The sequence below is a fragment of the Hippopotamus amphibius genome, chromosome 11 (assembly GCF_030028045.1).
Source record: "Hippopotamus amphibius kiboko isolate mHipAmp2 chromosome 11, mHipAmp2.hap2, whole genome shotgun sequence".
NCBI classification, from domain to species: Eukaryota; Metazoa; Chordata; class Mammalia; order Artiodactyla; family Hippopotamidae; genus Hippopotamus; species Hippopotamus amphibius.
In genome coordinates this window covers 63215578-63359756 of record NC_080196.1, presented here as the reverse complement: position 1 = coordinate 63359756, position 144179 = coordinate 63215578, and the positions used below count along the sequence as shown (strand labels likewise).

At 38.4% G+C, this 144179-nt stretch overlaps 2 protein-coding genes across 5 annotated transcripts; one reads left to right on the top strand and one right to left on the bottom strand.

Annotated features, from left to right (window-relative positions):
* The first annotated feature begins 36020 nt into the window (after positions 1-36020).
* Positions 36021-42952, top strand: C11H18orf21 (chromosome 11 C18orf21 homolog). 2 transcript variants are annotated; one of them, XM_057700689.1, is made up of 5 exons: positions 36021-36144; positions 36228-36250; positions 38459-38658; positions 40239-40438; positions 42642-42952. In XM_057700689.1, exons 1-5 carry the CDS (start codon positions 36068-36070, stop codon positions 42793-42795), a joined length of 654 nt encoding a protein of 217 aa, XP_057556672.1. In that variant the 5' UTR covers positions 36021-36067; the 3' UTR covers positions 42796-42952. The 2 variants fall into 2 exon arrangements, with proteins under 2 accessions (XP_057556672.1, XP_057556673.1); XM_057700690.1 differs by lacking the exon at positions 40239-40438.
* A 32025-nt stretch (positions 42953-74977) lies between these two features.
* On the bottom strand, positions 74978-143589 carry RPRD1A (regulation of nuclear pre-mRNA domain containing 1A). Of its 3 annotated transcripts, XM_057700687.1 has the most exons (8): positions 143340-143589; positions 115932-116061; positions 112924-113030; positions 112748-112845; positions 109738-109864; positions 109454-109629; positions 79103-79300; positions 74978-76988 (listed from the first exon to the last, which is right to left on the bottom strand). In XM_057700687.1, exons 1-7 carry the CDS (start codon positions 143488-143490, stop codon positions 79151-79153), a joined length of 939 nt encoding a protein of 312 aa, XP_057556670.1. In that variant the 5' UTR covers positions 143491-143589; the 3' UTR covers positions 74978-76988; positions 79103-79150. The 3 variants fall into 3 exon arrangements, with proteins under 3 accessions (XP_057556670.1, XP_057556669.1, XP_057556671.1); XM_057700686.1 differs by having other exon boundaries at positions 74978-79300; positions 143340-143588; XM_057700688.1 differs by lacking the exons at positions 74978-76988; positions 79103-79300 and adding an exon at positions 105315-108132.
* Between the last annotated feature and the right edge of the window lie 590 nt (positions 143590-144179).

The following is a 144179-nucleotide window of genomic DNA, read 5'->3' as shown; positions in this document are numbered from 1 at the left end:
TCCCAGTCCTCCCCTTGTCCTCCTTGACATCCCCTGGCTAAGTTCACACAAGCGCCCGCACACACCTCCACCAACTGGCTCCACTTGGGGGGATTTGCCTTCATCGACATGCACCCACAGCGATGTTTCTCAAGGCAAGAAACAGTGCTGTTCACTCGGCTGTCTTGTGTCATCACCCAAAACACTGGATTCAACAAATAGCTTTTCCGAATTCCTCATTTCTGCTTTTTTTAGGTGGAAGTGAAGACGGGTGGGGAGAGGTGTTAAGCAGTTGACAGTGATTACTGAAGGGATGGCAGCAACACCCAGAATACAGGAAGCCATCTGTTATAGCGAGAGCCCTGGGCCACCTTGGCCTAGCTTTCCTCAATGAGGACAAAGCCACCAAGATCCGTACTTCACTCCAAGCCCCGGGGAGACTCAGGTACCCTGGCCTCACCTGGCAGCGAACAGACTCTCAGGACATCTGGGTGATACAGAAGTGGCACAGCTTGTCTGCTGGGGCACGTTCCATCCTTCCCCAGCCAACATGCCCGTCCTTCCACCCTGGGTCATTTTACTCTCGAGACCAAAAGCATGTATGCCTGCTGCAGCATATGGCCAAGCCACAGCTCTGTGAGGGAACTCGAAAGCCACAGTGCTCATCCAGGAAAAGGCCTTTGACAGAGGCCACTGTCCTACCCTTAGTCCAGCAATGAGAAAGATGCTGAACATAAAGGAAACAGTCACCCGTGGGTCAGGGTGTATGTATACCTGTGTGTGCACTCATGAGGTTTCTTCTTTTCCATAAATTCTGATGGTCCTCTATGAAATGCTTACTTCAGACATTAAGTATAGCCAGATGTAGCAAAATATAGGAACTGGGAAAGACAATGGTTATTTCTAAAAAGAAGTGGAATATTCCTTGGTCAATTAAGAGGAAAAGAATCCAGAACCATTTTGAGCCCTCTTTGCAGAAGTGTATTAATTCCTCTAAGGATTTTTCTCCCGTAAAGCAATTGGTGGACACATTGCACCAGGCGCCAGGCTGCTCCCTGGGTACATGGAACCCGCCTCTCCTTCTCTGATGCACTAAACTCACATCTCAAATCCGCTATCAACTGGTTGATGGACCCTACAAAACTGCAAAGGTCTGGTGGAGAAATGTTACATATAAAAAATATAATTGCAGGAAGCTTTCCACCTGCCCTTTTCCAGAGGCATCACAAGACAAATTCTTTCTGGAGGCCAACAAAAGAGTGAGAGAGTTTTGATAGAACTTACAAGACCGGCCAAGGCACAATCTGGCATTGTTCATCCCCAATAAATGCATATGCACACAGTTTTATAGTAGCCCTCCTCATAGCAGGTCCAAGTCCTTCCCTCGTTCTCTTTTCATTGGCCTTGTCAGATGGAGTGGGCAGTAAATCTCCCTCTCTGTCTTCCACTCCATCCCACCCTACTCTGCAGCCCCCGGAGACTGTGTGGGGTCACAGCTGCAGGCAGGATCTAACTAGTCCAGCCCAATCAGAGTACCCTCATCCCTCTGCTGCAGTGTTTGGTTCAGGAACAGGCTCCTGCAGAGTGTGGCCCAAGCAGAGTTAAGCACAGGGCCTTCATCAGAGGCAGCTGGCAGCCCACACCCCTAATGAAGGAAGCCAGCCTCAAGGAAAAGCCAACATAGAGGGACTTCCCTAGTGACGCAGTGGTTAGGAATCCGCCTGCCAATGCAGGGAACACGGGTTTGAGCCCTGGTCTGGGAAGATCCCACAGGCGGCGGAGCAACCAAGCCTGTGTGCCACAACTACTGAAGCCCGCGCACCTAGAGCCTGTGCTCCACAACAGCAGAAGCCACCACAATGAGAAGCTCGCACACCATAAGGAAGAGTAGCCCCCGCTAACCACAACTGGATAAAGCCCGTTCGCAGCAACAAAGACCCAACATAACCAATAAATAAATAAATAAATTTATTTATTTAAAAAAAAAAAGAGCCAACACAGAGGTGAGCAAACTACGAGAAACTAAGAGAAATAGAGCCATAAGCAGAATGCTGATTAAACCATGCCTGAAAGCAATCTAGCACTTGAGCCACAAGACTCGGTAGATCTCCTCTAACATTCAAGCCTGTGCATTAGACGGCATTTTCAGTAACCTGCAGCCCAAAACATCCTAAATAAAATGTCATGTGTCTTCTGAATTATTAAACAATTAATAGAATAGAAACTACCACATCTTGTGTAACAGGCTTTAGAAATTCTGGCTTTGAAAGGTGCTATACTCAGGAAGACCAAACAACCAACAGTGACTGTATATTTTAATGGGAGCAATTCTAATAATTCATGCATCACTTTCTACTTAGGCACTGCTTCTAACAGGATTTGAGTCAGCTTACAATGCGAAGACCTATATATTAGGACAATTAAAATAAGAATTAAATAACCAGAGAAAAAGATAGATATATCTGAAAACAACAGTGAAGTACAATTGTTATACTGGAATTTAACTCAGAGCATCCTGGCAACCAAAGCAAAAAAAAAAAAAAAAGAAAAAAAAAAGTAGCTTAATTTTTACATAACTCTTATTATCTGAAAAAGAAAAACATCCCTGTTTGCCAGAAGACATGTCAGTTTTTACTAGCAGTAAGTAAGCTCTAGGGTGGTGCCGTCAGTTTGGAAAATTTAGGCCCCTGAAAGCTGACACTAGCTGAACCACTTCAGCTTATCTGTCTTTAGAAGGTCCACAAAAGTGTCCACACTAATCTAAATCCTGGCAGTATCAGAATGTTGCCAGATTCTGGCAGAGAAACGTTTACATCAGCACTTGCAAGAAAGTACAGCCAGTTGCAGTGACTTTCTGAAGAAATTACAGTGTGACACCAGCCCCACAGGGGTGCAGCCAGCAGCAGCAGGAGGGCACACTGAGGGCTTGAGCTTTACAGCTCCTCTGTATCCAGACAGCGAACATGGCAGGAAGGTGGAGGAGTGGTGAGGGATGGAAAAGGGCAAGGGAGACCATGTGGGAGTCCTTGGAGAGGTAGCTAAGCTACAAGACCCTGAGGTATGCGGCAGGAGACAGAAGGCGTGCTTCATCGGAGTCTGCTGACACAGGGCTCCACATTTCCCAAGAGAAGTACAGAAGCGCAGAGAAGTCATGCTCACCTTGAAAGAGAAAAGGGAACCCTGGACACAATTTAGACAAGGAGACTGTTGTTGGGTCATGATAACTCATCTTTACCGAGCACAACGCTCCACGTGGCAAAGTACTGTAAGAGGGAAGAGTAAAGCTGACTCCACATTAGATCTGTTTCTTTTAGTTTAACCTTTGTATTCTTATTGCTTTTGCTTCAGTTAAGAATGTTGCCTATAGCCTGAAATATACTAGCCCATTCTCAAGGCTCTGAGCTTTAAGGGTATAACCCTTTTCCATTCTTATAGAGAAATAAAAAGCTGCAGAACAGAGAATAACGTTTGTCTTGTTGGAGGTTTATATGAACATCATGACCTGACCTGTGTGGACAACTGCAGGAACAAAGGATTCCTGCACCAAGAAGGCTGCAACCAACCACGCCCCTCCCTCACCTTGCCTTTAAAAATGCTTTGCGGAAACTCTTCAAGGAGTTTGGGGTTTTCTGGGGCATGAGCCACCCATTCTCCATGGATGGCCCTGCAATAAACCTTTCTCTGCTCCAAGCTCCATGTTTCGGTTTGTTGGGCCTCACTGTGTGTCGGGCACATGAACTTGCTTCAGTAACAGTACTATTATTATCCCCAAGATGATAATAATATCTGATGATGAAAGTGATGTTTGTTTTTTTGACCAAGATCTCACGGCTAATCCGCGATGGAGCCAGGGATCTGATCTGAGGTGGTCTGGCTACAAAGCCAGCTGCTCACCTCTGGTGACCGTGTCCATCCCATCCGTCCCCCCTAATTGGAACCGCAGCTGCAGGGGACAGTTTCACGTGAGCTGTGACAGGCCCTCCAGCTTATGCCACACCTGTCCACTTTCCAACACCATCCCACTCTACCTGCAGCCCAGAGATGCAAGACAGGGAAAAGGCTTGGAGAACCTTCAACAAACGGGCAATGGGAGCCAACGGAGAAATGCTCTGGGCTCTGGCCCTCGGCAGACAGCTCTGAGAGGCGTTCAGACAGAACTGAGCCCTCTACCCAGAAAGAGAACCCCCGCTCCTCTCTCATTCACTCTTTCCCCTCTCAGAATTGCCTCCCAAATAAACTGTTTGCAGCAAAGCCTTTGTATCAGGCTCTGCTAGAAAGCAAACTTAACTAGGAGAAGGCATCAGCATCTAGGACATCAGAGATTGGAAAGGACAGTGCATCAAATTCTTAGCAGGTTCAGCCTCTCACTGTGAAAGCCATTGACCACTGCCCTGCTCTGGAGAGAAGAAGTTTTCAGGGAAGGATCAGCTCAGTGCTTAGCCAAAGGCAAAGATTTTGATGGACAAGTATGTCTGACTGCACTATGTATTTTCTGAAGATTGATTTGTCCATTTCAAAGTGAGTCGTGACAGGAATCAGCAGAACACAGATTTGGGGGACAACGTGAGGCGTTCTCAGATAAATGCATTTCAAAGTACTCCTTGACTTGGGGAGTTGTAATGGGTCTTGGGCTGATGAAATGGGTCTTTGTAGTGTTGCTTGCCAGTTTCCTCATAAGTGGAGTGCGTGTCCCTGATTTGAAGCAGAAAAAAAAAAGGACACTTTGAGTCTTTTTGCATATTCTAATGCTACAGGCACCCATTTCAAAAAAGAAAAAAAAAAAAGAAAGAAAGAAAAGAAACTTTGGTGCCTGGAGAGAAATCTAAATCTAATCTTCTCTAAATTCTCAAAGGCGTCACATTTTTTGCCAGCTGTTTGCAAAGCATGAACCAATGCACTGAGAAAGTGACCTTTCATGACTGCATTCAATTTATGCGACTGAATCCAATGGTCAGTGCAGAACCAGGGTTTTGCCTGAAGACAGCAAATAAGTCTACTGCTAGATAAGACATGCGGTTCCCCCTGAGCAAGGAAAAAGTCTAACCTTCTTTTATTTTTTCTACCCATCACCCTTACCTCAATGATTCAATTTATGGTCTAAGCCACTACCCAGAAAATAAAATGCTATTAAGAATATCATTTCATGAGATATTTCATGCCAAAATTCTCCAGCAAGGGAAGGCTAGTTTCCTCAGACACTCAGAAGGTGAGCTGTGGATAAAACCTGAAGACAGTGAGGGATGCCTGTCCTGCCTATTTTAGCCACTTCAGTATGAGTGAGGCGGGCCGAAGAGGTGCGCTGTGTTAGAGGCATAAACAAGAGACAACACTTGGGACACCAGTGGAAAATCAAAGCACGTGCATAATGGCAGAGAAAAAAGAAAAGGTGGAGTTTTCTGGCATTTAAGAAAGTGGTGTGCCTCATAGGAAAAGATTGTTTCTACTTGTAACTCATTAATTTTGATGAAAGTAGCCTCATTAAATTGCCTCCCAGTCTGCAGCCCCACACTTGCCTGTGCACTTCTGTGAGGAGGCAGAGTGGAAAGGAGGTCAAACCATGGAACTCTTCTGAGCCCACATGTGCTCCTTCCCAGAGAATCAACCGACAGTGGTTGCTGGGGTCACTCTCCGTCCCCTCAAAACAAAACAGTCCATTCAGTTGAGTAAGGACGAAACATGCATTATATTTCTGGAATGATTTCTGTGCAAAGCACAGGATATGTGGATGTAAAGGATTGACATTTGTTCAAAGACCCTGGATAGTCAAGGTGTTACTGAGAGTTGAGAAGAGAAAATCGGCAAATCCTAGGAAAATGACCTCTGTGAGAAAAGTCACATTCATGGCCAACACCCGAGAGGGTGAGGACTTTTTGAAAACCTCAGGATGGAAATCAAGGCTTCTCCATGGAGAGAAAGGCCCTCCCCCCACCTCCCAGCCTCCTTTCCTGGCCTCGTGTCTGCACCAGACCCAGACTCACCCACAGTTACAAGAGGGGTTCCTGGCCTCTGGCACAGGTGCCCTGCAAGGCCTTTTCCTATCAAGTGATGATGAAGAGGACGTTCAGGTTTAGGGCAGGAAAACATGACAAAAGCATGGAATAAATGTACAAGAATGCCCTGAGGGTAAATGCGTAATGCACCTTCTAAGATGCCTCCACAGCTCTAAATGCCTATGATTATAGTTCTGAATTCTGTTTGTTTTTGTCAGGTTTAACTCTGGCCACTTACTTCTGTGCAGGGTGGATGTTTTTCAAGTTCAAAGTGAAAACTGCCTTTTATCTTTCATCTAAGGTTTTTCTAATCTTCACCTGGCATTCATGTGCTTCTGGCAACAGACACTTCTATGCCCTGCCTCCTTATGGTTCCACTGTGACTCAACTCGACTAAGTAAATTTCAATGCTTTGTGGGAGATTTAATTAGCTTTGGGGGGGGGGAAAGTAATTACACTGTGGTAATGGTCCTTTAAGAAGTCAGATACCTCTAGGATAGCTTTCCTCCTCTGAGACCACAGGGAAAGAATCAAGGCACTTGGAGGTTTCAGACAATGGATGAAGCCCCCCACCAAATTGTATGTAAGCCTTGTGTAGATATATTGGGGGTGCTTTCATGAGAGAAGATGTCAGTAGCTTTCACCTGATTCCCAGAGAATTTCTTGACCTCAAAAGGTTGAGAACCCTGAACCTGTCTCAAATTCGTTGCATGAATGAATGGAAGAAAATTAATAAAGACATAAATGGCTTTTCATGTCCATTCAACTTCTAATCCCCACCCCCACCCCCCTCACCCTGCACTTCCCCCACCCCCGCCCACATACTCACACTTAGCTCCTTTTTCATTAATAGCTCATCATAATTGTTCTGAGCCCTGTCTTTGGGGTTCAGCCAGTTCCTTTCAAACCACTCATAAGTCCACGGTTGGTCTACAGACCCACGTTCCCTAGGAGAAATACTGTGGGGAATAATTGGCTTCGTCTAATCCTTGACCTTGTGTACAAAATCCCCCTGAGCCGTGGGTGGGAAGAAGCTCTCAGGAAAGGACAGTGACTCCCACATAAAGTCAGAAAGACAGGGAACAACAGAGAGGGGCCTTAGGGGCCACTATCTTAGATGAAAGTGGGTAAAAGAGGTTGGGGCGGGTCTCTGGCCTGTTGGGCATCTCTCCTCCGTGCCCAGGCTGAGATTCCTGGCAACAATACCTACCGTAAGGCCGGCCCCAATGCCTGATATTTATATAAAGACACACACACACACACACACACACACACCCCACCTTCACCTACCACCTTCTGAGGCCTGCTAGCTCTTGCAGACACTTTTATCCATTCCATCAGCCAACACTTTCCATCAGGTCCAGTTACGTGCAAGGCACTATACTAGGCTTTGAGGATCAAAGTTGAGTCTGAAAAGGCGACAAACAGACAATCACATGGAGGTCATGGTGCAGCCCTGCAAGTGCTATCACCAAAGCAAGACTAGGGTCCTGGCCATGCACAGCTCCAAGGGCACAATCATGGGAGCCTCTGGGAATCTCACTCCTCCCCACACTGTCCATTCACCGGGTGAACACGGCCCCTGGAGTTGTGCCACCCGGAGGCCCTGGATGTGACCCAGGGACACACAGGTGGGTGGAGGAGGTGCTAATGGTAGGCTTCGCCAGCCTAATGTGACAATGGCAGCTGCCTGAGGATGGGACTCTACTCTCTGTCCACCACGGATCTGGTGCCTGCACTGCCTGCTCTGTTCTGCTTTCTCCTACTCCAGCCAGTCAAAGGCCACCACGTTAAACTTATTAACCACATGGGCAAAGCATATGAATAACCAACGCACAAGCCTGTAATGAGCTAACCAGGGCCACTAGTTGTAGAAACAATGCAAATTAAAGCAAAAATGTTTTAAAGACTACTAACATCCAGCACTGATGAGGATGTGGGGAAATGCACTTCTCATACATTGCTGGTGAGGGTATGAATCTTTACAATCTTTTGGAAAATACTCTGGCAATATCCAATAAAATTAGAAATACACTTCACCTTTGACCCAAGAGTCACATTTCAGGGAATTTATCCTATAAGAATAAGAGCACCAGCATTATTTATAATGGAAAAGGAAAATAAAACTGGAAACATCCTAAATATCCACACTAGAGGAATCCATACACTGACTAAATTATGATATCCGTACCAAGGAATACTGCACAGCCATGAAAAAGAATAAGGTACATTTATACATATTTGGCTTGACATATACCAGTGGTGAATTGTTTCAAGGGAGGGGATAAAATAAAATTATGGAGAAATATACAAAGAAACCTATTCTTGAACAAAAATATAAGGAAAAAGCCCACATACATTTCCATAAACACACACATACACACATGAACACATTTGAGCAGAGAGAAAGATGCAGAAGGTTACAAATCAAACTGTTCAGATTAGTTACCCCAAAGGGTACAATTAGTTACCTCAAAGGGTACAAGTAGAGGCAAAGAGACTATTATTGAGTTTTTCTTAATATCTCTGTTTTGTAACACTTGCTACAATGGACATAATTTCTTCAGTAATTAAAAAAATTCTAGTCAATAAAATGAGAAGACAAGCCACAGACTGGGAGAAAATATTTGCCAAAGATATATCCGATATAAAACAGTTAAAGAGAACACTTAAAACTCAACAATAAGAAAACAAACAACCTGATTAACAATAAACAAAAGATGGGACTTCCCCGGTGGGGCAGTGGTTAAGAATCCGCCTGCCAATGCTAGGGGACATGGGTTCGAGCCCTGGTCCAGGAAGATCCCACATGCCACACAGCAACTAAGCCCGTGTGCCACAGCTACTGAGCCTGCGCTCTGGAGCCTGCGAGCCACAACTACTGAAGCCCGTGCGCCTAGAGCCTGTGCTCCACAACAACAGAAGCCACAGCAACGAGAAGCCCGTGCACCACGACGAAGAGCTCAACTAGAGAAAGCCCGCACGCAGCAACAAAGACCCAACACAGCCAAAATTTTTGAAAAATTAGAAAAAAAAAAAAAGAACGAAATGGAGCTATATAGGTTGTAATGGAAACATATTCCAGGCCTAGAGATAAGTTTAAAAAAAAAAAAGATGTTATAACAATACATACAGCATGACACCATTTGTGTCAAAACAGAAACAAATCATGCATGTGTATGTTTGCTAATGCACAGAAAATTGCTAATTGGAGAATGAGAGACTCTTAGTGGTTGCCTACCTCTGGGGGATGGGAGGGAGGTCTTATACCCTCCTGAGCTGTCTGAACTTTATAAGCATAGATTAGCATATAAATAAGTTAGAAACTAATTGTTTTAGAAAAAGCAATTTTTTTCCTTGCCTCATATCCATATACTGCACTAAAATGTGAGTGTATACTCTGCCCAGCGGTTACAGAGCCCACGTCAGCCTCAAGCTCACAAGATCATATCATCAGCTTCTACGTGTGGTACCACCTGACCCTCAGGTGTTATAAAAACAAGTGTCATAACCAAGGAAACGTGGGTCCCACTTAAAGAATTATAGTGATGCTTACATTTATGCAGTGCTTTACAATCTAGGAAGAGCAAAAAGTCCTCCATGAGGAATTTGTCTTTATGGAAGGAATATATCATGCAAGCTGTAATTTTAAAGGTCTGTCACAAGCAGAATGGCAAGCCTGTCCTTACTATAAACAGCCATAAAAAAAATCAAAAAACTCATCAACAACCTGTAACATCCCTGCCCATAGCTATTACATAAGCAATTATGAGAAAATTCACTTTACAATATCTTTAAAACCTTCCCCACATAGAAGATTACACTTACCTTTGGTTAAGGCATAGCCTAAAACAAATTCAAAGTGTATCTTCAAGAGCACGCAGACTGGTTTCCTCTCAAGCTGCCTTTGTCCCAAGGGAGCAGTCTAAGTCCCACCGAAAGCAGCGTTGGGAGATCATGTGACACAGAACACAGAGGAACAAACACCCCACACTTCCAACCTCCCCACTTATCCCCGACAGAGCAAAACCAGGTACATACATTACGGGAGACTTTGGGTTACCTTTGGTACATAATTAGATACTGTTCATCTCAAATCATGATTTTGAAAAAAGTTTTGCAGTATTTTAAAATGAAGCTTTCAAATGTCGTAACAGCATTAAACATAAACTTTTTAGTGGGAAAGGATTCTCGTTTTATGAACAGTATCTATGGGATGGTATCATTTGATTGATCTTTTCAAGATCATCACTTCCACAAAGAGAGCACACACTTGCTTATGTAAGTTAAAATAAAATAACAGTCATGGCTGCCATTCATTGAGCACACGCTAGTATTCACATGCATTCTCTCTTTAATTTTCATAATAACCCTATAAAAGTGGGTACCACTGACCCCATTTCACAGATGAGAAATCTGAGGCAGAACAATACAGCCTGCTCAAGATCACACAGCCAGAAAGGGGTGTAGCCAGGACTTGATCCAGTTCTTCCGGGGTTCCAGGGCCACGGCCGCCTCCTGGCAGTGCTGGCTGGATAAGGGATAGAGGGATCGGGGGAAGGGACGGGCACAGCATTGACTGTGTAGCGGCCTGGCTGGATGAGGAACTGACTTGATCGTACCTCCTCTCTGAGAACAGGAGCCAGGCAGCCTGACAGCAGCCAAGAGCTGCCAGCTCACAATGTGCACACAGAGGCAGCTGGGGCAGCCTGAGGTCATGCAGGACAGAAGCTTTGGAGCAGAGGAAGAGGGTCGAGGCCAAACACAGGAGCACGGCCCACGTGCCAAAGTCTGAGAGTAACGATCCCACAGGACCTTGCTCCGGAGGTCCCATAGGTGCTTTTCTGTCCCAAGCTGCCACCAGGTAACTGGCAGCTGTGGACAACTGTTCCCTCCCCTCCCCACCTGGGATAGCCATCCCCTTCATCTATGATAACAGACTTCTACCACGTCCAATGCAGCCAAAGACCCAACTAAAGAACTTTACTTCTTGGCCATCCTGGCATTTGGAGGCAGGGGGCCAACTGATTGTGTTTCAGCACAATTCAGCAACGATTATTATTTTTGACGATTAGGTAGGTTGGCAGGGCTTAGCTGGATGGTTCTTGTGTTCTGCTGGAGCTCAGCTGATGCAGGTACAGCCAAGATGCCTTAATGCACCCAACTGATACCTCAGCTGGGACAGCCGGAATAGCTGGGGACTGGCCGGGCCTCCCTTCACATGGTTGCTCATTATTAAGTAATATAGTCCAAGTCTCCTTACATGGCAACTAGATCCCAAGAGAGTAAAAACAGAAACAGCAAGGCCTAGTAAGGCCTTCCAATGCATTCTATTGGTCAAAGCAAGTCACAAGGCCAGCTTCCCCCCACCTCCCCCCACCACCCCCCTCCAAGGAAAAAAGAAACAGACTCCACTCCTTGATGGGAAAATTGACATGAGCATACAAGAATTATTGGCAGCCATCTCTGTGGACAATATACCACAAAACCTATAGAGGCAAGGTACTTGTCAGTAAATAGTGGAAGTTGTTAAATATACCAGGTACCCTCTGCCCTTCTCCCTTTCCTCTTTGCTCCTGCCTAGAATGTGGGTAAGATGACTGGAACTTCAGCAGTCATCTTGCAACCATGAGGCAACCTGAAAATGGAAGCCACACACTGAGGATAACACAAAGAAAGAAGGAGATGGGTTCCTGGTGAGATAAAGGAGCTGCTATACCAGCCAAGGACTACCTAATTCCAGAGTATTCACACATTTAAAAATAGATAGCCCTCTATCTTACCTAAGCTATGATTATTTGGATTTTCCAGTGGGCACAAGTTCAAATGTGAATAACCAACAGAAGGAATCACATAGCACACAGCACAACATTTCTTATTTAAAAATTAGGTAGATAGATAGATATAACTAATAGCACATATTCTGATTAATCGCTAAGTTCCATTAGAGCCGTATAAAATATACTAAAGCAAGATGCAAAGTAAAGTTTTAGTGACAAGTACCTCGTGCCTGTAAGGCACTAGCTGTCAGCCCCTGGGAGCTTATGAGAAGTGTTAGGAGTTCCTTACTACTTCCATGTAAGCCATGCCTGAGAAAAATACTTTTAATGTCTTTCAGCCAAAATGAAGCTTGAGTGCCTCTTCTGAACTCTTCACCATTTAGGAAGAAATAGTATGTAGAGTTCAAATGGGGTCACCATATCCTCCCCCAAACCCCCACTTTCTCATTTTCCATTCAGTCAAACAATCCCTTCTTCAATAATTGAGGTTGATTTATGAGCCTTTCCTCCCCGTTCCAAATTTTCTTAAATGCCAAGCAAATAAGCAAGTTTTAAAAGAATGGGAATTTCTTTTTTTTTTTAACAGATGTGCATAGCAGGACCCTATGACTGGTAAAGTGGGAAGTGGGAAGTGGGAAGGACAGTCAGGTATTACAGGCCTGACAGGCACACAGATGGAATCTGCAGTAACAAAGAGCCCCTCAACCCTCAAATACAAGGACAGGGGAAATGGCTGCATTGTAGCATAATACATCTCCTCTGGAAAGGAGCTGAACTTGGCTATGTTATTATTTCACTTATTTTCATGTAGGGTTTGTCAAATGTTTTATTTGACTTTCGCATATATTTCAAATGACTGGCATATTTTACATTCCTGTCTATTTTAAACTGGTAATTAGCTATCTTAAAAAGGACACATTCTTGAAATATTTTAAAATGTAATTAAAGTACTACTGCTGCTACATGCAGTATTAAGACCTAGAGTAATAAAAAAAAAAAAAGAAAAACTGTTGTGCTGTTTTGCAACACTTTAATCCTGAAGTCTAATCATTTACAAGACAGGCTTTTCCCGAGATTCCTCTTTGAATGTTTATCAGGATGTAGAAAAACAAAGCATCTGGCAACTTATCTCCTAACCCAATTAAATGTGTACATCTTATTTGACTATTTGTAGAAGAAAACTTGCTGACGTGGTGCACACGTTTCTATTCCTACCATGATAACCTTAAAATACCAGCGATAACCAGTGGGTTCTTACCCAATGACCTCCTTCCTCTGACTCCCATCATCTGTTCAGGGTCTGGCCCTCGACAGACACACGTCAACCCCGACGCACTCCTGCTGCTAGGCTGCGCGCCTCACCGAGCTGTGGGGTCCACCCGGCTGTCTCCACGCCAATTCCTTCTCTTGACTTCCCATATCTTTGCTCCTTATCTTCCTGTTCTTTGCTTTCCGTCTCCAATCTCTCTCGCTGCTTCAGCACCCACTGACTTTCCATCTTAAAGATCCCTAAAGTGGCGGCTGTTTTTTTCCAGCCGCAGCTCATCATTTGCCCACGCAGTTACCCTGGGGCACAGACCCAGGCTCTGCGACTGGCCACCAAATACAGAGTTTAGCCACGGTCCTGGAGGGAATGCTTACCGCTCAGCGCTAATAAAATAACCTCTCTCCCGCCCCTTCCACCCACAGCATCGCAGGAGCGTGGTTTCTTTTTAAGGCTAATTCTGTGAACCCACTTGGCTGGAGAATATCCTTTCGCACCTCCTGACCCCCGCCTCGGAAGACACAGCTGTGCCCAGGCCGGTCTCCTGAATCACCAGGCGGCTTCGCCCTCCGCGTCAACCCATTTTGCCCTCTGACTACTTGAGTCCTACGACCCGACTCTGACCGAGATCCTGGAGTCGCTGGCTGCGGGCTCCTCCGCTCACCGGCCGGCTCGGGCGTACGCTCACCTGCCTCCCGCTCGGACTCGGGCTCACCTGGTCACCCGTGGAGCGGCCCGCGGCCCCACCTGGGCCCCCCTCCTGCCCGCGCCGCTGCGGCCGCTCTGAAGCAGGCTTTGCGCTGCGGCAGCCCCGCACGCCGGGCCGAGCGGTCAGCAGGGAGTTGCGGCCAACTTCTCCCGTGTGCCTGGAAAGACAGGGCCGCTGGGACTAGGTATACTCTGTTTCGCGGGTCCTCGCGTTCCGAGCCACCGCTCTAGGCCAGTTCCCTCCGTGCGCTGACCGAGATCTCCCCGGCGCTCTTCGCTTCTGCCCCTTTGGTTAGGGAATTAGCTGCGAGGCGCCGGGATCCATCGGAAACAGAAAACTACTTTTTCCCCCTGCTGGTGACTGTGAGGAACTGCAGGTGGTGGGTTAAACCCACATGGGTTCAAGGTTTCCTTCCCTCCTGGCGGTTAAGATTAGGGCTCTTGCTCATCCCCTACTCAAACTTTCGAAAACTTTCCTTTTTATTCATTTTATTGTATTTTAAGTGCCATATAAGGGAAGGCAACTCATTTTTAGACTTAGAATTAATGAGGATGAGAAAAATTAATACATCCCACGCAATCCTTTTTTGCTTCGTTGTTTTTTTTTTAATTGTAGAAAGTTGCATGGACTTCCCTCGTGGTCCAGCGGTAAAGAATCTGTCCTGCAAGGCAGGGGACGCAGGTTCCATTCCTGTTGGGGGAACTAAGATCCCACATGTGGGGCAGGAACTAAGCCCATGGCCACAACTACTGAGCCTGTGCACCTCAACTAGAGAGCCTGCATGCTACAAACTACAGATCCCACCGCACTCTGGAGCCCAGGTGCTACAACTAGAGAAGAGAAAACCTACAGGCCACAACTAGAGAGAAACCCATGCACCACAGTGAAGGGCCCGCACAAAGCAACCAAGATCTCCAATGCCCCAATAAAAACCCCACGCAGCCAAAAAACAAACAAAAAAACCACCTAATGATAATAATAAATACATAAGTAAAATATTAAAAAAAAGAAAATTGCAAACATAAAAGTATACAGAAGAGTATAGTGAGGTTCTAGATTTGGTAATGACGGACTAATCTTCCTGAAGATAAAATTTCTAAAACCTGAGCAAAACATTTAAAAAAATTATTTGAAGGTCTTGGAAATTGACCAAAAGAAGGCAGAAACTAGAGGGGAAACCACCCTTGAACAATGAATGAAAATTGTTGAGATTTGTGAGGTTGTGGATTTTTCCCTGGGGGTGACCCCCAATCCATGAGCAGCTCCAGCTGAAGAGAGCCCCAGTCTGACTGGCTTGAAGGAGACACAAAACAGAGTTTGAGGCCAGTAGAAGAATGGGAAAGTTAGTAGAAAAATGCAGGGAGGAATCTATGGAGAGGATGAACTCCAAAATATGTGTTATATTTGTTTTCTATTGCTGCCACAACAAATTGCCACAGACTTAGTGACTTAAAACAACACAGATTTATTATCTTACAGTTCTGGAGATCAGGAGTCTGGTGCAGGTCTCACTGGACCAAAATCAATGTGTTGACAGACTGCATTCCTTTCTAGAGGATGTAGGGGAGAATCCATTTCTGGATCATTCAGGTTTTTGACAGAATTCAGTTCCTTGCAGTTGTAGCACTGAATTTCCTGCCTTGTTGCTAGCTGTCAGCTGAGGGTCATTCCCAGTTCCTACAGGCCTCTGCCACATTCCTTGACTTGAGGCTTCCTTCCTCTATCTCCAAAGCCTGCATCTGCAGGTTCAGTTCCTTTCACACTCTTCATTGTCCCATCTCTCTGACCCAGCCTGGAACAGTTCTCTGCTTCTAAAGAATCATGTAATTAGATTGGGCACACCCAGATTATTCAGGATAATCTTCCCATTTTAAGGTCAGTAAACTTAATCCCACCTGTGAAATCCTTCTTGCCATGTAAAGTAACATATGGACATGTTCTGGGGCTTAGGGCATGGACATCTTCAAGGGGCCATTATGCTGCCTATGACAGTCTGCTCTCTGATCCCTCAAAGATGTCACATCTTAATATCAATAATTACATTAAATATAAATATACTAGGCATGCCAATTAAATGACAGAGATTGTCAGACTGGATTAAAAACTAAAGAAAACAAGACCCAAATGTATAGTATCTACCAAAAAAAAAAAAGGACTTTAACTACAAAGACACAAATCAGTTGAAAGTAAAAGGATGCATGAAAAAAAAAAAAAAGAAGGAAGTAGAAGCATGGAAAGCAACACGCCATGCAAACAGAAAGAATAAGAAATCTGAAGTGGCCAGTGAGCATGTATGTGAAAAGACGCTCAATATCACTGATCATAAGAGAAATGAAAGTCAAAACTGCAATTAGAGATCATCTCACATCCATTAAGATGGTCACTATTAAAAAACAAACAAACAAACAAACAGACAATGAGAAGTGTTGGTAAAGATGTGGAGAAATTGGAACCCTTGCGTGCTGCTGGTGGGACTATAAACTGGTACAACTGTATGGAAAACAGTGTGGAGTTACCTCAAGAAACTAAAAATGGAATTACCATATGATCTCATTTCTCACTGTATACCCGAAAGAATTTAAAGCAAGATCTCAAAGAGATATTTGCACACTCATGTTCATTGCAGGATTATTTAAAATAGCCAAGAGGTGGAAGCAACCCAAGTGTCCCTTGACAGACAAATGGATAAAGAAAACCTGGTACGTACATAAGGTGGAGCTTTTAAAAATAAGGAAACCCTGTAACATGCTATCCCATGGATGAAACTCAAGGACATTATGCTAACTGAAATAAGCCAGTCACAAAAAGGCAAAGTACTGTATAATTGCACTTACACGAAATATCTAAAGCAGTCAAAAATCATAGAAACAGAAAGTAGAAAGGTGGTTTCCAAAAGTTGAGAAGAGGGAAGGGGAAATTAGTGTTTAATGGGTACAAAGTTTCAGTTTGCAAGATGAAAAAGTTCCAGAGGGATTCCCCTGTGGCGCAGTGTTTAAGAATCCACCTGCCAGTGCAGGGGACATGGGGTTCAATCCCTGGTCCAGGAAGATCCCATATGCTGCAGAGCAACTAAGCCCATGCACCACAACCACTGAACCCATGTGCTGCAACTACTGAAGCCCATGCACCTAGAGCCTATGCTCCACAACAAGAGGAGCCACTGCAATGAGAAGCATGCGCATTGCAACAAAGAGTAGCCTCCGCTTCACACAACTAGAGAAAGCCTGTGAAGCAATGAAGACCCAATGCAGCCAATAAATAAATAAATAAATAAATAAATAAATAAATAAATAAATAAAAATTTAAAAAAGAAAAGAAAAAGTTCTAGAGATCTGTAGCACAATGTGAATATACTTAACACTACTGAACTTAAAAGTTGTTAAGATAAATTTAATGTTATGTATCTTTTACCACTCCCCTCCAAAAAGGAAATCAGAAGTGGCTATATTAATACTTGACAAAATAGAGACAGAATATTTAAGACAGAATATTATTAGAGATAAAGAGGGAAATTTCATAATTATAAAAGGGTCAATCCAGACAAAGACAAATACTGTATGATATCACTTATATGTGGAATCTAAAACATGCAACAAACTAGTGACTATAACAAAAAAGAAACAGATTCACAGATATAGAGAACAAACTCGTGGTTACCATGAGGGGGAAGGAAGGGGGAGGGGCAATATAGGGAATTAAGAGATACAAACTATTATGTATAAAATAAGCTACAAGGGTATAATGTACAACACAGGGAATAGAGCCAATATTTTATAATAACTATAAATGAAGTATAACCTTTAAAAATTGTGAATCACTATATTGTACACCTGCAACTTATATAATATTGTACATCAACTAAACTTCCACTTTTAAAAGGAGTCAATCCATCAGGACAACTTAACAGTTATAAGTTTTTATGCACCTAATATCACAGTTTCAATATAACCTTAAGCAAAATTAGCAGAACTGAAGGGAGAAATAAGGAAACCCACAATCACAGTGAAAGATTTTAAGACTGTGCTCTTGATACTTGATTGAACTAGACACAAAAACTCAGTAAATATATAGAATATCTTTAGAACGCTATAGTCCAGGGACTGGTGAACTATGAAGTCCCATGAATAAAGTTTTATTGGAAAATAGCTACATCCATTTGTTTATGTACTTTTTATGGCTATCTATGGCTGTTTTCATAGAACTGAGCAGATGAGACAGATCCAAATGGCTTGCAAAGCCTAAAAATATTTACTTCCTACCCCTTCACAGGAAATTTTACTATCTTTCTAATTTTCAAAGTGTTCATGATTGCTTGTTGGAGTATTTTTACTAGAGGTGCTTTAAAATCTTTGTCAGATAATTCCAACATTTGTGTCTAACTCAGCTTTGATTTCTGTTGATCTTTTTTGCCATGTGGGTTGAGATTTTCCTATTTTTTTTTTTAATATACCAAGTAATTTCTGATTGTCTTCTGGAAAATTTTAATATTACGTGATGAGACCCTAGGTCTTGTTTAAATTCTATCGCAAATGGACATACTTTTGTCTTAGGCAACAGACTTGCTTAGGTTTGGGCTACAAGTCCACTCTGCCTTTTGTGGGTTGTGGTTCAAATGTATATTCAGTTTTCAAAGCCCTTGCAGTACCATTTGGATAGATCCTGAATATGCACCACTCAGTGGTCATCAGGAACCTGGTCGATTGCCTGTTAGTTCAGTTTTCAAAGGCACATCTATGCTGATCAGACCCATGTGTGCAGAGCCTAGTGGTGAACCCAGAAATTCATGTACAACTTTATGAGATATTCCTATAAAATTAAGGAAGAGCACCTCTTTCCCCACCATCTCCCTAGTACTTAGCGGTTCTCTACAATTCCCGCTTTTGATTCTAGGGCCAGAAAAGTGACTTCACTCTGTGTACTTCTGTGACTGCTCCCATATTTGGACAAGTGGCAGAAGACAGAAAGAGAGGGTATAGAAGCAGTAAGGATTGGTCAAATTCAGGAGGAATTTTCCGCTTCCTCAGAGTTTTGGCTTCTGCTGGTTCTTATTGTGGCTTTTGCTCCTGTCACCACAGGAAGGCTTGGGGGCTGGGGCTCAAGGAAATGGGGAGAAGAAACAAACATGGAGAATTCCACACTTTCTCTCTCTCTCTCTCAGTGTTAGGAGTTTCCTGATAATCAGCCCTAAAGGGCTCCCCCTGGAGCTCCCTCTACACGCATCCCAGGCTACACTGCATTCAGGCTAGTAAATACCAAAGGAACAAAAATGATAAACTCACATCTAGCTCACTGGTTCTTCAAGTCCTCTTCTCCATTTAGCTCGCTACTATTCACTTTTCAGTCTTACTATAGGTGCTCCATGCATTCTGTCCAGGTTTTACAGTTACATTCAGTGGAGAGACAGAATGGAGTGTGCTCCCTCAATCCTTACCCAGAACCAGAATAACAAAGATTAAAGAGAGGATATCACTACAGATTTTACAGACATGAAAAAGATAAGATAGTATTACAAATAATTTTATGCCAATAAAGTTAACAATTTAGATGCAATAGACAAATAGCTTAAAATAAAACGTACTGAGACTTCCCTGGTGGCTCAGTGGTTAAGAATCAGCCTGCTAATGCAGGGGACACAGGTTCGATTCCTGTTCCAGGAAGATCCCACATGCCGTGGAGCAACTAAGCCACGACTACTGAGCCTGCACTCTAGAGCCCACAAGCCACAACTACTGAGTCCACAAGCCACAACTACTGAAGCCTGCATACCTAGAGCTGGTGCTCCGCAACAAAAGAAGCCACTGCATGTGGGCAACGAAGACCCAATGCAGCCAGTAAATAAAGAGATTTATTTTAAAAAATTAAAGTAAAAAAAATAAAATTTAGCAAAAGTAACACAGAAAGAAGTGGCATATCTGAATAGCCTTATATACATATTTTTATTGAAGTATAATTAACTTCCAATATTATATTAGTTTCAGGTGCACAATATAGTGATTCGATATTTTTATGCATTACGAAATGACCAGCACTATAAGTCTAGTTACTACCATCTGTTACCAAAGTTGTCACAATATTATCAACTGTATTCCTTATGCTGTACATTACAAGCCCATGATTTACTTATTTTATAATTGGAAGTTTGTACCTCTGTTAGAACTCTTGCCCTATTTCGCCCATCTCCCAATTCCTTCTCCTCTGGCGACCACCAGTTTGTTCTCTGTAGCTATGAGTCTGTTTCTCTTTTATGTTTGTTCAATTGTTTTGTTTTTAGATTCCATATAAGTGAAATCATGAGGTGTTTGTCTTTCTCTGACATTTCATTTAGCATAATATCCTCTAGGTCCATCCATGTTGTCACAAGTGGCAAGATGTCAGTCTTTTTATGGCTGAGGAATGTTCCACTCTGTGTGTGTGTGTGTGTGTGTGTGTGTGTGTGTGTGTGTGTACCACATCTTCTTTATCCATTAATCTATTGATGGACACTTAATTTCCTTACATATCTTGACTACTGTAAATAATGCTACAGCGAACCTTGGGGTACATATATTTTTTCCAATCAGTGTTTTTTTTAAGAATTGTTATTGAGATACAATGGACATACAATAAACTGCATGTATTTAAAGTGTACAATCTGATATTTTTTCTTATTAGTAATATATATATGGCAATTCCAGTCTCCCAATTCATCCCACCCCAACCCCATCCCCTGCTTTCCCCACTTGGTGTCCATATATTTGTTCTCTACATCTGTGTCTCTATTTCTGCCTTGCAAACCAGTTGATTTGTACCATTTTTCTATATTCTGCATATATGTGTCAATATATGACATTTGTTTTTCTCTTTCTGACTCACTTCACTCTGTATGACAGTTTCTAGGTCCATCCATGTCTCTACAAATGTCCCAATTTTGTTCCTTTTTATGGCTGAGTAATATTCCATTGTATATATGTAACACATCTTCTTTATCCATTCATCTGTTGATGGACATTCAGGTTGCTTCCATGGCCTGGCTATTGTAAATAGTGCTGCAATGAACGTTGGAGTGCACGTGTCTTTTTTTTTTTTTTTTTTTATTTTATTTATTTTTTATTGTGATAACATATATATAAAAGCACGTGTCTTTTTGAATGATGGTGTTCTCTGGGTATATGCCCAGCAGTGGGATTGCTGGGTCATATGGTAGTTCTATTTTTAGTTTTGCAAGGAACCTCCATATTGTTCTCCATAGTGGCTGTATCCATCTACATTCCCACCAGCAGTGCAAGAGAGTTGCCTTTTCTCCACACCCTCTCCAGCATTTACTGTTTGTAGATTTTTTGATGATGCCCATTCTAACCAGTGTGAGGTGATACCTCATTGAAGCTTTGGTTTGCATTTCTCTAATAATTAGTGATGTTGAGCAGCTTTTCATGTGCCTCTTGGCCATCCATATGTCTTCTTTGGAGAAATGCCTATTTAGGTCTTCTGCCCATTTTTTGATCGGGTCGCTTGTTTTTTTGACATTGAGCTGCATGAACTGTTTATATATTTCCAATCAGTGTTTTTGTTTTCTTTGGGTAAATACCCATAAGTAGAATTGCTGGATCATATAGTGGTTCTATTTTTAATTTTTTGAGGAAACTCTATACTGTTTTCCACAGTGGATGTACCAAAGTACATTTCTACCAACGGTACACAAGGGTTTCCTTTTCTCCACATCCTCATCAACACTTGTTACTTATCTTTTGGATAATAGCTATTCTGACTCATGTGAAGTGATACCTCATTATGGTTTTTATTTGCATTTGCCTGATGACTAGTGACGTTGAGGCTGTTTTTATATACCCATTAGCCATCTGTATGTCTCCTTCAGAAATATGTCTATTCAGATCCTCTGCCCACTTTTCAATTGGCTTGGGGTTTTGAGGGGTTGTTGTTGAGTTGTATGAGTTACTGTTTGGATATTAACCCTTTATCAGACGTATCACTTGCAAATATCTTCTCCCATTCATTAGGTTGCCCTTTTGTTTTATTGATGGTTTCCTTCACTACGCAAAAGCTTTTTAGTTTGGTGTAGTCTCATTTGCATATATTTGCTTTTGTTGCCATTGCCTGAGGAGACGTATCAAAAAAATAATGCTAAGACTGATGTCAAAAAGCATATTACCTATATTGCCTTCTAGAAATTTTATTGTTTCAAATCTTACATTGAAGTCTTTAATCTATTTTGAGTTTATTTGTATTTATGGTGAAAGTGGTCTAGTTCCATTCTTTCATGAGTAGCTGTCCAGTTTTCCCAACACCATTTACTGAAGAGACTATTTTTTTCTGCATTTTATATTCTTGCCCCCATGTCATAGATTAATGTAAGCATGGGTTCATTTCTGTGGTCTCTATTCTGTTTCATTGACCTCTGTGTCTGTTTTGTGCTATACCATACTGTTTTGATTATTAAAGCTTGGTAGTATAGTTTGAAATCAGGGCACATGATACCTCCAGCTTTGCTCTTCTTTATCATAATTGCTTTGGCTATTTGGGGTTTCACATAAATTTTAGGATTATTTGGTCCAGGTCTGTTGGAAAATGCCTTTGGTATTTTGATAGGGATTGCAGTGACTCTGTAGATGCCTTGGGTAGTATGGTCATTTTCACAATATTAATGCTTCCAATGCATAAGTCTGGTATATCTTTCCATCTGTTTGCATCCTCTTCAGTTTCTTTCATCAGTGCCCTATAGTTTTGAGTACAAACCTTTACCTCCTTAGGTAGTTATTTGTTCTTTTTAATGCAGCTGTAAATGGGATTATTTTCTTAATTTCTCTTTCTGATATTTTGTTATTAGTGTATAGAAATGCAACAGATTACTGTATGTTAATTTTGTATGCTGCAACTTTACTGAATTAATTATTTCTAATAATTTTTTGGTGGAGTGTTTAGGGTTTCTATACATAGGATCACCATCTGCAAACAGTGACAATTTTACTTCTTCCTTTCCAATTTGGATGCCTTTTATTTCTTTTTCTTCTCTGATTGCTGTAGCCAGGACTTCCAATCCTATGTTGAATAAAAGTGGCAAGAGTGAGCTGCCTTGTCTTGTTTCTGATCTTAGAGGAAATGCTTTCCATTTTTGACCATTGACTATGATGTGTGCTGTGGGTTTGTCATTGATGGCCTCTATTATGTTGAGATATGTTTCCTCTATACCCACTTTGTTGAGAGTTTTTATTGTAAGTGGATTTTGAATTTTCTCAAAATATTTTTCTGCATCTATTGAAATGATCATATGATTTTTATCATCTTGTTAATGTAGTGTATCACATTGACTGATTTGCAGATATTGAACAACATTTGCATCCCTGGGATAAATCCCACTTGGTCAAGGTGTGTGATCCTTTCAATATATTATTGAATTCACTTTGCTAATATTTTGTTAAGGACTTTTGCATCTATGTTCTTTAGGGATATTGCCCTGTAATTTTCTTTTCTTTTTTTTTTTTTTTTTTTCAGTGTCTTTGTCTGGTTTGGAGATGCTGGCCTTGTAAAATGAGTTCAGAAGCGTTTCTTCCTCTTCAATTTTTTGCAGTAGTTTGAGAAAGATAGGTGTCAACTCTTCCTTAAATGTTTAGTAAAATTCACCCTTGAAGCCGTTTGATCCTGGACTTGTGTTTGTTGGGAGTTTTTGGATTACTGATTCAACTTCATTACTTGTAATTAATCTGTTCGCATTTTCAATTTCTTCTTGATTCAGTCTTGTAAGATTGTATGTTTCTAGGAATTTTTCTTCTGGGTTGTCCAATTTGTTGGCATATAATTGCTCATAGTAGTCCCATGATTCTCTGTATTTCTGTGGTATCAGTTGTAATTTCTCCTTTCAGTTCTAATTTTATTTAAGCATGCTCTCTCTCTTGCTCTCTCTCCCCCCCCTTTGATAAGTGCATCTAAAAGTTTCTCTTCATTTTTTAATCTTTTCAAAGAACCAGCTCTTAGTTTCACTTATCTTTTCTATTATTTTTTAGTCTCTATTTCTGATCTTTATTATTTCCTTCATTCTACTAATGTTGGGGCTTTGTTTCTTCTTCTTTTTCTATTCCTTTGGGTGTAAAGTCCAGTTGTTTATTTGAGATTTTTCTTATTTCTTGAGATAGGTCTGTATCACTAGGAACTTCCATCGGAGAACTGCTTTTGCTGTGTCCCGTAGATTTTGGAAAGGCATGTTTCCATTTTTGTTTCTTGCAAGGTATTTTTTAATTTCCCCTTTGATTTCTTCATTGACTCATTGGTTGCTTATCAGCATGTTATTTAGTCTCCACATATGTGTGAGTTTTGCAGTTTTCTTGTTGTAATTGATTTTCAGTTTGATATCATTGTGGTCAGAAAAGATGTTTGATATGATTTCTAACTTCTTAAATTTGTTGAGACTTGTTTTGTGGCCTAACATGTGTTCTAGCCTGGAGAATATTTCATGTGCACTTGAAGGAATATGTATTTGGCAGTTTGGGGATGGAATGTTCCATATATTCCATATAGTATAATGTGTCATTTAAGGACAATTTTCCTTATTGGATGAGTAGATGATGTGAGCCAAGTGTTTAAAGGCCCCTATTATCACTGTATTATTGTCAATTTCTCCCTTTATGTTTGTTAATATCTGCTGTATATATTTAGGTGCTCCTGAACCAGGTGCATATATGTTTACAAATTTTATATACTCTTCTTGTGTCAATCCCTTTACTGTTATATAATATCCTTCTTTGTCTTTTATTGTAGACTTTACTTTAAAGTCTACTTTGGGACTTCCTAGGTGGCACAGTGGTGAAGAATCTGCCTGCCAATGCAGGGGACATGGGTTAGAGCCCTGCCCTGGGAAGATTCCACATGCCACGGAGCAACTAAGCCTGTGTGCCACAACTATTGAGCCTGTGCTCTAGAGCCCGTGAGCCACAACTACTGAGCCCATGTGCCACAACTATTGAAGCCCACGCACCTAGGGCCCATGCTCTACAACAAGAGAAGCCACTACAACGAGGAGCCTGTGTACTGCAATGAAGAGTAGCCCCCGCTCGCAGCAACTAGAGAAAGCCCGTGTGCAGCAATGAAGACCCAATGCAGCCAATAAATAAATAAAACAAATTTATAAAAAAAATAAAAAAATAAAGTCTCCTTTGTCTGAAATGAGTATTGCTACCCCAACTTTCTATTCATTTCCATTTGCATGGACTATCTTTTCCCAAGTCTTCACCTTCAGTCTCTGTGCATCTTTAGCTATGAAAAGAGTCTCTTTTAGGCAGCATATAGATGGGTCTTTTTTTTTTTTTATCCATTCAGCCACCCTACGTATTTTGATTGGAGCATTCAGTCCATTTACATTTAAAGTGATTATTGATAGGCATGTGCTTTTTCCATCTTGTTCATTGTTTTCTGGTAGTTTTTGTAGTTCTTCCCTGTTCTTTTTTTTTCCTTGGTCTCTTCCCTGTGATATGATGATTTTCTTTAGTGTTATTTTTGGGTTCCTTTCTCTTCATCTTTCTGTATCTGTTGTAGGTTTGTGGTTTGTGGTTACCATGAAGTTCCTAAATATTGACTTATGCATATAGTAGTTTATTTTAAGCTGATAGTCCTTAACTTTGAATGCATTCTAAAAGCACTAAATTTTTACTCCACCACCACCACCACCATCACCACTATGTTTTGTGTTTTTGATGTCTTATTTTATATCTTTAAATTTTGAGTATCCCTTAACTTCTTATTGTAGTTATAGTTGATTTTAGTATTTTTGTCATTTCACCTTCAAACCAGCTTTTTAAGTGGCTGGTCCACTCCCCTTACTGTATATTTGCCTTTACCAGTGAGTTTTTTTCTTTCATGTATTTTCTTATTTCTATTTATGGCCTTTTCTTTTTTACTTTTACTTACAAATAGCTTAAAAATACAAATTACTAATACTAACACAAAAAGAAGTAGAATATCTGAGTAATTTTATATTTACTAATGAAATTAAAATTATTACCAAAAACTCTCAGAGAAAACCTTAGCCTAAATTGTTTCACTGGTAAATTCTATCAAACATTTAAGGAAGGAACAATATCAATCAAACTCTCAGAACACAAAGGGTAAAGGCACACTTTCCAACTTCTTTTATGAGACCAGTATAACCCTGACACTAAAGACCTTATAAGATATGAATACAAAAATTATTCATAAAATATCAGTAAATCAAATATAACAATACATAAATCCATCATGAAAAAGTAGGGTTTAACCCCAAGAATACAAAGTTTGTTTAGTGTTCATAGACCAATCAATGTAACCCACAATTTAGGTAATAAAGAAACAAACATGACTATCTCAACTGATCCAAAGAAAGCATCTGACAATATTCAATACCCATTCATTATGAAGAAAAATGTTTTTAAGTCTCTGCAAACTAGGAACAGAACAGAATTTGCTTAATTTGATTGCAGGTACCTGTAAAAATCCTACAACTAATTAATTCTTAATGGTGAAACACTAAACACATTTTCCCTAATATTGGAAAGAAAGTGGAGTTCTCTGCTCTTGCCACTTCTACTGTATTGGAAGTCTTTGCCAGTTCAATAAAGGAAGAAAAAGAAACACAAGGCACATAGATTGCAAAGGAAGAACTATATATACCCCTATTTGCAGATGGCATGATCATTTGTATAGAAAATCCTAAGGAATCAACTATAAAAACAAACTTTCTAGGTCTAATACATGAGTTTAACTAGGTTACTTATAAATTAGTGAGCTTAACTAAGTCAATATATTAAAATCAATAGTATGTCTATATTGGGAAAGTGAATTTAAAAAATAATCCCAGGGACTTCTCTGGTGGTCCAGTGGCTAAGACTCTGCACTCCCAATGCACGGGGCCCATGTTCAATCCCTGGTCAGGGTATTAGGCCCCAATGTACTGCAACTAAAGATCGTGCATTTCATAACAAAGATCCCGTGTACTGCAAGGAAGATCCTGCATGCCACAACTAAGACCCAGCATAGCCAAATAAATAAATAAATATTTTAAATGATTAATTAATTAATTAATAATCTCATTTACAATACCACCAAGAGCATAAAATATTTGGAATAAATTTCATAAAAGATATGTAAGCCCTATACACTGAAAACAAAACATTGCAAAGATAAAGAAGACCTAAGTGGAGATATGTACTACATTTATGGATTTAAATTCAATAGTTTTAAGATGTCAATTCTCCCCACAATGATCTCCCTACAATTCAATGTTAATAGGCTTCTTTTAGAAATTGACATGAAAATTCTAAAATGTGTATGAAAAGGCAAAGGATCTAGAATAGCCAAAGCAATCTTGGGAAAGTAGAACAAAACTGGAGCAGTTATACTATCTGAATTCAGGTTTATTACAAAATTAAAGTAATTAAGACAGTATGGTATCTACATAAGTATAAACAAATAAATCCATACAGCAGAGTATAGCCCAGAAATAGACCCACAGTTAAGTGATCAATTGGTTTTGACAAAAGAATTAGATATATTCAATGGGGAAAGGCCAGTCTTTACAACAAATGTTGCTGGAACTACTAACATCCCTCCCTCACACCACACAAAAATTAATTTGAGATGGCTCACTGACCTAAACATAAAAACAAAATTACCAAGCTTTTAGAAGATAATATAGGAGACTATCTTATGACCTGGGGATAGATGAGCAATAACCATACAAGAAAAATAACGAAAATTAACAAATTAGATTTTCTCAAAATTGAAACTTCTGCTTGTCAAAAGACACCATTAAGAAAATGCATAGTCAAGACTTTTATTAAAGGACTTCCCTGGTGGCGCAGTGGTTAAGAATCCACCTGCCAATGCAGGGGACATGGGTTCAATCCCTGGTCTGGAAAGATCTACATGCTGCAAAGCAACTAAGCCCATGTGCCACAACTACTGAGCCTGTGTACTGCAACTACTGAAGCCCACACACCTAGAGCCCATGCTCCACAAGAAGAGAAGCCACTGCACTGAGAAACCCGTGCACTGCAACTAAGACCCAACACAGCCACACACAGAAAAAGACTTTTATTAAAAATATAATATACAATGGGGAATTCCCTGGTGGTCCAGTGATTAGGACTCCATGCTCTCAATGCTGAGGGCCCAGGTTCAATCCCTGGGCAAGGAACTAAGGTCCCACAAGCTGCACCATGTGGCCAAAGAAAATGAAAAGAATATATAATGAACTCCTACAATTCGATAATGAAAACAAACACAACTTTTTAAATGGGCAAAAGATGTGAATAGACACTTCACAATGGAAGTCACACAAATGGCCAATAAGCACACAAAAATGTGCTCAATATCATTACTCACCAGTCAAGTGACTACTGAAACTACAAAGAGATATCACTCCACACCCATTACAATGGTTCAGAAGCTAAAAGACTGATAACACCAAATATTTTTAATTTGTTGGCTGCACTGGGTCTAAGTTGCTGCACACAGGTTTTCTCTAGTTTCAGTGAGTGGGGGTTACTCTTTGTTGCAGTGCACAGGCTTCTCATTTCAATGGCTTCTCTTGCTGTGGAGCATGGGCTCTAGGTGTGCTGGCTTCAGTAGTTGTGGCTTGAGGGCTCAATAGTTGTGGCTTGCAGGCTCTAGAGCACAGGCTCAGTAGTTGTGGCACATGGGCTTAGTTGCTCCGCAGCATGTGGGATCTTCCTGGATTGAGGATCAAACCCATGTCCCCTGCATTAGCAGGCAGATTCTTAACCACTGCACCACCAGGGAAGTCCCTCTCTGATACATTTTCTTTTTTAAAAAAAAATAAATTTATTTATTTATTTTATTTTTGGCTGCATTGGGTCTTCATTGCTGCGTGTAGGCTTTCTCTAGTTGCGACAAGCAGGGGTTACCCTTCATTGCTATTTTGTTGCGATGCTCGGGACTCCTCATTGCGGTGGCTTCTCTTTTGAGGAGCATGGGCTCTAGGTGCACGGGCTTCAGTAGTTGTGGCACATGTGCTCAATAGTTGTGGCTTGTGGGCTCGAGAGTGCAGGCTCAGTAGCTGTGGCACACTGGCTTAGTTGCTCCTAGGCATGTGGGACAGTCCTGGACCAGGGTTCGAACCTGTGTGCCCTGCAATGGCAGGCGGATTCTTAACCACTGTGCCAGCAGGGAAGTTCCTCTGATACATTCTTGATGAGAATTCAAAATGGTCCATATACCTTGGAAAAATATTTGCCCATTTCTTATAAAGCTAATCATGCCCATTTGACCAAGAAATTGTACTCTTATTTACTCAAGGAAAGTGAAAATATAGGTTACAAAAAGACTTGTGTAAGAATGTTAATCAACGCTGTGTTTATAACAGACAAAAACTGGAAACAGTCCATCAACAGGTGAATGAATAAACAATGTGTAGTATAACCATAAAATGGAATACTACCCAGCAACAAAAACAGGAAAAGAAGTACATACTATTTCAATCCATTAATGTGAAGTTCTTGAAAGTCATAATTAATTTATGTGAAAAGTGTATATCATATGATTCCATTTGTATGCAATTCTGGACAGGTGAAACTAATGTATGATAGAAGAAGAAGAGCAGGAGGAGAAGGCGGAGGGGGAGGAAAAGGGGAGGAGGATGGGAAGAAAGAAAAGTGGTGGCCTCTTTGAGGGGTAGTTGACCGGGAAAGATCACAGCAGAAGAAAGATAAGAAAAATCACTAAGATCACTTATTGCGATTGAAGGGGCATAGAGAGAGGTAGAGATGAAACAAAAATGCCAGGATGCTGAGAGTTGCTGTGTGATGGATATATGAAGGTTCATTATATTATGATGATAATTTTGTATACGTTTGAGATTTTCCACAATAAAAAGTTTAAAACAGGTAAATAAACATAAACTCACTGCCAGCAACTGTCAACTCATGGCCAATCTAGCTTTATTTTCAACCCCTTCCACTTCCTTTCCTTCCAGTACAATTTTGCAGCAAATTTTTATTGAGCCCTTGCTCTGTTGCCAGGCCCTGGGCTGGGGTCCATGTAAAAAGCAACAAAAAGGACAGACCAAGTCCCACTGCCAAGGCATTCAGGAGGAGAACAGGTAAACCATGAATGAATAAAGCAATTTCAAATAGTGAGGTTACTATGACAATAAAAACTAGTTATGGCAGAGAGTGACTTGGTGGGAAAGGCCGGAAATAGTTCTTTATTGGGTGGTCAAGGAATTCCTTTCTGAGAGAGTGATATTTGAGCCAAGTCTGAGTGGGGAGGAAAAGTAGCCGTGGAAAAGTTCCTCGTTCAAAGCCAAGGGCCTGGGGTGGGTCTGAGCAGGACATGTTGAGTGACAGAGCGCAGGCTGGCGTGGCAGGAGCAATATGAGTGTAGGTAGGTGAGACAAGGTGAGCTCTGCGGTGGGGCAGTGACCAGCTACATGGGGCCCTGGAATGCACCGCCAGGAGCTTGTGTTCCAGGTGCAATGAGGAGCTTTCAGAGGACGCTCCATGTCCCCCAAAGTGATTTACACTGTAAGAAGGCCACTTGGCTCTGTGAGGAATGGACTGGGAGAAAGGAAGTAGGAGAAGAATATAGGGGGCCAAGGTAGGGGTGCAAGCAAAAGAAGAGAGGGTGGCCACGGTGTGAGGAGAAGCGGGCGGAGTAGTGATTTACCTCTGGTTGGGAGCCGGCAGAGCCCGTGGGTGCAGTGGCTACAAGGGATGGGAAGAAGCAGCAGCAATGGCTCTTGGTGGGGCTGAGAAGGAAGAAGACTGGACGGCAGGGCAGGCCGGTGGGGGAAGCCAAGGGTGCTGTCTGTGCCCCATGGCATCTGAGAAGACAAGTTGTGATGCAAGTAGAGGTGCTGACGGGGCACCTGGATGTAGGAGTGCAGTGCTCAGGGCAGACAGAAGACGAACAGCTGAAGGAAAGTGGGCTGGGGGCCAGGGCAGTAGTGAGCATGCGCATACAGTGTGTTTCTCTTTCTGTTTTACTGGGTAGTGGAACAGATAAAGAATCTAGAAGCAGATGCAACTTCATTTTTACTTTTTTTAAACTTTATTTTTTAAAAACTTGCATAGATAGACAGACATTTCACCTATGCCATGGGGTTGTGAGGATTACAGGAATTAATACAAGTAAGATGATTTAAAAAGTGCCTGGCATATATTCAGTGTTCATTGCATATTTTTTTTAAACTTCAATTCCAGTAGAAAAAGACTAGTTTAGCTAGTAAGGGATCTTTGTATAACTTGCTGTCTATCTGGAAAAAAAATTCAGTTAGGTGCTCTACCTTATACTTAAGTGAAAATATATTTCATATGGATTAAAGATGTACATGGAAGAAAACAAACTAGAAAAGGAAGAGAAAAACATTTGGATGAATCATCATTTGTCTAGCTTCAGCATAAATGAGGACTTTTAAAGCTATATGGAAAATCCAGACCCAATCATGAAGAGTCAGACCACATGCAAAATTTTGTGTGGCAAAAATGCTACAAGCCTTGCCAAGGATAAGAGTTAAGTATGGAAACATTGCATCATAAATGACAAGCAGAGGATGAATTTCACCAAAACACAAAGTTTCCTAGAAACTGACAAACAACCCAATGAAGATTTCTTTTCACAAAAGAAAATGCAAACCATCAAGAAATAAATGAAAAGAGGCTTTATCTCACTGGTATTTAAATGAACTAATGATCTTCGCCTTTTCACTCATCCAATTATCCCACCTTTCTCAGACATTGATGTTGGAAGCATGAATTCTACAACTTTTTGGGATGATCTAGCAAATTAAAATATGGATATCATTTCACTCAGTAATTTCTCTTTTAGGAATTGAGACAAAAGAAATAAAAGTCATTAGTATATACAAGATATTTGCTGCTGCACTATTTGAACTAGCAAAGCACTGAAAACAAATTGAATGCTCATCAACAGGAAAATGGTTAAATTGTGGTTCATTACATTTTGTAATATTGTCAGCTATTAAAAAGCAAGTGTGAGAACAATACAATACTGGAGAGATGTCTGTGGCCTGTTGCTAAGGAAAAAGGCAAGCTGTGTAGTAAAGGACTAACATTCTATTTCTGGTTTCGTTTTTTGTGTATGTCGGGTTTTTTTGGTGTGTGTGTGTGGTAATGGTGATTGGGGATATTTATTCATTCATACAAGGAGAAGAGACCCAACTGCTAATGTTGACCACCTCACAGAAGTAAGATGGAAAAGTGGGAAGAGCAGATGTAATAACCTTTCTTCGGAAAAATTAAAATATGTCTATTTAGTGATAAATATATAGTTTCTCTTTACAAACTTTTGCATCATTTGACTCCCTCATGAACTTAAAAACAAGGGTAAATAATAGTCTAGTATCCAGAATATATTTTAAAACGCTGTAACAACTCAACAACAAGAGGCAAACAATCCAATTTAAAAATGGGCAAAGAATTGGAACAAACATTTCTTCAAAGATATACAAATTGCCAACAACACGTGAAAGATGCTTAACATCATTAGTCATCAGACAAATGCAAATCAAAACCTCAAAGAGATGCCACTTCACACTTACTGGGATGGTTAGAATTAAAAAACAAAACCAGAAAATGAGTGTTGGTGAGGATGTGAAGAAGTTGGAATCCTTGTTAAAAATGGAATTACTGTATGACCCAGCAATTTCACTGCTAGGTATAAATCCAAAAGAATAGGAAACAGATACTCTTAACAAATAAATGTTCAAGTTCATAGCAGTATTATTCACAACAGCTAAAAGGTAGAAACAACTCACATATCCATCAATGGATGAATGGATAAATAATACGTGGTATACACATACAATGTAATATTACTCAGCCATAAAAAGGAATGAAGTTCTAATATATGCTACAAAGTGGATGAACCTCAAAAACACTATATTAAATGGAAGAAGCCTCACACAAAAGATTCCATGTATATGAAATGTCCAGAATAGGTAAATCCAAACAGACAGAAAGCACACTAGTGGTTTCCAGGGGCTGGAGGGAGGGGAGAATGGGAATAACTGCTGCTGGGGTGTGGCAGGGGTCCCCAACCCCCGGGCCATGCACAGCAGGAGATGAGTGGCAGGTGAGTGAGTGAAGCACGTCCTATTTACAGCCGCTCCCCATGGCTCGCATTACCGCCTGAGCTTCGCCTCCTGTCAGATCAGCTGTGGCATTAGATTCTCATAGGAGCTTGAACCCTACTGTGAACCGTGCATGTCAGGGACGTAGGTTGCAAGATCCTTATGAGAATCTAATGCCTGATGATTTGAGGTGGAGCTGAGGCCATGATGCTAGAGCTGGGGAGTGGCTGCAAATACAAATTATCATTAGCAGAGATGTCTGACTGCACAGAGACCGTAATAAATCAAGTGCTTGCAGACCCATATCAAAACCTATCAGTGAGTGGCAAGTGACAATTAAGTTGCATCTGGTGGCAGGCTTTATAATGGCAAGTGAGTTGATGTACTTCAATTGTACAGCTGTATCTGGTGGCAGGGTTTAAGTCAGAATCCAACACTTATTTTAGTCCATGCGTGGGCCGCCCATTGTTTTATTTACCACTTCCATCTGTGCCTCTTTCCTGCACTGCACACTTGTCTCAGTCACAGTTTTGGTAAGCTCACGAGCTAACCCTAGCCAAAATGAGTAAAAAATAAATGTCGCTGGAGAGTTTCTTTGCAAAGGGGGAAAGACCCAACGATGAGACAGCAGAAGACTCTAAGACCACCAACAAAAAGAAAGCTTCATTTAAAAGAAAATGCCAATACTCCTATTTAAATTACTGGTTCATTGCAACAGGTGATTCACATTATCCAAACCTGCTTTGTAAATGTGGCGACCGGCTATCCAATGAAGCCATGAAACCTTCAAAATTGCTTCACCACATGGAGACAAAGAACTCTGCATTAAAAGTCAAGCCTTTGGAATTTTTCAAAAGAAAAAAATGTGAACACAAAGAACAGAAACAATTATTGAAGGCCAGCACTTCGTCAACTGTGTCTGCACTGAGAACATCATTCTTAGTGGTGACCGCGTTACTAAAGCTAAGAAGCCCTTTACTATTGGTGAAGAGGTGATCCTGCCTGCTGCTAAGGACATTTGTTGTGAACTTTTAGGAGAGGCTGCAGTTCAAAAGGTGGCACGTGTTCCTCTTTAGGCTAGCACCATAATTAGATGAACTGATAAAACAGCAAAGGATATTGAGGCATAATTGTTAGAGAGGATTGATGATTCACTGTTGTATGCAATCCAGGTTGACGAGTCTACCAATGTTGACAACAAGGCAACAATGCTTGTTTTTGTGCAATATATTTTTCAGGAGGATGTGCACAAGGATATGATATGTGCACTTTTGTTGCCAACCAACACCACAGCCGCAGAACTATTCAAGTCTTGGAAAGGTTACATATCAGGAAATCTGAATTGGTAATTTTGTGTCAGTATATGCACGGATGGAGTGGCTGCCATGACTGGATGACTTTCTAGTTTCACTACCTGGGTCCAAGAGGTTGCTTCTGAGTGTGAGTCTATGCACTGTGTCATCCATAGAAAAATGCTGGCTAGCCGAAAAATGTCACCTGAAATTAATGTTTTGCAGGATGTGATTAAAATTATCAACTACATGAAAGTACATGCCCTTAACTCACGTCTGTTCACTCAACTCTGTGAGGCAATGGACTCAGAGTACACACATCTTCTCTTATATACAAAAGTGAGATGGCTTTCTAAAGGTAGATCGCTGGCCAGAGTTTTTGAGTTATGAGAACTGCTCCAGAGATTTCTTTTAGAAAAACAGTCGCCACTGGCAGCACATTTCAGTGACACAGAATGGGTCACAAAACTTGCTTACTTGTGTGAAATATTCAACCTGCTCAACGAACTCAATCAGTCACTTCAGGGGAGAACGACAACTGTGTTCAAGTCGGCAGATAAAGTGGCTGCATTCAAAGCCAAACTGAAATTATGGGGGTGACAAACGAACACTGGGATTTTTGACGTTTCAAACATTAGTAGAGATTTTGAAAGAGGCTGAGCCAGGGCCTTCTTTCTCCCAGCTGGTGCATGATCACCTATCTCAGCTTTGAAAAAGTTTGAGCATTACTTGCCAACCACAAATGACCCCCAAACTGGGAAGGAATGGATCTGCAACCCATTTGTGAAAAAGCCAGGAGAATCGACTTTGTCCGTGCTAGAAGATGATCAACTGCTTGAGATCACAGATGACAGTGGCCTTAAAAGTATGTTTAAGACAACTTCAAATCTCCACACGCTCTGGATTAAAGTCAAAGAGGAATATCCTGATATCACCACAAAAAGCACTGAAAAGCCTGCTTCCATTTCCAACATCCTATCTTTTGAAGCAGGGTTTTCTGCAGCGACAGCAACCAGAATGAGATTATGGAGTAGACTGGACATAAGCAACACACTTTGGGTGTCACTGTCTCCCATCACCTCCAGATGGGACCATCTAGTTGCAGGAAGACAGCTCAGGGATCCCACTGATTCTGCATTATGATGAGTTGTATAATCATTTCATTATATATTACAACGTAACAATAACAGAAATAAAGTACAAAATAAATGTAATGCACTTGAATCATCCTGAAACTCCCCAACCCCCCCCCCAAAATTGTTTCCATGAAACCCTCCCCGTGCCAAAAATCCTGGGGCCCGCTCCGGTTTGGGGGAACCCCCTAGGCGGATACAAATGTTTCCAAACTAGTAACAGTGGTGTTTGCACAACATTGCAATTGTACTAAACATCACCAGTAGTTCACCTTAAAATGGTTAACCTTATGTCGTGAGAATTTCACTTCAATTAAAAACAGAAAAGAATAAATAAAGATAAGCTCGCTCGCGCACCCGCTGAAGGGAGGCGGGACTGGAGACCTGGAGCCTCGCTTCTCCCAGCTGCCCCCTTGCGGGCTGCGCTTGCGCCCACGTGGCCCCGGTCAGTGCCCCAGCCCCCAAATCTAGAGGCCACGGGGGCTGAGAAAATGACAACAGGGGCATGGGAGAGGAGGCGCCCAGAGAACGATGGGGAGGAGGCCGGCACCCTCAGCGCCTGACACTGCCACCCGTGCCCAGCCAAGCTGATCCACCCCGGCTGCAGACTGAGGTGATCCGCGCCTTGCCCGCCGGGACGGGGCGGGGCCGGGGGCGGGGCCAACGGCGTGGGGAGGGTAGCCTGCGCGCGGGGCCGGACGCCAAGGAACCGGAACCCTTCAGCCGAGAGCACCAGTTTCCGGAGGGACCTCGGTTCCCGAAGGCAAAGTCGGCTGCACTGGGAAGGCGGCTTCCGGAGTCTCCTTTTGTCACCGGGCCTCAGCGGTGTGGAGGTGGCGGTTGCGGTGGCGATGAGGCAGAAGCACTACCTTGAGGCTGCGGCGCGGAATTTACAAGACAGCTGCCCGGGCCAGGCCCGCTATCTCCTGTAAGAGAGGGAGGCAGGGGGAGCGGGAGGCGAGCGGCGAGGGGCGTTTCCTCGTCCCTCACGAGTCTCTTTGTCTTTTGCAGCTGGGCCTACAGTTTGGCACACGGTAGGGAGGACGCGCTCGTCGCCCCGCTCCCTTCCACTCCGCACAACGCTCAGGATGATTCCTCCAAATCGGATCGACCCACTGCCGTGATAAACCCCCTCTAGAGGGTTCTTAGTTTCGTAAAAACTCCAGATTCCTTAACGTGCCCTACCTTTCCTGACCGATTATCGGCGTTTGAAACATTGATCAGTCTACTGGAAATAGTTTCCTCACTTGGCTTCCGCATCACCACAGAGTTCACCTCCTACCCCTTTAGCCACTGCCTCTTGATCTGCTTTGCTGGTTCCTCCTGATTTCCCCAACCTACAAACGTTGGAATGTCCTGGGACTCAGCCCTTGGACGTCTTTTCTAGCTGCACTCAGTTCCTTGGTGACAAGTTTCATTCAGTCTCATGGCTTTTAAATTCTGCAAACCGAGGACTTCCAAATTTATATCCCCAGTCCAGATCACTCACCCGAATCCTAGACTTATGCAGATGCTTTGAGAACTTTCTTTGAATATCATGTTAGGTGAAAACTCGAGCTTTTTCCCCCAACACGACAACCCCCCTCCTCCAATTCTTCCCATATCAGTAAATGGTAACCCCATCCTTAAGAATTACTCAGCCCAAAAATCTAGGAGCCACTCTTGACTCACTAATAGCCTTCCTCCCCAAGTCAATATGCCAGCAAATCCCTTTGGCTTTAAAATGTATCCAATATCTAGCCGCTTTTTTCCACATTCATCTTACCACCCCAGTCCAAGCTGTCAATTTCTCTCCTGGATTATTGGCAACACCTCGCATGCATTTCTACAGTCCAGTCTCATTCCAGCGGCCAACCTGAGCCTGATAGAAACCTAAGCTCGATCATGTCACTGGTCTGCTACAAACTCAAATGACTGCCCATCTCAGAGTAAATGTGAAAATCTTTTAAAGGGACTACATGGCCCTGTGTCATAGGTCCGCATTACTCTCTGACCTGCTCTCCCTTTTGTTCACTGAAAGCCAGCCACTGCCAGGACCCCCCCAGCTGTTTCACTGCCTTTGCAGCTGCCCTTCCTTCTACCTGGAACTCTCACCTCACATATCTGCTTGGATTCCTCCCTCACTTCCTTCTGGCTCTTGCAAATGTCACCCCACAAAGCCTTCCCTAGCAGCCCTATTTAAGATTATAGCAGCTCCATCGCCACTCCCCATTCGCACATTTGGCGATGTGTTGTCTCTCTCCATGAATTTTCCTTTGTTCACTGTGGTATCTGCCATACCCAGAACAGTGCTTGGCACTTAACAGTCACTCAATAAATGTGAATGAGTTTTACATTTGGCAGAGCTCAGTTACGAACATGGTCCTTAGCTTTCTGTAGTGCTGTCTATCCTTAGCACTTAACACAGGGCTCACCAATAAATATTTATCGAATAACAGATGGTGTGCCCACCTTCCTTTTCAGCAGCATCACCTTAACACCTCACTTTCCCCTAAATAACCATACTTACTTTTTCACTGTACTTGTACCTGAAAGCTCGTTACCAATAAGAGATGCCATTTCCAAATACAGATACAGTCATCCATGATGACTTTTGTCATGCCTGTTTGAAGTGTTTCTGGCGAGTCTTTGCAGAGTTTAATAATTTCCAGGGCATTTTAATCATATTCTGTTGCAGTTCTTACCGATCTTGTCTTCATTTGCTTAGGGCTCCCCAAGAATGTGAGTTCTATAAAGATAGCAACTCCATTACTTCCATATTTATGTCTCCACAGCTAGCATGGTAGATAGTCAGTGAATGCTTTCTTGAGTGCATAAAGGGCTTGGGGCAAGTCTTTTGTCCTGTTACTTTGTACTGCAGACAAAGCCCAGCTCACAACCACAAAATTGTGCTAATTGTTTAAAAAAGAGAAGTCACAATATAATTTGTTATTTTGTGACAAATGTTTGTAAAATTAGTGAGACATACAGCCTTTTTACTTGGTAGCAAGTAATGAACATGTAGCAAAGGGTAGGGACTTACCTCTCTGTTGCTAAAAAGAGTGAATGGATAGAATTATAGTGTTTTGTAAAATAAATCATGGCCAATTTATCTTTTTGTAAATCTATTTTGAGTTTGCTTAAGGAAAATGTATATTTGCTCATATTAAATACTATACTCTTTTGTATTTATAATATTGATAGTTTGAGGTAACAAAATATTCTGATTCACTGAATCATGAGTTTCATTTGTATAATTTTAGATGATAAAAGCGCTTTTGAAGGAACATGTCCATACTGTTTCCAGTTGCTGGTTCACGATAAGTCTCGAGTGCGCCTCAAACCCAAACCCAAACTGACACCCAAAATACAGAAACTTCTTAGTCGAAAAGCAAGAAATTATACACTCAGTTTTAAAGAAGCAAAAATTTTGAAAAAGTACGAAGACTCCAAAAGTGTATTGGTAAGATTTCTGTTCCAGTATGTGTAAATAAACTAGAATTTTCTTTTCTTTCTCTTAAGATGAGGTTAAGAATTAGCCTGAATGTAACTCAGAGAGTTGTGGTAGTAAATTTAGATTGTCAAAATATATACATAAGATTTTTTTCTAGTGATCACTGTTTCATCAAGAGTACAGCTTATTTTTGTTTTTTGCAATTACCTAAAACCAAACATCATGAACTCTCAATTGCCCAGATCTTATTGTTGAGCACAGTTATTTTCACAAATTTGAGAATTCCTTGAGCTCACCAGTGTGACATCACCTGAACTGCAGTTACCACTAAATTATTTTTTTGGGTAATGGGCCTTCAAACAGCAGTTCATATATTAGGTATACATAAAGGGCCTTGCCTTATGTATTAGGTACCAATGTTACTTCTTCAGTCACCCCCCTTCCATGTCAGAGTATGTATTTAAGTTTATGCCCAGCAAAGCTAAGTGCATCTTATGTTCGTTCATCAAACATTTCTTAAGGATGTATCTTATGCCAAAGAAGACTATGTATTGAGGATATAAAGTGCAATAAAACAGCCAAAAACAAATTACTTCTGGTTTACTGTATAGAGACCGGTATCAGATACACTTTATCTGCATGTTCTGTGTTAACATACATCAGCTGTTCGAGTGCCTGCTTACTACCAGGCACTGTGCTGGGCATCCTGGACATTATGACAGATTATGTCTGGCCCAAGACTACAGTTGGTAATGACTTGGATTGGAACTGCCTTATATTTAGGAGTTTACCATTATTAGACAGGTAAATGCATTTTGCTTTGCCATTAAATTGATTGTTTAATCTACGTAAAGCAACTTAAATAGACCCCTGTAAATGCATTTTTACCTGCTCACAAACATCAGAGTACTTCTCAGCTAAACTAGTTTGTATTAATTTTGTTGAGACCTGGGCTGAATCCTTTGCCTTGAGGGTCAGATATGTAGAAGAAAGGCGTTTAGCTATAAAATGAACCATGTCTTGAAAAATGAATCCTAAAAAAAAGTCAACCTCTATAGCTAATAAAGTGAAGAAGTATGGGAATGTGAGAATTCATTTGATTGGTTTTATAAATTACTTTAGACCTGTATTTATAGAATCACTAAGGGTTTGAAGGAGTCAATTAAATTTTCAGGGATATTTTGCCATGTTTTATTGGGAAAAGGCTTCGAGGTTGTCTGCAAAGAATGCTAAATGTCTGCTATTGTTATAAAGAATATCCTTCCAGATGTTAAAGGGTATCATTCCCAGTCTCCTCCATTCTCCCCGAACAGTTTTACACTGAGAAAGTAGAGACTTTATCATCTTTAAAATGGTGTTTTAAATTATATACAAATGTTTACCCATTAACTTTTTATTGAAGATTTTCTTTTAAATTTGTGTCTTGTCTGATTCCTGCTGCTACTTTACAAGCTTGCTGAGAGCAGTCTTTATTACTCACCCTGTAGTACCTGGTTTAGTTTCTTATGTATAAGAATTTAATGAACATGCAGTTTATTGGATTAAATTATAAGAGAAATCAAACCCACTATTTCTTCTTTTTATGGCAGTTGATTACTTGTAAAACATGCAACAGAACAGTTAAACATCATGGTAAAAGTAGAAGCTTTCTATCAGCATTGAAGAGCAATCCTACCACTCCTGTGAGTAAACTCAGCCTGAAGACCCCAGAGAGAAAGACTCTAAGTTCTTCAAAGCTAAATCATGATACGTCTGGTTCCAAAGGCAAGAGCCCAGCATTGATTTTCAGGTATCTTAATCCGTTAAGCTAATTAAATTGCCAGTGTTAACCCCCGAGTTCTAATGTGTCTGTTTAATATACACTCCCTGAAATCTTCATGCAGTTGAGGAAGTCATCACTGCAGTTACTTCCAGCCTCTTCCTGGGCCTGTTCCCAGCTGCCTGTTAAATGTATCCACTTTCCACCCCTAAATGTCCCCACAGATAGCTACTCAAACCCTGCCCATCCTCCTAAAATTTCCTTGTTCTGTGAATGACAGAATAGACATTCTCATGTCTTCCTAGACATTCTGACCTGAAATGGTGAGTATAGTTGACAATCCTACTCCCTCAGTCTTGGTCTAGGTAGTCACCAGTTTCTATCCATCCTGCTTCCAAGGTGTCTGCAACTGTTCTCTCCTTTTTCTACCTGCTGATGTTGTCTATTAGGTAATTATTGACCCTTTGCCAGGACTACTACAATAATTCCCTGAGTCTTCGTGCTTCTAGTTTCACACCCTTCTAAGTCTGATACTTTTTAAAAGCACAGTTCTGATTAGAAGCTTTAGCACCTCACTCTGTAGCTTATGGAACAAATACTCCAGCATGGGTTTCCAGCCCCCACTACCTGGCACCAGTCTGCATGTCTTACTTGCCTTAATTCATCCTATGAGTCAACAAAACTGAACCACTCACAGTTTACTTTCCTGCTCTAAACCTTTGTTCTTGCTGTTTCCCATATCAGAAATTCCTGTGGAAATCTAACTGAATAGGGATTTGTGAAATGATGCTTTTAGCTATGTGACTGGGCACATGTTTTATTTTTAATAATCCTTAGTACTTTATTCACTATGCTAATCAATAAATTTAACTCCATAGAAACTGTGAAAGAAATTTTTAAACATTTTGTTACAAAAGAGTCTGGTAGTTTCTTTTCTTTTTTTTTTATTAATTAATTTATTTAATTGGCTGTGTTGGGTCTTCGTTGCTGCACACGGGCTTTCTCTAGTTGCAGTGCGTGGGGGCTACTCTTCCTTGTGGTACACGGGCTTCTCATTGCGGTGGTCTTTCTTGTTGCAGAGCACGGGCTCTAGGCACGTGGGCTTCAGTAGTTGCAGCACATGGGCTCAATGATTGTGGCTCATGGGCTCTAGAGCGCCTGCTCAGTGGTTGTGGCACACGGGCTTAGTTGTTCCATGGCATGTTGTATCTTCCTGGGGCAGGGCTCGAACCTGTGTCCCCTGCATTGGCAGGAGGATTCTTACCCACTGCGCCACCTAGGAAGTCCAAGAGTCTGGTAGTTTCTTGAAAATCAATAACAAAATTCAGCAAGGACTGGATTATTTCAGTTGTTTTTATATTGGGTTTGACATTTAAAATTTCAAGTCGAGTTTTCTCTATATTCCTAATTATTTTGATGTTTCGTGTGATAGGAATTCATCATGGAAGTTTCTATTTTATTCGACATGTGCAGATAAAAGAACATTTAGCATATTTAAAATAATTCACTTGCATTTAGACCAGACTGCTTCTTAGCTATATGCAGGAAAGAGAAAGCTATTTCACATTTGTCATGGATGGGGAGTCAGAAGACAGATGAGACTGACAAACCCCAAATATTCTTTGGGGTGACGAACACAATTGGAGGGAATGAAATAGAATGAGGCATAAATACACATACCAGATGGGGAATCATTTATTCAGTGGATATTTTTAGAGGGCCTCCTCCGTGCTTGGCACTGTTAAAAAGCACTGGAATATACAGTTAGTTGTACAGTGTCTGCCCTGTGGAGCTTACATTGTAGGGCAGAAATACAAACGAATGGTACCTATATGTGTAGGTTGAGATTCTTCACTTTTGAGAAAGGTAGCGGTCTTGAGCTGTGAAGAAAAAATATGTTTTTAAACTCCTTGCTTAGAATTGTCATGAATCTTCATGTCAGACTTACAGGGAACTCAGACCTGAGGACACTTTGCCTTTAGCTTTCTCTTTCTAGTGTGATAGAAGCTTCTAGAACCACCCATTATACCTTGTAAATGTTGCCTATAGCCTGTTTAGTGAGGAGATTATTTTAACAAAATGGGAATGACTTTGCTGGGTACATCCACTGCTCATATATGGCCATAATTATTATGGAAGAATAGAAAATGATTCTTGTAGCAAGTATCTAGGCTAAGCAGGAAGAACTGTTGTTTGTCAGTATACCTAAGTGTGGCTTTATGTTTCTTTTCAGAACACCTACATCTGGACAGTCAACACCCATTTGCTCCTCAAAGAATGTGAGAAAAACAAAGAAACACTTCTCTCAACTAAAAATGTTGCTTAGTCAGAGTGAATCCGAAAAGAATCCAAAGGTGGACTTCAGAAATTTCTTATCTTCTTTATAAAGGATGGACTATGAAAATAAGAAACGTTTAATGCAATTTCTGAAACTAAAGTTAGTCAGAAAAACTGCTTTTTAAAAAACTTATATATTTTTTCTTTAAGAATTTTTATTGAGATACAATTGACATACAATAAACTGCATGTATTTAAAGTGTACAATTTGATGGTTTTTTTCTTATTAGTAATGTATATATGGCAATCCCAATCTCCCAATTCATCCCACCCCAGCCCCCACTGCTTTCCCCACTTAGTGTCCATATGTTTGTACTCCACATCTGTGTCTCTATTTCTGCCTTGCAAACTGGTTGATTTGTACCATTTTTCTATATTCCACATATATGTGTTAATATACGATATTTGTTTTTCTCTTTCTGACTCACTTCACTCTGTATGACAGTCTCTAGGTCCATCCATGTCTCTGAAAATGTCCCAATTTCATTACTTTTTATGGCTGAGTAATATTCCATTATATATATGTAACACATCTTTATCCATTCATCTGTTGATGGACATGTAGGTTGCTTTCATGTCCTGGCTATTGTAAATAGTGCTGCAATGAACATTGGGGTACATATGTCTTTTTGAATGATGGTTTTTCTCTGGGTATGTGCCCAATAGTGGGATTGCTGGGTCATATGGTAACTCTATTTTTAATTTTTTAAGGAACCTCCATACTGTTCACAGTGGCTGTATCAATTTACATTCCCACCAACAGTGCAAGAGGGTTCCCTTTTCTCCAGCATTTACTCTTTGTAGATTTTCTGATGATGCCCATTCTAACCAGTGTGAGGTGATACCTTCTTGTAGTTTCGATTTGCATTTCTCTAATAATTAGTGATGTTGAGCAGCTTTTCATGTGCCTCATGGCCATCCATATGTCTTCTTTGGAGAAATGCCTGTTTAGGTCTTCTGCCCATTTTTTGATTGGGTTCTTTGTTTTTTTGACATTGAGCTGCATGAACTGTTTATATATTTTGGAGATTAATCCTTTGTCTGTTGATTCATTTGCAAATATTTTCTCCCATTCTGAGTGTTGTCTTTTCATTGTGCTTATAGTTTCCTTTGCTGCTTAGAAGCTTTCAAGTTTCATTAGGTCCCACTTATTTTTGTTTTCATTTCCATTGCTCTAAGACATGAGTCAAAAAAGATTTTGCTGTGATTTACGTTAAAGACTGTTGTTCCTATGTTTTCCTCTAGGAGTTTTATAGTGTCTGGCCTTACATTTAGGTCTTTAATCCACTTTGAGTTTATTTTTATGTATAGTATTAGGGAGTGTTCTAATTTCATTCTTTTACATGTAGCTGTGCAGTTTTCCCAGCACCACTTATTGAAGAGGCTGTCTTTTCTCCATTGTATATCCTTGCTTCCTTTGTCATAGATTAGTTGACCATAGTTTAACTCTGGGCTGTCTATCTTGTTCCATTGATCTATATTTCTGTTTTTGTGCCAGTACCATATTGTCTTGATTACTGTAGCTTTGTAGTATAGTCTGAAGTCAGGGAGTCTGATTCCTCCAGCTCCATTTTTTTCCCTCAAGATTGCTTTGGCTGTTTGGGGTCTTTTGTGTCTCCATACAAATTTTAGGATTTTTTTGTTCTACTTCTGTAAAAAATGCCGTTGGTAATTTGATAGGGATTGCATTGAATCTGTAGATTGCCTTGGGTAGTATAGTCATTTTCACAATGTTGATTCTTCCAATCCAAGACCATGGTACATCTCCCCATATGTTTGTGTCATCTTTGATTTCTTTCATTAGTGTCTTACAGTTTTCTGAGTACAGGTCTTTTACCTCCTTGGTTAGGTTTATTCCTGGGTATTTTATTGCAATGGTGAATGGGATTGTTTCTCTTTCTGATTGTTCATTGTTTGTGTATAGAAATGCAAGAGATTTCTGTGTGTTTAATTTTGTATCCTGCAACTTTACCAAATTCATTGATTAGCTCAAGTAGTTTTTTGGTGGCATCTTTAGGATTTTCTATGTATAGTATCATGTCATCTGCAAACAGTGACCGTTTTACTTCTTTTCCAATCTGGATTCCTTTTATTTTTCTTCTCTGATTACTGTGGCAAGGACTTCCAAAAACTATGTTGAGTAGCAGTGGCAAGAGTGGACATCCTTGTCTTGTTCCTGATCTTAGAGGGAATGCTTCCAGTTTTTCACCATTGAGAATGATGTTTGTTGTGGGTTTGGCCTTTATTATGTTGAGGTAGGTTCCCTCTATGCCCACCTTCTGGAGAGTTTTTATCATAAATGGGTGTTGAATTTTGTCAAAAGCTTTTTCTGCATCTATTGAGATGATCATGTGGTTTTTATCCTTCCATTTGTTAATGTGGTGTATCACATTGATTGATTTGCATATATTGAAGAATCCTTGCATCCCAGGGATAAACCCCACTTGATCCTGGTGTATGATCCTTTTAATGTGTTGTTGGATTCTCTTGGCTAGTATTTTGTTGAGGATTTTTGCATCTAAATTCATCAGTGGTATTGGTCTGTAGTTTTCTTTTTTTGTAGTATGTTTGTCTGGTTTTGGAATCAGGGTGATGGTGGCTTCATAAAATGAGTTTGGGATTGTTCCTTCCTCTGCAATTTTTTGGAAGAGTTTGAGAAGGATGGGTGTTAGCTCTTCTCTAAATGTTTGATAAAATTCACCCATGAATCCATCTGGTCCTGGACTTTTGTTTGTTGGGAGATTTTTAATCACAGTTTCAATTTCATTACTTGTGATTGGTCTGTTCATATTTTCTATTTCTTCCTGATTCAGTCTTGGAAGGTTATACCTTTCTAGAAATCTGTCCATTTCATCCAGGTTGCCCATTTTATTGGCATATAGTTGCTAATAGTAGTCTCTTATGGTGGTTTTTATTTCTGCGGTGTCCATTGTACCTTCTCCTGTTTTATTTCTAATTTATTGATTTGAGTCCTCTCCCTCTTTTTCTTGATGAGTCTTGCTAAAGGTTTATCAATTTTATCTTCTCAAAGAACCAGCTTTTTGTTTTATTGATTTTTTGCTATTGTTTTCTTTGTTTCTATTTCATTTCTTTATGCTCTGATCTTTGTGATTCCTCTCCGTCTACTCACTTGGGGTTTTGTTTGCTCTTCTTCCTCTAGTTTCTTTAGGTGTAAGGTTAGATTGTTTATTTGGGATTTTTCTTGTTTCTTGAGGTAGGATTGTATTGCTATAAACTTGCCTCTTAGAACTGCTTTTGCTGCATCCCATAGGTTTTGGATCATTGTGTTTTTGTTGTCATTTGTCTCTAGATATATTTTGATTTCCTCTTTGATTTCTTCAGTGATCTTTTGGTTATTTAGTAGCGTGTTGTTTAGTCTCCATGTGTTTGTGTTTATTACAGGTTTTTTTCCTGTAATTGGTTTCTAATCTCATAGTGTTGTGGTCAGAAAAGATGCTTGATATGATTTCAATTTTCTTAACTTTACCAAGACTTGATTTGTGACCCAAGATGTGATCTATCCTGGAGAATGTTCCATGTGCACTTGAGAAGAATGTGTAATCTGCTGTTTGGATGTAACGTCCTATAGATATCTATTAAATCCAGCTGATTTATTGTGTCATTTAAAGCTTGTGTTTCCTTATTAATTTTCTGTCTGGATGATCTGTCCATTGGTGTAAGTGGCGTCTTAAAGTGCCCCACTATGATTGTGTTCCTGTCAATTTCCTCTTTTCTAGTTGTTAGCATTTGCCTTATGTATTGAGATGCTCCTATATTGGGTGCATATATATTTATAATGGTTATCTCCTCTTCTTGTATTGATCCCTTGATCATTATGTAGTGTCCTTTCTTGTCTCTTGCAACATTTTTTATTTTAAAGTCTATTTTATCTGATATGAGTATTGCTACTCCAGCTTTTTTGATTTCCATTTGCATGGAATATCTTTTTGCATCTCCTCACTTTCAGTCTGTTTGTGTCCCTATGTCTGAAGTGGGTCTCTTGTAGACAGCATATACATGGGTCTTGTTTTTGTATTCATTCCACCAGTCTGTGTCTTTTGGTTAGTGCATTTAGTCCATTTACATTCAAGGTGATTATCAATATGTATATTCCTATTACCATTTTCCTAACTGTTTTGTTTTTGTTTTTGTAGGTCCTTTTCTTCTCTTGTGTTTCCCGCTTAGAGAAGTTCCTTTAGCATTTGTTGTAGGCCTGGTTTGGTGGTGCTGAATTCTCTTGTCTGTAAAGCTTTTGATTTCTCTGTCAAATCTGAATGAGATTCTTGCTGGGTAGAGTGTTCTTGGTTGTAGTTTCTTCTCTTTCATCACTTTAAATATATCATGCCACTCCCTTCTGGCTTGCAGGGTTTCTGCTGAGAAATTAGCTGTTAACCTTATGGGAGTTCCCTTGTATGTTACTTGTTGTTTTTTCCTTGTTGCTTTTAATAATTTTTCTTTGTCTTTAATTTTTGTCAAATTGACTACTATACGTCTTGGCGTGTTTCTCTTTGGGTTTATCCTGCCTGGGACTTTCTGTGCTTCCTGGACTTGGGTGGCTATTTCCTTTCTCATGTTAGGGAAGTTTTCGAGTATAATCTCTTCCAATATATTCTCTGGTCCTTTCTCTCTTCTCCTTCTGGGACCCCTATAATGCGAATGTTGGTGTGTTTAACATTGTCCCAGAGGTCTCCTAGGTTGTCTTCAGTGCTTTTTTCTTTATTCTTTTCCGCATCAGTGATTTTCACCATTCTGTCTTCCAGGTCACTTATTCGTTCTTCTGCCTCAATAAATCTGCTATTGGTTCCTTCTAGTGTATTTTTCATTTCAGTTATTGTGTTGCTTATCTCTGTTTGTTTGTTCTTTAATTTTTCTATGTCTTTGGTAAACTTTTCTTGCATCATTTCGATCTTTGCACGCAGTCTTTTTTCAAAGTCCTGTATCATCACTATCATTATTCTGAATTCTTTTTCTGGAAGGGTGCCTGTCTTCTTTTCATTTAGTTGTTTTTCTGGGGTTTTATCCTGTCCCTTCATCTGGTACAAAGTCCTCTGCTTTTTCATCTTCTCTATCTTTCTGTGGCTGTGGTTTTCAGTTCCACAGAACAAAATACTGCTGATACTGCTTGATACTGTTGTCTACCCTCTTGTGGAGAAAGCTATCCAAGAGGCTTGTGTGTGCTTCCTGATGGGAGGGACTGGTGGTGGGTAGGGCTGGGTGGGTGGAGCTCAGTAAAACTTTAATCTGCTTGTCTGCCAAGGGGTGGGGTGTGTTCCCACCCTGTTGGTTGTTTGGCCTGAGGTGACCCAGCACTGGAGCTTATAGGCTTTCTAGTGGGGGCTAATGGTGGGCTCAGGGAGGGCTCAAGCCAGTGAGTGCTTCCCAGAATCCCTGTTGCCAGTGTCCCTGTCCCTGTGGTGGGCCACAGCTGCCCCCACCTCTGCAAGCAACCCTCCATCACCAGCAGGTAGATCCGGTTCAGTCTCCTATGGGGGTCACTGCTTCTTTTCCCCTGGGTCCTGGTGGGCACACTCCTTTTTGTGTGCCCTCCAAGAGTGTATTCTCTGTTTCCCCCAGTTCTGTGGGGGTCCTGAAATCAAGTCCTGCTGACTTTCAAAGTCTGATTATCTGGGGATTCCTCCTGCCATTGCTGGACCCCCAGGTTAGGAAGCCTAACGTGGGGCTCAGAACCCTCAATTTAGTGGGTGGACTTCTGTGGTATAACTGTTCTCCAGTTTGTGAGTCATCCACCCAGTGGTTATGGGATTTGATTTTATCGTGATTGCGCCCCTCATACCATCTCATTACGGCTTCTCCTTTGTCTCTGGATATGGGGTGTCTTTTTTGGTGAGTTCTAGTGTCTTTCTGTCGATGATTGTTCAGCAGTTCGTTGTAATTCCGGTGCTCTTGCAAGAGGGTGTGACTGCTTCTGCAATGCTCCCAAGGCTTCCCTAAAGGCTGTAATCCAATTTCACCAAAAAACTTACTTATTCTTAAAATACATGGAAACTAGGGTCCAAGAGCAAACTTTTCTTGGCTTCTTCAGTGTTTATGGAGAAAATACCTCATTAGAATGAAAAACTCTAAACTGCCTGCCTCACCGGGTGATTGTAATGATCAAAAATATACAAAAGGTCCTTGTAAGTAGTAAAGATATATATGGACATTGAGTGCTTATATTACTATTTTCTCCTCCCTTAGGTTTTCATTATTTATGTCATTTTCTTTCATAAGGTAATTGAGGCCTTTATGAGAGGTCTACTTAACTCCTTTCTAGGTGTCGGTGGCCTTATTGCTAATTCAGAAAAAAGTATAAAGTATAATATTTCACTGTAAGTGGCATTTCATTTGCTCAGGTGAAGACTTACGTTTAAGTCTAAAATTTACATCAGAATGTAACATAGTAACAGTTTAAGTATTTTAAGTCTTTCCTGGAACATAGATATACTATTTTTAAATAATAGGCTCAGATTGTATTCAACCTGTCTTTTAAAAGCTCTTTAACTAAGTAGCTACTTTAAACTATAATGTTTCCAAGCCTCTTTGCTGCTTAAAAGTTTAAAATTTAAATTTTCTTAAGAACATACAATGAAGAAAGGATATCTCTTCAATAAATAGTGATAGGAAAACTGGACAGCCACATGCAAAAAAATGAAACTACCATTATCTCACACCATACGTAAAATTAACTCAAAATGGATTAAAGACTTGACTGTTAAGACCTTAAACCATAAAACTCTTAGAAGAAATCATAGGCAGTATGCTCTATGACATTAGTCTTATCATTATGTTTCTAGATATGTCTCCTCAGACAAGGGAAACAAAAGCAAAAACAAATTGGATTATGTTCAACTAAGAAGCTTCTGCACAGCAAAGGAAACCATCAATAAAATGAGAAAACAACCTTAATGGGAGAAGATGTTTGCAAATGATATATCTGATAAGGGGTTAATACATAAAGGACTCATCTATTAAACAAACAAACAAAAATAACCTGTTAAAAAAATGGGCAGAGAAGCCGAAGAGACATTTTTCCAAAGAAGACATACAGATGGCCAACAGACACAGGAAAAGACATTCAACATCACTAATTATCAGGGAAATGCAAATCAAAACCACAATGAGATAGCACTTCACATCTGTCAGAATGACTGGAATCAAAAAGGCAACAAAGTGTTGCCACAGATATGGAGGAAAGGAAACCCTTGTGCACTGTTAGTAGGAATGCAAATTAATGTAGACACTGTGGAAGACAGTATAAAGATTTCTCCAAAAATTAAGAATAGAACTACCACAAGATCCAGCTATCCCATTTCTTGGTATTTATACAAGAATACAGAAACACTAATCTGAAAATATACCTATATCTGCCACATTCATCGCAGCATTATTTACAATAGCCAAGATATGGAAACAACCTAAGTGCCCATCAATGGATGAAGATAAAAAAGTTGTGGTATATATGCACAATGGAATACTACTCTGCCATTAAAAAAAAAAAGATGAAATCTTGCCATTTGCGATAACATGGATGGATCTTGACGGTATTATGCTAAGTGAAATAAGTCAGGTGGAGAAAGACAAATACCATATCACTTCACTCAAGTGGAATATGGAAAACTAAAAACAAAACCAAAATAAATGAACCAAACAGTAACAAACATTTAGATAGACCAGAGTTGTAGTTACCAGAGGGGACTGGGAAGTGGGGGGAAAAATGGGTAAGGGGACTCAACTGTAAGGTGATAGATGGAAAATAAGTTTTTGGTAGTTATTATAGAAGTAGAAATATAATGCTGTACACATGAAACTTGTATAATGTTATAAATCATTGTTACCACAAATAAATAGAGAAAGCAAACAAGCAAGCAAAAAATATTTTTCTTCCTTTAGGACTTGGCAAACTGAAAAGCCAAAGTTATCAAGGAGGTCGTTTTGTAGTTGTGTGAAGTGAAATTACACTAACTAGTACTAGCACCAAAAAGGGGTGGCAAGGGTCATCATTCTGAGCTTCCTCAGGCTGTGAGCCACAGGCTGCAGGAGGGGGACTTCCCCGAGGGTCCACAGCTTCTAGCACACTGCTTTGGTCATGAGAGATACTAACTTCTCACTGGAACATCCGTTTCCCTTGAACTCTTCTTGTTTTTCTGTTCAAGAGAAATAGATGTTTCTGTTCCTACCCCTCTCCCTGATCATGCAGTCATAGTGAGCTCCTTGTAGTTCTGAGAACATATTTTCTTGTGGGCCTTGGGCTTTGCACATGGTTTGAGTCTCTCCTCCAGTCCAACCCCACTGCATTATGAGGAGTCACTCTTTAATCACAGTGCTGGTGACCCTGTAGTTTCCTGTTTCTGACTGTGTACCTAACTGCCTGTAAGCTCTTTGCAGGCCTTTGGGATCACTCTTGTGCTCCCAGCACATAGCACAAGCTCTGCAAATATTCCTAAGCTACTACAGTTAAATTTGAATTCCTTAGCCCACTTTTTCCACACTAGGTCCTTTCCAGGCACGTGACTGGGAAAGTGGTAAGAAATAGTAAAATTAGGAATTCCTGGGTGGGAAGTTGTTCACATTACTTCAGTTACAAATCAAGAACACCATAGATTCTTTTTTTTTATCCACCCCATCCCCCCACCTCACAGGGATCGAACCCAGGCCCCCTGCAGTGGAAGCACAGGGTCTTAACCACTGGACTACCAGGGAAGTCCCAAGAACACGATGAGTTCTTAATATTAAAGATATAGTGTGGACATAAAATTCATAGAGGAAAACAAAGCTCTAAATCTTCATAACCTCAGATTAAGCAGTAGTTTTTTTTATCTGTATATTTATTTATTGGCTGTGCTGGGTCTTCTTTTGCTGAGTGCAGGCTCTTCTCTAGGTGTAGAGAGCAGGTGATACTCTTTATTGCAGTGCTCGGGCTTCTCACTGCAGTGGCTTCTCTTGTTATGGAGCACGGGCTCTAGGCACGTGGGCTTCAATTTTTGCAGCACATGGGCTCAGTGGTTGTGATTCGTGCGCTCTAGAGTGCAGGCTCAGTAGTTGCGGTGCGTGGGATTAGTAGCTCTGCGGCACATGGGATCTTCCCACACCAGGGCTCAAACCCGTGTCCCTGCATTGGCATTAGGATTCTTAACCACTGCACCATCAGGGAAGCCCACAGTAGTTTCTTACATAACACTAAAAGCACAAGCCAAAGAAAAAAAGAAAAAGAAAAAAATTGATAAATTGGACTTCATCACAAGTAAAAGCTTGTGTGCATCAAATGAGAAGAACATCAAGAAAGTGAAAAGGTTACTCACCGAATGGGAGAAAATATTTGTAAATCATTTATCTGTCAAGAGACCTGTATCCAGAATTAAGAGAACTCTTAAAAGTAACTAAAAAAAAAAAAAAAAAAACAAAAAAAAAACACAAAGACAAAGAATCTAGCAGACAATTCTCCAAAGAAAATAAACAAATGGCCAATGAGCACATGAAAAGATCTTCAACATCTTACGTCTAACATTAGTCATTAAGGAAATGTAAATCAAAACAATGAGATGCCACTTCATACCCACTAGGATAGCTAAAGTCACAAAAACAGTACAAGTGTTGGTGAGAATGTGGTGAAATGGGTACTCTCACGCATTGCTCCCAGGACTGTAAAATTGTGCAACCACTTTGGAAGAGTTTGGCAGTTCCTCAAAGTTTACAGAGTTATCATATGAGCCAACAATTCTACGCCTAGGTATATATACCCAAGAGGACTGAAAACACATCTAAACAAAATCTTATATATGAATATTCATAGCAGCATTATTTATAATAGCCAAAAAGTGAAAACCCAAATGTCTATCAACTGTTGAATGAATATATAAAGTATGATATATCCATACAGTGGAATATCATTCAGCCATAGTAGTGAATTACTGATACAAACTGGAACATGGGTGAACCTTGAAAACATGTTAATTGAAAGAAGCCAGGTACAAACGGCCACATATTGTATGATTTGATTTACACGAATGCTCAGAATAGGAAAATACCTAGAAATAGATTAATGGTTTCTGGAGACTGGGGGGAATGGGGAGTAACTAGTAACGAGAATAGGGTTATTTTTTAGAGTGATGCAAATGTTATGGAATTAGTAGCAATGGTTGGGCACCTCTGAATATACGAAAAACCTCTGAATTCTACACTTTAAAAGGGTGAATTTTATGATATGTGAACTATCTCATTAAAGCTATTATTAAAAAATGAAAATAAGCATCACCTAAAAATATTATGGTGCATGTTGGTGGCAAAGTAAATTGGTGCAGCCAGTATAGAAAAGGGTATGTAACTTCCTTAAAACACTAAAAACATAACTACCATATGATCCAGCAAATTCCGCTCCTAGGTATCTATCCAGAAAAAAATGAAAACACTAATTCGAAAAGATACATACATCTCAATGTCCATAGCAGCACTATTTACAATAGCCAAGACATGGAAGCAACCCAAGTGCCCATCAAGAGATAACTGGATTAATAAGATATACATAGGGACTTCCCTGGTGGCACAGTGGTTAAGAATCCGCCTGCCAATGCCGGGGACACGGGTTCATTCCCTGGGCCAGGAACATCCCACATACTGCGGAGCAACTAAGCCCGTGTGCCGCAACTACTGAGCAAATCAAAACAATGAGATGCCACTTCATACCCACTAGGATAGCTAAAGTCAAAAAATAGTACAAGTGTTGGTGAGAATGCGGTGAAATGGGTTGGGACTCAAAATACAATTGTGCATTTGAGACACTGTCCTGCTTTTAAGCTGAGTTCTCTCACTTTCTCACTGGTGCCTCTCTTGCTTTCCTCCTGTCAGAAGCAGCGGCCTTCCTCCTACCCGTAAGGCCAGTCTGGCCATTGAGCCTGGATTCCGCCCCTTCTCTGACCCAGGGCCATTGGCCAATGAAATAGTCCTGCCTTCTTCATCTTCTCCCTCTACTGGATCCTTACTCTCAGCACTGTTTTCTTTTAGTAAGCCATTTACTGATACATAACACACAGAGAAATGCTCAAAGCCCTGATCACAAGACTTTGCACAGCTCTTCCCTCACTGGGGCCTGGTGAGACTTGTGCCTGTGTGCCTCCCAGTCTGAGCTGTGAGAGCTGTAACCCCTGGGTGTAACTCAGCTAGAAAGTGTTCAATATGCTTCCATCTGTCCTGGGACTAAACTTACAATTAAGTATAAATAGGAATTTTTCTGAATAAAAATCAATTACATATAATACTAGTTATTTGAAAAGAAAATCCCAACTTTTCTATTAAAATATTATGGATACTACTTATTTTAACTAAGTATAGTTTCTATTCTATATTTTGATGCTTAAATTGTTACATCGTGGCCAATGAGAGGCCCTTTTAAGCTGGCTTCTTTTTTCTTTCCATCCCATCAGAACTTTGAAAGCATCCTCTCTGCTTTCTTACAAAGAAAAGTTCCAGATCATCTTCACTCTCTTAGTCATAAGATGTGGAAGCAGCCCCTCTCCAAGAAACCTTGCTACTTTTGAGCACAAATTAGTAGTGATGCCAGAAATAGGATGTTGGAGGTACTTTTAGTGAGGAATAGTAATAGTACTTAGACCACTGTAGAGGCAGAGCTGGAAAAGATAAATTCTTAAAAATCCTGAGTTCTCATACTTAAATTTTAACTCTAATATTACCAAATGCCACTTGAATGTTTTGTCTTCAACTAAATATAAGTATCTTTTCTTTTATAATCTGATAATCCATATATTGTTCCTTTAATTAAAATTAATTCTAAGAATTACTTGTTTGTCCTTGAAAAACAAGTACAGTCTTCTGGTTAAGACTGTAGTCTTTGTGGTGCTGCCCTGCAGAGCCTGGTTGTGCTATTTATTAACCATAATCTTTGGCAAATTCTTGATTTCTCTGAGTCTGTTTCCTTACATGTAAAATGAGGATAATAATAGTACTCACCTCATAAAGGTGCTATGAGGACTCCATGAGATGGTACATGAAAAACACCCAGAAGAGGGGATGGCATATTGAAAGTGCTCAAGCAATTTGTGCTATTATCATAATTGATCAAACAATTGAAAAAATATGACCACCAACAATAAAACGACCAGATGAATAACAAGATGTAGCATTACCCTATGGTGGTTGTCCTTTGAACGCATCTCAGTAATGATATAGGCAAATTGTTTCCAGATTTGTTTGTTTGTTTTTGTCATTTTTTTAAGCTCTTTATTGGAATATATTTGCTTTACACTGTTGTGCCAGTTTTCGAGGTACACCAAAGTGAATCATCTGTATTTATACATATTTCCCCATATCCCCTCCCTCCAATGACTCCCTCCCACCCTCCCTATCCCAGCCCTCTAAGTCATCACCCATTACTGAGCTGATCTCCCTGTGTTATGCAGCAACTTCCCCCTCGCTATCTATTTTACATTTGGTAGTATATATATGTCAATGCTACTCTCTCACTTCATCTCAGCTTCCCCTTTCCTCCCCCCAACACTGTGTCCTCAGGTCCATTCTCTACATCTGCATCTTTATTCTTGCCCTGTCACTGGGTTCATTGGTACCAATTTTTTAGATTCCATATATATGAGTTGGCATATGGTATTTGTTTTTCTCTTTCTGGCTTACTTCACTCTGTATGACAGTCACTACAAATAACTCAATTTCATTCCTTTTTCTGGCTGAGTAATATTCCATTGTATATATGTACAACATCTTCTTTATCCATTCATCTGTTGATGGGCATTTAGGTTGCTTCCATGTCCTGGCTATTGTAAATAGTGCTGCAATGAACATTGTGGTAAACATTTGTTTGTTTGTTTATTTTGATTATATGGACAAAGACCCTCTTCTTGACCAAACCCTGGGCCCTTTTTTTGAATAGGCGTCATCCTTGGGCTCTGTGTTTGGCCTGCCTACCCCAGTTTTAGCAAGAATCCTGCTAATTCAGTTTAGCAAGAATTTCCCCACCCTCAACATCTCCTTTCAGTAATCTTCCATCCACTGACCTTCTCACTGTGCTCCTTGGCCATACATTCCCCAGCTGTCTTTGACATAGAGTTGAGCCCCAACTTTCTCCCCTATTGGAATAGTCTTGATACCTATCACAAAGATCCTGAATAAAGTCTTCCTTACTCTTTTAACAGTGTTAGATAATTTTTTGCTTTAACAATATCAACACTTATCTATCTTCAGTCTAAGTTCAGGTTCAATTCAAGGCAATTTGGTGTTCTAACAAGTGAGAAACTTACTTTGGTGACTGCTTTCTTGAGCTGGCATGTAGGAAGTGGAAATCTGATCTATGAGTTCATTTCATGAAGTGCAGAAGATCCAAGTGGTTCAGTCTCTAAAGTTATGTGCAAGAGGTCCTCCCAGCCTCAGTTGGGTCTTCCTGTAATGGCTCTATCCATATTTGTAAATACAAGATTTATATATACAAGTCTCTTTGGAATAATTCCAAATTATCTTTTACTTTTCTCAAGAACAGAAATTGTAGCAACACTTGTGGAATCAACATATTCTCTTATAAATTGGGCATCCCAAAATGTTGGTTATAAATCTTGGGTACAATTATCAATTGTCATTAAAGTTAACAGACAAAAGAGAATGCAATGGTACAGATGTTTAAAGTATATAGTTTTTGATATATTCAATTCAACCTAAGGCCTTTTAACCTTGTCTTGATATGAAATATTTAAAATTTATCTTTTTAGGGCTTCCCTGGTGGTGCAATGGTTAAGAACCCACCTGCCACCGCAGGGGACTCAGGTTCAAGCCTGGTCCAGGAAAATCCCATATGCCTCAGAGCAACTAATCCTGTGCACCACAACTACTGAGCCTGCACTCTAGAGCCTATGAGCCACAACTATTGCTGCAACCACTGGAGCCCATGTGCCTAGAGCCCGTGAGCCACAAGAGAAGCCACCACAATGAGAAGCCCGCGCACCACAATGAAGAGTAGCCCCTGCTCTCTGCAACTACAGAAAGCCCACAGGCAGCAAAAAAGACTCAATGCAGCCAATAAATAAAAAAATTAAAAATTAAATAAATAAAATAAAATAAAGAACAAACAACCAGAGATATGCAACACAATAAGTGACATGAAAAATACACTAGAAGGAACCAATAGCAGATTAACTGAGGCAGAAGGACAAATAAGTGACCTGGAAGACAGAATGGTGATAATCAAGGATGCGGAAAAGAATAAAGAGAAAAGAGTGAAAAGAACTGAAGACAGCCTAAGAGACCTCTGGGACAATGCTAAATGCACCAACATTCACATTATAGGGGTCCCAGAAGGAGAAGAGAGAGAGAAAGGACCTGAGAAAATACTGGAAGAGATTATAGTTGAAAACTTCCCTAACATGGGAAAGGAAATAGCTACCCAAGTCCAGGAAGCTCAGAGAGTCCCAGGCAGGATAAACCCAAGGAGAAACAAGCCAAGACATATAGTAGTCAATTTGACAAAAATTAAAGACAGAGAGAAGTTATTAAAAGCAACAAGGGAAAAATGACAAATAACATACAAGGGAACTCCCATCAGGTTAACAGCTGATTTCTCAGCAGAAACTCTACAAGCCAGAAGGGAGTGGCACGATATATTTAAAGTGAAGACCGAGAAGAACCTACAACCAAGAATACTCTACCCAGCAAGGATCTCATTCAGATTCGAGGGAGACTTCAAAAGCTTTACAAACAAGCAATAGCTAAGAGAATTCAGCACCACCAAACCAGCCTTACAACAAATGCTAAAGGAACTTCTCTAAGCGGGAAACATAAGAGAAGAAAAGGACCTACAAAAACAAAAACAAAACAATTAAAAAAATGGTAACAGGAACATCCATATCGATAATCACCTAGAATGTAAATGGACTAAATGCACCAACCAAAAGACACAGACTGGCTGAATGGATACAAAAACAAGACCCATATATATGCTGTCTACAAGAGACCCACTTCAGACCTAGGGACACATACAGACTGAAAGTGAGGGGATGGAAAATGATATTCCATGCAAATGGAAATCAAAAGAAAGCTGGAGTAGCGATACTCATATCAGATAAAATAGACTTTAAAATAAAAAATGTTACAAGAGACAAGAAAGGACACTACATAAAGATTGAGGGATCAATCCAAGAAGAAGAGATAACAATTATAAATATATATGCAACCAACGCAGGAGCACCTCAGTACATAAGGCAAATGCTAACAACTATGAAAGAGGAAATCGACAGGAACACAATCATAGTGGGGGACTTTAACACCCCACGGACACCAATGGACAGATCATCCAGACAGAAAATTAATAAGGAAACACAAGCTTTAAATGACACAATAAATCAGCTGGATTTAATAGATATCTATAGGACATTACATCCAAAAACAGCAGATTACACATTCTTCTCAAGTGCACATGGGACATTCTCCAGGATAGATCACATTTTGGGTCACAAATCAAGCCTTGGTAAATTCAAGAAAATTGAAATTGTATCAAGCATCTTTTCTGACCACAATGCTATGAGATTAGAAATCAATTACAGGAAAAAAACTGTAAAAAACACAAACACATGGAGACTAAACAATACACTACTAAATAACCAAGAGATCACTGAAGAAATCAAAGAGGAAATCAAAAAATACCTAGAGACAAATAACAATGAAAGCACGACAATCCAAAACCTATGGGATGCAGCAAAAGCAGTTCTTAAGAGGGAAGTTTATAGCGATACAATCCTACCTCAAGAAACAAGAAAAATCCCAAATAAACAATCTAACCTTACACCTAAAGAAACTAGAGAAAGAAGAGCAAACAAAACCCAAAGTGAGTAGATGGAGAGAAATCATAAGGATCAGAGCAGAAATAAATGAAACAAAGAAAACAATAGCAAAAATCAATAAAACTAAAAGCTGGTTCTTTGAGAAGATAAAATTGATAAACCCCTAGCAAGACTCATCAAGAAAAAGAGGAAGAGGACTCAAATCAATAAAATTAGAAATGAAGCAGAAGTTACAACAGACACCGCAGAAATAAAAAGCACCATAAGAGATTACTACAAGCAACTATATGCCAATAAAATGGACAACCTGGATGAAATGGACAGATTCTTAGAAAAGTATAATCTTCCAAGACTGAATCAGGAAGAAATAGAAAATATGAACAGACCAATCACAAGTAATGAAATTGAAACTGTGATTAAAAATCTCCCAACAAACAAAAGTCCAGGACCAGATGGATTCACGGGTGAATTTTATCAAACATTTAGAGAAGAGCTAACACCCATCCTTCTCAAACTCTTCCAAAAAATTGCAGAGGAAGGAACAATCCCAAACTCATTTTATGAAGCCACCATCACCCTGATTCCAAAACCAGACAAACATACTACAAAAAAAGAAAACTACAGACCAATACCACTGATGAATTTAGATGCAAAAATCCTAAACAAAATACTAGCCAAGAGAATCCAACAACACATTAAAAGGATCATACACCAGGATCAAGTGGGGTTTATCCCTGGGATGCAAGGATTCTTCAATATATGCAAATCAATCAATGTGATATACCACATTAACAAATGGAAGGATAAAAACCACATGATCATCTCAATAGATGCAGAAAAAGCTTTTGACAAAATTCAACACCCATTTATGATAAAAACTCTCCAGAAGGTGGGCATAGAGGGAACCTACCTCAACATAATAAAGGCCATATACAACAAACCCACAGCAAACATCATTCTCAGTGCTGAAAAACTGGAAACATTCCCTCTAAGATCAGGAACAAGAAAAGGATGTCCACTCTCGCCACTCCTATTCAACATAGATTTGGAAGTCCTTGCCACAGCAATCAGAGAAGAAAAAGAAATAAAAGGAATCCAAATTGGAAAAGAAGAAGTAAAACTGTCACTGTTTGCAGACAACATGATAGTATACATAGAAAATCCTCAAGATGCCACCAGAAAACTACTCAAGCTAATCAATGAATTTGGTAAAGCTGCAGGATAGAAAATTAACATACAGAAATCTCTTGCATTTCTATACACTAATAATGAAAGATCAGAAAGAGAAATTAAGGAAACAATCCCATTCATCATTGCAACAAAAAGAATAAAATACCTAGGAATAAACCTCACCAAGGAGGTAAAAGACCTGTACTCAGAAAACTATAAGACGCTAATAAAAGAAATCAAAGAAGACACAAACAGATGGAGGGACATACCATGATCTTGGATTGGAAGAATCAACATTGTGAAAATGACTATACCACCCAAAGCAATTTACAGATTCAATGCCATCCCCATCACATTACCAAAGGCATTTTTCACAGAAGTAGAACGAGAAATTTTATGATTTGTATGGAAACACAAAAGACCCCGAATAGCCAAAGCAATCTTGAGAAGGAAAGACAGAGTTGGGGGAATCAGGCTTCCTGACTTCAGGCTATACTACAAGGCTACAGTGATCAAGACAGTATGGTACTGGCACAAAAACAGAAATATAGATCAATGGAACAGGATAGAAAGCCCTGAGATAAACTATGGTCAAGTAATCTATGACAAAGGAGGCAAGGATATACAATGGAGAAAAGGCAGCCTCTTCAATAAGTGGTGCTGGGAAAACTGGACAGCTGTATGTAAAAGAATGAAATTAGAACACTTCCTAATACCAGACACAAAAATAAACTCAAAATGGATAAAAGACCTAAATGTAAGGCCAGACACTATAAAACTCCTGGAGGAAAACATAGGAAGGACACTCTTCGACGTAAAGAACAGCAAGATCTTTTTTGATCCAGCCCCTAGAATAATGGAAATAAAAACAAAAATAAATGAGTGGGACCTAATGAAACTTCAAAGCTTCTGTACAGCAAAGGAAACTATAAGCAAGACGAAAAGACAACCCTCAGAATGGGAAAAAGTATTTGCAAACGAATCAACAGACAAAGGATTAATCTCCAAAATATATAAACAGTTCATGCAGCTCAATGTCAAAAAAAAACAAAGAACCCAATCAAAAAATGGGCAGAAGACCTAAATAGGCATTTCTCCAAAGAAAACATACGGATGGCCAAGAAGCACATGAAAAGCTGCTTAACATCACTAATTATTAGAGAAATGCAAATCAAAACTACAATGAGGTATCACCTCACACCGGTTAGAATCGGCATCATCAGAAAATCTACAAACAGTAAACGCTGGAGAGGGTGTGTAGAAAAAGGAATGCTCTTGCATTGCTGGTGGGAATGTAAATTGATACAGCCACTATGGAAAACAGTATGGAGATTCCTTGCAAAACTAAAAACAGAACTACCATATGACCCAGCAATCCCACTGCTGGGCATATATCCAGAGAACACCATCATTCAAAAAGACACATGCACTCCAATGTTCACTGCAGCACTATTGACAATAGCCAGGACATGGAATCAACCTAAATGTCCATCAACAGATGAATGGATAAAGAAGATGTGGTACATATATACAATGGAATATTACTCAGCTGTAAAAAGCAATGAAACTGGGACATTTGTAGAGACATGGATGGACCTAGAGACTGTCATACAGAGTGAAGTGAGTCAGAAAGAGAAAAACAAATATTGTATATTAACACATATATGTGGACTATAGAAAAATGGTACAAATCAACCAGTTTGCAAGGCAGAAATAGAGACACAGATGTAGAGAACAAACATATGGACAGCAAGTGAGGAAAGCAGGGAGGGTTGGGGGGGAATGAATTGGGAGACTGGGATACCAAATTGTACACTCTAAATACATGCAGTTTATTGTAAAAAACAAAAAAATAAAAAGTTAAAAAAATAAAGAAAATAACAGGTATTATCTATATATAGAAAGAGAAAATAAATCTGAAACAATGGTAAAAAATAAATAAATAAAATAAAATAAAATAAAATCTATCTTTTTAGACGTAAGCTTTTTAGAGCAGGGGTCCCAATCCCCAGTCCGCAGCCTGTTAGGAACTGGGTGGGACAACAGGAGGTGAGCAGCTGGCGGGCAAGCAGAGTTTCATCTGCTGCTCCTCATCGCTCCCATTGCTCCCATCACTCGCACGACCACCTGAACTACCCCCAACCCCCACCCCCGTCCATGCAAAAATTGTCTTCCACGAAACCAGTACCTGGTGCCAAAAAGGTTGGGGACTGCTGTTTTAGAGAATATTTTCTTACCAATTTTAATATGCAATCACACACACACACACACATCAAATATACATATAATTTACACTATTTAAAGTATGTCTTTGAAATCTTAACTTTTAAAAATGTGAAATCACCAGTCATAGCATTAGAACTTATTCACTTCAGATTCGTTATTCCAAATTTTCACTCAGAACTTAGGGAAAGATCTCACAAAGATTGTGTAATGGTGTTAAATATCTGTATTTGGGGTTTTCATTTCAAGACCTTGGAATTGCATTTACAGTGTACGGATCTAAATAATTCTTCCTGTTATTACTAGCTAGCTATAGTACCAGCTACTTTTTTTCCCTCAGGGAAACACCAGGCAGGATACCTGGTACATAAATATACTTGTATATGATTAATGAAAAGAGACAAAAGTTTTTGTAGGTAAGTCTGAAATTTAGCTTTTTAATTTTGTGGCCGAAAGCAGGACTATTATTTAATAGTAACAGTTGTGGGGTGTTTTTTAAGCAGTTTTTGTTGAACTCCCAAGTCAATACAGGCAATGCTTCTGAATTTGAAATATCTACTCAAACTTCTGCTGTTGTCTAGATGAAACACATTACTGTTTGATAAATGGAATATAAAGAAACGGTTGGGTAGCAGTATAGCTGACTTCAAACTTCTGTTTAAAAATCTCACTTGATGGAGTTCCCTGGTGGCCTAGTGGTTAGGATTCCAGGCTTTCACTGCCAAGGCCTGGGTTCAATCCCTGGTCATGGAACCGAGATTCTGCAAGCTATATGGTGTTGTCAAAAAATAAAAAAATAAAAACAAAAATCTAACTTGGACTTTTTTTTTTTAAGCTCTTTATTGGAATATAATTGCTTTACATCCTTGTACCAGTTTTTGAGGTACACCAAAGTCAATCAGCTGTATTTATACACATATCCCCATATTCCCTCCCTCCCACGACTCCCCCAAACCCTCCCTGTCCCAGCCCTCTAAGGAATCATCCATCATCGAGTTGATCTCTTTGTTATACAGCAACTTCCCACTGGCTATTTTACAGTTGGTAGTATATATGTGTCTGTGCTACTCTCTCACTTCGTCCTAGCTTCCCCTTTAGCCCCCTGCCCCCCCCCAACTTCATGTCCTCCAGTCAATTCTCTGCATCTGCATCCTTATTCCTGCCCTGTCGCTGGGTTCATCAGTACAGTTTTGTTTTTGTTGTTGTTGTTGTTTTTTTAGATTCTGTATCTTTGAGTTTGCATACAATATTTGTTTTTCTCTTTCTGGCTTACTTCACTCTGTAGGACAGACTCTAGGTCTGTCCACCTCATTACATATAGTTCCATTTCATTCCTTTATATAGCTGAGTAATATTCCATTGTATATATGTGCCACATCTTCATCCATTCATTTGTTAATGGGCATTTAGGTTACTTCCATATCCTGGCTATTGTAAATAGTGCTGCAATAAACATTATGGTACATGTTTCTTTTGGGATTATGGTTTTCTCTGGGTATATGCCCAGTAGTGGGATTACTGGATCATATGGTAGTTCTTTTTTAGTTTTAAGGAACCTCCAAACTGTTTTCCATAGTGGCTGTACCAGCTTACATTCCCACCAACAGTGCAGGAGAGTTCCCTTTTCTCCACACCCTCTCCAACATTTATTGTTTCTAGATTTTGTGATGATGGCCATTCTGACTGGTGTGAGGTGATACCTCATTGTGGCTTTGACTTGCACTTCTCTGATGATTAGTGATGTTGAGCATCTTTTCATGTGTTTGTTGGCCATCTGTATGTCTTCTTTGAAGAAATGTCTATTTAGGTCTTCCGCCCATTTGAGGATTGGGTTATTTGCTTTTTTAGTATTAAGCTGCATGAGCTGCTTGTATATTTTGGAGATTAATCCTTTGCCCGTTGCTTCGTTGGCAAGTATTTTCTCCCATTTTGAGGGTTGCCTTCTTGATTTGTTTATGGTTTCTTTTGCTGTGCAAAAGCTTTTAAGTTTCATTAGGTCCCATTCATTTATTTTTTATTTTATTTCCATTATTCTAGGAGGGGGGTCAAAAAGGATCTTGCTTTGATGCATGTCATAGAGTTTTCCTATGTTTTCCTCTAGGAGTTTTATAGTGTCTAGCCCTACATTTAAGTCTTTAATCCATTTTGAATTTATTTTTGTGTGTGGTGTTAGGAAGTGTTCTAATCTCATTCTTTTATATGTAGCTATCCAATTTTTCCAGCACCACTTATTGAAGAGGCTGTCTTTTTTCCATTGTATATTCTTGTCTCCTTTGTCAAAGATAAGGTGCCCATATGTACTTGGGCTTACCTCTGAGTTCTCTATTCTGTTCCATTGATCTTCCTTTCTATTTTTGTGCCAGTACCATACTGTCTTGATCACTGTGGCCTTGTAGTATAGTTTGAAGTCAGGAAGCCTAATACCACCAACTCCATCTTTCCTTATCAAGATTGCTTTGGCTATTTGGAGTCTTTTGCGTTTCCATACAAATCGTAAAATTTCTTGTTCTAGTTCTGTGAAAAATGCCACTGGTAATGTGATAGGGATTGCATTGAATCTGTAAATTGCTTTGGGTAGTACAGTCATTTTCACGATGTTGATTCTTCCAATCCAGGAACATGGTATGTCTCTCCATCTGTTTGTGTCGTCTTTGATTTCTCTCATCAGTGTCTTGAAGTTTTCTGCACACAGATCTTTGCCTCCTTAGGCAGGCTTATTCCTAGGTATTTTATTCTTTTTGTTGCAATGATGAATGGGATTGTTTCCTTAATTTCTCTTTCTGCTCTTTCGTTGTTAGTGTATAGGAATGCAAGAGATTTCTGTGCATTAATTTTCTATCCTGCTACTTTACTAAATTCATCAACTAGTGCTAGTAGTTTTCTGGTAGAGTCTTTAGGGTTTTCTATGTATAATATCATGTCATCTGCAAAGAGTGACAATTTGACTTCTTTTCCAATTTGGATTCCCCTTATTTCATTTTATTCTCTGACTGCTGTGGCTAAAGCTTCCAAAACTATGTTGAATACTAATGGTGAGAGTGGACACCCTTGTCTTGTTCCTGTTCTTAGAGGGAATTCTTTCAGTTTTTCACCATTTAGAACGATGTTGGCTTTTGGTTTGTCATATATGGCTTTGATTATGTTGAGGTAATTTCCTTCTATGCCCATTTTCTGGAGAGTTTTTATCATAAATGGATGTTGAATTTTGTCAAAAACTTCTTCTGCATCTATTGAGATTATCATATGGTTTTTATCCTTCAGTTTGTTAATGTGGTCTGTCACATTGATTGATTTGCATATATTGAAGAATCCTTGCATCCCAGGGATAAACCCCACTTGATCATGGTGTATGAACTTTTTAATGTGCTGTTGGATTCTGTTAGCTAGTATTTTGTTGAGGATTTTGGCATCTATATTCATCAGTGATATTGGCCTTTAATCTTTTTTTGTGACATCTTTGCCTGGTTTTGGTATCAGGGTGATGGTGGCCTCGTAGAATGAGTTTGGGAGTGTTCCTCCTTCTGCTGTATTTTGGAAGAGTTTGAGAAGGATAGGTGTTAGCTCTTCTCAAAATGTTTGATAGAATTCACCTGTGAAGTCATCTGGCCCTGGGCTTTTGTTTGTTGGGAGATTTTTAATCACAGTCTCAATTTCGGTGCTTGTGATTGGTCTGTTCATATTTTCTATTTCTTCCTGGTTCAGTCTTGAAAGAATTGTACTTTTCGAAGAATTTATCCATTTCTTCCAGGTTATCCAATTTATTGGCATAGAGTTGCTTGTAGTAGTCTCTCATGATGTTTTGTATTTCTGAGGTGTCCGTTGTTACTTCTCCTTTTTCATTTCTAATTCTGTTGATTTGCATCTTCTCCCTTTTTTTCCTGATGAGTCTGGCTAATGGTTTATCAATTTGTTTATCTTCTCAAAGAATCAGCTTTTAGTTTCATCGATTTTTGCTATTGTTTCCTTCCTTTCTTTTTCATTTATTTCTGATCTGATCTTTATGATTTCTTTCCTTCTGCTCACTTTGGCGTTTCTTTGTTCTTCTTTTTCTAATTCTTTTATGTGTAAAGTTAGGTTGTTTATTCGATGTTTTTCTTGTTTCTTGAGGTAGGACTGTATTGGTATAAACTTCACTCTTAGAACTGCTTTTGCTGTGTCCCATAGGTTTTGGGTTGTTGTGTTTTCATATTCATTTGTTTCTAGATATTTTTTGATTCCTCTTTGATTTCTTTAGTGATTTCTTGATTGTTTAATAGCATATTGTCTAGCCTCCATACATTTGTATTTTTTATACTTTTTTTTCTGTAATTGATATCTAGTCTCATGGTGTTGTGGTCTGAGAAGATGCTTGATATGATTTCAATTTTCTTGAATTTACCAAGGCTTGATTTGTGACCCAACATGTGATCTATTCTGGAAAATATTCCATGTGCACTTGAGAAGAAAGTGTATTCTGTAGTTTTTGGATGGAAAGTCCTGTAAATATCAATGAAGTTGAGATGGTCTAATGTGTCATTTAAAGCTTGTGTGTCCTTATTTATTTTCTGTTTGGATGATCTGTCCATTGATGTAAGTGGGGTGTTCAAGTTTCCTACTATTATTGTGTTACTAGCGATTTCCCCTTTTATGACTGTTAGCATTTGCCTTGTGTATTGAGGTGCTCCTACGTTGGTTGCATAGATATTTACAATTGTTATATGTTCTTCTTGCATGGATCCCTTGATCATTATGTAGTGTCCTTCCTTGTCTCTTGTAATAGTGTTTACTTTAAAGTCTACTTTGTCTGATATGAGTATTGCTACTCTAGCTTTCTTTTGACTTCCATTTGCATGGAATATCTTTTTCCATCCCTTTGCTATCAGTCTATATGTATCCCTTGGTCTGAAGTGGCTTTCTTGTAGGCAGCATATAGAAGGGTCTTGTTTTTGTATCCATTCAGCCAGTCTGTGTCTTTTGGTTGGAGCATTTAATCCATTTACATTTAAGGTGATTATTGACATGTGTGTTCCTATTATCATTTTCTTAATTGTTTTTGTAGGTGTTTTCCCTCTCTTGTGTTTCCTACTTAGAAAAGTTCCTTTAGCAATTGTTGCAAGGCTGGTTTGGTGGTGCTGAATTCTCTTAACTTTTGCTTGTCTGGAAAGCTTTTGATTTCTCCCTCGAATCTGAATGAGATTCTTGCTGGGTAGAGTATTAATGGCTGTAGGTTTTTCTCTTTCAGGACTTTCAGCATATCTTGCCATTCCCTTCTGGCCTGCAGAGTTTCTGCAAAAAGGTCAGCTGTTATCCTTATGGGTTTTCCCTTATATGTTATTTGTTGCTTTTCTCTTGCTGCTTTTAATATTTTTTCTTTGTGTTTAATTTTTGTTAGTTTGATTAATATGTGCCTTGGTGTATTTCTCCTTGGGTTTATTCTGTATGGGACTCTCTGTGCTTCTTGGACTTGGTCACCTATTTCCTTTCCCATGTTGGGGAAATTTCCCACTATAACCTTTTCAAATATTTTCTCAGACCCTTTCTTTTTTTCTTCTTCTGGGATGCCTATGATTCAAATGTTGGTCCACTTAATGTTATCACCAAGGTCTCTGAGACTGTCTTCCATTCTTTGTATTCTTTTTTCTCTTTTCTGCTCTGTGGCAGTTATTTCCCCCATTCTATCTTCCAACTCACTTATTCATTCTTCTGCCTGAGTTATTCTGCTGTTTATAGCATCTAGAGTATTTTTAATTGCAGTTATTTTGTTGTCCATTGCTGTTTGTTTGTTCTTTAGTTCTTCTGAGTCCTTATTAACTGTTTCTTGTATTTTCTGTATTTTGTTATCAAGATTTTGTATCATTTTCACTATCATTACTCTGAATTCTTTTTCAGGCATTTTTCCTATTTCCTCTTCATTTATTTGGTCTTGTGGGTTTTTTTCCTGTTCCTTTGCCTGCATGGTGTTTTTGTTTTCTCATGGTAGTCCAAACTTCAGAGGTTGCTTGTCCCAGCAATACAGGGGTTTAAAGAAGACTGTCTAAGCCCCAGACTAATGGCAGAGTGTTGAGTCAAACAAAATAAGTGAAGGAAACACATACATGTATAAGACACACAAATACTTAATCCAATAGAACATAAGGCACTAGAAAGACTTGACAGAAGAACCCCAGTATAAGACATTCAAAGAGAAAACCAACATGAATTCAAAACCAAAACAGAACAAAAAAGAACCAAAAGCAAAAACAAACAACAAACAACACCACACACATAGAAACACAAATTCAGGAAGATATTGAAAGCTAGGATCAAATATAATAAAGAGCTAGAGTACCACCAGATGGACTGAAGATTCTCAGAATGAAATCAATTATACTAAGAACTAAGATAAAGACAAAAACCTAATAATAAATACCAAAGCAGTGTATCATCTGGAGAATAAAGCAAGGAGACAGAGCAGACCAATAGTATTGCTTATAAGTATATTAAGATAAAATAAACTAAAAAAGGATAGAAGACAGGGCAACAGAAGGGCGTAGTGTGACTGGAAATATGAAAATAGAAATAGAAATGTATAAAAGATAGAGATGTAAAGAAGGTAGGAGAGATACAGTCAGCACTACAAAAAACAGCTAGAAATCAAAATATATAAAAAGGCTAAAAATAAAAATAGAATAAAAAATAGAATCAAAAATATGTTATAAAACTTGTAGCTCCCTTAGGACTAAGATCATAATAAAAAAATAAATAAATAAATAAACCAAAACTAGAACTGACCCCAGAATGGACCAGTTCAATAGAATTAATACTAATATTTCTGTTTCCTTGGGGTCTCAGCTGTAACTGTCCTTCTACCCACCTTGGGTTTTTTGTATTATTCTGTGAGCAGCAGAGCTTCCTTTATTGTTTGTCTGTAAGCACTGGTGCTTGAGGAGAGAGAGGATACAATAGTGACTCCTTCCCCTGGGAGTGAGCGAGCAGTGGTGTCGTCTGGGTCACGGCAGTTCAGTCGGGTGTGGTGGTGCCTGTTGCAGAGGGATGCCTGTGGCTCAGGTGTAAACAGAATGTCTCAGAGTTGGGCCACCCTGCGGGCTTTTGGCTCAGCTGCAAGCACTCTAAGCCAGCCCCTCCTGGGGGCCTTTGTTATCCCTGAGTACGTTAGCTTGGCCCACAGGGGTCCTTCCTCTGTCCGTTGCAGGTGCCGAGAGGCTATGTCTGTGGCTCCTCACCTCTGCTTATGAGTCAGCAGTATCCAGCTGCCACTATGGCCTTGCGGCTCTCTGCAGTAGGCACTCTTCACTGCGGATTTCTTCCCTTCTGTCCTCTCAGTCCGTCTCCTCACTGCCAATAATGTTTCTCACCCTGAACCAGTTCTCCGGTTTCCATGCTACTGCTCCCAGACTCCCTGCTCAGCTGTGAATCGACGTCTCAGTCTGGGCATGCTGAGCTGTGGTGCGGACCCTCCATGTGTTTCTCACTCCCTCCCGTCTGCCACAGCTCAGCCACTTCACCCTCCTTGCACAGTCGTAAATGTCTCCCCACTGACCCAAGGAAATTCCCTGTTGGAAAAGGAATTTCCCCGTTAGATAAGGGATGTTTCCCCGAATTCGGCAATCTCCCCTGTGTCTCAGATCCCCCCATCTTAGGGTGTGGGACCCATCCCTTTCTTCTCCTCCTTCTCCTTTTTTTTTTTCTTTCCTCCCTCTGTCCTACCTAGTTTTGTCGAGATCTTTGCAGTCCTCTCTGGTGTCCAAGGTTGTTTGCTGGTGTTCAGCTGGTTCTCTGTGGGAATTATTGCATCTTTTGGTGTATTCTTAACGAATCTGTAGAGAGGGATGCACTCCACGTCCTTCTACTTTGCCGCCATCTTTCTTCCTCTAACTTGGACTTTTGAGTTTTAGGGAGAGCAGAGTCCTCAGCTGAGACTCCAGTAAGTGCTGTGTTGTTTCCTCATATCAATACAGTAAGAATTTCATTATTCCCCCGAGCTTCAAGTATCTCTCTCTAAGGTACAGAATCTTGTCTAGGATAAAAGTCTTCATTAGAGAGAACGGTCTACCTAAAATATTGCTGGAATGCCAATTCTATTGTCAAGAATTTATAAACTTTCTAACCATATACACACATCATATATGTTAATACTCTAAGTACTTCCTTGAAAAGTACAGTACTTAAACTCTGACAAGGGAAAAACACTTACTTACTCAGATCAGTAAGCCTAATGAAACCTGGGGTTATGAAACCTGGGGGAGTTTCATAACCTCAATTAAATATGTAAGTCTTTAGGCTCATGTAGGAGAATTATTAACTTCAATAAAAGCAGGAAAATATAGTACCTTTCAACAAATCAGTCCTTAGGTGAAGCTGTGAAGAGAGAATGCTCACTTGAGTCTTTACCTTAGAGGCTCAGGTCTGAGAGACACAGCCAAATCTGGGTGAGGGATTCTCCTCCAAGGAGAATTCAGACATTTTATTTCAGCAAGCAGGTAGTTCTGGCTGTTGCCTCAAATCCTTCACACAGTCAGAAATGGCATTCCTCAAATTATGTGGTTAAACAAACTAGCTGCTGCATTTAACCAAGAGTAAATCTAGCTGGTTAGCAGCAAGAACAAGTGGCACGGTCCTTGGTCGCCAGTTCAGACAGATAGCTGCAGTCCACCCCACTATCCCTGTCAGAGAGTCGATCCCAGTCACGATGACAATACAGTGAAAGAAATCAGATTGCACATCATGTGTTGTTTTTACCTGCTAGTCTTTATTTCACATACTCTAACAATTGCTGCAGTTCAGTTCAGACAGAGTCAGGTTTTATGAAACTAAACATCATGTTCTATCATAGAATTTCCAACAACATGAATAGAATGAAAAACTGCATCACCTTTTTAGCCATTGAACAGAAATGTGTGTGCGTGTGTATATATACACACACACACACGTATGCGTACACATATAGCTGTGGCTTGGGGCAGGGGTTGAGGGGCAAGGACAATCTTCAAGATAGTTTTTAGTGTTTGGCCCATGTGGCACATGCTTGAAATCAGGTAACTACGTTTTTCCTAAAAATCTTATCCTTCTTTCCGATAGACCTGCCCTAAACTTAGCCATGTTATTTAACATAACATTTAATTCCTTCAGATTTCCACTGAGCGAAAAGTATGTTTATAAATACTATTTCATTCAGTTTAATTTTTTTAAAATAAATTTATTGGCTGTGTTGAGTCTTTGTTGCTGCAGGCAGGCTTTTCTCTAGTTGCGATGAGCAGGGGCTGCTGTTCGTTGCGGTGCGCAGGCTTCTCTTGTTGCGGAGCACGGGCTCTAGGTGTGCAGGCTTCAGTAGTTGTGGTATGTGGGCTCAACAGTTGTGGCTCACAGGCTCTAGAGTGCAGGCTCAGCAGTTGTAGCACATGGGCTTAGATGCTCCGCGGCATGTGGGATCTTCCTGCACCACGGATTGAACTAGTGTCCCCTGCATTGGCAGACGGATTCTTAACCACTGTGCCACCAGGGAAGTTCCTGGTTCTAATTCTTTATAATGAAAGCAACTATTTAGAATTTCTAAAATGACAGCAAACAAGCACTTGGGAAATCTCTTCATTGTATCTAATCTCATTAAAGTATTCAAAGGTAATTATTAAGCTGCAAAATATGTATCTAGTGAATATTTAATTTCGTATATGACTATGATTAAGTAACATCTAAAAATAAAATTGCATATCTATTGCACTGGGTTATTTGAATTACCAGTTGTTATAATGTATAACTACAAGGATTTTTAAACTAATTTAAATAATATGGAGCTTTTTTAAAAACACCCCAGAAAACACTTCCACTATATTAACATAATTAGATTTTCTGTTTAAATATTATTCCTAAGTCATATGTTTTGAAAACATACAAGCTTAAAAAGAAAAAAAAAAAAACTCTAAGCCATGTGGCAAAACCTACTGGTTAAGAAAAATTTATATTTTAATCAATCAATAAGCCCCATCATTAGTAGTTCACTTTTTATTGGTTCCTGGTAGGAAAATTACACCCAACTAGAAAAAGAGCTTTATGCTGATGTAAAACTTTACCACAATTGTAATTGCTCTGTCCATAAACAGACATAAAAGCAAGAAAGATAAAGGAACTAGAAAGAAGTTAGTCTTTCTTCCACATGCTAGCCAAGACAGGGAGAGATTAGCAACTCTAACAAGGAGAACGCTAAGCACTAATGATGAGACAGGGCATCAAGAGCAATCAACGAGATAGAGACACGAGGAACTGCACGTGGACATGAAGCGTGCCTGAGGTCCTACAGGGCTCAAACACCCGCAACATGAAGAATGAAAACTGAATTTCCCTCAGTTAAGCACACTCCAGCTGCACTCTAACAGCTCAAATCACAAAACCACAACCAAAACCACACCACCTTATGGCAGTTAACACTAAATTATACAAAGACCTTAAGAATCAAATAGCACTGTGAGCTCTCTGCTAGTAACTTGATCCCGTAAAAGTACTACAAGATTTTATAACACAAATATCAAGAGCAGGAAAAAAGAAACAGTAAATACTAATGTAATATTTTGAAAAAGCCATGTATTAATATATGATTTAAACCTCTTAAAATTTCTTCTTTAACTTGTATTTCCATAAATAAACACGTTTTATTTTTAAAAAGTAAATATTTCTTTGTATATTTGAAATATGACTTTAAGATGATAAACCTAACTAAACAATACCAATACAACTGAATTTTTCTAAATACATCTGAATAAGCTAATGGCTCTGCCTAACAACTTCACGTAGATTAATTCAAAATTTCAATTTTGTACCTTTTCCATGATGCATAGAATTCAAATGTGAAATGTGTAATCCTAAAATTCACTTGATGGCATCCAACAAGTTGGAAATAAAATCACAGGCATTTTAGCAATTAAAATGGCTAAGCCTGTGGTGGTATAATTATACCAAGGGCTAATCAATCTTTTAGATAAGGCAGAAGATGGTCAGACCCCAGACTGCATTACTGTTTCTCCTTCACTCTACCAGTCTCAGAAGAACGACAAGAGATGCACTAGACAGAGAAATGAAATAAGAAAATATGGAGAAATTTGCCAGGGTGGAGAGAGTGGGGTTCCCAAGAGTAGAAATAAGGCAAGTGAAAAGCATTCCTTGGCTTGTCCAGAAAAAGCACACTTTTTTACAACTGCTTTTATTGGACCAAGTCCTTTTAGTTGGACCTCTAAAGTTTTCCCATACTTGAGAATAAAGTGTTGAGGTAAAGTGTTGGATGCCCAGAACAGTGGTACAAAACAAACCTGTAGCTTGAGTGTGTATTAGAATTACCTATAAGGCTTATTTAAACAATACATTGCTGGTCCCCAACCTTAGATTTTCTAATTCGGTAGGTCTGGAGCCTGAGACTTCAGCACTTTAAAGAGGTTCCCAGAGCTGAGGCTAATACTGCTGGCCTATGGAACCACTGGCTTGGAAGAAATATGCTAGTTTAAAAATAAAAGCAAGCTTTGGTCAATTCTAAAATCTGTTAGTGTATTCCATTCCCACTAGACTGTAAAATCTTTGACAGCAGCCATGTAGTTGAATAATCTCTGTATATCCCAAAGATTTAACACCATGCCTTAAACACAACAGGCATTCGTTAAAATGTTGTCTAGACCATCCCTATAAATAGTTCATTCTAACTCTACTTTTTTTGATATGAATACAAATAATTGCTTTGAAAAAAGCAATTGGAAATCAAAGCAGGGTATTTGCACACCTATGTTTACAGCCATATTATTCACAATAGTCAAAAGGTGGAAGCAATCCAGGGTCTATCAACAGATGAATTGATAAACAAAATGTGGTCTATCCACACAATGGAATATTACTGAGCCTTAACAAGAAAGGAAATGCTGACACACGATACAACATGAACGAACCTAGAGGAGGTTATGCTAAGTTTAATGAGCCAAGCGCAAAAGAACAAATACTTTATAATTCCACTTATATGAGGTACTTGGAGAAGTCAAATTCATAGAGACAGAAAGCAAAAATGGTTGCAAGGGGTTGGAGGGATAGAGAGTTATAGGTTAATTGAGTAGAGGGTTTTTTTAAATTTATTTATTTATTGGCTGCATTGGGCTTCCTGTAGTTGCAGCCAGTGGGGGCTACTCTTCGTTGAGGTGCGTGGGCTTCTCATTGCGGTGGCTTCTCTTGCAGCAGAGCATGGGCTCTAGGCACACAGGCTTCAGTAGTGGTGGTGCACAGGCTTAGTTGCTCCGTGGCACGTGGATCTTCCAGGACCAAGGATTGAACTTACGTCCTGCGCATTGGCAGGCGGATTCTTAACCACTGCGCCACCAGGGAAGGCCCTAATTGAGTAGAGTTTTAAATGGGGAAGATGAAAACGTTCTAAAGGTGGATGGTGGTGATGGTTGCACAACGTTAATCATCAATGTATTTAATGCCAGAATACACTTTAAAATGGTGAATTTTATGTTATATACATTTTACATAAAAACAACACAAAAGACAACTGGGTAAAATATATTTTCATAAGTCCCCATCCTTCAGCAATACTTCTAAGATGTTACCTTTTGATTAGAATATTTGCATAATATTATAATTTCACTGTAATGATGGAGCTGCTACACAACATATCACAGTAACAGGCAGCATTATGTAGTGTTTCAGAAGCACAGGCTCAGAGTCACACTTGGAGCTGGGTCTGAATGCCAGCTTCACCATTTGACCTGTTCAGGGACACACAGAATTTATACTGTGTCTTAGCTTCCCCATATGTAAAATTGGAATAATCAGAGCATCTCTCGTAAAGGATATGTGAAATTCTTAGAGGAGCCCCGGCGTACAGTAAGTACCATACATGTGTGACTGACCATCATTATATGTTATAGGCCATAATTTGCTTTGTAGGGCATGTTTCTCAAAGTGCAGTCAAGAATTCCCTGCATCAGAATCATCTGGGTGGCTTGTTTAAAATGCAGATTTCCAGACCTGTCCCAAATCTTCTGAAACTGAATCTCTGAATACAGGTTCCATGGTATAAAACCTACTGCTGCAAGAGGGGAAAAGTGGAATGGGAATGGGAAGCACCCAGATTCAGATAAAGTGACCAGAGGCCATCCAGGAATGAACCAGGGGCACTGGCCTAAGGACTAGATTTCCCGTACTTTCTAGAGGATACGAAACACAAGGAATTCTGACTCAGGAGGTATGTGCCCTTTCTGCACATGTCCCAAGTGAGTTTTATGAAAGGAATTTGGCAAACACTGTCCTAGAGATTCCCTTGGATTTCTAGTGTTTTCCAATTCTGCTTTAAATTCAAGATACGGTGAGAGGACCTGTACTCCAGGGAGTTCAAGATGCCAAGTGAATCTGTTCACTCGAAAGCAGTGCTGTGCAGTAGCTCACAAAAGAAGACATGGTTTCGTTCTCTGCCGAAAGGAACTTGCTATATAATGAGCTGTAAAATCCATACTTTATTATCTTATTACTTGGCATTGCCTGAAATCACCCAGAAGTTTAAATCACGAAGCAAGTCACAGACTTGAAAGCTGGTCTAGAGCAGTGGTTGCCAAAACGTGGTCCCTGAACTCAGCCACATTAGCATCAAGTTGTTAGAAATGTCAGCTATCAGGCCTTATCCCAGAACCTCCGGGGGAGGGGCCCAGCAATCTGTAGCTTAATAAGCCCTCCAGGTGATTCTGATGTTCACTCAAGTTTGGCTCCCATTGATCAAACAAATAGAATCTCCTTTGGCAGTTTCTTCACCCTAACATTCCAGGACTTTGCTTCCCTCCCAGCCCATCAATGTCTCCCTCCCCACCCCATATCCAATTAAGCAACTCACAAAAATAATCTACATATCTCAAAAAGAACGTAAAACTTTATTAAGAACATCTTATATTGTTGATCCAACCGAAGAAAAAGGGGTAAAGAAAGAGGGAAACTTCATCTTCCCCATGTGCTACTGCCACCTCAGAACAGACTCATGTGTGGATGGCTGGAATTACAGATGGCAACAAATGTACAGAAAAATTCTGTATTTATACAGAATAAATAAATTCAGAAAGTAACACAATGCCCCCTTTCTATACAGAGAAGAACTAGGTTCACGCTTTAAAAAGCTTTGATATAGTGCAATAACTATTAAACAAGACTACATCTTAGGAGCTACTTCATAATGGAATACAAAGCAGTTTAGAGCTTTATGTTATTTCATATAATATAAATTTTTTGAATGGAAGATTCAGAAAGGACATTCTAATTTTCCTAATTAATTTGTACTTCTGAGTATTTTCTTTCTAAAGATTTCTCAGAACCAGTTCAATAATGATAAGAGGTGAGTTGCTCATCTACAATGACAACTGACAACCTAGTTTTGATATGTTAATTTTGCAAATCAAGATGACCGGGTCATCCCAGCTTTTGCTGATCCTGAAGGAGTTCTTAGAGAAAAGCCCTGATTCAGAGTGCATGTGAGAAGAGGTACCAAAATAGCTGCACCTGGATTGGTTTTCCTACAAGGGGAGGTTGGCTATTAATATTAAGCACAGCTGATTTTCTCAGACGCCCGGGTTCCCCCCATGTGGTTCTTTTACTTACTGTAGTGATGGAAGGAGCAGAGGGAATGCCAGGGAATCTGTTCAAATTGCCACTCCAGACAGCGCTCTGCACTGTTTGTGGAGAAAAGAGTGATGGTATCCATTCAAACCAAAATACCCCTACTGCAAGTAAGGTGACATGCTTTTCTCTTGAGGGGCCAGGCCAAGCTGCCCTCAAAGACGTACAGTGAAGAAAATGCTCATGATTTAGAATGTGGTATTACAGTACCCCCAGCTGACCCCATTTCTTGAGAAAATGTAGTCTACCTTTTAGAAAGGAAGACTATTTCCTGCTAAGGTTTACCGTGTTAACTGTCATAAGGCTGAAAACATAACTTCTAAACCAGACCACATCATTTGTACTTACAGTCAGTCAATGAACCAACAACCGAAGGCCTGTGGAGGACTGGTCAAAGGGTGAAACTGGGGGGAGGATGCAGGCTGAGTACTATCACTTATCACAAATCGCATCAAGCTCTTTAAAAAAAATAATGCATTTTTATCATAAATATTTAGAGCAGATACTGGCGTTAAAATCAGTATCTAAGTCAGAAGTCTGTCTTAAACAGTGAAAATAGTTCAACAAACTTCCAGTAGGTTTCAAATCTCCCCAGGAGTACATAGTTTAAAAATTAGTTTTAAATGGAAAAAAATGTATTTTGAATGGATAAATCAACACGTTAGCACATCATAAATAAGGTCAAGAGGCTGAAAATAAATTAATACACAAGTTTCTGCTTTCACTTTAACAACAAATTAACTCATGTGGCATACTTTTATAATGGGTATAACCAGGTTTTAATAATTGTGCGTTTGTTACACCCTCCACCCCCATACTGAATCTTTTTCTTACATATCCTATACCTAGGGACAGAGGTACATAAGACAGACAGAAACCCCAATGTGTGAGTCTGGCTGCTACACACCATTTCCTTCGTGAAGAGTGATGTTACAAATGCTGGTCAAGATCTACTGCTAGTCATTTGTCAACCACATTGCGAGTTAAGTACATTCATGGTTAAGTGGATTAGGTTCCTGGGTGAACCTTCTGTGGTAGTGTTCACAAGGAACCTAATTACTACTGTTCCTGTGAAAAAATGTGCCCCGAGTTCCAAAAGCAGACTAAAAAACTTTGGAATATAAGCTATATATGGGTGGAAACTACTTCTATGTGTGTCTGTTTTGGAGAGGTCAAACTGTTAAAAGCATTGTTCCAAAACTACTGGCTACTAAAAATAAATATCTGCCTTCTCCTTCACATATAAATTCATTTTAACTATAATCTCTAATACTGAGAAAGAGTGAAGCCATTCAGACTAGTGAGACATAACTGGCTTGTGGGATTTAAAAGATGTTTTATTGACTAAGTTGAATCTTCTTACAACGAAAAGAAAAATGTTAATATGTAATGAATGAAAAAAATGTTTATCCTAAGTCATCAAAGAGTACAAAATCCACTGCTTAACAATGTGATTTAAAGAGAAAGCAGGAGAGCATGCAATTGCTCTAGCACATAGGGTTAGAAAGAAAAGGTAAAAGTACATTTGTTTTGGTAATTCTAAATATACAAATATATTTATCAGATCTACCCTGTAGTGTAGCACTGATGAATTTCCAAATATACAGTCATTCAAAAACCTTAAGGAAACATTAAAAATGTTCCGGGCTACTTTACTGAACATTAATGAATATTGGATTCTTGAGATATTAGAGCTAAAATGCTATTGTTTTTAAAGGTAAATGACTAAGAGAATAGTAAAGTATCATTATTTCACACTTTTTTTAATCCCACAAATGGCTTTATGTTAAAGGGATCAACTATGTTAAAAGGAGCCTGATTTGACAAATAAAAATCACTTGCAGAATCAGAGTTGTTTTCTTGGTACAATGTCAAAATTTGTAACATTTCCGAAGCATTTTCATATTAACCTATCCAAATAATGCTAAACAGTTTAGTCAAGAGGGTCCCTATTTAACACTCCTTTTATTCTACACAGTGGCAGTTGGAATGGAACCCCTATAATGCTCTTGTGGAAAAGTTCTCTAGGTTCTGATCTGACCCCCAAAATGACATACATGTTTAGTGTTAAATTACTGACCTCTAGGGAATAAGGAATCAAAGGCATTGAGAGGCACAGAACTGATGTTTTGGTTGGGGAGAAGGGTGAAAATTAAGTTGGAACTCTTAGTCCCTTCTAAAATCAAGTCCTAACTATACCATAATAAAGTCTCAATCAACTCCTGATTAGTTCTTACCCTTTAGGAATTACATACTATACAGTGATTAGATACTGAAGAAAATAAAGGAAAACATTTGAAAATACGTGAAGAAATAGAAACATGGAATTTCTCACAAGGCCCTGGATCAAAAAAATTTACAAAAAGATCTTTTGAAAATAATCATTATTTTTGAGCTTATTAATACACACACAGAGATTCACTTTGTTTAAACTAAGTCATGTTAACTTACCAATAAAATAGTAAACAAACCAACATTTTAAACAATTTTATAAATTACTTGTCATTTCTTTTTGTTAATGTCACTCTCTCAACAATATACAAAAATAACACTACAGGACTATCCACTTAACCTGTCTCCATCTCTTGCAAAGTCCTGGGCCCTGGAAAGAGACTGGTCGTCAATCTTCACTGTAGATGTCGCCCGCAAAGGGCAGGTGCATGTGGCTGCCAGTGACATTGGGCAATCGCGATAAGTCCGGCAGGCTCTGGATCCGGGACCTGAGTTCTTTGCGCACCAGGGAAACTCTGGCTAACTTGCGCTTGTATTCCTGTAACATCAAACCACTCTCATGAGCATTCTGGGAGTTCAGAGAAGAGCTATCTAGCTTTTCTAGGTAACGCTCTGCATAAAATCTGGTAAAGCACTCAGTTTATGCTGAATAATAAGATTATAATGTGAGCTTCAGGATCAAAAGAGGGACTTGGGAAATAAGTAGGTGAACTCATTATTGTTATTATGAAAAACTACAACCTTAAGCTGTTATTTCACACCTGTAAAAAGAAGACTAACATATTAATATACCTAACCGCACCATATAACATTTTCAGGTATACCGGAGCTTGGATAAGAAAAAGTATACGTTTATTTTCACAAACCTAAACTGAAGTTTAGCGCTGTTTTCAACGTGAATGTTGGCAACAAACCACAGGAGTATTACCAGTGCCTGTGAGCGTCTCTCTAATAGGAACCAGCTGCGTCAATGTTAACCACAGTGTTTCACATCTACCTTAAAGTACTGCTTACATTTACCGCTACTTTGAAATCATTAGACCAGCTGCTAGATGTTATTTAATACATCAGTAAAGAAGCATATATTACTGTACAAATTTTATTATTTCAATAACTATACTTCAATATAACTTGTTTCCATTGTAAAATGCTATGCATTTTATTTTCTATATTTAAAATATGTAACTTGAGAAGGGGTACAAGGCTTCACTGGATCACCAAAGTATTACAATGGCACAAAGAAAAAAAGAAAAAAAAAAGTTAGGAAACCCTGCAAACCGTAGCCTAAGGAGTCAGAGACTGGAAACTAATCAAGATCATGTCTGGCTTAGGGAGAAACAGCCCATTCTCTGCAGTGGAAGTATCTTTTACCGGAAGTGTCCAGACTTCAACAAGGAGAGAGGAACCTTCTTTACTCCATCACCTAGTAGAGGTGGGATGCGAAGCGGGGAATCTAGAAAATGGGTATTATTTCCTCTATAAAGACTAGAACCTTTTCCCTCCCTCTGACTAAGGGTGATCTCACAAACAAGACAGAGCAGGTGAGTGGTAAGCTTTCATCTGGGGTAGAAGGCCTATCCACAAAAAGCCCGTCTTCTCTAGTTGTTTCTCAACTCTGACGGAATCACCTAGAAGTCTTTAAGGAAACTCAAGATTTTCAAGAGAACGCCAGCCTCACATCTATCAATTAAATGAGAATCTCTGGAAGTGGGTCCAGAGCTCTTGAATTTTGTAAAAGCTCACCCAAAGGATGCTAATACACACCCAACTTGTGAGCTACTTCTCTCTATGGGTTTTCCTAAATGAAATCAGTTATTGAAGTTTCTTTGTATTATCGAGCCTCCTCTTTTAAAGAATAACTACATCTGGGGAAAGGAGTTTGTCAGAATTACTATATCCCAACTTCTCTAAGGAAATGGGGGAAAGGAGAAGGTTTCTGAAGCATGGGGAACTGGGAACACTGGCAGACAAAGCAGGCAAGGTTGAAAGTTGGACTTGTTCTAGGATAGCTTTGGGCATGTAAGAGAGGTGTCAATTTTTGCCATGTCTGCCTGTCCCTGCATTTCTAACCCATCATGAAGATCAAAGCTGAATAAAAGAGAGTTAAATAGGGATCTATAACCTCAAGGTAAGATTTTCCTGCTCCCTTTTCCCTTTGCTTAGTGACACACTGGAACACCAGGTAGGTTTCAGCATGATAGCTCAGAGCTGCACACAAAGAGAAGCACCAGAGTATTTCATTCCAGATGCGTACTTTTTAGCACACGTTTCTTCCTCAGAACATGCTGGGAGGGGGGCAAACGCATATCTCCATCTGTCCCAACTGTCCTTCCTAAATCATTCTTTAGTAAGTAATATCTAAAGTCCTCCAGAGTCAGCATGATATATCCAGACGCTGTTCAAACATGCTCAGAACTACTCTCCGCTCCTCTGGAGGCTACGTGTTTTGAGAAACGTCTTATGTGCCTTTAGTAGGCATAGCTGCCCACCCTAATTTCTAGTTTCTAGTGTCCAGATAGGGTGTTCTTCAATTATTAAGATTTATCTTAATCCTCTGATTCAAAGGCTCTGTGGCAATTAAAAGCCTTCTAACCAACTGGTAACACTGCATACAAAAAAAAAAAGGTAAACATAAACAAAAGCTGCCGTTTATTGAATGTCCATTATATGCCAGGCATTAAAATATGAACTCATTCAATCCTCTCAATAATCCTGTGAGGAGAGTGATTATCCTTCACAAGTGAGTAAAATCATGCTTTCCAAAATTAGGAACAGAAGTAGTAATCAAAAGCATTCTGCTACTGTCACAGGAAGGCTTTCACCTGAAAAACAAAAAAGATTTAAGTAGCTCTGGTTAACTACCTGATGCTAGCCTGAAGAAAACGCCAGATGAAACCTGATTAACTACCCAGTTCTATGATCCAGACCATAGTCCTAAAAGTTTTAAATTGCCTCACTGGTGGTCTAGAAAGAGGCTCCGAGATTCCACAGATTGGTTTCGCACGGCAATGATGCTTACAATCAGATGTGTATATTGTTTTGACTCTGATGTACAATAATAATAGTAATTCTCTTACATCAGAATCATCACAGCACCATGAATACACTCTCCTCTTTCACAGCACTTTTAGAAAAATGTTGTGACTCTCTATTTACAATCCCCCTCTCTGCCCTACAAGACTGGAGTGCCTGTGACAGCAGTCCCTGGCATATGGCTACTATATATTTATTAAGCACTGGAGATAACAGTGTTAAAACACATGAGGTCTCCTGCCTTTACAAAGCTAACATTTCAGGGGGAAGGAGGCACAGAAAAACATAAATATTACTTCAGGTACAAATACAATGAAGAAAATAAAGCTGGGCAATCGGAGAATAAAATACAGCAATGTGGAGGGAAAGTCAAGGCTACTTTACAAGTAGAAAAAAAGAGGATTAAGGGTTCAAAAATTTTAAGTTTAAGAGCCTGAGGGCTCCCTTCTTCTGCTCAGCCCCACTCCATGAAACAGAGGTTTTACCTGGACGTGGAAGCTGAGAATACTGGGGCACCCATAACCCTTGCCCCCGATTCAGGAGGTGGTGGTCTTCATGAGAAGAGGCAAGCTAAGAGGAACACAGGCTCCTGCACCCCACCCCCTTCACCAAGAGCTCAGCTCCTATAGCAGTGGCATCACTTAAAGAAAAGCTGGCCATTGTCCTGACTCCTAATTCCACAGCCCTGACTCAAAGATTTTGCACGAGGAAAGAAACAGGCAGTAAAACAGCACCTTCCTGGTGTCAGAACAAACATCTAACACTGACCTCAAAACAAAATCAGTATATGGAAGAGATACCTGCACTCCCGGGTTCATCACAGCATTATTCACAATAGTCAAGATACGGAACCAACCCAAGTCTCTGTCAACAGATGAATGGATAAAGATGTGGTACATATGTACAATGGAATATTTAGCCATGAGAATGAAGGAAATTCTGTCATTTGTAACAACCTGGACAAACCTAGACGACATTACGCTAAGTGAAATTGGCCAGACAGACAAATACTACATAATCTCACTTATATGTGGACCTTTAAAAAAAAGATGAACTCATTGAAACAGAGTAGAATGATGGTGACCAGGGACTGGGGTGGTGGAGGCAGATGGGGAGATGCTGGTCAAAGGGTACAAGCCTTCAGTTATGAAATGAATATGTTCTGGAGACCTAATGCACAGATGGTGATTATAGTTAATACTGTGTTGTACATTTGATATCTGCTAAGAGAGTAGACCTTGTGTTCTCATCACCAAAGGGGGGGGGGGGGAGGAAAAACAGCAATGATGTGAAGTGATGAATGTATTACTTAACCTGACTGTGGTAATCATTTCACAAAGAAAACGTGTGTCAAATGATCCCATCGTACACTTTAAATATAATACAATTTTACCTCAAGAAAAGCTGGAGTCGGGGAGAAGAAATATCTTTTTATTCTTAGTAAACCAAAAAAATTACCCTAGCATGAAAGAGAAAACACAAAGTAGACACAGTGGCATGTAGGTATCAGGGAAAGTCAGAGGTGTGGTAGGCTAATCTGATAAACTCATCAATAGATAAGGCCACTACAGGTAAGTGCCTTTCAGTTTTCTCATTCTTTTCTAACTAAAACTATATTTTGCCAAAACGGCTTTCAAAAGATTTTGTGTTTTAATCTAAATAACTTTTTTCCCTAAAATAGTTCAGCTCTGTTCCAGCTGCAAAGGGGAAGGACCTGAATTTTAAGGTTAAAAAAACTTCTGAAAAGCCAAAGCAAAAAATTAAGTCCCTTCCCTTAGTAATACTGAACTGATGGATACTGCTTTTACTGCAAAGGTATAGTGTTTTGACTATTCTGTGTGTTTAAAAGTCTTTTTTTTTTCAATTGAAGTATAGTTGACTTACGTTTCAGATATACAACAAAAATGATTCAGTTATATATGATAGATATTTGAGAATATATCTGTATATATATCCTTTTACAGATCCTTTTCCATTATAGATTACAAGATACTGAATATAGTTCCCTTGCTATACAGTAGGTTCGTTATCTGTTTTACATATAGTAGTCTGTATCTGTTCATCGCAAATTCCAAATTTATCCCTCCCACTGTCCTTTTGTTCTCTTCTCCTGTGATTTGACAACTATCTTCAGCACTGTTTGGATTCTTCTTTTTTGCGTTTACACCTATTGTAGATATGTGATCAGCTCTAAGCTGCTGATCTCTTAATTTCAAATGCATTAAAAATATCCTACATTTGTACTCACCTCCCCTCACAATAACTGTTTTTGATATATTTTACATTTTGTTTTGTGTATCCCTTAACTCCTTATTGTGGACACAGATGACTTTACTTTTTTTTTTTTTTTCTATTTTTGTCTTTGTGTGTGTGGATGATTTCCTACCGTTACTACATGTTTGCCTTTACCTGTGAGCTTTTTCATTCCATAGTTTTTTTTCTAGTTGTGGCCTTTTCTTTTTCACCTAGAGAAGTTCCTTTAACATTTGTTGTAAAGTTGGTTTGGTGGTGCTGAATTCTTTTACCTGTTACTTGTCTGTAAAGTTTTTTATTTCTCCATCAAACCTGAACAGTCTTGCTGGGTAGAGTATTCTTGGTTGCTGGTTTTTCCCTTTCATCACTTTACATATATCCTGCCACTCCCTTCTGGCCTGCAGATAGTTTCTGCTGAAAAATCAGCTGCCACTTCAGGAACCAATGCTTTACCTCATTTCCTGTCACCTGTTTACATCAGTCACTTTACTTCTCTCTCACTATCCCCCCAAATCAACAAGCCTATATTTTTGTTCTTAATTTACTGGCCACTATCACCACCACCACCCTAAAACTGTAAACCCTCAAGTCTGACTATACTTCAACATGAATGAATTAGGAGGTGTGTGCTCTAAACTTGTGTGCAGGGAAAGTGGGTTAGAGCTAGGTTGAAATCTGAACCACCAGTAGAAAGGCTGTTCTTTATAGCTAATATTGAGTATATATTGTGTCCAAATCTCCATTTTACAAGACCTATTTTAAGACCTTCACCACAGAAAATTTTCCTGCTTTAGTTTCACACTAACTTCCTATGACCTGCTACTATTCAAGTTATTTCTGAACTTAAATACTACTATACTGTTTTCCAACTTTCATGTCGACAATTAGGAGGGAAACACACTTTGTGTGTATCTATATTCCTTACACTGTTCAGCAGAGCACTGGGTATGAAAAGGTCCTGAGTCAATTCTCCTGGGCATTAAGCCGAAAGATCTGGATAAAAGTATGGCCTCCTCAATTTACTACCTGTAATCTTAGGCAAGGGTGCCCTAAGATTATCTAAGCCTCAGCTGCTTCCTTTGTAAAATATGTGTATCTATTTTATTGGGCTGTGAGGCTTAAATAAGTTCACATGTAAGTTTTCAAATTTTTTTTTTTTAATTTATCTATTTATTTAGGTTGTGTTGGGTCTTTGTTGCTGCGCATGGGCTTTTCTCTAGTTGCAGTGAGCAGGGGCTACTCTTCATTGAGGTCCTCAGGGTTCTCACTGTGGTGGCCTCTCCTGTTGCAGAGCACAGGCTCCAGGCATGTGGGCTTTGGTAGCTGCAGCACACAGGCTCACTAGTTGTGATGCACAGGCCTAATTACTCTCCTGCATGCGGGATCTTCCCAGACCAGGGACTGAACCCCTGTTCTCTGCATTGGCAGGCATATTCTCAACCACTGCACCACCAGGGAAGTCCCTGGAAGTTTTCAAATTATGAAGTGCCATATAACTGTGGTTATCATTCTGGAGTGGTATCAGAGCCATCTTGCACCAAGAACAGCTAAGAGGATAAACTTCCTGAAATTCGGAGTTCTTATTCATTTTAGGGCTGACACAGATACAGTTGCTCTAACATTCCAGTTGCTCAAAATCCATAACTTTCTCTGAATTTATATATATATAAGGGCTACCTTCTTGCAAATGCTACTAATAATTCTACTTTCTTTCACAGATGACACTGACTTTAAAAGAAGTCAGAGAATTTCACTTGGAGAATCTCAACTGTACCAACATGTGGATCTTTAGTGGCCATTAAAGGCTATGGTAAACAATTTCAAGCCTCATGCCTACAATGTTACAGCCCCTTCCCTCTTACCCACTTCCTGAGAGACAGCTGCTACAGCAGAAAAAGGAATACAAGTTAGGAAGCCCAATCATGATTCTAGTGAGCAAGCTTTGTAGCTTTTGTAGGAAGCAAGTTTGAGCATAATCCAGATTCCAGAATGCTCTGAAAACAAGGCTTTGATCAGTCATTCTCTCTCACTTCTCATTTAAGGAATCAATCTTTAGGGTCCCTTTCAAGTATAACAATATGATCAGGCTGGACAACCCCCAGTTTTAAAAGACATACTAGGATATTTTTTTCAGCCAAGAAAAACATGGGCATCCTACCATGATGGTTAAAGACTTTCTCTAATAAATACTATTTAAGAAATAGTATTTCTTAAAGGTGGAAATAGTGATGTAGTATTTCCATATGATGTCTTATTTCCATAGTATTCCACAAGGTGTATCTATACAAACACCTAAGCAATTTAATTTCTCCCTTCATATCTCACTGTATGTTTCCTTAGTCTGAAATCTGATTGATTCAGCTCTGGCTACTTAAAACTTATCTACTACATCATTTTTAACCAGTCTTCATAGTAATTACATATTTGAGAATAAAATAAGTGGGTTCTTAGGTCACAAAAGAACAAGTTAACATTAAAGGTAGAGCTAGTTATCGTCATTCAAAATAGTATCAAAACATAATCGTCAGAACATATTATAGAACCCCTTAGGTTGATGGTAATCTTCACAATCCTGGTTTCTTTTGTTTTTCTGCAGACCCCTAAATGGTTTTCGTTTTTGATATGTATGTCATTATGTTTTTGCATCTCTTCTGATGTTAACAGCACAAGTCTTTCTTAAGTGACTTTCTTCAATATAACTAATTTGAACCTGCGATTCTTAATTTTCAGGATCCACTATAATTTACTTCATTTTGCATACCCTGGGGTTGGGGCTCTTTGCTAGGGTTAGATAAGAAAAGTTAATTGATGTATCAATCAAGATTTTTAAAATACCACTTTTTTTCTTAAACAAGGCCAAGAAATTCCATGAGGTTGGGGAGATTACTGAAGTCTTTCACCATCTCCAGGGAAGAATGTAAAGCAGGTAAAGATCTCAGTGGTTTTTCCCTAATTTGTCTTCTAGAAAACAAATACCTAAACTTAGCTTGGGAATCTAGTCCTGCAATTGTTAAAAACTAATGTATATATAATTAAAATATTTTAAAAGTAAAATATCAAATCCCTTCTCATTTATTTTCATATTATCCTACACGTTTCTGATGGAGCCATTTTTCCTTGACCATCTGCAGAAAAGTCACCTTAAAGTGGGAAATACTTTAATGTAAATGAATGCCATTTAACATACTGTCTTATATCTTTTAGTTCCTTTGAGGAATTACTATCATTCACTTAAGTATTCTAAAAGCAGATTTTATTTTTAAAATATCCTTGATATAGGTAATTCCCACCTGTTAATGCTATAATTATTCTATTACCACAAAGGGTCATTAGCCTCCTGGATTAACAAATAGAAAAAAGATTTAATATTTTCTCAGGGACTAAGTTTTCTGCAAGGAACCCAATGCCTACCTGGGTATTAACTGGGTTTTAAAAAATCCCAGTGCTACATTGTAATGAGGGTAGATACTGTTATAAGTAAGCTTTATACATTTCTAGACTCACCGAGTGTGACCCTAACCAAAAATCTGATGTGCTTACTAAATGCCAAACGCTGTTCTATGTGGTCCATTTAATCTTCATAGGTAGAGACTATCATTATCCATGCATTACAGATTAAAAAAACTAAAGCACAATTAACAACTAGCCAAGAAACTTTGTCTAAGTCAATAGATACGGACAAAGAAGGCTTCAAACCTAGACAGTCCGGCTTCAGAGTCCTCACTCTTAACCATTATGCTATCCTGCCTCTCATATCTTGGAATTGTTATTGGGATGGGTATTCTGAACAAGTGTGTTATCCAACTGAAATCTACCTTACAACAAATATAAGATCACCACAGTCCAGGACAAACAGTCATGTCCCTAAAACTCAAACTCCAATATGTTAGGGAGACAAACTATGCCTTGTGTTAGGCAGTCTAATTCTGCCATTAAAGCATCTCTGGAATCCCCAGAGATGCAGGAGGCGCTGTCACTTTCTCATGAATAACAGCATATGGGCCTAGAGACTTTTTCTTTTTTTTAAACAAAAGAGGGACCAATAACAGTAATAGCAGCAACTGAGAGAAGACAGAAGGGAAAAGAAACAAGAAAAGGCAAGAGGCTAGTCCAATCATGAATGATGACCAATATTCCAGGAATGTTGAACCTATCACTAATTATCAGTTTTGACCTTGGAAGGGGAGGGGGAGCCAGGAGCTGATAGGCGGCATATAATTGAGGCCATTTCTCTGTAAACAACTTCAAAATCAAGTGGGAAGAAGGAATTTAAGGAAGTGAGATACAACAAATTAACCTTCTACTTGTCTGATATTCAAATTAGGAAGCAGACAATCATGCTTCCTTTAAATTTTCACTTTGTGTGAACTTTTAGTTAAATTATTTTCATTTTCTGTGCAACCTTTTCATCTCACTCCCTTAGTACATATTACCCAGTTACTCTCTCAGGGTCATGGAGGTCAGCTAACTTGGCATTTCCCAAATTGGGTGTCCCATGGAACATTGTTACAAAAGGCTTTAACAGGCAGGCCATAAATCAGAGGTTCTGGGCTGTTTGGGAGCACACATAGTTTCTTTGCTACATCCCTGCTCCAATCTCCAATATGCTCAAGTCCAGAGTGAAGCTCCAAGGGAACCTGGTTTGTAACATTCCTCAAAAACACTGAAATACATATTTGCTGAATACATACTACCATCTCCTGAGCTAGTTATGTATAGAATACAGTTTGCCAAACATTAGACCCAACATTTCTCATCCTTGTCATTCAACCTCCCCTTAACCACCTTCAGTAACAGTAAACACTATTTATCCTTCACTTTTAAAGAACAGTTTCACTGGATATAGAATTTTAGGTTGGCGTTTCCCTTCCACACTTTTCACCCCACCCCCTTCTCGCTTGTGTGGTTCTGCTGAGAAGTGCACTGTAATTCTCATCCCACAGGAGGATGTTTTTTTCCCCTCTAGCTTTTTTCAAGGTTTTCTCGTTGCCTTTTGTCTTCTGCAGTTTGAATATGACATGCCTAAGTGCAGACTAGATTTTTTGTAACTTCTTGGCCATTATTACTTCAAATATTTCTTCTGCTTCAGTTGTTCTCCTTTCGATATTCAAAGCACACGTATGTTACACTTTTCCAAACTGTGCCACAATTCTTGAATGTTCTGGGTTTGGTTTTTATTTTCTTTTGTTTGTGAGGGGAGGTTGTTGCTTGTTGTTCTATTTCTTTTGCATTTCAGTAAGGAAAGTTTCTATTGACCGATTATCAAGCTCATTGGATTGTTTTCCTCAGCAGTGTGCAGCCTACTGAGCTGATCATCAAAGGCACTCGTCATTTGTCAGTCTTTACTTCTAGCACTTAAAATTTGCTTTAGTCTTTTTTTTTTAAACAAATTTATTTTATTGGCTGTGTTGGGTCTTCGTTGCTGCACATGGGCTTTCTCTAGTTGCAGAAAGCAGGGGCTACTCTTCGTTGTGGTGCACGGGCTTCTCATTGTAGGGGCTTCTCTTGTTGTGGAGCATGGGTTCTAGGTGCATTGGCTTCAATAGTTATGGCATGTGGGCTCAGTAGCTGAGGCACATGGGCTTAGTTGCTCCATGGCATGTGGGATCTTCCTGGGTCAGAGATCAAACCCGTGTCCCCTGCATTGGCAGGCGGATTCTTAACTACTGCGCCACTAGGGAAGCCCCTCGAGTATTTCTTAAGCATGTTCACCTCTATTTAAACCTGTTCTTGAATGGTGTCTACTTTTCATTAGAGCTGTTAACCTATTAATCAGTTATTCTAAATTCCTGAACTGATGATTCCAAAACTTGTGTTGTGCAAGAATCTGTTTCTGATCCTTGTTTTGCCTCTTCAGACTGTTTCTTGCCTCTTGGCATGCTTTGTAATTTTTTCAAAAGCTTAACATGATTACCAGGGAATAAAAACTGAGGTAAACAGATCTTTATTGTGAGGTTTTACATTAATCCAGCCAGGATTTGGACTGTCTTTAAGGTGTGCTGTAGATGTAGATAGCTGAGGCTGAAACTCATCATTTATTAATTAGTCCTTTCACATCAGGCCAGTTCTAACTGGCCCCAGTTCTAACTGGCAGAGTGGTCTTGCTTGTCACCTGGAAGATATCCACTGGTCCTAGTTCTGCCTTCTTACATAAAACTAACTCTTCTCTTCTGATAGCTTTCAAAGCATCTAAAGACAGGTGACACATAAATTATGCCTGTCCTCAAGTCTGACCTGATACCCCCATTTGTTCAACTGTTTTCCAACGTATTTTGTTTCCATTTCCTCTGCCATCTTGGCCCCTGTCTCTGAATACACTGCAGTAAGTTAATTCCCTTTCCTAATGCAGAATCCAGTCCGAGTTGAATACATAAATGCAGCTGTGGTTTAACCAGTATCCAATGAAACAGAACTTACTTCCCATATTCTGAACACTCAGTGTAGCTTAACACTGTTTATGTTACCACAGCTACGTCTCCATGCTGACTAGTAGCTACATGACTCCTGCTTTCTTCCACAAAGTGATGCAAACCAGGTCCTGATCATTTGATGCAGTTAGCTTAGAGGAATATAAGTGTAGGAACTGACAGTGGAAATTTTTAAGCAGAGAAAAGTGATAATAAAAGCAATGCAAGATCCACCGATTCCCGTTCAATCTGCACTAGTTATGGACCAATGAGCCAGACATACATATTAGAGGCAGCCGTATAGAACTGTGAGCCAAACATACATATTAGAGGCAGCCCAACATACTGTGAGCCAAACATAGATATTAGAGGCAGCCATAGTTCAACTGAACTGTGAGCCAAACATACATATTAGAGGCAGCCGTAGTTCAACTGAACTTTTAAGCAAATTTGCACTTTTCAAAGTCGCTGGCAACTCAAAACAGGTTAAAAATGGCCATGTTCTCATCTTTTATAATCTCTCTGAGATTTCATGAACACATCTTTTTTTATTCAAAGAAAAATGAATACATTTAGCTATGATCCCAAAAGTCAAAAGGTTAACTAAAATTTCATTAGGAATTAGAATATAAAACACATTACTGTAGCATAATGTGTTTACCATCTAATAAGTTATCAAAGGTTATCAAATTTACTGATAATGACCTACCTAGTTAATATATGTTCATTTCACTGTATGTAAATTACCTCAATTTAAAAATGTACTAAGTTTATTAATCCTAAAAAACACCCAAGAATATTACTTTATATTGGAATAAGATCACTGGATATTAGAAAGGTTTCAAGAATGGAACTGGTTTTGCTTTGAAGCAGTGCCTTTCTCCATAACCTGATCTAAGCATGACCAAATCTGAGATGCTTTACAAAGATTTTGCTTTAGGAAGTTATGCCTGACAGAATTCCTTCTGTGAGATTATGTCAGTGTGAATGACATAAGTTTCTCCTTAAAATATTGATTGATTTAACCTAAGAGGTTCACATTTTAACAATTCTTATGTGTGCAGTGATATAAAAATTACCAAGACAAATTCCAGTTCTAACATGAATCGAGCAGATAAATAAGTTAGAAGGTATAGTTACCAAAAATACCACTTCCCCAATAAATTGCAATGGCATACTAAAGGGCTGAACTTAGGTAATGAGGACTTGTATTAAATAGATAACTTCCAATATTCTTGATATTAAACACCACCCTCCCATCTGTCACATGGACCTAGTTCTTTCAGTAGATCCAGTAAGTAAACTTGTTTATCCTGATGTGGATAAATGGACATTTTTTTAAAGGTTCCACCCATCTGAAATAAAGGAAACAAAAGATACAATAAATGACAGCCACCTATAATGTTAAAGAATCACTTTCACGAACATTTTTTAAGATGAGACTGAATATATGCCAACTATTTAAAACAAAAAAGAGCGGACTGAAATACATTAAAATATTAATGACTGTTTTCAGAGGTTGGTGTAAACTTTTGAGTTTTTTTTTCTTTTCTCCAAATTTTCTGCAATAAATATGTATTGTTTTTATGATGGGAAAGTGTTTTAGGAACGAAAGGTAAAGAAAAAAATTAAACTCTGCATATTGCTTTCATAAGATGAATTAAACTCCTCAGAAGTTTCCAACTATAAGATAAGGGATGGGGGAAAGTCAAAAACACTGAATTTTAGAGCTTAAACAGACCTCACAAATCATTAGGTTTGCTATCTACCTTTTTAATATGAGGAAAAATAGGGCTTGATATTACACAATTTCTTCAAGTTCACAGTAAGTTCTAGAACCCATAACTCTGAGTTCATTATTCTAATCCATACTCCATATTCACTGAAGACTAATCAAGATAAATATCTGAGTTGGATATACATTTGTACATACAGTATGGCTATAACTGTTTATTTTTTATAATTATTCTTAATGATTTTTTAATCTATAATTTTTATAAAATTAAGGAAATACACAGATGTTATCAGGAGCTAAGTGCTTTTTAATGTATTCATTTTAATGTAATTATTTTAATGTATTTTTCAAATTTCCTTTGAAGGTAACAAGTTAATACCTCTGTACCTCACTGTTTTCATTCATAAAACAGGTGCAATAACAGTATCCACCTAATACGGTCACAAATAAAAACAGGATCAGTACCTAGAATGGTACCTTCACGCAGAGTAAATGCTAAGTATCAGTTATTTTATGATAAAATTTTAAATTTTATCTCCCTTACAATGGAGTTTAAGTGTATGTTTCAGATTAGTCACTGACAATTTTTCACCCACGTAATGTATGGAAATGTTTCCTTTATGCAGGATTGGGATATTTCATTCAAGAGGCCAAAGAATTCTGGGAATCTAAAAGCTAATAAGCTCTTAAGGCTTCAAGAGCAGGGTTTCTTGATGAACAGAAGTTTCTGTTGTTTTCATTAGGAGTGTAGACACTCAAATGATGGAAAATGGTGTTCACTGATGAGTCAGAAAGGAGCAATAACATGGGATTGTAAAGAGAATGAAATCTAGCAGAGCCCGAGCTGACATCCTAGAGCTCAATCTACCCCACTAGCAGTAGTCTTCCAGATGCCACACTCCTCCCTACAGATAAATTCTAGGACAGGTCTAGGTAGCAAGTTGAGGGAAAAAGAGTCATTTGGCATACACAACACCAGTTGGTGGATGGGAACACAACATTAAGTTCTGGCAGGCGTAAAGAAAGATGTACTCTCTGTTCCTATCTTTTTGCTTTTTCCCAGTTTTCCTTCTGTCCATCTTGTTTCTCTTTGCTTTACTTGGTTTTTGTTCCTTTCCCTCATGCTGAATTCTACCCAAGAAAACTCTTAACTCTGTCATCACTTACAAGACAAAGTTCATTTTGTGTGAAATGTATACATACTATATACCAGTATACCTAATACTCCCTATGTATATACACTACATACAGATAATCCTAAATAGCTTTTTTGACACCAAATTCAGATTTTCACACATTCGTTAGCAAACAGGCCGAAGTTACCCCATCATGATGCTACAGTCAGCATTTCAGTTTTGTACAGATCTGAGGAATTACATGGGTGGTGATATTTGGGATATTTAAAAAAAAAAAACCCACTAGGATAGAAATCAGACATACTAAGAGAGGAAAATATTTGCCATTCAGATACTCCCTGGAATTTAGCTGGCTGGCTGAATGTTCCATGCTAAAAGATAAGGAAAACAGAATTTTACTATTCTGAATTGGGTTTTAAAATAAAAATTCCAATAATCCAAAACTAAAGGGAATTTCACAAATCCATACAGAGGACGATGATGCTTCTTTACATTTCATGAGAAAGCAAAAGATGGCAAATTGTTACATATCTTTTGCTTGACAGATTGAAGTTAATGAGATTACTATCAAAATCAGCACTGCCATTTCCAGTTCAATAAAAACTAAATCCTTCAATCTGAAGATCAGTTTTCCCTGACTATATTATTTTTAAACTGCAATGTCTATATTTAATAACTAATCTATGTCCTTACTAATTTTATATTTAAAAAACATAAGTACAGCAAGGAAGTTTGTAATTAAAATAAACCTCTGGGAAAAAATTGTCCCTCTTAATATATGATTTTATTGCTAAAATTTAGGATTATTTTTATTCACATTTTTAGGAATGTATCTTGTGCAAAGATGGAGCCCTGACTTACTCTAAGTTTAAACTTCATCAGCACAATTTTAGTTTTCCAAGAATCTAACAAGGTATCTCACTTGTTCAACTGTTCCACTCTCACCTACTCTCATTTCACAGCCATTACGGTTTTTATGTCATTGCTTACACTGCTTCCTTGCTAACCTGCCTGGGATTCCTAAGCGTTCCTTTGTTGATCAGAATAAAACAGCACAGAGCTTTTCATAACGTGGCTGTGAGGACACCCTGTTTTCTGATGGGTACTCATTAGGGATGGGGCAGGATCTCCAGGTGTTGAGGCATTTTCAGTAGTTTACATTACTGTGCTGGATTTTCCATTAACTTTCCTAGGGGAAAGTTCTTCCCTCTGAATCTGCTGTCTTATGTACTGTCCTTCCAAAAATGCTTGGTGGTTCCAGTGTACATACAACCTACTTGGGTTGTCAGTAAAGTGGACAAAATCCAACATGAACTATCCCAGCAAATGGTTTTCCACATACAGATGATCCCCATCAATCCTGGACCTCACCAGCTTGGAAGAGACACTGCCCTTTTCCCCTGCTCCAAGCTGATACAGACACAGATGCCTGACCACAGCTACCTGGCCCAAGAAGGGCAGAATGCACAGGAGCTGACCTTCCTGAGTGTTTCCACTGCAGCACCCTTAGTCACTGTGTGTTGTTCCAATCTCCTGCTTCCAGGTATTCCACTTCTGAGCACAGAACATTTGTGTAAATGCTCCCACCTTTAAGAGGGCACATGCTAGGATGTGGTTTATTTCTTCAGTTCAATTCCTGTCAGTAATCCACCTTCTAAGAAGACTTCCATTTGAGGGAGTGGGGCACCCACAACATTCCCTTCTCTTATTAGAGTGGAGCTATTACATACATCATATGTAATAAATATAATTTCTCTATTTTATCTGTATCTTTCTTTTAAGCAATCTTTATCAATCATTATGAATAGACCTTTCTGTGACAATGGAAATGTTCTATATCTGCACTATCCAACAGAGTAGCCAAGAGCCACATGTAGCTACCAAGTGTCTGAAATATGGCTAGTGCTGATAATTTAAATTTTATTTACCTGTAATTAATTTAAATATCACTGCAGCTAGTGGCCACGTACTGAACAGTGCAGCTCCTCTCTCTAGCTTTCACCTCAACCATCCCATTTCATCTCTCCTTCCTTTTCATTTCTCTCCCCATCTCATCTCCCTCTCTTCATTACATCTATCTTTATATATTTATATAATATATGCAGCATCAGATGTATACATTTTTATTACATAATTATATGATAAAGACAGACTATATTAGGTTTTATAATTTCTTTATTATATGTTAATATATTATCTTTTCTGTATGTTCCAGGAGGTGGAAAAAGCTGCCACTCTAACATCTTAAGTCTAACATTTTAAAAAAGAAACCAATTCTGCTTTTGTTTTCTCTATAGAATAGAGTGAAAATCTAAATCAGGCAAGGAAATTATGTGAACACCACAATTAAGTCTAAGTCTCTTAATAGAATCAATTACATTCCAGAACACTGGGATAAAAGATAAAGACTCTTTAGACCAACTTGATTTCTGAGACAATTACATCTCAGATATCACAAAGAACTACCAAGAGGATGCACACCAGCAAATACTGTACCTAATTTTGAAAAGAAGTAGACTCCATAAACAGAGAAGTAGCCCTAGGGAAGGTAAGTCTGAATATCAAAAAATGACTGAATGTATTGTTTAAAAGAACTTAGGTATCCAGCTGCAATCACTGAGATGCTAAGACTATAATTAGGAATATAAACACTTGCTTGTTGAGAGGACTATAGATATAAAAACACTGCAGACATCTTATACTCTTTTTAGAGTATCCTTATAAATAAAACAAATTCACTGGTTAAATGATAAAACAGATATAAACTAGCTAGAAAACCTCTAAGTCTTTTTGTTTGGGGCTGAAACTTCTGAGGTACTTACTATATGCTGGGCAGTTTAGGCACCCAACTCATTTAAATCCCATTAAAACCAAATAAAGTAGGTATAATTATTATCTCTATTCTACAGACAAGGAAACTGAGGTAGAGAGGTCAAAATGCTTTGCCAACTGTCAGAAGCCAGAATCTAAACTCAGGCAATCCAGTTCTAGGGTCCCTACTCATCAAACACAAAGCTAAACTGCCTCTCACTGATCCAAGACCAGTCAATTAACTGAGAAAAATTCCTAATCACAAGCATATTTTTAGCCTTATCTCTTGAACACATAAAAATATTTTTACCTATAATTTAGAATATATCCTTAAGAAATTTGCAGAAGAACCAAAGCCAAGAGGACCAAAACAAGAAATAACAAGTCACGCTTTTAAAAAACTCTACAGGCTGAAACACTGCCTCGGTAAGATAATACAGACGCACATATACTTTATAAATATATACAAATATAAATATTTTAAACACTAATTACATAAGAATCTGACCAACAACCCCGAGATTAAGAATCGCTGATGTTTGAAAAAAAAAAAAATGGTTTGAAGTAGTCCCAAAATTAGCATGAGCAAAAAAAAAGATGCCAGTGCTACACTGTCAAAAATATACTCCACCAAAAAACAAAAGAAACCCCACAAAAACCTCAGAGCCTAGAAAACAGCTTACATGCAGCCAAAAATTAACTTAAATAAAATTTTATTTAAAGAATAAAAAATAGACTCATTATATATTTACTTTGCTTACTGAAATGATCCTTAAGATCCTTTCACAAAGCCCATTACTTCCATCAAACATATACTTTAAAATACCCATTTACTTGTATAATTCTTAAAACCACGGATGAGGAAAAGTAATCTAAAAGTAGGGAGAGAAATGTTTTAAGCACTCATTGCTAGCAATAAAAAATATAAGAAGCTAACCTACAAAGGAACACATATGAAGGTTTATAAAAAGTAAACAGTAGCAAATTAAGCAGTATTTTACATTTACATTAAGTAGATCCAAACACTCCTGTAGACTTCACCAAGCTCTGGAGGCAGGAGGATTTTACTGTTGTTACAGACGTTTATAATGCAGATTCTCCTATGTGTCACTTTAACAAGGTGACCTGCACCTGTGGGGACTCCCAGCAGTATGGAAAGGGTCCAAGAACCACAGTGATGAAAGGGGTGCTGGATGGTGTGGCTGGTGTGCTGGCAAAACTAAGTCAGATCTGGGCGGGCTGGACAAGCTCACAAAACTCTGGCGCTAACATCTCTGACCCTGATTTCCTATCCACTTGCCCCAGAGTTTCAGAATCTGTGAACTGGCCAAGTAAAAGCTATAATAAATCTCTTTTTTCAACAGAAACCCATTAAAAAACTGACAAAACTCTCCACTCCCACCATTAGACAAGCATGCTGTGAGGATGAACAAGTACAATAAAAACAACAGAAACATCAAAAAAACCCATGAGAAATATTGAAGGAAAATAACAGAAAGGAGGAAAATTGACAAGAAAAGATAAGCAATGTGGAATAGATTCAAAACATTCAATATATATATAATAGGAACTTAAGAAGAAAGTATAAAAAAATCAACAGAAATAAAAGGCAACATACATTTTTCCAATAAAAGGACACATCAATGCCAAGCCAAAGTAATGAAAGGCCAGTAGCCTAGATATGTGATAAGATATGTGATAGTCAAAGTGTTAAATGTGTTGGAGAAAGGGTAATAATACAGTAAGTAGGCCAAAAGAAAAAAAGTGATCCAAGAATTCTATATTCAGGTGAGCAGAAAGCAAAGCCACTCTTGGGACATGCCAGGACTTGCACTATTTTGTTTTTCTTCATGACTTACATATCTCTGTCCTTTGACATAGCTGACTGGAGTAGCTTTTCAAGTAAATTTTTTCATGACAAATAATATGTGAATAATGTAATAAAATTAAAAAATAAGAAAAATATGATTCTCTAGAGACTACTAAAAGGATCTAGGATTCTATAAATAAAACTGGTTGGTAAGGAAGAAAGAGAAGAGAGAGAAACTAAAAGAGGGCTATTATTTCAAATTATGTAATTTCAATATCAATAGTAAGTTGTGGTTTTTATCTACTATTCTGGATTTTTGGTATATTCCATGTTTTCCCCAAAGAATAATGTAAATGTATACATACACACATATATAAACATACAGGTGAATACTTTTATGAAATTTCATAAGTAAAAGTATGTAATACATTTATACAAAATATATATAATACATATACAATAAATTTCTAGCAACTGTCCAGAAAATGGAGAAGACTACTCTCAAAACTGTGCGCTCCCTTCACATCGGAAACATTCATGCAGAGGGTAGTCAATCTATCTTTGGGAAGTGTGCTAGAATAATTTCCAGCACGGGGTAGCTTAGATGATCTCCAAACTACGGGGATGAGTCAAAAATTATCCACACTCCAGTTATATTAAAACTTCCATTGGCAGCACTATCTTATCAGTGCTTTCTGTTCAAGGCTACTGTCTCCCCAGTCACTGCTGTGAAGGTGTGAACATGTTACATCTGTTCATTTGTAACTGCAGTGCAAGCAAAAATGGGTGCCCCCCCTTGCGATATGCATGAAAGAAGAGCAGCGTGCAGTGATTCAGTTCTTGTGGTCTGAGGGTGTACCTGGTGCCGTTATTTACCGAAGACTTTGGGCACAGTATGAAGAAAGTGTTTTGTCTCAAAGAAGTGTGTATGAATGGACAGAGAAGTACAAGGAAGGTGGCAGAAATGTTAGCCATCAAGGAGACAGACGCCTGTCCATGTCCATGGCTAATGACAACACTGAGCGTACACATGAAATGACTCTGTCAAATAGACAAGTGACAGTTTTCTGGGATTCTCAAGGGCTCGTATTGGAACATTATCAGGAAAAAGGTTCAACAATCAACAGTGCTTGTTACAGTGAGATGTTTACTGAAGAGCTGAAGCCTAAACTTTGGATTAAACGCAGGGGACTGCTATCCAAGGGCCTTGTTATCTTGCACGACAATGCACATCCTCCCACTTCTGCCCACGCTGTCAACACTCTGCAAAAACTTCCCTTTGAGGTGTTAAAGCATCCTCCCTATAGTCCTGATCTCGCTCCATCAGACTTTCACCTGTTTGGTCCCCTCAAACCAGCCCTATGAGGACAATGATTCACTTCTGATGAAGAAGTGAAGACAGTGGGGCATTGGTGGCTCGCAGCTCAGCCTAAAACACTGTTTAATGAGAGAATATGAAAGCTTGCTCACAGATGGACAAAGTGTTTTGAAAAGCAATGAGATTATGTTGAAAAATGATGTATTTGTCTTTTCTAAAAGTTAATTAGAATAAACTCTACAGAGTGTCGACAGTTTTTGACTCACCCTCGTACTTCCAGTAACTAATATCAATCAGACCATAACCAACACTTTTCAATGAAAAAACAAACTCAATTAAAAAATGGACAAAGGACTTCTCCAAATCCAAAGAAGACAACAAATGTCCAACAAGCATATGAAAAGATGCTCAATATCACTAATTATTAGGAAAATGCAAAACAAAACCACAATGAGATACTGTCTTATGCCCATTAGGATGGCTACTGACCAAACAAAAGCAGAAACAAGTGTCGTCAAGGATGGGAAGACACTGGAACCCTGTGCATTGTTGGTGGGAATGTAAAATAGTTGTAGTCATAACAGATGGTATAGTATGGTAATGGCAGTTTCTCAGAAAAATGGAAAACAGAATTGCCACATGATCCAGTAATCCCACTCCTGGGTACATACCCAAAAGATATGAAAACAAGGACTCAGATATTTGCTATGAACCCATGTTCACAGCAGCATTATTCACAACAGCCAAAAGGTGGAAGCTACTCAAGTGTCCACTGATTGATAACTGGGAAAACAAAATGTGGTATTATACATATTATGAAATATTATTCGGCCTTAAAAAAGAAGAAAATTCTGGTACATGTTATGACATGGATGAACCTAGAGAACATAATGCTAAGTGAAATAAGCCAGTCACAAAAGGACAAATACTGTATGATTCCACTTATATTAGATACCTAGCATAGACAAATTCATAGAGACAGGTCATCAGGGGTAGTATGGAATGGGGAGTTGATTAATGTTAATTCCTCTTTTTTACATAAGTGAACAAACACGGGCTTAAGGACTGATTTCATTTGTAGCTCCAGTTCTTCTACCAGGTAGCACTGTGATGCTTACAAATTCAGCACTTATGGACTACTGAGTACTACTGTTCATTTGTTATTTGTGTTTTCTAACCGACTGTTACTCTATTATTCTACTAAATGACAAAAAGGGCAAGCTGGTAAAATAATTTTAAAATTTTCAAAATGGCATTCATTCTTTTGTTCAAAATGCTCAACTGCAGTTCTGGAACCCATGATCCTTGAACACACAACCACTTTTTCTTTTTTTTTTTTAAGTACTGGGCTATACTAATGTGACTTAAAAATTAGTTAACCTATATTTTGTGCTAGATACAATTTTCTTCAAAAACCTCAAGTATCTTTAAATCATTTTATCAGAGCAACATTCTCTTCTGATTTAATTACAAAACAAAACACCAATTTAAAATATAAACATTAAATACTCCTTGCAAATTACATTTGTACTAGCATTCATTCATTCATTCATCATCTGATAGCCAACTATCATTTTACTCACTCAACAAAAAAACCTGACCGCCTACCTGGAGAAAAGTTCCACTCCAAGCACTTAGGATATGGCTATAAGCATGAAAAACAAAACAAAGTTCTTCCTTTCTGCCCACATTCCAGGCAGGTACAGATGATAACTAAGTATACAAAGTTTTAAATTTCAAACAGTGGTAAGTTCCATGAAGAAAAAATTTTAAAAAACAAACAAAAAGTGACAATGTAACAGAGTGGGAGGGAACAATGTATTAGCATGAATCTGCAATGTAATACAGAAGGGTAGGTGGAATCAAATGAAATGGATAGAGAAGGGCTTTAAAGAGGTGACAGAGGAACTTAAACCTGGATGAAAAAAGCAGCCAGTAAAGATTAGGAGACAGCACTTCAGCCACTTTATTAGCAATTAACAAAGCAAAATCCCTTGTGTGAGAACTTGCTTCACCTGCTTAAAGAGCAAAATGGATGCTTTTGAGATGGTTACAAGATGAAGTTAAATGGAGACTCAAGACTAGTGATCTCAGACAACCCTCAGAATGGGAGAAAATACTTGCCAACGAAGCAACGGACAAAGGATTAATTTCCAAAACATATAAGCAGCTCATGCAGCTTAATACTAAAAAAGCAAATAACCCAATCCACAAATGGGCAGAAGACCTAAATAGACATTTCTCCAAAGAAGACATACAGATGGCCAACAAACACATGAAAAGATGCTCAACATCATTAATCATTAAAGAATGCAAGTCAAAGCCACAATGAGGTATCACCTCACTCTGGTCAGAATGGCCATTATCAAAAAATCTAGAAACAATAAATGTTGGAGAGGGTGTGGAGAAAAAGGAACTCTCCTGCACTGTTGGTGGGAATGTAAGCTGCTACAGCCACTATGGAAAACAGTTTGGAGGTTCCTTAAAAAACTAAATATGGAACTACCATATGATCCAGTAATCCCACTACTAGGCGTATACCCAGAGAAAACCATAATCCAAAAAGAAACATGCATCATAATGTTCACTGCACCACTATTTACAATAGCCAGGACACGGAAGCAACCTAAATGTCCATCAACAGATGAATGGATAAAGAAGATGTGGCACATATATACAATGGAATATTACTCAGCCATAAATAGGAATGAAATTGAGCTATATGGAATGAGGTGGATAGACCTAGAGACTGTCACACAGAGCGAAGTAACCCAGAAAGAGAAAAACAAATACTGTACGCTAACTCATATATATGGAATCTAAAAAAAATGGTACTGATGAACCCAGTGACAAGGCAAGAATAAAGATGCAGATGCAGGGAATGGATTTGAGGACACGGGGTTGGGGGGGGGGGGGCAAAGGGGAAGCTGGGACGAAGTGAGAGAGTAGCACAGACATATTTACACTACCAACTGTAAAATAGATAGCTAGTGGGAAGTTGCTGTATAACAAAGGGAGATCAACTCGATGATGGGTGATGCCTTAGAGGGCCAGGACAGGGAAGGTGGGAGGGAGTCACGGGAGGGAGGGGATATGGGGATATGTGTATAAATACAGCTGATTCACTTTCGTGTACCTCCAAAACTGGTACAAGAGTGTAAAGCAATCATATTCCAATAAAGAGCTTTAAAAAAAAAAAAAAAAAAAGACTAGTGCTCTCATAGGCCATATATGGAGTTTAAAATAAGACCCAAAAGTGTAATGAGAAGCACTGAAGAGTTTCACACAGGGGTAGGATGAGACCTGTTTTCTTCTTAAAAGATTAATCTGGCTGCAGTGATGTAGAGAGTTAAGAGAGGGAACAGGAATAGCAGTTGTTAACAATCCTGGCAACAGATGAAAGTGGTTTGGCAGGAGTTATGAAACATATCATTAGTTCTATTTAATTACACACAGAAGGTCTTCCGGTTATATAACAAACTGAACTCATGTTTATCTCCACTCCCTCCCAAAACGTCACTAAAATAATAAAACAATTTATAAAGGCAGAAACTCACAAGGACAGAGAAGAGGGAACCACAGCACAAAGATGTCCTGGAATTTTTGGAAGATGGAAAAAAATGAAACAAGAGATAATGACCAAAAGTAATGTAATTCATACTGAGGAATTTGGATAGTCTGAGGACTCTGAGGCTCCAAGCTCCTTGAAATGTAATGGTGAGTCTTAAGATTGACAATGAAGCTAAAATAGGTATCTTTACATCAATCTGTTAAGACTCATCCCACGGAGCCAAAAGATGAGGGATAAGAAGATTCAAATCAGACAGATAAGAGGTGAGGCACTGTTCTGAACACAGATGCCCTATATGCTAGCTACCCAGCAAATTTAAAACATTTTCTCTAGAGAAAAGGGATGGCCCAGAAGACCTAAATATAATAGATAATGATTATCTAGGAATCACCAAAGACAATGATCTAGTATAATTTTACTGAAAGTCTTTAAAATGAATCAGCAATTTCACCTTTAGGAATTTATCACAAGAGATGATATAAGTGAGTAGAGAGTTAATAAAAGAGATGTTCACTGGGAATTCCCTGGTGGTCCAGTGGTTAGGATTCAGTGCTTTCACTGCCGAGGGCCCAGGTTCAATCCCTGGCTGGGGAGCTAAGATCCCACAAGCCGTGGGGCTTGGCCAAAAAAGAAAAGTTCACTGTTATACTATTTCTATGAAACGAATGGAAACAATTTGTCATAAAGAACAGATAGCTATAATACATCCACACATTAAAAAGGAAAACGGTGAGATGATACGATGCACATATTACATGAAAAGGACAATATGCAAAATAATACATGGATTATACGTAGGGCTAAGACTTTTGCTTATGTAGTTTTTTTCTATGATGAAAATAGCCTACTTGCATAATTAATGAAAATAATTAAAAGGTTACATGATTCTTAAACAATGGATAAATTAACCACAAAAAGTCTGACTTTTATATTTCAATCTCAAAAAAAATTAAGAAATCATTAAGAAACTAGTAACATTTGCTGCTTTAAAAAGTCCATATAAGAGCTTCCTAGGTGGCGCAGTGATTAAGAATCTGCCTGCCAATGCAGGGGACACGGGTTTGAGCCCTGCGCCAGGAAGAACCCACATGCCACACAGCAACTAAGCCCGTGCACCACAACTATTGAGCCTGAGCTTTAGAGCCCATGAGACACAACTATTGAGCCCATGTGCTGCAACTATTGAAGCCCACACGCCTAGAGCCCGTGCTCCGCAACAAGAGAAGCCATGGCAATGAGGAGCCCGCGCAGCACAACGAAGAGTAGCCCCCATTCACTGCAACTAAAAGAAAGCCCGCGCACAGCAAAAAAGACCCAACACAGCCAATAAAATAAATAAATAAATAAATTTTAAAAATAAATAAATTTACAAAAAAAAAAGAAAATGTATATTAAAAAAAATCCAGAAGAACACTCTTCGACGTAAATAACAGCAAGATCTTTTTGGATACACCCCCTAGAATAATGGAAATAAAAACAAAAATAAATAAGTGGGACCTAATGAAACTTCAAAGCTTCTGCACAGCAAAGGAAACTATAAGCAAGATGAAAAGATAACCCTCAGAATGGGAAAAAATATTTGCAAACGAATCAACAAAGGATTAATCTCCAAAATATATAAACAGCTTTTCCAGCTCAATATCAAAAAAATAAACAACCTAATCAAAAAATGGGCAGAAGACCTAAATAGGCATTTCTCCAAAGAAGACATACGGATGGCCAAGAGGCACATGAAAAGCTGCTCAACGTCACTAATTATTAGAGAAATGCAAATCAAAACTACAATGAGATATCACCTCATACCGGTTAGAATGGACATCATCAGAAAATCTACAAACAGTAAATGCTAGAGAGGGGGTGGAGAAAAAGGAACGCTCTTGCATTGCTGGTGGGAATGTAAATTGATACAGCCACTACGGTGAACAGTATGGAGGTTCCTTGCAAAACTAAAAATAGAACTACCATATGACCCAGCAATCCCACTGCTGGGCATATACCCAGAGAACACCATCATTCAAAAAGACACGTGCACTCCAATGTTCATTGCAGCACTATTTACAATAGCCAGGCCATGGAAGCGACCTAAATGTCTATCAACAGATGAATGGATAAAGAAGATGTGGTACACACATACAATGGAATATTACTCAGATGTAAAAAGCAATGAAACTGGGACATTTTTAGAGACATGGATGGACCTAGAAACTGTCTTACAGAGTGAAGTGAGTCAGAAAGAGAAAAACAAATATTGTATATTAACACATATATGTGGACTACAGAAAAATGGTACAGATCAACTGGTTTGCAAGGCAGAAATAGAGACACAGATGTAGAGAACAAACATATGGACACCAAGTGGGGAACGCGGGGAGGGTTGGGGGGGGGAACAAATTGGGAAATTGGGATACCAAATTGTACACTCTAAATATATGCAGTTTATTGTAAAAAATAAAAAAATAAAAAGTTTAAGAAAGAAATCCATATAGTTCCATCTTTTCAAGTTAATTTTAAATTTAAATGAAATCAATATGATTTCAGTGGAAAAACAAAGTAAAATATAAAGAAATAACTGAACCACAGATGAAAGATTCCATAAGCAGTTTTCCATATTCTTACAATGCCCTTGAATGATATTTGTAATTTGACAAATCAATAACCATCAAAAAAGCTACATGCAAACAATACCTTCAGCAATAGATTTTTTAATTTGCATTTTCAGTGCTATATATTTAAAACATTCTTATTTCCTGTACTGGGAGATGACATTAAGCATTTCTAATCACTAAATATCTCAGGCAAAACAAAATTTATTTTTATGCATTTAAAAAAAATGGAAATTGAACTTTTTGGAAAACAAAATTTTATGAAAGTAAGCACTCTTGAAAAGGCCAAGTAAATTAAGAAATGTCTACTTAGCAAAACATCATTTAAAATACTAATTACGAAGGCAAGTACATATAATTGGGAAGAAAATAAAATTCATATGCACAATAATCATGATTAGCTAAAATTACAGACATGAAAAATACCCAAAAGTAATAAAAATGAAAATCAACCAAGTAATTAAATGTGCGTAAAACAAATGGGCCAGCAGAATAGAAAACTGACCACATTCATGCATATACATGTATATACAGAAATAAATACGACAGAAATGGTATTTTACAATATAGTAAAATAGACTGTCATTAACTGACATCATTAATTAATAAATGACAAGGGGACATTTATTATCACTTTCAAACAATTAGTTATAGCTATACATCATATACACCATGAGCAAAAAGATCACAGTGGATAAAATTATTAGGGGGAAAAATCTATAGAAAACTTGTATTTTTCAGGTATGAACTGAAAAGGCGATCTTAACTATACCCAAAAAACCTAGAATCTATAAAGGCAAAGACAAATATGAATTTGTCTTAGAACTATAAACTTAGAACAAAATAGAAAAGTAGCCAAAAGATACAGGAAATGTGCAGCAGAAATAAAAAGGCTAATAAATATTTTTAAATAACCTGAGTGAACAAAAAGAAATTATTTTTTGACCTAACGGATATGCAAAAATTTTAAAGATCACTGACATTCAGTGTTGGGTGAGGTTGTACAGGAAAAGATGCACTTGTACTTCAAGGAGTTTAAAAAGGCAAAACCTTTTGGCGGGTTTGAGTATATTATCAACATTTAAGCATTGTTTTTGACCCAGCTATTGTACCCTACTTCTAAGAATCAATCCTACAGATATACTAGCACAACTGTAAAAACCTGCATCACCAGGATGTTCTCTGTGATACTACCTATAAATGCACAAAACACACACAATGCAATGGATGCAATATGACACCATGAGAAGAGGGACAGACTTAAATAAACTAAATAAACAACATTCATACAATGAATATTATGTCCTCATTTTTTTAAATGAGGTAATCTGAATATACTCATGTAAGACTGCAAAAATTTCAACTTCTGAATGGCCAATATGATTCCCAGAGCAACCTATGAAATAGATTTTAAAATATAAATTAGATTTATTAATAGTCTATTTTGGGACTTCCCTGGTGGTACGGTGGTTAAGAATCTGCCTGCCAGTGCAGGGGACACAGGTTCGATCCCTGGCCCAAGGAGATCCCACATGCTGGAGGGCAACTAGGTCTGTGCGCCACAACTACTGAAGCCCACGCACCTAGAGCCCACGTTCCACAACAAGAGAAGCCACCACAACGAGAAGCCCACGCATGGCAACTAAGAGTAGCGCCTGCTTGCCACAACTAGAGAAAGCCCATGTGCAGCAATGAAGACCCAACACAGCTATAAATAAATAATAAATAAATCTTTAAAAAAAGAAGTCTAATTTAAGTTATTTGCTTTAATAACCAGCTAAAGTTAGTTACAAGTTTAAAAAATGATTCATAATTTCCAAAAATTTTTAAAACATTTCAATTTCAAAGGGATGCCACCTACTTGGTACAAAAAGTAACTCAAATCATTTTCACATCTTCTGACAAAAGAGTCACCTAATTATAAATGATAATTTACAAAGAGTTCTATGGAATAACTTCCTAGTTTATTAGAAATCTAAATATTTTTTACTTGTAAGAAACATCTGAAATAACTTAGATGGTTTATTTATAATATGAAAATCCAGTCATGCTAAAAAACATGAATACTATTTCGAGAAAGTGATTACCTCCAAGAAGGGACGAAACAGAAAGAGAGAGAGAGGGCGTTAGCTGTTGCTGTAAACTTACATTTAAGCAAAAACTGAAAGCAAAATTGTCATTTTGCAGGCAGATTCCCTGGGTTCTATACAATTCGCTACCTCTTTGTGACCTTGTGAGCAAGTTATTTAATCTCCTTGTACCTCAGTTTCCTTTATCTGTAAAATGTGAATAATAATATTTCCTGTTTCATAGGATTAAATGAGTTGATATATGTGAAGTGCTTAGAACAGTACCTGACACATGGTACGTTTTACTGCCATTATTATCATCAGCCTTACCACCTGTAATTATCAATCATGAAATCTGGCTGGAAGGCACTGGGAAAAGGGGGCGTTAGGTGGGATGGTATCTGATCTGTTTTCTACATATTTCAAACATAAATGCTATTTTTGTAACCAGTGATATATAACCAGTTTAAGTGAGAAAGCAGTATGAAGTAGAATAACAAAGTTTCAGTCTTCAATTTTCAAAAACATGAGACAATTCAGGCTTTGGAGTTTGATATTTATTTTTAGCAGGAAGAATATGCTAATGACGATGACATCGTTAGAAGATACGCCCATGTCCAATACCTGCAACAGAAGCTCAATAGAAGTTAAAGAAACCATACGAAAGGACTAAGGACAAAAATTGTATGACATTACTTACCCTTAATTCTGTTAACAGTAAAACAAGTAACAGCATGTTTAGGATTGAAGTTCCATCACAAGATCAAAAACTGTAGTTAACTATCAAATGTATTTTTTGAAAAATTCTATCCTTTCCTTTCTATGTAAAATTGGGCAACCTCTCTAAAGGCAGAGCACAATGCCAACAACTACGCTCTGAGTGTGTCTGTACGAGCAGAGAAGGGGCAGACTGAAAGGGGTAACACTAAACAGTGCTGACAGCGTGGGGTGGGAGCGCTCTGCTGCTGACACGACCGCTATCACAGGTAGAAATGGCAACCTTCTTTGGCACAATTAGAGACTGCTGGAACAAGAGCTAAACTCTAATAAATAAAAGCAACTTAACAGGGACAGCATCATAACATATCTACAAATTTAAAGAGAACTGTCTTAAAAAAGGGATCCAGACATATTAGAAATTCTCCTACATATTATTAGGGGAAAAAATTGCTATAGCAGCAAACAATTTAAACAAGAACTAATCGAATGAAAGATTCTTTTAAATAAAACCAAATCTGGTTCATCCGCCCCGACAATGGCTACTCTGCTCAAAGGAAATTTAAGTGTTGCTTTTTTTAACCCCTGCACCTCCAGACTTCTCAGCAACAGCATCAATCATCATTCAATTTAAAGAAGCAATAACTTTCTACTTAAGGGTATGTCTGAGCCAAGTGGGGTAGGGATACGTTAAGCATCAGAATCAGGGACAGAATAAAGGAATAACTTAAAAATACCTTCCTAAGCAAAAATGATGAACTGTCCAGGAACAGGGAGACTGGGGACCGGCACACCCATAACAGAAAGCCTTTATTTCTAAACTGTATACCCAAAAGACCGCATGTACTCAGAACAGAAACTAAATTAAGTCTAACCATAACTTACTGTAGTTGACACCAGACTTTATACCAACTGCTATTTTCCCATCATTTCTGTTCTTGAAGATAAGGGTTTAAACTCATAAGATGAATTACTATACTAAAATTTCACATGAATAATTTTAAAATGCAACCAATTTTGCTAATTACAAATTTCTAAATTTACTTAGGCAGACTGATTTGGTTCAAATAAAAAAAACCAATTAATGCAAGGAGTAGCTTACCTGGGCCATTGTCTAAAAAGGTCTATGTCCAAAAAATGCAAAACGTGCAGAATATTAGGCTGTTTTTAAATTCCTACCAAAAATAAATTAAATAAATAAGCACTAAGTAAGGAAAAGGTTACGCACTTCCAATTTATGCTCTTTCTCTGCAAGGGCTTCCTTTTGACAACGAAGAAAATCTGCTAACATTCGAGTGAGTTGCTTCCTATCATCTATTTCAGCCGCCAATCTGCCATTGTAATCTGCCAGCAACATACAAGCGTCCTCTACCATTTTAGAAAGTCTTTCTCCAGATTCTTTATCTAAGAAAAGCACAGAATAACAAAATTAGTACACCACAAAAACAATGCCATATGCTGTTCCTTACCCCAACTCCCAAAAATGTTCCAGATCACATTTTCTTCTCTTACCTGTTATTTTATCTAGTAGGGATACTTCTTGAACTTCAACAGGCAAAGAAGCTATCCTTTGATGAACTGCTGCGTCACCAGAAGCTGCATTTTCTAGATCTTGTAATGCTCTAACGAGATCTAGAGTCTAAAAGTTACACAATTTTAGAACCAAAATCAGTGAAGCTTAAATAAATATATAAGACTTGAAATTTACTTCATATTCCTTAATCCGTATGGGTTATTTACTAGTTTAACTGCTTTCAGAGACAGTCTGCTTCTTTCATATATTAAGAAAAAAGCTACACTGTGTTAGGTATAGGAAATATATAAACTGGAAACATATAGATATTTCCAGTGGTGGAGACAGACAGCATAAAAATAATTATTAAAATGATGTGATTCATTTATAAGCCAAATACATACAGTGGTAAAAAGAAAGGCAGGCTATAACTTCAACCTGGAGAACACAAGTTTTATGTATGAAGTATTCACTGTATTATGATTATACACAAGAATTTCTAGTATTAAATTGGGGGATACAAATAATCATCACAACATAGGAGAGTCCCCCAAATTCCATTTCTCAATGAAGTAATTAAAGGATAAGAGAAATGTAGCTCTGGCTTATGTATGTTTAAATATGGTCCCTTTCACTATTCTACGGTTTGTTACTAAGAGCAGTAAAATTTTACAAAGTTCCATGTATCTGGTGACTGATATTTATATAATGCTTAACCAGTATTCTATCATCAGAATACTTTAGTTGCACTGTTTTCATACCAACTATAATCAGGAGGGAATGGCAAGTCTTTGCTGATGACTTCACAATCCATAACATCTCTAAAGTTCTTCCAAAGAAAATTGAGTAAATTTTCTTTTCACTAGTCTCCATTCCCATCCCATCTCCTTTTACTTTTTTTTTTTTTCCTTTTTTCCATCTCTAAGCCTAGATCCTGGAAGACTAGGAAATGACACATATACATGAAAAATATAGGCTAGTACCAATTCTATGTATATATTTAGATGGCACTGACAGCCAGTTAATGATTTTTCTTTAAGCTATTCCCTTACAAAAAATGCTATCACTGGGGTCTAGCACCTAGCAAATGATCAAACATGATAAGAATGAATGGAACCTAGTAAGAAATATACCATCCCAAATGTGCTTTTAATTCAATATTTAAAAATCCCAATATTTAAAAAAATAATTTTGTTATATTTCCCCTCTACAATGAAAGTGAGTTTAAGAGCAATGACAATTACTGGGGAGCTTGTTTCTCATGGTGCCCCAAATACCTTACATATTATTATTTTTTAATCAGTCGTAGAAAGTTCTAAAATTTTCTGGAGTTCAAAGAAGAAACCCGGCTTTATGGTTTTAACAATGTATGCATGCTTTAATTACAACATACTCTCATCACACCTTCATACTCCTACATGAGCTAATTCCAAGTTCACAATGCCCAGTCAAGGATCCAGGTAAGAAAGCAACGTAGTCTGTAACAACACTAGCCTAGGACTTCTTGACAGAGGAGAACGAAATGAGTTCAACTGTATCCTATTAAGAGAAATTTAGCCATTCTCATAAAGAATGACATATATAAAATGGTAACTATAAAGCTGAATCATGGAGAATTAAGCAGTATAACTAATCTGAAAATGGTCATTATAAAACAGAAAGCAATAGCATTTCATACAACAAATACTAGGAAAGAGTCAGGTGGTTACTCAGAAACTCCTAGGAAGTACAACTTACACTACTCTTTCATCATAGAGAACAGGAGAGGGTCCGACCCTATATTTAGAACTGGGGTAAAATACTGTTCATGAAGTCATTATGGGGCTCATAGCAAAAAGTGATTCCATGTCTTGAATTATTACCAAATGGAGAGAAATATAAGCCTCAATGTTTGGTTGTTCCAAACGTTATGTTCTTATTACATTTCTATTCAAGCTCTTATCCACAGTGACCATATGGGCTTCAGCATTCCTGTCACTGAGCCAACAGGGGCTTGACTCAGGTACTAGTTGAGAGCCTCAGTCAAATTCTTTCTGCCTCCCGAGTACTAACACTAATATAAATCCACAATTCTAGGCAATAATTGGTTGTATCCTTATTTAAAGCTCTTTTCATGGCAGAAAAAGCTCCATCCAGCTTCAGGTATCATGCAGTGAGTTCCAGTCCAGGCCTCCAAGTCCCATGGAGCACACTTTAGTTCTTGTTACTCTACAGGATACAAATTTCTTCAAACCATGTCTGCTTCTGGACCAAACTCAGCAGGAACCACACTCTGGCTCACATATTAGGTTATGTTTCTGTACCATTTGTAGCCCATGACGATATTTACCTTGTTTTAAGAGAATGGCTATATCTTCATTTTCTCCTTTAAAATTCTATCTGTCCCTCCTACATGTTTGAAACATAGAAGGAGGAAGCTTTAAGACTCAATGCCCACATAATTAAGGTAAAAATGTCTTTTTGGAATCATCTGATGGTTAGAAAATGCTATACTGTACCAATCTGAGAGGACATGGAGTATTAAGATAATGATTCCATTTCATCTTATTTTATTACCATTGAACTACATGGATCTATATAGTTACACAGAACTGCATGAATACACACTCATTAATTCTAACACACATTTTTACATGTTTAAAAGCAAAAATATTTAAAAGAGCAGTGTTTATCTCTAGGCATGGAATTTTTAGATACTTAACGAAATAGTCTTATCATATAATGTTTTATTTATTTAAAAGGAAACTGTTTAAATGGTAGATACCTCACCAGACCTAATCATACTTAGCAATCAAATACTCTATGTGAAATATAATTGCCTAATATACAATATACAACACACTACATTAAACATAAGTGATTTATTAATCAGAAAATAAGACTTACTCAGGTAGCTTCTTTCCTGTATCCAGAATTATAACAGAAGTCAATTTACAGAAGTAAACCATCGAAATTATGGCTACATGAAGTACTAGCAATGTAAATCTCTTGACAGAGAAAAACTGCTACCTGTGGTGGTTCACTTGGAGATCCTAGAGAGGAACAGTTTTCATTCTCATCCACCTTTATCTGTTCATATGTTCGCTTCCTAGGCTTCTTATCGCCATCTGAATTGAAAGAACATTTAAGTTTTAATGAGAGAATACATTTAATGAAGAGATAATGATAAAAGATTATATACTTACACAGAGCTTGCTTAAGTTGTTCTAATACATCATTTTCATAAACAGACCTTTCTTCCCAAATAGATAACACTCTTCCAAGGTGCTTCTTACAACTTTCATCAGTTTCACTAAAGATAAAAATATAAACAGTAAAATGCATAGTGCTATTGCAAAGATAACGGTGATTTTAAATACAATAGCACTCATTCCCTGAAAAAAGCTGCCCAAATGTTTACTGAATTCCACTATATCAGTTCAGGGGTGAAGTGACCAAGACAGACATACTCCCTGCTTCTTTTAAAGAGCTTAGAGACAGATTATTAAACAAAAAATTACAAAAAATGATTACACTGTTAGTACTTGTGACTAGAGGTTAACAAGAAGGTACCCCTAACATAATGGGGGCTGAACATAAAGCTAAGGAAGATTTCTAATGGATGATTTTTAAACTTATTTAACAAATATTTGTTGATCAAGGTAGTATCTCTGACCCTGGAGATACAAATGGAGCTTTATGGCAGCTGTTATTTATAAGTGCCACAAAGGAGAACAGGCTTAACAAAGAGAGATGGTCCAATTCAAGAGAGATCAGGAAGGGTATATGAAGAAGGGTACTTGAGGAAATGATATGTTTAATCTGAGTTCTGACAATTGGATATTCTGGGAAGTGGGAAACAGACTACTTTCAACCACTTCGCACCGTCTTCATCACTACCATGTAGACTGGGCCACTCTAATCTCTTGCCTGGATTTTTTAACAGTCTTCTCATTGGTCTCCCAGGCTCTACTCCTTCATTCTATTCTCCACTAACATAAATTACATCATACTCCTCTCAGTCCACTAAGAACCACCAATCATATCAAGAATAAAAGCAAAATCCTTATCCTGGGCCACAAAGTGGACATGTTCTGCTTCCTGGCTACCTCTCAGTCCACATTTCCTAAATACGAATATCCTTGCTGATCCTCAAACAAGCCCAGCACATGGCTATCTCACTGTTTCTGCCAAGTGTCTTCTCTACCTAAGATCCTTTCCTCCTAGAAAGTCAAACGGCTCGTTTCATCCCTCCCTTTAGTCTCTGTTCAAAATGCTACCTCCCCCAAACAGTCAATCTTTATCTCATGAAATAACTGAGCATCATCACACTCTCTAGCTCCTTCCCTGCTTTATGTTTCTTCATAGTGCTTATCTTCTGACATTTTTACACATTTCTGATGGGGGGATTTTTGCAGAAACTAACGCCTGTCACCATAATGTGTCTCTGGTCAAAAATGTGTTCATATACATTCACTTGTCTATTACTTTGTCATCCAATGAAATCTAAGTTCCGCTAGAAAAGAACTCTGTCTCATTCACTACTGTATCCTCACCAATTAGGACACAGTAGGTGGTCAATAAATATTTCATTGAATTCTAGGGAGAGGTAACATATATAAAAAAGCCTAAGGCAGAAAGAACTAAAAGAGGTTCAGTTAGCTTAAACTATACAGACTATAGTGCGTGTGTGTGTGTGTGTGTGTGTGTGTGTGTGTGTGAGAGAGAGAGAGAGAGGTGTGAGACAGGCGTCTGAAGAGGTAGACTGGGCCATGCAGGAACACCTGAAGTCTTACTCAGGACATGAGACTTGATCTCTAGGACAAATGAGAACCACTCAAAGGCAAGAGAGTGTTATAATCAACTCTGCAACTCTGGCTACAGTTTCCTAAACGGATTAAACAATACTGGAGGCTACTGCAATTATACGGAAATGACATTATGGTCATTGGAATGGAAAGAAATCTAAAGAACTGTGGGAACTATATGTACTGTATGGGATAAGGGGCATGAAAGAGAAAGGACAGTGTGATATATTATAAATCACTGTATCACAGAGAGTTCAAGATAATACCTAATTTCTCACATGAGCATCCAGATAGATGGAGGTGCCATTCATCAACAGGGTGGACCCAGTGAGGGAGCAAGTCTGACAGGGTGGAATGACATAGTGAGTTCAATAACAGACACAGTGCGTCTGAGATGTTTGGAGGCATACAACTGGAAATCAATAGGCAATTGGATATACAGGAGTAAAAGGAAAAACATCTGGGCTGGAGCATAAGATGGTCAGTTTTTAGGGGGGATAATAACTAAATATAGGTAATGTATGAAATCACCCAGAGGGCTAGTAAAGAATATGACACCAGAAGAAGGCCTAGGACTAAACTCTAAGAAACAGCGTCACCTGAAAAGATGGTTAAAGACAGTATCTAAATTGAAGGATAAATAATATTAATTTAAGAAAGCAACATACAGCAATGTTTCACACTCTAATTTTTTTTTAAAATGCATCTACTATAGATGACTAAACCTGCAGGGCATGTGGTGAGTATAAATCATTCAACACATCACCATTCATCACTGAATTCTATAATTTAGATTGATTTAACTGCCTACCCCAATAATGTTTACCCAGTGATCTATCAAATATTTGCATATAATGTTTGGAAATAAGCAGTTTAAAAACACAGATTTCTACCTTCAGAATTTTTCTGTAGCAAAATTTTCAACAGGCTTATAATTTTAAATATTCTGTATTTTCAAAGCATTTAAAAATGTTATGACACAGCACACTAGAAAACCTTATAATCATTATAAGCAATATAAGAGAATGTCTTATAAAACTTATAAGAAACTAAGTTCTCCCAGAAATATTAGTTGGAAGATTGATAGTTTTATAAGCACGCAGGTTTTTAATTCGACACATTCATTCACTCTTAATGAATTTCATTCCAATATGGCAGCTGCTGTTAGTCACTTAAAAGGTGAAATTCAAGTACTCCAAACGCCCACCTTAGCAACAGTTCAAAAATGTTTTCCTTCACAGCAAGTATTTAACACATTTACAAATGCCATTACAGGTAAGTCTTTTCAAATGAAAACTTAAAAGAAATATATTCCTTTTTATTTTAATATCTTAAGGCAAGTTTTAGCAAAAGGACATATTAGGCATTTACAACAGATTACCTAGTACCCAAAACAATGATCATACCTTGAAACATGCTTAAAAGCCTCCACTATAACTGGTGCAAAATCTTTTGTAAACTCTGGCCCCTTCCTTTTGCTGTTCTGAATGACATCATTAGCTAGGTAGAGAAAAGTAAGCTTCCTGTTTGGTTTGGCTGGAAAAAAAAAAAAATAATCTAATTAAAATACCTTCACTTAAGTTTGACAAACTTTCTCAATACCTGAATTAAGCAGTTTGAGAACTACAACAAACTTAACTAACCTTTGTGTATTATGTTCAATCCTAGCTTCTTATTCTACTACCAAACTTAGCAAGTCACTATCTTTAAAGAATAACTACTCTATGGTTTCTGATCACTCATGTGAGAAAAAAAGAAAAGTTAAGAGGCAGAGGTAGTCAATGAAATATCTGTTTCCTTACAGTTTTACTAAGTCGCCCAAACCACTTATCCTTGATTGCTAGTCTTTTTCCTCCAAACAAAAGAAAATTATTTATTTACTCCAAATTATTTAATCCAAAATTAAAAGAAATTCGTGGTAAGGAAATAGACTGTTACATGACACAAGATAAAAAGCCTAATTCTATATTTTTAAAAAAAGCAAACCTTAAAAACAAAAATACTACCACCTCGTGTTGTATACGAACATCAGAGGGTCAGGGATGCACCAGCTGTCAGGTGGACGGGCAGGCAGGCAGAGAGGAGGCCGAGGCCACAGCTTGAGGGAGGCCCCAGCCACTCTGTGCATATGTCTGGCAGAGCCGGTGTGAGACGAAGAGACTTGTCAGGGGAACCAATGATCAAAACCACCCGCCCTGGCCAGGCCCCATAATAACCACTTGGAGTGAGTTATCTTAAAACAGAAGGTCCTGATAAGGAAGGCGGAACTAACAAGCTACCACCAACCAGAATAATTTGGGAAAGGTCAAAAGGAAAAAGGAGACAGTCCATATGTCCCACCAATCTCCAAGAATCCTTTTCACTGGAATCCATCTTGGCTGAGTGATCCTTGATTGCTAGTCTTATCATTATTTCCAAACTAATAGTTTTACACATGGAAATCCTAACATCTGTGTAAAAATGCATTTCTGTGCCTATCCTATACTAAATTTTATTAAAACTATTAAACTCTACATGAAATACAGCCACTTAAAATAAGATGGTGATTGGTCTTGTTATTAAAATGGTACCCTAAATCTTAACTTAGACTATTTTAATACCCATGTTGATTTAAAAATCAATCACTAACTTATTGTGAAACAAAAGAATACAAAATGTAAAACAGGCTGAAAAGAGACATGACTTCAATCGATTACATATTTTTTGTTTCTGAAATAAATATTTGCCAAGCTAACAGAGCAAATGTTAGGGAAACCAAATGGACAAAGTTTAGATTTTTTTCCCCCACTTTGGATTACATGGCCTTAAATAACTGATTCATCTTGACAAAAATAGTCATCCTTCTAAAAGAGCAGACAAGATTTCAATAATTGCTGACCGAACACATTTTTACTGGTTATAATGTTAAGTGGCACAGCAGTGTTGAATATGACTTGATTCACATACATAAGAAAATATTAGTTGAACACAATCTTTCATACTATTTTCATAATACAATTTTACTAGAATTAAACTCGAATCATTCAAAGTTGTACAATTATATTCAGAAACAACATACTCTGTGGCACCCACATGACGATGGTGTGAGGGACTCACGGTCAGGACTGATAATCCAATGCACTATTCGTGTGGGTCAGTTTATTGGATTTAAGACAAATATTTGGGCAGGCTGCATTTGGTCCTCAAGATCTGAGTACTCAATTTAAAATTTAAGCCACTTTTGAGTTCAGACTTTTCTTTTAGGGGAAACTAGCATCCCAACCTTTTCCTAAGAAACTGTAGAGTCACAACCGATCAGACCTTACAAACCTGTGCCACCCATTGCATAACCTCGTTTGCCTGTTTGAAGTTGCAGCCCACCAATTTTTGTGCTTCTGAAAGTAGCTGGCATAGAATAAACATAAGGGAGAGATGGCAATAAGAGACCAATTTCTGATTCTCCTGGCTTTTGTCTGGTTAGTTAAACGACAGAGTATAAATGGTTAAGCTACCAAGACCCCTTCCCATGAAGATGATAATAATAATAATTTTCTCAGTATTCAACCCTATCTTTTTTTAACTTATCCCTGCCCACAAAAAATCCCACACAAGAAAAGGCCTTATTTAATCCAAGTATTTGCCTTCTTAGCATCAAAATGAGTTTAAATACTCATATTTGTTCTAAGCACTATATACAGGAGTGAGTCAAAACTTATCCACACTTCGATTATATTAAAACTACAGTTAGCTGCACTGTCTTATCAGCGCTTTCCATTCAAGACTACTGTCTCCCCAGTTACTGCTGTGCAGGTGTGAACGTGTTAAATCAATTCATTTGTAACTGTGGTGTGAGCAAACATGGATGCCCCACTTGTGATTTGCACAAAAGAAGAGCAGCGTGCAGTGATTCATTTTTTGTGGTCTGATGGTGTACCTGGTGCTGTTATTTACCGAAGACTTTGTGCGCAGTATGGAAAAAGTGTTTTGTCGCAAAGAAGTGTGTATGAACGGATAGCAAAGTTCAAGGAAGGTCGCACAAGTGTTAGCCATCTAGAAGGATCCGGATCCACTTCTAAGGAAAAAGTGAAGACAGCGGTGCATTCGTGGCTCGCAGCTCAGCCTAAAACATTTTTTAATGAGGGAATACGAAAGCTTGTTGACAGATGGACAAAGTGTATTGAAAAGCAAGGAACTTATGTCAAAAAATGAGGTATTTGTCTCTTCTAAAAGTTAATTAAAATAAATTCTACAGCCAGAGTGCAGATAATTTTTGACTCATCTATACATATAACCTGATTTAATCCATATAATGTAAGGTACCACTATTATCTGCATCTGGCAGCTGAACAAAAGTAGATATCAAAAAGGTTATCTGTCCACAGTGAAATAGCCAGGAAGGGATCAGCCAAGATTTGAATCCCAAGTCCAACTCCAAAGCATTCCCTCTTTAAAATGGACTATGCCCCCTATCATAAACGAAAAGGATATTTTTTTGAGAAGATTTAGTAGCAACTCAACCAAAATATTTTAGAATGTTAGCAGTATTATTCACAACAGCCAAAAGGTAGAAGCAATCCAAGTGTTTGTCAAAAGATGAATGGATAAGCAAAACGTGGTATATACATACAAACAGAATACTACTCAGCCTAAAGAAGAAAGGACATTCTGACATATGCTACAATATGAATGAACCTAGAAGACATTACATGAAGTGAAACAAGCCAAGCCAGTCACAAAAAGACATATTGTATGATTCCATTTATACCAGGTACCTAGAATAGTCAAATTCATAGAGGCAAAGTAGAATGGTGATTGCCAGGGGCTGGGAGAGGAAGATGTGGAGAGTTACCATTTAATGGGTATAGAGTTTCAGTTTTAAAAGAGGAAAAGAGTTCTGGATATGGATGCTAATGATAGTTGCACAATAGTATGAATGCACTTAATACCAGTAAACTGCACAGTTAAAAATTACTAAAGTGGTCAATTTTTTGTTACGTTTATCTTACCACAAAAATTTAAAAGTATATATTTTACACTGTTTTTAAAATTTATGAGCTACTAATCTCTTGAAAATAATTCAGAATCATTTCTGCAATGTACACTAAAATAAAAATTTACAAGATTTCAACATACATTTCCCAATATATTCCAAAGGACAAATTCTGTAACCAGGAGCATGGTTTTAGTATGGAGTCCAAATACCAAGACATTATTTTCCCTTTTGTTCCTTGTGGAACCCAGGCTAAAACATGAGAAATACCTAGAAATTGCCATAAATTATACCTTTCTCTAAATTTTCAGGAAAAAAAATTTTACTTCCATTTAAAACTTTATGTTGAACAAATAATAAACTAAAGAAACAAATCACAACAAGCAATTCCAGAAGAAAATCACAAAAATGATTTTCAAATAAATTTTTATAAGTTGTAAATAACAGAGCCATAAATTGTTACTAAAATATGCAAAGTTAACAGAAAGGGCAAACAAGCCATTTCATAATTTTTAAAGAAATAACTCTGAGACTTCCCTGGTGGCCCAGTGGCTAAGACTCCGTGCTCCCAAAGCAGGGGGCCCGGGTTCGATCCCTGGCCAGGGAACTACATGCATGCCACAACTAAGAATTTGCATACCACAACTAAAGATGCTGCACATGGAAACGAAGATCCTGCGTGCTGTAACTAAGTCCCGATGCACCTAAATAAATAAATAGAAACTGTCATCCAGGACTCTGTCTCTCTAAAAAAAGAAAGAAAGAAAAGAAAAAAAAAGAAATAACTCCACTGGCAACAGAATATAAGGCTAAATAATGGGTCTGACCTAACCAACTCCTATGTTTCTACTGTTCACAGGGTTCCTTATAAAGACCCTATTTTCCCAATCTTCCATTTAATTTAACTAGTGTTTATTTAATGTTTGCTATGTGTCAGGGACCATGTTGGACACAGACCAAAAATAGCCTTTCCTGTTCAACCAGGAATTTGTAAGCACCATTCAAACTGGTACATGACAGGTCAAGTGACTAAGCATGTTAATTCTCTTTTTTCTTTATTCTCTCCCCACTAATGTATCACACCAACACCAAAAGCAACCATAAATTCAATATTATATCCCAACTAGTCTGTGTGTGTACTGCTATGTCTGCACCAATAAAGTATAAGCCAAATGAGGACTAGTCAACATAGTATAAGAAATCATTTTCTTATATCTCAAATTTTAAGCTCCTGTCGGTACTAAGTACTGTCCTTTTCCAGGGGCCTTGTATATGAATAGGTACATCAAAACAAATAATAATAATAAAATCTGGCTAGCTAATATATGAGAACACAGTATTACCTAAAAAGCTAAGCATACTCCCCAGAAAGGGCAATACAAGTTCACTTCATCACACAAGTAAGAAATGGTTACATAAGAATTCACAAACATTTCAAATAAAAGATCAATTACAAAGCTTCAAAAAGAAGAGTCCAGGCTATTAAACAATAGGAAACAAACTTAGTCAAAGGACTACATAAATGCCATCTAATCTCACTAGTTCATAATGAGTTCATAATCTAGTTTTACTTCTTCATAATCAGAAAGTGACAGGATCATTACTTATTTTCTTACACTGTTCAGACCATATGCCTACTTGCTTTGATATGATACAGATTATCATAATCTAATTTAATCACTTTTTTATAGAGACTGAAATTTATAACCACAGTAGATGATAATGCTGATAAATGTAACAAATAGCTAAAAAATTTTTGTGTATCTACAAACATATGAACCTTCTTTCCAAGGGAAGTCTTCTATAAAGAGAGAAGCTACAAAAAAATTGAATAAAAAGTATATATACATATACATGCATATATATATGCGCGCGCACACACACACACACAATGAACATTACTGCAGTTCTTACGGAAGGAAATCAAAAGTAAAGCCATTATCTTGAAATAAAAATCCATTAAAGATTTATTAACAACTGTTCAACAGCCTTACTTACTTCCCTGATAAACTGAACCACAGACGAGAAAGAAGCATGTAAGCTGCTTTAACTCAGTAATATTCTTCGCCACAGAACATGCACAATCAACAGGTGATTCCTGAACGGATTCTATCTACCCAGACAGGACAAAGAGTTCAGTCAGACACAGATGGCTGCTGCTTAATAGCTGAGGTGGGTGAAAAATGGACAGAGTTGGCATATTCCTGTATCACTGCCAAGATGCCTCAGACTTTTGGTAGCCCATCCCTTGCTTAAAATCCTTCAAAGATTTTCTATTGTTCTCCAGGTAACATTTTAAATCCTTAGCCTGAACGAAAGGCCCAAAAAGGTCTGTCTCCACCTCTACACTACTCTCTCTTCATGCCCAACACTACTCCTCCCCCAATTTCCCCAACTCCTATCCATGCTTTAGACCTCAGTTAAATGGGTTCCTCTAGTTTTTCCCTGACCATCCACTACAGGTTACGCAGCCCTGATGTGCCTTCATACCACCTCATACTTTTACCCCAACTATAACTTTTTATTTAATCTAGTGCTTCCCAACTAAATTCCATCTGAAGCAACAACTGTCAGTCTCATCTACCACCCTATGGAATCAAGCCCAGGAGCTGATTCATAATTTGCTCAACATTTACTAAACCAACAAATTTTGGCCTAAACCTATGTCTTTAATTATCTGTTCCACTAACTTAGCTTCTGGTCTTAATCTTACCCAGCAGCTGAAAGGGGAACACATTAAAATTACACTACTCTCAGAAACCTCAAATTCAAATTCAGATTATGGAAGACAAACTTTCTTACAGATCTAGCTACCCTTTATTTTCAATGTACTGAGTTCAAATATTTGCCTTTCCCCTCCTCCACTCTAGAGTTCTCACAAATCATAACCCCACAGAAAAATAAGCAAGTAGTGTGAATAGGAAGGTCAAAGAAATACAAATGTTAAACAATTAAAACCAACGATCATTTTCTACCTATTAGACTGACCAAGATGAAAGTCTGACACTAAAGTTGGCAAGAGTATGAGTAAGATTATCACCTCTAGATACCTTCAGACATTGTGATTAAAAAATAAATTAGTGTGACTTCTTAGAAAAATAATTTGGCAATATCTATGAAAAATGTAAAAGCACAAATCTCTTGACCCTGCAAATTTCAATTCTAGGAATTTATCCTCTGGGTATCTTCTAATAAATGCACAAAGAAATCACTGAGGATACAGTCCTCATAAAACACGAAAAAGAATCATGGTACTTTCATACAATCCATACTCTACAGCTGTTAAAAAATGAGATTTATATACAGATATGGAAAGATATCTAGGACACAGTACTGAATTACACACAGATGATGATACTAATAACGCAGATAGCTGGTTCCTACCAATATAGTTTCTGATGTGGGTCTGGGATAGGACCCAAGAATTTGCATTTCCAACAAATTCTCAGGTGATATTGATGCCACAGAGGCCCACAATTTTGAGAATCACTGTTAGAAAAGAATTCTGGATAACACACACAGAAAGAAGGATTAGAAATTCACAATTTTGCAGCTCCTAATAAAATAAAGAGTCTAACCAACTACCATCAGAAGCTGCTAAAGTCACTGGGTGAAAGGTGATGGGGAACTTTATAATGGATTCATAATGATAACAACTGAATCCACTGATTAATCTCATCCCTAAATATAAAACAACTTGATGTTAGGTATCTTTAAATGTGATCTGCAGCAGGAAGTGCATAACACAGGCAATGAAGTATTTTTTTTAAATTTATTTATTATCTTATTGGCTGTGTTGGGTCTTTGTTGCTGCGTTCGGACTTTAGTTGCTGCGAACAGGAGCTGCTCTTTGTTGTGGTGTGCAGGCTTCTCATTGCGGTGGCTTCTCTTGTTGCAGAGAACAGGCTCTAGGCACACGGGCTTCAGTAGTTGTGGCACGTGAGCTCAATAGCTGTGGCTCGCAGGCTTTAGAGCACAGGCTTTGAGGTTGTGGCACACCAGCTTAGTTGCTCTGCGACATGTGGGATCTTCCCAGACCAGGGGTCAAACCTGTGTCCCCTGCAATGGCAGGCAGATTCTTAACCACTGCGCCACCAGGGAAGTTCCCAGGGCAACTGTTTGAACTCCTACTACATGAAAATACTCATTTCTCTACATCACCATCAACATAATACTATTAATATATAAGATCTTTGCCAATCTCTCATGAGCGAAATGATATTGTTTTTATTTGCAATTCTATATATACTACTAAAGCTGATTTCTCAGTCATTCTTATTCCTTCTTTTGTAAATTGCCTATTCACATTTCACCATTTTTCTACTGAGCTGTTTGCTTTTTCTTATCAACTCACAGGAGCATTTTATAAGTTATGAATATTAGCTTCTTCCTTTTTAGATGGTGCAAATATTTTCTCTGAATCTGTTGCTTAAATTGAAACTTGATATTTTCTGCATTCAAGGATTTTATAATTTTATGTAGCCAAATCTATTTCCAATATGACTCATGGCCTACATTGTATTTAGAAAGTCCTTTCATGATCCAAAACTAGTGGTGATTATAAATATATATTTTTTTCTTACATGACTCCATAGTTGATTCTTTTCAATGTTATATCTTTAATTCAATTGGATTAATTTTATACATGATACGAGTAATGAATCTAGGAATCATTTGTTAATATTTCATTTCTTATTTCATGAATTTCAAGTGTCTAATTTACCAAATGCCCACATAAAATAGTTTTCCTCACAAATCTCTACTCTGTTCCTTTCATTCCTCCTCCTGTACCAACATCATACTCTTTCAATTTCAATGTCTTTACAGTCTGCATGGATATCTAAAAGGGTACACCACTTCCATTACTGTTTTCCCTTCAAAACTGTCAAAATTCATAAGACAAAACTGTCCTGGCTCTTCCTCCACATTTACTTTTCCCAATGATCTACAGAATTAGCGTTAACTTTCTTGGGCTTCCCTGGTTAGAACCCACCTGCCAATGCAGGGGACACAGGTTCAATCCCTGGTCCAGGAAGATCCCACATGCCACGAAGCAACTAAGCCCATGTGCCACGACTACTGAGCCTGTGCTCTAGAGCCTGCGAGCCACAACTAATGAGTCCATGCTCTGCAACAAGAGAAGCCACCACAATGAGAAGCCCGTGCAATGCAATAAAGAGTAGCCCCCGCTCTCCTCAACTAGAGAAAGCCCATGCACAGCAACGAAGACCCAACAGAGCCAATAAATAAAAATAAATTTATTAAAAAATAAATAAATTTCTTAGACTGCCCTGAATTTACAGATTAATCAGGGAATAACTGACCTTTGCAATCAATTTTTACTTAGAAGTTTTACATACTACTGTACTTTAAAATACATACAACAAATGTATGTTTTAAACCAATAAAAAGTAAAATCTAGTGTTTAGCATATAGTTACATTAAAATAAGCCTGTTAAAATACTAACACAATACACAAACCTGAAAATATCCTATAATATCAAAGACAAGTAAATACTGGTAGAAAACACTAGTCTCAGAGTTCCAAATGATGTGTCTGAATTCCAATATAAAGACCAATTTTGTAGGGAACTTCTAAGTAGCTTCTAAGAAGCTTCTAGGAAGATAGAGCAGACATACTTTTCCCTATTTCTCCTGAAAAGTACAACTACAAATCCTGAACGTTATAAATACACCAACCATAGGAAGAAAAAAAAAGGTAGACTGGCTAGGGACCTTGGGAGTTCAATACAAGGTGAGTTCCTAGAGTTTTCATTTTGCCTCACATATCTCAGATTCAAAGTTGAAGAGGCCGGCAACCTGCAAATCCTAACAGGTACAGACATAAAAAGCTCCAACAAAAGCCTTCTCATTCTAGTCAAAGTCTAGCAAGACAGAAAACTTTTAGAAAATAACCTATCTACTCCAACCAAGCACACTTCAGAAAAGAAAAGAAAAAAGAAACAAAAACAATCTGTGGCCCCACTCACACCCACACCAGCAAATGCGAAGCCCAACACCTCTCCAGAGTGATGTTAGAGAAGGCAAAGTAGGGAGCCTGGACTTCGATCCCACCCAGCAGTAAGGAGGCACTCCTCACTGGGGGGTGTCACAGAATGCCTAATGGAGAGTCAGGACTTTCACCACGGCCCAGCAGTATTAGGGCCACACATTCATTTCTCCAAGTCTGTGGTGGAAGTCTCACCAGGAGCCAGAGCTCCCACTCATACCCAACAGTAACAAAGAACACCTCCTTCCCCTGATGGGGTAGTGTGTCAGAGAAACCCAGTTAAAACAGGATTAAATAAGGTCCAGTCTCGAAACATCACATAATACAAAAAAAAATCTATGGATCAAGCAAAAAAAATCCATCATACCAAGTACCAGGAGGATCTCCAACTGAATGAAAAAAAGACAACAGATGCCAACACTAAGATGACAGAGATTTGAGAATTACTTGACAAAGACTTTAAGGCAGCCATCACAAAAATGCTTCAACTAGCATATGCAAAATATGTTGAAAATACAAAATTTGTGGGATAAAGCTGAAGCAGTGCTGAGAGAGAACCTTGCAGCACTAAATGCACACACTAGAAAAGATAAATAAGTTGTAAAATCAATAATCTAATCTCCCACCTCAAAAATCTAGAATAAGAAGAACAAAATAAACACAAGAAAGCAGGAGGAAATAATAAGAGTAAAAGCAGAAATAAATGAAATTGACACATAAAAATAAAGCTTCTTTCCCCTCCCCCGTGTTTGGAGATACAACTGACATACAGCACTATATCAGTTTAAGGTATACAGCATAATGGTTTGACTTACATATACTGTAAATTGATTACTACAATAAGTTAACACCTATCATATTGTAAAGATGCAAAAAAAAAGAAAGAAAGAAAAGATTAAAAAAGATTGTTTTCTCCTTGTGATGAGACCTAACTTAGGCTTTAACACTGTCATACATTATCACACAGCAGTGTTGATTATAGTCATCATGTTGTACATTACATCCCTACTACTTATCTTAAAACTGTTAGTGTGTACCTTTTGACCACCTTCTTCCAATTCCCCCTCCTACTCTCTACCTCTGGCAACCACAAATCTGATTTCTTTTTCTATGAGTTGGGTTTGTGGCTTTTTTTCTTCCTAAAGATTCAAGCATAAGTAAGATCATACAGTACTTCCTTCTCTGATTTACTTCACATAGCATTACATCCTCAAGGTCCATCTACATTGTTACAAATGGCAGCATTTCCTCACTTCTTTAAGGCTGAATAATATTCCACTGTGTGTGTGTGTGTGTGTGTGTGTATGTGTGTGTGTGTGTGTGTGTGTATGTATCTCACAACTTCTCTACCCATTCATTTTGGGTTGTCTCCATGTCTTGGCTATTGCATCAGTTGTATTTCAATATATTAGCAATAAATTTGTGAACAGTAAAATTAAAAATGTAATTCCCTTTTAAACCACTCAAAATAAATGAAATACTTAAGTGTAAATATAACAAAACACACACAGGGCATGCAGGCTGAAAGCTACATAATATTGATAAAAAAGTCACAGAAGATCTAAATAATTGGAGAAATATACCATTTTCATGGATCAGAAAATGTGATATAATAAAGATGTCAATTCCTCCTAAACTGATATGCAAAATTAATGCAACTCTTTATCAAAATCCCAGAAAAACAGTTTTTATTGATACAGACCAGATCACTCTGAAGTCTATAGAGAAAGACAAAAGAACCAAAATAGCTAAAACAATTCTGCAAAGGAATATAGTGGAAAGAATCAATCTATCTGATTTCAAGACTTATCATATAGCTAATAAAGTAATCAAGATTATCTGTGGCATTGGTGCAGGGAGATACACATGGATCAGTGGAATAGGACAGAGAACCCAGAAACAGACTCACACAAATAAGCACAAGTCAATTTTGACAAAGGAGCAAAGCAATTCAATAAAGGAAAGAGAGCCTGCCTTTTCAACAAATGGTGCTGGAGCATTTGAAGCTTGACCTAAATTTCACATCTTATATAAAAATTAACTCAAAATGGATCACAGACTTAAATGCAAAACTATAAATATTTTAGAACAAAACACAGGGGAAAAAAAATCTCTGGAATCCAGAGCTAATCAGAGTTCTTAAACTGGACACCAAAAGCATAATTGGTAAAAGGAAAATTTGATAAACTGGGGTTAAATGGGGTGTGCTGGGATTGAGGTGGATGTGGCTATTAAAAGGCAACACCATGGTTCCTCGTGGTGACAGAAATGTTCCATACTTTGACTATATCAATGTCAATATCACAGTTACAATGTTTTCTAATATCTATAATTCTAGAGATTTTTTTTTTAAACTAGTTTTCTATGATGTTACCATTGGGGGAAGCTGGTGATGGGTAAACAGGATCTCTCTGTATTATTTCTTACAACTGAATATGAATCTGTAGTTATAATAAATGAACAGTATTTTTCTTTTAAATTTCATGTTAAGTCCTCTAGTTTTGGGGCTAAAAAAAATCACTACAAAAGCACTCCCAGAAGAGGGTGGTTGGAAGAAAATCCAGTGTTCACTCTACATATTTATTTATATACATTAATATCAATTTCAGTGACTTAACTCCGAAAGAATCTGAAAGCTAAAGCTTTAAAAAATGAAAGCAATTACCTATTACTATACAATAGGCAAGATAAACATGAACTAAAACAACATAAAGCACTCACGGTCTCTGTTAATCTGAGAACAGCTCTCAAACTTTCTGCTTTCAGGACCCTTCATACTCTTTACAAATTATTGAGAACCCAAAAAAACTTTGTTTATGCAAGTTATATCCACCAATACTTACCTAATTAAAAATTAAAACAGAAGAATTCTTAAAATATACGGTAGTTCACTTAAAAACAATAATTTTAGAACTCATGTTAACATAAATAACATTTGTTTAAAAAATATTATTTCCCAAAAAAAAATTTTGAGTGAGAGGAGTCATACTGTTTTACATTTTTGCAAATCTCCAGCTCAACAAAATACAGCTGAATTCTCAAATCTGCTTCCCTATTAAATATACCATGATACATTGTTTTAGTAAAAGTAATGAAAAAAAGCAGACCACATCCACATATAAACTTAGTAACAGAAAAGTGTTTTAACAGTCTTTACAAGTAATTGTGGATATTCTTTGAAACTATACCAAAATCTAACACGTTGTAGTTTTTAGAAAGATTCTAAATATGGAATCTGTAACATGGAATCTGAAAACATATCAATGAACTTCTAAAATTCTCTTATGTTAAAATACTTTAATCCACCATGCTCTTTGAACAGATCTCTGACTCATGCATAATTTTGTAACATCATGTATTAGTCTTTTGAAAAATACTGGTTTGCTGAGTTACACAAATATTCCAACTGCTGAAACACTTTCTTAGGCAATATAAAAAAACCACATTTGTAAGCATCAATATTGATTTCAGTGGAAAAGTGTTTAAAAGCATTGGGAAATTGTCAGGCTCCTGATGGCACATTCAAGTTTTCCAAAATTCTAATCTGTGCTTGAAGACTTGAATTTTATAATGGGCAACAAATATTGTCAGTTGTCCTCCTTGAGGAAACAGGTTCATAACATTCATTTTTTCCCTTGGATTTGTTTATTATTATTATTATTTATTATTATTATTATTATTATTATTATTATTATTATTATTATTATGGCTGCATCAGATCTTAGCTGTGGCATGCAGGATCTTCATTGAGGCACATGGGATCTTTCATTGCCGCATTGGGCTTCTCTCTAGTTGTGGCATGTGGGTTTTCTCTTCTCTAGTTGTAGTCCGCAGCCTTCAGGGTAAGTAAGCTCAGTAGTTCTGGTGCACAGACTTAGTTGCATATGGGATCTCAATTCCCCAACCAGGGATCAAACCCACATCCCCTGCCTTGGAAGGCAGATTCTTTACCACTGGACCACCAGGGAAGTCCCTACATTCAATTTCTGAGAAAACATCTGCCATATATCCATGTCTGAATAATTACAGCTTCTCTTGTTAGTCATTTTTTCAAATAAAATGTTGCTCCATAAGAAAAGCAGCTGTTTTAGCTCATAACTCAATCACACAAGCATATTTCCTCCAAATTGTTCAGTGTACAGTACTTTATGTATACTTCTCATTTTGTCACACAGATTATTTAAAAGATATGTAATCACATCTAATGCAACACTCAATAGTCAAAGACTGAAAGCCTTCCCCCTAAGATCAGGAAAAGGAGAAGGATGCTCATTTCACTACTTTAATTCAACATAGTATTGGAACTTCTAGCCATAGCAATTAGGCAAGAAAAAGAAATGACATCCAAATTAGAAAGGAAGAGGTACAATTATCTCTGTCCACTAATGTTACCTGTATAAAACCCTAATGAGTCCACAAAAAACTGTTAGACCTAATAAATGAATTCAGCAAAGTTGCAGAATACAGAAGATTCAAAAATGAATTGCATTTCTATAAATTAACAATGAATGATCCAAAAAATAAACTAAGAATTGTACTTACAATTATATCAAAAAGAATAAAATATTTAGGAATAAATTTAACCAAAGAGGTGTAAGACCTGTACACTGAAACTATAATAAGAAATAAAAGAAGGTACAAATAAATTGAAATACATCCCATTTTCATGGATTGGAAGACTTAATACTGCGAAGATAACACTACTCAAAGCAACCTACAATTTGGCAGAAATTGGTAAACCCATCTTAAAATTTATCTAGATTCCCAAGTGATCCCAGAGAGCCGAGACAATATTTAGAAAGAAAATTAAAGTTGAAAGACTCATACTTCCTGATCTCAATACTTACTAGAAAACTATAGTAATAAGAATAGTATAGGCATAAAGATAGACATACAGACCAGTAGAACAGAACAGAAGAGAACAGAGCACCCAGAAAAAAAACACTTGCATATACAGTCATCACTAGTCATTATGGAAACACAAATTAAAACCACAAACAGGGTTTCCCTGGTAGCACAGTGGTTAAGAATCCGCCTGCCAATGCAGGGGACATGCATTCAATCCCTGGTCTTGGAAGGTCCCACATGCCACAGAGCAACTAAGCCCATGGGCAACAACTACTGAGCTCTAGAGCCTGCAAGCCACGTGCCACAACTACTGAAGCCCACTTGCCTAGAGCCTTGTGCTCTGCAACAAGAGAAGCCATCGCAATAAGCCTGCGTACCACAACGAAGAGTAGCCCCCGCTCTCCACAAATACAGAAAGCCCGTTAGCAGCAATGAAGACCAAACATAGCCAATAAATAAAAATGAATTAATTAAAAATAAAAATAAAAAGCCCCAAGAACAGATACCACTCCATACCCATTAGAAAGTCTTTTTTCAAAACAAAAAAGAAAAAAACAGAAAGCACTGATGAAGAAGTGCAGAAATCAGAATCCTGGTGCACTGAAAGTAGGAATGTAAAATGGCACAGCTACTATGGAAAACAGTACAGTTGCTCCTCAAAAAATTAAACACAGAATTACCATATGATTTACCAACTCCACTTCTGGGTACATACTCAAAAGAACTGAAGAAGGGACTCAGGTATCTGTACAACCATGTTCATACCAACATTATTCATAATAGCCAAAAAGCAGAAGCAACCCTAGTGTTATCAACAAACAAATAAGTAAAATACAGTATATACATAAAATAGTATTATTCAGGCTTCAGAAAGGAAAGAAATTCTGACACATGCTAGAGCATGGATGAACCTTGAAGATATAATGCTATGTTAAATAAGCCAGTCACAAAAGAATAAACTATATGATTTCACTTAAATGAGGCCACTACAGCAGCCAAATTCATACTGACAGGAAGTAGATGGGTGGTTGCCAGGGGTTGGGAGAGAACTGTTTAATGGGAATGGAGTTTCAGTTTGGGAAAATAAAGAAAGTTCTGGAAATGAACTGAGGATGACGGTTGCAAAACAACTGCACTGAACTGCACACGTAACAAAATAGTTAAAATGGTAAATTTATATTATGTATATTTACCATAATAAAGAGAAAGAAAAAAGTTTAACCGAAAGCAATTTACAGATTCAATGCAATCCCTATCAAATTACCAATGGCATTTTTCACAGAACTAGGACAAGAAATCTTACGATTTGTATGGAAACACAGAAGACCCCGAATGGCCAAAGCAATCTTGAGAAGGAAAAATGGAGTTCATGCAATCAGACTACCTGACTTCAACCTATACTGCAAGGCTACAGTGATCAAGACAGTATGGTACTGGCACAAAAACAGAAATACAGATCAATGGAACAGAATAGACAGCCCAGAGATAAACCCATGCACACATGGGCACCTTATCTTTGACTAAGGAGGCAAGAATATACAATGGAAAAAAGACAGCCTCTCCAATAAGTGGTGCTGGGAAAATTGGACAGCTACATGTAAAAGAAAGATATTAGAACACTTCCTAACACCATACACAAAAATAAACTCACAACGGCTTAAAGAGCTAAATGTAAGGCCAGACCAGACACTATAACACTCTTAGAGGAAACCATAGGCAGAACACTCTATGACATCCATCAAAGCAAGATTCTTTCTGACTCACCTCCTAGAATCATGGAAATAAAATCAAGAATCAACAAATGGGACCTAATGAAACTTAAAAGCTTTTGCACAGCAAAAGAAACCATAAACAAGACAAGAAGACAACCCTCAGAATGGGAGAAAATACTTGCCAACGAAGCAACTGACAAAGGATTAATCTCCCAAACATACAAGCAGCTCATGCAGCTTAATACCAAAAAAGCAAATAATCCAATCCAAAAATGGGCAGAAGACCTAAATAGACATTTCTCCAATGAAGACATGCAGATGGCTAACAAACACATGAAAAGATGCTCAACATCACTAAGCATTAGAGAAATGCAAGTCAAAGCCACAATGAGGTATCACCTCACGCTGGTCAGAATGGCCATCATCAAAAAATCTAGAAACAATAAATGCTGGAGAGGGTGAGGAGAAAAGGGAACCCTCCTGCACTGTTCATGGGAATGTAAACTGGTAAAGCCACTATGGAAAACAGTATGGAGGCTCCTTAAAAAACTAAAAACAGAACTACCATATGACCCAGCAATCCCACTCCTGGGCATATACCCTAAGCAAACCATAATCCAAAAAGAAACATGTACCACAATGTTCACTGCAGCACTATTTACAATAGCCAGGACATGGAAGCAACCTAAATGCCCGTCAACAGAAGAATGGATAAAGAAGATGTGGCACATACGTACAATGGAATATTACTCAGCCATAAGAAGGAATGAAATTGTTATTTGTAGTGAGGTGGGTGGACCTAGGAGTCTGTCATACAGAGCCAAGCCAGAAAGAGAAAAACAAATGCCGTATGCTAACTCATATATATGTAATCTAAAAAAATGGTACAGATAAACCTAGTGACAGGTCAAGAATAAAGATGTAGATATAGAGAACAGACTTGAGTGCACCGAGCAGGAACAAAGGGGAAGCCGGGACGAAGTGAGAGTAGCACTGACTTATATACACTACCAAATGTAAAACAGATAGCTAGTGGGAAGCTGCTGCATAACACAGGGAGATCAACTCAATGATGGATGATGACTTTGAGGGCTGGGATAGGGAAAACAGGAAGGAGTCATGGGAGGGAGGGGATACGGGGATATATGTATAAATACAACTGATTCACTTTGTTGTACAGCAAAAAATGGCACAAGTGTAAAGCAATTATATTCCAATAAAGAGCTTAAAAAAAAAAAGGTTAAAACCTTAAATTTCAAATTTTTAAATTTTGAAACGTTATGTCTATTTTACCATAATGAAAAAAGTGCACATGCAAACACACACACAGACACATGAACTCAGGGTCAAGATTTAACAAAATAGTAACCTGAGCTACTTTAATAGGCAGTCAGGAAAGTGATATATTTTTTTAGCTGTGAGTGTGTGATGCCCATTTTGAAACATAAAATTAACCATCGCGAGTACTGTTCAAGATAATAACTCATGATTTTCTACAAAGAAAACTGAATTTTTTGAAAGTTTAGCAAAAATACGGTCCTTGACCACCCAAATGTCACTTGTTTAAAAGAATAATCTATGAAATAGACTATGGACACATTATGATTTGTGCCGATACTAAAGAGGCAAAAATAGCATGTTGAATTAAATAAAGGTTTTTTTTATTGAAGTGTGCTTGATTTACGTGTTAATTTCCACTGTACAGCAAAGTGATTCGGTTATAATACATTCTTTTTTATATTCTTTTCCATTATCATTTATCACAGGATACTGAATATAGTTTCCTGTGCCATATAGTAGGACCTTGTTGTTCACCCATTCTGTATGTAATAGTTTGCATCTGCTATCCCCGAACTCCTAATCTATCCCCTCCCCACCCTCCTTGGCAACTGCAAGTCTGTTCTCTAGGCCTGTGGGCTGTTTCTGTTTCATAGATAGGTTCAGTTCTATTTTAGATTCCACATATAAGTGATATCATATGGTCACTTAATATGACAATCTCTAGGTCTATCCATGTTGCTGCAAATGGCATTATTTCACTCTTTTTTAAGGCTATGTAGTATCCATTGCACATATGTACATCTTCATCCATTCATAAACAGATAAGGTTTTTAAATCATGTTCTTGAAGCAGAATATTCCTTGAACTGGGTCAGACGTCATCACAAAAATCAACCAATGCAAACCGTTTTCCCAATTTACAAAACACAAAACAAAACAAAACCACAAACAACCTAATGAATATAAATGTTTTCAGTTTTAAGTCCTTTTGCATAACTTGTCTTAATCCTTTGACACTTTCTCTATTAACCTATACTAGAACTAAATGAGATATGTGTAATTTTGTATACACAAAGTTATAGTTATTGTAAACTTAAATGTGCCTTTCATGATGGTCTTCACAAGGCCTTACAAACCATCACGAACTAATACCTGAATGAGTTTCAGAACCACTTATTTAAGCAATTACAACAAATACATTTAGGATAAGATTACACAGTTCTCAGCCTAAGAAGATTCGCCATCATAAAGATGTGAATTCTGGGGAATTTCCTGGTGGCCCAGTGGTTAAGACTCTGCACTTCCACTGCAGGGGGGATGGGTTTGATCCCTGGTCAAGGAACTAAGATCCCATATGACACGCCAGCAGGGAGGGGATGTGAGTTCTCTTTCAGCTAATAAAATACCAAAATAATTTTTTTCTTGCAAATTCTAGAGTTTATGTGGAAAAACAAAACACGAAGACACAAGAAAACGCTGAAAAAAAGAAGAGCAATTTGCAGGGGGGCAGCGGGAGATGTCCTACCAGATATGAAAACATAATAAAGAGTGTGATAGTCATACATGAGTAGACAGATGAATGAAGTAGAGTGACGGTCTACAAATATGTCAAATACATATGAAAACTGAGTGTATGTTAAAGGAGGTGTTTCAAATGGGTGGAGGAAAAAAAGAACTTAAAAAAAATGGTGTGATAAACCAATGCCTACCACTTCTGTCAGCTGAAACCATTAAGAAAATAACTAGAATATTTAGTAACATAAACTAACATTTATAAATTGTAAAACAAATGGACACATCCTAAAGGCTCATCATCAGAGAAATGGTTATATAAGTTTTAGCAAATCCATAAAATGGAACACAATGCAGTCATTTTTCTAAAATGAGGCAGCATCATGTATATAAATATATCACAATCTGAAGATAGACTAAAAAGAAAAAAAGCAAAAGCACAGAGAAATCTATAACATCCAACCATTTGTCCAAACATGAGAGAAAGAAATTGTAACGTATGTATATGACTATATATGCATAGAAAATTCTGGAAGAATAAACTGTCAACAGATTGATTCTGGGTAGGAAAAATGGTTGGGTGGGGAGAAGAGTGGAAAGGAGCCTTACTCCTTTCTTTATAACACTTTGTGACTTTAAAATTTCATATTATGTGCATGCTATTACCTACCAAAATATACTGTATTTTAAATAATACACCTGGAAAGTCCATAGGATGGTAATTTTTTTGTTTCTCAGTTATTATAGATATAAAAGGGACTAAGGAAAAGCTATAAATAGAACAAGACTAATAGTTACCTGATAACAGCCAAGAATTAAGCTAGAAAACCAAAATGACCAAAAAACCTAGATGACTGCAAGGTGATTAAATAATTTATTATTATAATCCTCTTCATACATTTCATACAAACAAAAAGATTTTAAAAATCTGATATCACTTTTTAAAGTTCTTTGCAGACATAAGGAGCTCAACAGGTACTTGCTGAATAAAAGAAACCAACTGAAGAAACATTTACACAACACATGAAAAATTCAGTTTATTAAAAAATACATTTATAAAATTATGAACTATCATATTATGTTTAATGTAGGAGCACACCTTTATTTTTATTACAAATTTAAGGATAATTTGTTTAAATTTTGCAGTTGTAAAAACAACATCGAATCATCAATTTTTTTAAAAAGCTCTATGTCTTAGAAAAGAGAACCTAAAGAAAATTACATTATAGCCCAAAGGGAAATTTCATAAAGTCAGTTTAAGTTCACACCGAGCAGGAATCAACATTTTGGAGGGAATATGTCTGCTTAAGGCATAGCAATGTGTGCTAGCCTCTTGATCTAACTACCAATAACAGGAAATGGTCTAGCTCTTCGTATCTGGTCTGTGAATCACGGGGAGGGGAGGGGTCCTCAAAACCCTTTCATGGAGTGTATAAACGCAGAAGGATTTTCACAATAATGCTTAGACGTTGTCTTTTTCACTCCCGTCCTCCCACCTGTGTACAGTGGTGTATCCCTGAGGTTATGTGATATACATCACAAAAAGACTGAATGCAAAAGCAGACCTGAGAATTCAGCTGTCTTTAATTAAGACAAAGACTAGCAAAAATGTAAAACAATCACTCCCTTCTCTAATTTTTTAGCAGTTATTTTTCATTAAAAACATTATTCTATGTTAACATGAAATCAGTTTAGTACCAGTTTTAAAATAAGTTATTAAATATTTTTCAGTATTTTACTTTCTAATGTAACTACCAATAAATATAAATCACATAAATGAAAGATCTGGGGCCTTTAATAATGTTTACAAGAATAAAGGGATCCTTTAATTATACAGTCTGATAATCCCTGGTCTAGGTCCTGAGACTATCTAGGAAACAATCAATTTGATTTTTTCAAAGAATAAATTTAAAATAAAAGAGGGAATCCACAGATGCAAAGGAACTTGAGAAATATAATAGTCAAATGCAATGAATGAACTTTACTTGCATCCTTATTCAAACAAATGGCAAAAAAAAGGGGGGGCGAGACAAAGAAAAATATTAGCTGGATATTTGATGATATTTTAAGAAATTAACTTTTTTAAAGTTGCTAAAAAATATAACTGTTAAAGCTGGATGACAACTACACTGGGGTTCATAAAAATCACACAAATTTGAGAACAACAAATTCTTAGTATAAAAACTAAAAAAAATATAAACACTGTCTAACTTACTTATGGTACTGTCCAAACTAACAGTATTGGACAATATAAAAGCCACTGAATTGTCAATTCAAAACAGAATCTCTTCATTTTAAGGATTTATATGGCCACATTTTTAAAGCTGATGAAAAACGTTTTTTGCCTTTTGTATTTTTCTAAAACCAAATAGAGCGTCTTAAGAACACACAGTACTTATTTTAGCACCACTTACAAACCTAAAGCCATATTCATGAATATAAATGTTAATGTGACATATTTATGAACCTTCATCAAAGGCAATACGTTGAGATTATGAAGGCTAAAAACTGAAAAAGGAAAACAACCACCTACAAGAACCCATTATCTACTTCATAACCAACACATAACCCCCCCGGGTCCATAATACAATATAAAGAAATAATTAGTTCCCTGAAATATGTCTAATACAGTTTGATAACAAAGTACTGATTTTAACAAATGATTACTAATAGAAGGAAAACCTAAACTTTAAGTATTTTAACATTTTGTTGCCAATTTGGGAAAAACAGTAACAAGCACTCTAGGGCTGAACATTCCCAGGTTTGCCTCTTTGCCTTCCAGGTTATTTCGCGCGCAGCATCTTCATACATCCCGGTAGCTGAATATCTCCTCCTCACTTACAGAATAGCTGGTTCAGAGGGGTCTTTTATTAAAAGTCACCTTACAGAGATCATTTCCCTCACCATCTAACTACTTAAGATTTTCCTCCTTTAAATGCACTTAATACAAAATTTGTATTTACAATTTTCTTGTTGATTATTTGCCCTCCCCATTAGACTATAAATTCTGTGAGAACCGGGACAAACTTTTTCTTTTTATTCATTTTTTATTAACATATATTCGACATATAAAAACTTTGTTTTGGGAGTTCCCTGGCGATCCAGCAGTTAGGACTCAGCACTTTCATTGCCATAGCCCGGGTTCAATCCCTGGTGTGGGAACTAAGATCCCACAAGCCTCGTGGCACAGCCAGAAACAAAAACAAACAACAACAAACAAAAAAACCCACCACGTTGTTTTATTACTGCAATATATCCAATGTCAGACACATAAAAGATAATAAATACAGAGTGAGTTAATAGACTCTAAAGGGCTGAGGCAATTATGATTTTGTTAAGACAAATATGAATAACATACAAGAGACAGGTGTTAAGGATTCAATCAACTAGACCAGTGAAAGCAGCAACTCTAATCAACTGCAAAGAACTTACTCCTATCTATTCTTTCTACAACTCTTGCAGAGATTTGTTGTTCTTGTATTTGCATGCAGGAAAGAGCCTGTCAGTGTTGTTTGTAAATTCTGATACTTTCACGGTTGACATTTCTACAGCAATTAATGCACCATATAATTTAGTTAGTGGGCTAATTTATAATTTAGCCCATTACGGAGAAATTTAGAGTTTAAAACAATCACCTGCAAAAGATAGTATTAAGGGTAAAAAAAAAAAAAGACAGTATTAAGAAAATGAAGGGACTTCTCTAGTGGTCCAGTGGTAAAGAATCCATCCTGCAATAATGCAAGGGATGCAAGTTTGATCCCAGGTCAGGGAACTAAGATCCCACATGCCGTGGGGCAACTAAGCCGGCGCACCACAACTACTAAGCCCACCAACCACAACTACTGAGCTCACGCACCTCAACTAGAGCCTGCCTGTGGCAAACCACAGAGCCTATACACTCTGGAGCCCACATGCCACAGCTAAAGAGAAAACCCGCACGCCACAACTAAAGAGAAGTCCACAACACCACAGCAAAGAGGCAGCATGCTGCAAAAGATCCCACATGCTGCAATAAAGACCTGATGCAAAATGAATGGATACAGAAGATGTGGCATATATATACAATGGAATATTACTCAGCTATAAAAAGGGATGAGATGGAGCTATATGTAATGAGGTGGATAGAACTACAATCTGTCATACAGAGTGAAGTAAGTCAGAAAGAGAAAGACAAATATTGTATGCTAACTCACATATACGGAATCTAAAAATGGTACTGATGAACTCAGTGACAAGAACAGGGAAGCAGATACAGGGAATGGACTGGAGAACTCGAGGTATGGGAGGGGGCAGGGGATGAAGGGGAAACTGAGAAGAAGCGGGAGAGTAGTACAGACATATATATACTACCAACTGTAAAATAGTCAGTGGGAAGTTGTTGTATAACAAAGGGAGTCCAACTCGAGGATGGAAGATGCCTTAGAGGACTGGGGCAGGGAGGGTGGGGGGGAATCGGGGGGGGCGTCAAGGAAGGGAGGGAATATGGGGATATGTGTATAAAAACAGTTGATTGAACCTGGTGTACCCCCCCCAAAAAAAAATAAAATAAAATAATAAAAAAAAAAAAAAAGACCTGATGCAGTCTAATTATTAATTAATTAATTAAATTTTAAAAAGAAAGTGAAAAGAACCCAATGAATGGGAGAAAATATTTGCAAGTCATGGATCTGATAAGGGACTTGTATCTGAAATACACAAAGAACACAATAATAAAAATTCAATGCAATTTTAAAATGGGCAAGGATCTGAACAGACAGTCCTCCAGAGATGACATACAAATGGCCAATAAGCACATGGAAATATGCTCAACATCATTAGTCATCAGGGAAACACAAATCAAAACCACAAGACACTTTACACCCAACAGGGTGGTTATAATCAAAATGGCAGACAATAATAAGTGTTGTCAGAGAAGTGGAGAAATTGCATCCTCATACACTGCAGGCAGGAATGTATAATCATTCAGTCACTGTGGAAAATGGTCTGGCAATTCCCCAAAGGGTTTACCGTGGAGTTCATATATGACCTAGCAATTCATCTCCTAGATATATACCCAAGAAAAATTAAAACACATCCACACGAGAACTTGTACACAAATGTTCATAGCAGTATTGTTCATAATAGCCAAAAAAGTGGAATCAACCCACATGTCCATCAATTGATGAACAGATAAATTCACACAATGGATTATTATTTGGCCATAAAAAGGGATGAAGCAAAAGACTATATGTCACATGATTCCACTTAAGGCAAATCTATAGAAACAAAGTAAATTAGTGGTTGCCTAGAACTAGAGAAGAGGGGATGATGGCTAAAAGGCATGGAGTTTCTTTTTGTGTTGTGAAAATGTTCTAAAATTTATTGTGGTAATGGTTTTACAACTATATGATATACTAAAAACAAAATGGGTGAACTGTATGGTCTATTAATTATATCTCAATAGAGCTGTTACAAAACAACAACAAAATGGTCACTTACGTTTTTGGTTACACTCTATTGCATTTAGCAGGGAAATTATAGCTACTTTGGTCTTCATAAGGGCCCATGGGTATATCCCTCCAAAAAAGAAATTCTTTTTCTTTAAAGTAGACAAAGGGGAAATCTTCATAACTGCATGATTACTGTCTGGCATATCATTTTACCTACTCATTCTTACATTTTGAGCAGTAATTTTTCCTACCAATGTCACATTTTGCCTTCTTCAAATACTTCAAGAAACTAAAGAATGCATAGCTTAATACAAAATGTTCAACTAATTTTGCTTAATTTCCTTTTTTTTTTTTAAAGAGTTTTGGCCATGATTGGCTTCTACTTCTGATTTATTTTTAGTTTATTTCTTGACATTTCAAATTTGATCAATTCCTTTCAAACATACTTATTTTGCAGAGATAATGTGAGGTTTCAAGATATCACACTAAGATGTCTAAAACAATGCGTGGTGCTCAGTAAACTACTCTCATTATCACTATGCTAAAGGAAACAGAGGATTCTAAAGCTGATAAGCAAAACTTCAAAGAATGGGGAGGACATAAAGGATACGCCCTACAAAGACACAATCCCCTGTCCAGGAAAAGAAACCCTTGGCAGAAAATCCCACCACACAGAATAACAGCAGCAGCTGCATGGTCATCTCCTCCACTATTACTACCATTTCTATTGTCACCACTATCACCCAACACTACTCTCCTCCTAAAGCATCTATTTATATGCCTTTAATTTTTTCTACTTATGAAACGTTTAAATACATGAAAACATCCCCAAACTCAGCTAATAGAACATCTTATTTTCCCCCATTTATTTCAAAAAATGTTCCAAATATATCCATTTTCATTTCCTCTCCCTTATAGTAGCCACTATCTTGGACTACGGTGTTAATCATTTCTATGCATGTTCTAACCATAGATATCTGTAAACAAAATAGAACACTGTTTTGCATGTTTTCAACTTTCACTATGCCATATTGGTCTGCACCTTGCTTTCCTAGCTCAACGTTTTGCTTGTCTGTTGTTTTTTAAATCAGCCATGTTGTTTCATGTAGCTCTAGTTCATTCATGAGAACTGCTGGACAGTATTATATTGTATGAATGACAAAATATATTTGTCCGTACTCTAACTAAAGAGAGGTGTAAAGTGTTTACCTAATTTTGTTATTAAGAGACTACAATAAACATAATTTCTTGAGTTGCCAGGATATATTCATAGAACTGGTAGGTCAAAGGACTTATACCTTCAACTTCTTTAGAGGTTGCTAAGTTCATCTCCTTTTTTTTTTTTTTTTTAAACACTACAATCAGCAGTGTAAAAGAGTTCTTGTTTCTTTTCATCCTCTCCAATCCTTGGTAATCAGCAGTGTAAGAGTTCTTGTTTCTTTTCATCCTCTCCAATCCCTGGTACCGTCATCCTTTTTTTTTTTTCTTGGTCACGCCCTGCAGGACCTTAATTCCCCAACCAGGGATCCAACCTGGGCCCCCGGCAGTGAAAGCGCCGGGTCCTAACCACTGGACCACCAAGGAATTCCCTGTCATAATTTCAATTTTGCAAACCAAAGGGTCTGAAGTGGTATTTCACCGATTTATTTTATTCTTGATTAGTAAGACTGATATTATTTAGTGGCCTTTCAGATTTCTACTTATGTAAAATGCCTTTAACGGTATGGTCATTTTTCTACTAATCTGTGGTAGTTCTTAAGAATAGCCTGGGTACCAATCTTTCTGCTCTTTCTCCCCTCCCCACCATCCCCAAATATAAACCTGTTGCTGATTTTCATATCTAGTACGGTAGAAAAGCAAATACAATTCCTGCCGTCTCAAAGGTCACAGCTATTTTCCAGATATTTACATCTGGAAACTTTTTGGCCACTCACAGGTGAATTCCTCCATGAGAGCCAATACACATACTTACATATGAGGTGAAAAACGGGGCTCTACAACAATTTCTGCTAAGGGATTAACACAAGCAAATACACTGGCTCTAATGTTAATACATCATATGGCTTTCATATGGATCAGTAGACAAGCATCTATTTGATTAATAAGCACTGTTAAAATACTTAATAAATAACCAGTCACATCAGGTACATCAGGATGTCTTAAACACCAATTAAGAGGGTCCACTCTCTTTGTCCAATGAATTAAGGTACAAATCCAGACTAAGCAAATGAAATATTTCAATTTTCAGTCGCACCATCATACAATCAGTTCTTAAGGATAAATTTGCTCTGCAGTAATGAAATGATTCTTCTAGATATTTTAGTGACAGCAGTATTGTTCATAACAGCTGCAGCTGAAAAAAAGTTAACTTCATTTACAGGCGCACTAGCGAATGCTCTGCAAAATAAAGACGCTGCCCTCGAGGCATGTAATCACAGAGCAAGAAAGGACCTTAGACCTACTTAATCTAACTCCCTCATTTTCAGGTGAGGCACTTGCAATTCACAAATTAAGAAACCTCCCTAATCCATCTCCTCTAAAATCTACAAACTCAGAGTTCTTTCCATCGCATCACGCATCTTCTTATTTTAGACTCCCCAGCTCTGATTGCCCTAATAATTTTACAAGGCTGAGTTGATGTGTTACAGAAATAATTGAAGTTATCTGCCAACCCCATACCAGTTTTTCCCCTCCTCTATCCTCCATTACAATGTACACAATGAAAAAAATACCCGATTGCCTGAATTTCTGACTGTAATTAGGTGCGGAGTCCTGAGCCGCTGGCTACTGTTTCCGCGTTAAACCAAAAGAAGTGTTAACCCTTTATACCTTATTCAACACCTGCTAAACGTCGACTTCGCAGGAAGCGCAGCGCACGCCGCTCCTCCTTGCCCGCAGGGAGCCCGGGGCGCTGGGCAGGGGGATGCAGGGCAGCCAGGAGCTGGGGTCGCTGGGGGAGTGGGGCACGCAAGGAGCGGGGGGGGGGGGGGCTACCGGGGGTGCCAGGGAACAGGCCGGGTTGCGGGCAGTGGCCGAGTGGCGCGGCACACTCACCTTTCCGCAGCTCCCGCTCCCACACGGTGACGATGGGCCGCGAGTGCTTACGGTGGTGGATGAGCCACAAGGACAAGGTCTGCACGCTCTGCTGCGAGTTGCTCAACTCCGACAGCTTCTTCTCCAGCGCCGCCTCAGAGAAGGCGGACATCCCTCCAACACCGAGTTCACGCCGTCCCACGCAGTGGGGCCGAGGGGAGGAGAGTTTCACCGCCCCCGCCTCGCCCCCTCACCCCACCCTTCCCCACGCCCTCACCACCGCTGCCGCCACATCCAGCACCGGCCGCAAACCAGCAAGATGGCGTCCAGCCGGCAGTGACGTCATGGCCGACCTACGCCCCGCCCTCCAAACAGGCGCAGCCGAGGGGCAGGACCTCCGAGCGGAAAAGGCGGGGCCGAGACTGGCGCCGGAGAGGCGTGGGGGGGCAGGGGGGGCGTGCCGCCTGGATCTCTGCCGGAGGCAGGGCGGGGTTTTCCAGGCTTAGAACCCTCCTCCTGGGAAAAACTATCTCTACTAAGGGGTAATTAAAAAACTCTGTACAGGCATGTATATTTAGTACAGCCACTTTGAAAGATAATTTGGTGTGATATGTTACATTTTAAAATACACATTTTGTGGCTTCCTAGGTGGTGCAGTGGTTAAGAATAGTGGTTATGGGTTTGATCCCTGCTCCAGGAAGATCCCCTGTGTCCGCGGAGCAGCTAAGCCCCTGTGCCACAATAATTGAGCCTGCGCTCTAGAGCCTGTGAGCCACAACTATTGAGCCCACGTGCCACAACTACTAAAGCCCATGCACCTAGAGCCTGTGGTCTGCAACAAGAGAAGCCACTGCAATGAGG

Coding starts and splice junctions, on each gene's coding strand:
- C11H18orf21 (XM_057700689.1), top strand. CDS start 36,068: ATGAGGCAGAAGCACTACCTTGAGGCTGCGGCGCGGAATTTACAAGAC. Junction 36,145..36,227: donor GGCCAGGCCCGCTATCTCCT/GTAAGAGAGGGA, acceptor TGTCTTTTGCAG/CTGGGCCTACAGTTTGGCAC. Junction 38,659..40,238: donor AAGACTCCAAAAGTGTATTG/GTAAGATTTCTG, acceptor TTTTTATGGCAG/TTGATTACTTGTAAAACATG.
- RPRD1A (XM_057700687.1), bottom strand. CDS start 143,490: ATGTCCGCCTTCTCTGAGGCGGCGCTGGAGAAGAAGCTGTCGGAGTTG. Junction 112,846..112,923: donor ACAACTTAAGCAAGCTCTGT/GTAAGTATATAA, acceptor CTTTCAATTCAG/ATGGCGATAAGAAGCCTAGG. Junction 109,865..112,747: donor CTCCAAGTGAACCACCACAG/GTAGCAGTTTTT, acceptor TGTAACTTTTAG/ACTCTAGATCTCGTTAGAGC.